Below are 143,899 nucleotides of genomic sequence, written 5' to 3'. Positions count from 1 at the left end.
ATGGAAGAAAAATCAAGCTCGAATTAAGCTTTCCACCTTTCAATTGGATAAAGATCAGTGCGAACTGGCGAGCCTAATTCTAAGAATTATTTCTTGGCAGCTCATCTTCAACATATAACTGGCTGGTATATGGAGGGTAAAACAAACCATATTTGCAGAATATTGACCCCCATGACATCAGATCTACCTGCTATGGCATATTTGGAAACAGGCATTCCAGGTGTAATACTGCAATGTCTTCTTTAATTGGTAAAACAAACTATGGGAGACACAAAAAAAACCCTTCAAATCTCAGATTTCCTTAAATGCATGTCAATCTGACACAGGAGATTACCAAATTCGGTATTTGCACCTGTGCTGTGATTCCAGTGGCCTTAAACCCTTTACTTATAACTAAGGCATGTGTGGGTGGGGCTTACTGTGCCCAAGTGCGGGATCGTGAGCGAGGTCTCGCTAGTGCCACCAGAGGTGGGCACTTTCACTTGGGTACTAGGAAGTTCACTTGTACATATCACATGCTTATTATCCAAGGTTAGGTCCCTGGGGTGCCCCATGTCACAAGGTTGGTCCAAGTAACTGATCAGTAGGAAAGGAGCCTAAGCACCAAGTTCCTTCACTACCAGGGCCTCCATCACCCTTGACAAGTCACCAACTTCCTGACTGGTTGGCTGCTCATGCACTGTGGTCATTAGCAACAGAAATATATCTTTCTCAGAATAACTTCACTGCATGTTGGACCTCTTTACTGTATCTTCACTAACTGTCATCTCCATCCCCTTTCAAGCCCTGTTAGTTTTTTTGATATGCCATGCATGCACCCCTTTAGTGACTTCAGACCAGACAATTTATATAGCAACAAAGTTCTGAAGTTAAATAATACAAATTAACATTTCTCAGAGACATCTTCAATACACATTACTGTACAAAGTCATCAAAGTGGCCTTTAGTTGTGCCCCTGGTGCTCCCTTATGCTCCATGATGTAGTCATGCCTTAAGCAGGTGAGAAAGTATTTTAGTCCATTAGTCCATATAATATATATATATATATATATATATTTATGTATTAGTCCATCTGTTTCAGCAGCATAAGTTCATTCCCTTGAAACTCCAACTGAGCTCCCACCAGATGGGGTAAGGCAACATTGCAGGCCCAAGAGTGATCATCAATATTAAAAGTTTAAGAACATACGTACACTAGTTTAAAACCACTTGCCAACCACGCTATAGCCGAATGACAGCTACAGCGCAGTTGTCCAGCTCTAGGAGGGAGTCATATGACGTCCTCCCAGAATGCGCCCTCCCACGCGCCCCCGGGGGATCTCCGCAATGTGGTAAAAGGCCAATCACAGCGGCCTTTAACCATGTGACTAGCTGTGTCCAATGACAAAGCAGATCACAGGTAAATGCAGTTGCCGGTTATCGGCTGCACTTTCCTCGTGCTGTCACAGTGTGAGGAAAGTACTGCCAATAGCCGGCAATTGTCAGAGGAAAGATCGGCACCGATCATCAAGGCACTGATGATCAGTTCCCTGATGATCAGTGCCCAGCAGTGCCACTCACCAGTGCCGTCCATCAGTGCCTAGCAGTGCCACCCATTTATGCGCATCAGTGCCTAGTAGTGCCACCTGTGCCCAGCAGTGCCACCCACCAGTGTCCAGCAGTGCCCCCCATCAGTGCTACCCAGCAGTGCCACCAATCAATGCCCAGCAGTGTCACCAGTAAGTGCCCAGCAGTACTGCCAGTCAGTGCTGTCAGTCAGTGCCCATCAGTGTTGCCCATCAGTGCCGCCTATCAGTGCCCATCATTTTTGCATATCAGTGCAGCATCATCAGTGCCGCCTCATCAGTGCCAGCTCATCAGTGCCGCCTATCAGTGCCGCCTATCAGTGCTGCCTATCAGTGCTGTCTATCCGTGCCACCTCATCAGTGCCACCTATCAGTGCCCATCAGTGCCACCTATCAGTGCCCGTCAGTGCTGCCTATCAGTGCCCATCAGCGCTGCTTATCCGTGCCACCTCATCAGTGCCACCTATCAGTGCCCATCAGTGCTGCCTATCAGTGCCCATCAGTGCTGCCTATCAGTGCAGCCTCATCAACACACATCAGTGAAGGAGAAAAATTACCTGTTTGTAAAATTTATAATAGAAACAAAGAAAAACTTGTTTATAGCGCAAAAAATAAAACACCCAGCAGTGAGTAAATACCACCAAAAGAAATCTCTGTGTGAAAAAAATGATAAACGTTTCATATGGGTATAGTGTTGCATGACCACGCAATTGTCATCCAAAGTGCGACAGCGCTGAAAGCTGAAAATTGGCCTGGGCAGGAAGGGGGTATAAGTGCCCGGTAGGCAAGTGGTTGAACTACAGAAAAGAAAGTGGTTATATCCTGACTATATACCAAACTTATGTTTATTTATGAGGCTTCTAAGCAGTTGCTGTGTTAAAGAGGTTGGGCAATAGATACTGGAGACATTGCTGAGGAAAGATGGGAATCAGCACTAACCTTGTTTCTGCAAGGATCTTTATCCTTTACACAAAAATGAATATCATTTTTTATTTTACTTGGGTATACAGAACCCCGCTGAAAATGTTCAGTTGGGATAGACAGGACTCTCTGACCTGTCCCAAATGCACCTGTGACCAAAGAGAACTCATTCACATATCGCAGAGATGCCCTAAACTGCATAGATATTGGTCTGAAAGGTAACTGACACTTCTGCTGTCTTACAATTTATCTGCACCCTCTGACCTGTCTACATGGAGTAATACCAACCATCTACGCATGCAAATTGGTGACAAGGCAGTGGTTATCCCCTCATCCACCAACTTGATAACTATGAATAGGTTAACTGAGCAAGGAAAAATTGGTCTATCAACGTAGAGGTACACCCAAAAAATATTTGCCACCGTGGCAGGACTGGGTAGAGGTTCTGGCTCCAGCTCCTCCTCAACTAGTACTAAACTGATTATTGGAAATGTGACATCCTTTTGAGCATATATGATAGGGGCAAGTGGGTGACATACAAGTAACCATTACTTCAGTATAGTTACATAGTTAGTCTGGCTGAAAAAAGACAAAAGTCCATCCAGTTCAACCATTAAAAAAAGTTATATTCCTATGCCCACAGTTGATTCAGAGGAAGGCAAAAAAACCCCCAGCAAAGCACGATCCAATTTACTCCCGCAAGGAAAAAAAATCCTTCCTGATGCCCCAAGAGGCAAACGGATATTCCCTGGATCAACTTTACATATAAACCCATAGTTACACAAGATACAATAGGTTTGAGTGTTCTCTCTGACTACCTATTGGTGTACATTTCCATAAATATTTAATATGTGCCTGTGTAATTCTCTATAATGGTAAAGTAAGTCTTTGATAGGAGTATAATGGTATAATAAGTCTGTGATAGGAGGATATAACCCGTGTCTGTGACTGTAAATTTTTTACATTTTGTTCTCACTACCCTTGCATTGGTTAATACAGTATGTCATGACTCTGCATTGCAATTACATAATTGGAGAAAGAAGGGAGGGGAGGAGAATACCAGTTTGTACTGTTTATAATGTAAAAACCCAGAAGCCACTGGCAGTCAACACAGAAGGGCTTGGTGGGAGTGTGGCAGCCAAATTGACTGTGAGAGATATAGGGATGCTATGCATTGGCACAACATCCTATAACCCCAAGCCGTGCATAGCTACATAAGCTGAACATGCCAGTACAGATCTGCTTTCGTGCTTGGCATGATCAGTTTAAATTAGGATGGAAGGGAGACTGGCAGGATCACCAGACATTTCCCTAGTAAAGTAAAAATAAAAACAAAAAAGGCTGGATTTACCAGCATACTGTACACCAGGGGCGGACTGACCATTTGGGCACTCGGGCACTGCCCGAGGGCCCGGGGTCAGTAGGGGGCCCCATGAGATGCTCCTGGTACCTTTCATAGGCTTTTTTGAGTATGGTTTGAGTGTGGGCGAGGACACGGGGGCCCCATGATCCCCTATTGCCCGGGGGCCCCATGAGTTGTCAGTCCGCCCCTGCTGTATACATAAAAATACATACACCTAGTTTCAATATTGAGTTAAGAGTAACATACACTCTAGCTAGTTTATTATATTTCTTCATATTCATCAATCCACTTTTAAGTTTTCCCTGCCTTCTACTATAAAAAAGGAAGTAATGCATATGTATCGATGCAACCTCAGTAATAGCTTGGGAACCATACCCAGACCACACACTGTGGGGACAGCCTGTAATGTTGTTTTGGACACTGAATCCTACTTGGGAACTCACCTTGGTACTTGGTACAATATATTTAGATAGCAGCAGCGTGCTATACAGGTCCAGGGTACAAACAAATGGCAACTGCCGCAATCTATACCTGGCCTTTGCAGGAAGGAGCACTTAATATAGATTGTGCCAATTGCCATTTGTTTGTACTGTTGATATACTGGTGAGGGGATGCATTGGACACCCTGGATGCCATTGTACTATATGCTGGGTGTCTAGTGCGCCCCTGTGCCTTTAAGGAGGGGTGGGCTCCCTCCAGGCTTACCTGCCCTCAGTCTGTCCATTATTATATATGTGCTTCTACTATGGAGACTATGGAGGCTCTTAAAATTTATAGAGTTAGGAATTGCAGAATATTGGGGTGCCCTGAAGAGGCACTGCATCCTATGCATGTATTTGCAAATGAAACCACTGTTTTTAATGTGAACTGTTAGGACAATTTGGTTGGTTGCATGCTGATTGGTAAGTTGAGCTGGGAATTTTGCTCTTTTGTTGTTTGCTATACAGGTCCAGAACCATGGTCCATTCTTATGGTTTCCAGACCCTGAAGACCCATCCAGGGGTTAGCTCACCGGAATGGGCAAACCCCGCACCCATACACGGAACAGCAATGTGGTAAAAGGTAGGACAGGTTTGTCATGTTACTTACCCATTACTGTAGACTTATAGCAACTATGAGACTTAGGGGTTGATTTACTAAAGGCAAATAGACTGTGCATTTTGCAAAGTGCTATTGCACTCTGCAAGAGCAGTTGCTCTAGAGCTTAGTAAATGAGCAGAAGCTCTGCTGACTTTCATTATCCAACCATGTGTAAGAAAAAATGCTGTCTTTTTTTAAATTTTCTTTGCACCTATTTGGGTAGTCTTTGCAGAGTAAAGCCATACTTTATTTACTAAACTCTGGAGCAACTGCACTTTGCAAAGTACACGGTCTATTTGCCTTTAGTAAATCAACCCCTTAATGTTCCCACTACTTGCAGTACACTTATTATGTCAAAATTGTGTTTGACTTTATTCACTTATTGAGTATTTAAAATGTCAAACTTGGCAGTAAAATTTCCACCATTCTATGTCAGGTGGATGACTAGATGTTACGTCACACCACAGGTCACACTTTTACCATCGCTTCGGCCCACAGTCCTTATAAGGTACTCAGGCACTTCCTCTTGCCCTTTTGCGATAAGGACTTCTCTAAACCAAGGTTGACAACGGGATTGCTGTGTATCCTTCTCCAGACACGCACCCCCTGCATCCTACTTCTTGAGTACCCCACAGGAAAATACCCTCACTGCTAGCAATGGCAAAAACCAGGTGCAAGGGAACCACGGCAAAAGCTCAGGCAGACGTTCACTCTTCCAAGGGGCTGCAAAGCACTCAAACTACTCAAAGTAATTTTGCTTCCCTTGCACTGGAGCAGAACCTTTTTTTCTAGCTCTATCTCAGGCACGCAACAAGCAGCCTATCTGAGCAAGGTCAGAATTTCTTGGATAACTAATGGCTTTTATTCAGCCATCACTGTCCAGAGCCCAAAAGTGCAAGGCTTCTTCTCCACCTTCTCTACCTGATTCAGAAGTTAAATAAATACACAGCCTATCTGAAAAACAGAGTCTTGTTTTGTCCTGCTATCAGAGTCTTGAAAAGGACACCCTGCTTCTAAGTCCACTATTGCTAGATGGATAAGGCAACTCATTGTATGAGCTTATTCTGTAAAAAAAAAAGGTTTCTTCGGTACCCTCTATGTTTTCACTCCACACAGTGAGTTTCCTGGGCATTCTAATATCAAGTGTCTGTTGCTCAGCTTTGTAAAGCCACTACCTGGTCTTCAGTTCATACATTCTGCAAGTTCTACCAGATAAATATCAGACCTGTAAATGCAGCTTTCCATCACAAGGTTCTTTAAGTAACACTCAGTTGGGTCCTTGACCTTTATTTTTTTTTCTGTTGAACCCATTGACATGGTTCTGTTGCCTTGTTGTTGCCCACTCCTCTGATTCATTGCTTGAGGAAGTCCCAGGGTCTATGAGTATCCAGCCTGTGTCCAGTACTGTATGAATAAGATAATAATTTTGACTTACCTGGAAGGCCCCTTTCATATGAGTGGACCGATGGGATCCGCTTTTCCGTTTTTTCAGGTGGACCGGATCGTTCCATCCATAGTATTCTATGGACCAGCATTGTCAGCAGACAATAGTCCGCTGACACACACCAGCATCCTATACATTATAAACAGACAAATAGGGATCTGTTCCCCATCTGTCCAGTGGACCGGATCGGATGACAATGAGATGGAAACACAGGAGGTCCATTTTCCTCTGATCGTCAGCGGGGAGTGTCAGCGTCCGGACAAAGAGCTGTCATCCCCCTGCTCAGCTAGGATCAGTAGAGAGATCCGCTACTGAGCAGGCAGAACATGCTGATGGATCCACCCCATCTGAAAGGGGCTTAAATTCCATATTTAGAAGTACAGTACAGTACAGGACACAGGACACAATATGCCCTCTCCTATGAAGGTTGCAGCCTGTAACCTAGGGTCCATGAATATCCAGCCTATGTTCCATATTGTACCCCAAGATATGGAATTTACAGTTAAATAAATATTCCTTTATTAATTTTTTTTAAATAATACGTTTTATACTGTATGTCTATAAGAGTGAATAGTGCGATCCAGAGAGAGAGAGAGAATGGATGGAGGGTTGGCATGACTAAAGGGAGGAACAGGTCAGAGAGAGGTTAACTCTTGGTTGTTTAGTGGTGAAGGGGCATAGTTCTTACCTGATTGGAGGTCTAAGATCAGACGGGCAGGGCGGAGCCGCAAGGGTGGTTTGTGCAAGATATAGTGGGTATTCATTCTGGAAAGTTTTGGTGAAGAGGAAACTTCTTCTCCCTCCCGCCCCAAATTCCGGATGCCTGGTGTTCTTGCGGTTTTAGGGTACGATTTTGTGGGTGCGCATTTCTAGGCAGATATTGTACCATACCTACAGGAAATTAAGAAAGGTAACGTTGTCAAAGCAATTTAGGTCATGGGGTCCTTGGAAGTCAGTGTGTAACTATATGTTTTCAGCCATGCTGTCAGACTCCTTCCAGAACAATTCCCTGGCAGATAGCCTAAGATACAGGACCGATGGGAAGCTGTTGAACCTGAGAAGACACCAGGCTGTCACCAAGGTAAAGGAGACTGTGCTACGAGACCTCCTTTTTGCTGATGACTGTGCCCTGAATGCTGGATCAGAGCAGGAAATGCAAGCCAGTGTGGAAAAATCTGCAGCAGCATGCGACAACTTCGGCCTCCCCATCAACACAAATAAGACCAAAGTGATGCATCAGCCAGCTCCGAAAGCCCAACTTCAAGAGCCTACCATCACAGTAAAGGGACAAAAGCTGCAAGCAGTGGACCAATTTAAATACCTTGGGAGTACTCTATCCCACGCAGTGACAATTGACATTGAGGTCACCTGCAGATTGGCCAAGGCAAGCTCTGCATTTGGCAGACTACTGACCAATGTGTGGGACCGCCGTGGAATAAGCCTTGCCACAAAGCTCAAAGTCTACCGAGCAGTAGTGCTAACTACCCTGTTGTATGCCAGTGAGACTTGGACTTTATACAGGAGGCATGCTAGGCAATTGAACCACTTCCACATGACCTGCCTCCGCAGACTTCTGAGGATCTGTTGGCAGGACCAAACAAAGAAGTCCTCTTCAGAGCAGGCCTTTCATCAGTTCACACCCTGCTTATGAAAGCCCAGACAAGCTGGGCAGGCCATGTTGCAAGGATGTCAGAACACCACATCCCTAAACAGCTCCTCTATGGTGAGCTGTCTCAAGGAAAGTGATCACACGGGGGACAAAGGAAGAAATATAAAGACACATTGAAAGCCTCCTTCAAGTCTCTGGATATTGACATTATCTCCTGGCACACATTTCTTGCCCGTATAGGGCTTACCAGCCATCTACAGACACACCATGGACAGCCCATTACCGTTAGATGTCAAGGTCCTCTTCGAACACAATGGATGAACATCATCATTATTGGTGGTTATCCCAGGAGCTAGGTTCCCTGGAGGAAAATGTAAGAATGTGTGAGGTTGTGCGGCTGAGGATATGGGTGAAAGTGTGCCTTAAGGACACCCAAAGACCTCTTTACTGGTTGCATTGTTGTATTTGCATTATTAAAATTGATTTATTGATGTTAATTATTCATTTGTCTGCTGTGGCCATTTAAACCCATGCCACGCAGTTTGTGTCTTCATTGTAAAAGTTAAGGGTCAAGGTATTGTGCTATTGCACTGCTGATAGGAAACTCAGTTTGTCACAAAGAAAAACTTCAATTTCAAATGGATTTATTGCAGAAAAAGAGATATAATTGTTTAAACTGATGCAGCAAAGACAAGCAAAAACTGCTCTGGAGCTGAACTGGTTGTTTTAAAGATGTGCTTTTATGTACAATACACTGACTTTCTTAGATCCCTTCAAGTGGTAATTTTTTTCCAATATTCCAATTACAAATATAAATTAGTTGTACAGAACTCAGTCATTAGATGTGATGGCTACATTACATTTCTTACAAATTGAAGCTGATTTCTGGTTAATACTTTATAAGCAATTACAGCAATTTTTTTTTTCTTTTGGGTATAGGTTTTACATGAATAAATGAAAGCTGATCATTGTAAGCACCCCTGTCAGTGGTAAATGGTTTGTCTGAACCCTGTAATTGCTATGACTACAAGACAGGTTGTTCTGTTAAAAAAACAACAGACTTACTGGCTGGATCATCAAATAAAAATAAATGTGTGCATTTTGATGTTTTTTTATATCCTGCTTTGTGCTTCTTTGATGCCATCTCCTGAAAAAACACATTTTTCAGCTCCATGCCCACTAGCTTAAATTTTTTTTATTATACTAGCATTTAAGCGCGTTTAGTGTTTTTTTGGCCAGAAAAACGCCCTCAGAAACGCAAAACAGAAGGGTTTTTTTTTCTCTGCCTCTGAAAACTGGGCTTAAAAAACACCTCTAGACTACCTATGTACATGAACACATAGGATAAGATTAGCTGCTTTTACAGGAAAAAACTAAACTTCACTAGGAGCAACTTTTTTGGGGCTAGTGTGCACGGATCCTTAAGAATATACATGTAAAATGTATTGAAAATGCACCTCACTCAAATTACCCACATAGATGTGAACAAAAAAACAGTTTTTGACCTTATACCACAGTTTGATGAACATATCACATATAATGCTTTTGTGAATGTAATGTACTGTATTTGAAAGCTTTGATGAAAGACAAAAGACAATGGTTTGCTGTCATATTGTGATTGGCTAGTCATTTTAATTCCTGCAAGTGTATGAAACTGTTTTTTCTGTGTCTCGTGTTTACAAATGCCAACGAATGTCTATCGTTATCTGATAAACCCGTATTTCAGGTTTTCATATCAGTATTGTTTTCCTTCTCCATTTATTACCAACAGCATTTGACTGTTTGAGAATGTATTTCGTAAGTATCTGGGCAACTTCCTCCATGTGAAATCAGTGTGATACACGAGACCTCATATTACCTTGATGAATTTCTAATAGCCAGTGATGTAGATTTGACAGATCAATGAACAGAAATAATTACTTTTAAATGATCAGTCAACTCAAAACTCATATTTCAGCTTTTAGCGGATCCTACAGAATTAAAGTGATATTAAAGTTTGTTTTTTAACTTGTACATACAGGTAAATGTCTATAATAAGGCTTACCTGTAGGTACTGTTAATATTTGCTAAACATGCACTGTCTAGGAGTGAAGGAAATAAGTATTTGATCCCCTGCTGATTTTGAATGTTTGCCCACTCACAAAGAAATGATCCGTCTAAAAATCGAATGGTAGGTGTATTGTAACACTGAGAGACAGAATAGCAACAAAAAAATTCAAAAGAAATACATGTCTAACAAATTATGCACTGATTTACATGTTCATGAGGGAAATAAGTATTTGATCCCCTATCATTCAGCAGGATTTCTGGCTACCAGGGATCTTTCATACAGGTAACAAGCTGAGATTAGTAGCAGTCTCTTAAAGGGAGTGCTGCTAATCTCATTTTGTTACCTGTATAAAAGACACCTGTCCACAGGAGCAATCAAACAATCAGATTCCTAGCTCTCCACCATGGCAAAGACCAAAGAGTTGTCCAAGGATGTCAGGGACAAGATTGTAGACCTACACAAGGCTGGACTGGGCTACCAAACTATCGCCAAGCAGCTTGGTGAGAAGGTGACAACAGTTGGTGCAATCATTCGCAAATGGAAGACACACAAAGCAACTGTCAATCTCCCTAGGTCTGGTGCACCATGCAGATCTCACCTCGTGGAGTGTCAATGATCATGAGAACAGTGAGGAATCATCCCAGAATTACACGTGAGGATCTTGTCAATGATCTCAAGGCAGCTTGGACCACAGTGACCAAAAAAACAATTGGTAACACACTAAGCTGACAAGTATTGAAATCCTGCAGTGTCTGCAAGGTCCCTCTGCTCAAGAAAGCACATGTCCAGGCCTGTCTGAAGTTTGCCACTGAACATCTGAATGATGCAGAGGAGGACTGGTTGAAAGTGTTGTGGTCAGATGAGACCAAAATCGAGCTCTTTGGTATCAACTCAACTTGTCGTGTTTGTAGGAGGAGGAATGCTGCCTATGACCCCAAGAACACCATCCCAACTGTCAAACATGGTGGTGGAAACATTCTGCTTTGGGAGTGTTTTTCTGCTAAGGGGACAGGACAACTGCACCGCATCAAAGGGACGATGGACAGGGCAATGGACCATCAAATCTTGGGTGAGAACCTTCTTCCCTCAGCCAGGGCATTGAAAATGGGTCGTGGATAGGTGTTCCAGCATGATAATGACCCAAAACACATGGCCAAGGCAAAAAAGGAATGGCTCAAGAAGAAGCACATTAAGATCCTGCAGTGGCCTAGCCAGTCTCCAAACCTGAATCCGATTGAAAATCTGTGGAGGGAGCTGAAAGTTCGAGATGCCAAAAGTCAGCCACCAAACCTAAAGGACTTGTAGAGGATCTGCCAAGAGGAGTGGGCCAAAATCCCTCCTGAGATGTGTGCAAACCTGGTGGCCAGCTACTGGAAACGTCTGACCTCTTTAATTGCCAACAAGGGATTTGCCACCAAGTACTAAGTCATGTTTTGTGAAGGGGATCAGATAGTTATTTTCTCATGAATATGCAAATCAGTGCATAATTTGTTAGATATGAATTTCTTTTGAATTTTTTGTTGCTATTCTGTCTCTCAGTGTTACAATACACCTACCATTCGATTTTTAGACTGATCATTCCTTAGTGAGCGGGCAAACATTCAAAATCAGTAGTTAGGACTGGTGTGAATAGTAGTAGCAGGAATTGGAGATTTGGCTAGGTGCAGTTGCCAGCCCTGTTTGCAATAATGACAGTTTGCCGCAGCTATTCCTGGCTCTCTGCACAGCCAGCGATTACCTGTGGTAATTGCTGCTGGACACACTTTGTGCGGGTCTAGCAGCAATCAACGCAGGTAATTGCTGGCTGTGCAGAGAGCTGCGAATAGCTGCATCCGCTTGCAATCTGTCATTATAGTGAATAAGGCCGGCAGCTGCTCCTGATCACTGAAAGCTGCAGCAGGAACTAATGGACGGTGTGAATGTAGCCGGTTGCTTGTGCTCTCAGTCAAACTGTCACACCATCAAATGTCTGGTGTCATAACTGATGCATGTGCAACATCTTGGGACAGCAGGCAGCAGTTAATACTAACAACTTAGAGACATCAGGCTGGATAAAATTGGCCGAAGCTGTGTTATTATTGGTTTTAAAATCCGGTTTAAGGCCCCTTTCACACAGAGCGTTCCGTATGTCCATTTTTCATCTGACTGTTTACAGATGAAAAATGGACCCCCCGTATATTTCTATGGACTTCCAGATGTAAATGGATGAACATCTTTTTACATCTGTTAATGTCCGCATCCATTAACATCTGTTTTTTTGCACGGAAGAAAACCCTATTTTTCTTCCACAAAAAAACCCAGAACGGACGAAAAACGTATGTCAACGGATGTAAACGGACCAAAACGGATGAAAACAGATGTAGATGGATGAAAAAACAGATGTAAACTCATCCAATTTTTTTTTTTTTTTTAAACGTGACTGAACTGAAGAAAAAAAACAAAACGCACATGTGAAAGGACCCTAAAAGATAAAACATTTAATAACTTAGTTAAAATATCAATTAGCACACTTGACGACTTAGCCACTATGGCTCAAGCTGGAATTACTCACCAACTTAAAATATCCATAGGATTTAATCTATTATAAACTCTTCTTCAAATAAACATACTTAGAATAAAAAACCCAGCCACTATGGCTCAGGTTTTAAACAAAACTGCCCCCCTTTAATATTAAAGGTGACACTACCACAATATATATGGCTGTGACAGGCGGGGATGGTGGGAGGGAGCACCACATCATAAGCCTTCTGAGGCAACTGGCCTGAGAGGGAATTGAACCCTCTTTTTATGGACTTTTTCACCAGGGATTAGAGAATTTTCCCTAGAGACAAAGGTCACCTGACCTCTGGGGAAAAGCCAGGTGACCAATCCATGGCCTTCCCACTCACTTCACTTTGTGGAGGCCACAGTCCCATGAGGGAACAGGGGTCTAGAAACTGTTTTTCCCCCCTTTTTCCTTCATGGCAGTTCTAGACCAAACAGAGACTAAGATGGCAGCTTCCTTGGCTGAAAAGGAGGGTTTTGTTCTGCTTTATAATTCCACATTGCTGGCAAGATTGATAATGTAAGGCAAAGTGTGTTAAATAATCGCTTTGTGAATACAATGAAGTGCCATAGCAAAGGCAAGGCTGTGGAAACAGTCTTCCTCTATCAGCAACAACATGGTGCATTGAATGCAGGTAGTGCAGGTAGTTTTGTCAAGATTGATCTCCTGTATAGTTCTGGTGCCAACATTACTCAACAGAGCTCAAGTTAGCGACTTAGAAGCAGCAGGCCCTCTCTTCTCTTAGATAAGTAACAACTGACTAGAATAGCACAGCTGCCACCGCTAGCCACCAGTGTAGGGGTGCACTTTATGAAATGGACCCCTAATGTAAGGGATTACTTCTGCACTGACCACCAATGTAAAGAGACACTTCTGCACGGATTACCAATGGAAAAGGATACTTTTGCACTGATCACTAATGTAAAAGTACACTTCTGCAATGATCACCAAAGCAAGGATGGGGGGTTACTTTTCAGCTGACTACAAATATAAGGATGCCCTTCACCACTCACCATCAATGTAAGGGGCCACCACACCACTGACCACCAGTAAGGAATACCTTCTTGACTGATCACCAATGTAAGGGGACACAATTCCATTGACCTCCAGAGTAAGGAGGCACTTTTTCACTGACTACCAATGTAAGGGGCACACCACCACTGACCACCAATGGAAGAAGGCACTTCTCCACTGAACACTGTTGCATTTACTTGTTCTTCAGTGTAGGGGAGCACTTCTCAAATAACCTCTAACATAAGGGGGAATTTCTTCTTCGGCCACTGAAGGGGGTCACTATACTTGCCACTAATGCAAGGGTGGGCACTACACTGAGCACCACTGTAAATGGGATTTTCTTTTACTGGTAAACAATGCAATGGGACATTTCTCCACATAACATGAATGTAAGGGAAGACTATCTGTGTTTCTTTTTTTTTCTGGTCATTATTACTCATTTACTTCTGTGGTTATTACTGAAATCTTATTTTGTGGTATAGTGAAGGGGAGCTTAAAAACGAATCCTACCATTTCACAAGTGTCACACTAGGTGTGCCACCAATACAGTGTATTATGTTTCCTGCTCAGTTATTCCTGTGAACCCTCTTGAAGTTGGCAGAACCTGTTTGTAAAAAATTTGTGAAATGACTGGTTTGTGATTTTTTATGGTTTGCCAGAGTTGGCGGCAGAGGACAATGGACTAATTACTAATGTAGCCAGCTGCTTGGTTAAGAATGGAGAGTGAGAGAAACACTGACTGCAGCTGCTCTCTGTAGCTTCTGCCCTACATTGCTGAACTGCTGAACAGTTATATCAGCAAGATGAAGGAGCTGCTGAGCAGATAGAGTTCAATAGACTGAGTCAGACCGAATTGCACTGTAGGAACTGTAGCCCAGAGGAGAGAGACTCTGCTGCAATCAAGAGCTTTTGAACTGCATTTCCGGAGATTTCCAGGAAGAGGAGAAGCTGCGTTTTCTCAGGCTGTACTGGACACAGCTTACTCTTGCCATGAAGGAGATAGAGTAATTCTCTGCATTGTCCATCGTGCACCATCACGATGTGTATCGGCAACCTGAGCCAGATCCTGAGTCTTGGGTTTGGGAATGCAAACGGCCAGAGCCACCTGGGTGCAGAGCAGAGTAAACTAGTGCAGCTGAGGTTGTTCTTGGAGTTGAGGCTCAGTGGAGAACACAAATTATGAAGCAGCTATTGTGGAAGTAGCGCTGCACTGGAATTGTCTGTGGTCTACCTAAAGCTGATTTTTCAGTCATTAATGACATAAAGTGCTTTGTTCTGTGCTGTGTCTCTATGGAGGCAGCCATATTCGTTGTAACAAGGTTTTGCTTCCTCATTTTAGAGCTTGTAGCAAGGAGAACAATGAGCAGCACAATAGTCACATAACCAAATCACCTGAGACTGACAGTCAGAGGCAGCAGTGCCCTAGATCTCACACTGCAGTTATACAGTGCTCAGCATAAATGAGTACACCCCAACAGATTTGTGAGAAAAGCTTTACTTTCCTTTCAGAATCAGCATTTTCTATGGGACACTATAGTACAAAATACTCCCACAAATGCGGGCCATTGACTGCAAACAAGATTTGTTATTTGCACACTCAAAAAGTATTTTTCCTAACAAATTCATTCAAGACCATGTTGCAAAAATGAATACACCCCAATGAAAGTCTTAGGAGCAAAGCTAAATTTTGGACAACAAAATCCTAATTAACAATAATTTACCTACAGGTGAGTCTAATTATACATTAAACAGGTGTTCAGCAGACAGTTGATTAGAAAAAGGTGTTACTTAAAGAAAACCCCTTCCCATTTCATGCTGTCAGCAATGGCACTACATGAAAGAGAAATGTCACATGGCCTGAGAAAGAAAATAATTTATTTACACAAGAAAGATCAAGGCTACAAGAAGATCAGCAAAGCTTTACTTATCAGTCAGAACACTGTAGCAAAAGTGATACAAAAATTTAACAAAGATGGAACTGCAACCATTTCACAGAGATGTCCAGGACATCCATGGAAGTTAACACCTCGCTAGGAGCGTCTTCAGATGAGCAAGGTTGAAAAAATCATCATGCAAGTTCACTGCAGTTAGCTGAAGAAGTAGAAAGCCAAACTGGGGTGATTGTTTCCCATGACACAATACGGCGTACACTGCAGAGGAATGGTGTGCACGGGCGTCATCCACGAAGGAAGCCTCTCTTAAAGTCCATGTACAAAAAAGCCTGCCTAGAATTTGCCAGGGTCCATGCTGAAAAAGAAGTAAGTTTTTGGAACTGATGACTTCAAAACTGTATGGCGTTGCAAAGGTGAGGAATACAAAGAAAATGCATGGTGCCTACAGTGAAACATGGTGGTGGAAGTGTCCTTCTGTGGGGCTTCATGAGTTCTGCTGGTGTCGGTGAGCTGCATTTCATTGATGGTATCATGAATTCACAGATGTACTGCTCTATATTGAAAGATGCTACCATCACTCTGTGTTCTTGGATGAAGTGCACTTTTTCAACATGACAATGATCCAAAACACATATCTAAGGCCACTGTGGCATTTCTGAAGAAGAACAGGGTGAAAGTGATTCAATGGCCAAGTATGTCTCCTGTTCTGAACCCAATCGAACACCTATTGGGAATACTGAAGAGAAAAGTTGAGCATCACTCTCCATCCAGGCTCTAAAAGAGCTCGTTCTTGAAGAATGGAAAAAGATAGATGTTGCAATATGTCACCAACTTGTTCATTCCATGCCTAGAAGACTTGGTGCTGTCCTTACAAATCATGGAGGTCATACAAAATACTAGATGTAGTATTTTTTGTTGTGGGGTGTATTCAGTTTTGCATCAACTAATTTCTGTAAAACGGAAGATATTGTGATCTAAGTTATATTATTAACCTTCTATAAAACCCAGTTTTGTCAAAATTTTGGAAATTGTTCTTCTGTGTATTGAGATATTGATTAAAATCTTACTTTTCAAAAGGGGTGTACTCATTAATGCTGAACACTGTACAGCTTAGCAGGAAGTGCAGTGCTGTTTTTCTGAATCAGTTCTAAAAAAAAGGAACATTTTGCAGGATACTGTTTAGGCACAAATAACATTTCAAATCATTCCCTCTAACATAGCAAATCTTAGGTTTTTGAGTTCAAATATAACTAAAGTATTTATTTTTCTGTTTTGTATAGAGTGAAGAGGGATTAGAACACTTGTCTGGTTTTTATTGCTGCCTATGTGTAAGAAGATGTAATTAGCTGGCTGGCCATTCTGTTCCTATGATAGCCTGGGAAAAGGAAAGTTTTAAGCAAATGATAGCTTCCCTCTTAGTTAGAACTCTCTTGCAGTGCTGCCATGGGTGAGTCAGTGCCCACATATAAGTTGGTTTTGGAGGAGCACTCTCTCTCTTGTGGCATGGGAGCTAAACACCCCACACCTGTAAGGTTGTAGTCAGCATACTTAGGCCCTGGACAAGGCAGGAAGTCTAGGGTTGCTTCCCTTGAGGGTTCCCAGGAGACCCAGATAGGAGGAGTCTCCAGAGAAAACAGTCCTGTGAGTACATATGACTCTGGACAAAGGAGAGACAGGAGGGATATGGCTGAGGTGCTGCACGTGCTTTCACCTGAGACTACTGTGGATTGTCCATGTCATGTGATTGAATGTGTATGTCAAGTGACTCCAGATTGTACTATTGTGATGTGATTGTCTTGCCATGCCGAAAGAATACCAGTAAAGTGCAGTGAAGTATTTTATTGAATATATTTATATGAATTTATTGTGTGGATATTCCATATTCAAATATAAAGGTCTATGGCCGTGGATGCCTTGAGGACCCCTATAGCAAGGAACAGGGCACAAGATGGCAGAGGGGTCAGCCTCATCAGGAGTGTTCTAGCAGGGCTGGAATGGGGGTAGGGACTTGTGCTTGGGTGCCAAAGCAGCCAACCATGAAGCTCTTCTTACATGTGCCCTTCTCTATTTGTCCTGTTGAAAGTGAAAGAAAATAAAAGTGAAAGAAAATCCCACATTTTGTTGTGCCCAGAACAGGAATAGATCTGGGGTCTTCCAATGAGGACTCTAGTTTGATCCCAGTGACAACCAGGGATTCTGTCACTTTGGAGGGATTTCCTCTTATGTCTTGTTTTGGCTATGGGACAGAAAATGAAGGGAAATCTTCTCAATGGCACACAGATGGAAAACAAAATTACGACCCTTCCTTTACTCTATCACAAATAAAAAAAAAAGTTTTCCCTTTAGTTCTACTTTCTAATCCACTTTAAAGGACATCTCTACTTACAGTATAGTACAGTTGTTCTTTATTTAATTCCCCCCCCGAGGCGCAGTCTGTCTGGTAAAATACCTTTGTCCCTGTTTCAATAATCATTAATATTATTATACAAGATTTATATAGCGCCAAAAGTTTGCTCAGCGCTTTACAATATAAAGGGAGACAATACAGCAACAATACAGTTCAATACAAGAGGGTTAGGTGGGCCCTGCTCCTTGGAGCTTACAATCTAAGAGGGAGGGGTTGGTGGTACAAAAGGTAATAACTGTGGGGGATGAACTGATAGGAGGAATAGAAGATTCCGTTATTAGCTGAAGGCAGGATAGGCTTCCCTGAAGAGATAGGTTTTCAGAGATCGCCTAAAAGTGGGCAGAATAGGCAATAGTCGGATAGATTGGGGTAGAGAGTTCCAGAGGATGGGGGATGCTCTGGAGAAGTCCTGGAGACAAGCATGGGAGGAGGAGACAAGGGAGCTAGAGAGCTGGAGGTCGTGGGAGGAGCAGAGAGGACAGTTTGGATGATATTTGGAGACAAGATTGGTGATGTAATTTGGGGCAGAGTTATAAATGGCTTTATATGTTATTGTTAATGTTTTGAATTTTATTCCTTGGGCAATGGGAAGCCAGTGGAGGGATTGGCAGAGAAGGATGGCAGATATGGAACGGTTAGTAAGGTGGATGAGTCTGGCAGCAACATTTATGATAGACTGAAGAGGGGATAGCCTGCGATGAGGTAGGCCAATGAGGAGGGAGTTACAATAGTCAAGGCAAGAGATAACAAGGGAGTGCATAAGTTGATTAGTGGTTTCAGAGGTTAAGAACGGGCGTATCTTGGAGATGTTGCGGAGGTGAAGTCTACAAGATTTGGACAGTGATTGGATTTGGGGCTGAAAGGACAGATGGGAGTCTAGGATTACACCTAGTACCCTGGCATGAGGGAGGGACTGATGGTTGTATTATTGATCTTGATGGAGATGTCAGAAGTCTTTACTGTGTGGCCCTGCCTTACTCCACACAACCTTTGCAGCAAAAACATCTCAGGCAGGTCCTCTTCTTACTGTGCAAGTGGGTCACAACCCTAATCATTCCTATGCTTGAGTTGTATTTCACTGGATGACCTTAGGTTGCCAAGAATATGGCTTAGCCATAGGAATGGTAGCCAACAACATTGCAGTTAGATGAGAATGTTTCATTCTTCCACTAGAGGGTGCCATCTGACACAATTTAGTCCTGGCATGTACTTCCTATATAACCATACCACATGGTCTTTGGGTTTTTAACATCTGGTTATCTATAGACAAATTGCAACATACTTGGGGGTTGCATAAGCAGCTACATTCTCAGGTCACATGCTACAGGCAGTTTGGCGTTAAGAATGCATTAACATAACTCGAGATATGATGTATCTGTATGACAGATGGATTTGCTCTGATAATGACATAGTAATGCTAATGGCACAACATAAAATGCCGGATATAACTTTATTTTGCAACCAAATTTTGCAATTCCTGTTCATTTTATTTCAATTGGTAGATAATTACCGGAGAGACATCACATTCCTGACTGCGTAACACTTAATTCTTAAAATAGCTCAAATAAAGATTACTTTTTATTAAAAGAGATTTTATGTAGTGGAGTGTATATTTATATCTAATTGAAGTGCTTGAGAATTTTTATTCTTATACTGCCTTCAATTTCATGGAAAACCAGGGACATCATTAAAATGGAATTATGGGAAAAATAAAAAAAAATTACACATCTGCTGCAGTCTGCTACTAATATTAACAGTGTTTTTTTTTTCCTGAGCCATCTCTGTAATATAATTTTACTACCTGTTGATCCTGCCAGTAGATCCCGTTATTTTTCCTCTTTCTTTAACCACTTGAGCTCCTGAGACTTTACCCCCCTTAATGACCAGGCCTCTTTGTGCTATTCGGCGCTGCACTAATTCAACTGATAATTGCACGGTCATGCAATGCTGCACCTAAACGAAATTTACGAAATGTACTTTCTTTCGGTGGTATTTGATCACCTGTGCGCTTTTTATTTTTCACGCTATAAACAAAAAAAGACAAAATATTTTGAAGAAAAACAATATTTTTTACTTTCAGCTATAAAAAATATATAGTAAACTCAAAGTTAGTTATAAATTTATGCCAAAATGTATTCTGCTACATGTTTTTGGTAAAAAAATCCCAATAAGTGTATATTGAGTGCTTTGTGTGAAAGTTATAGCGTCTACAAACTATGGTATAGATACTGCAATTTACGACATTTTTTTGCTATACAGCTCTGCGCTAGTTTAACGGACAATTGCGCGGTCATGCAATACGGTATATAAATGAAATTTGTCTTTTTTTAACACAAATAGAGCATTCTTTTGGTGGTATTTGATCACCTGTGCACTTTTTAATTTTGGCGCTATAACCAGAAAAATTTTGAAGAAAAATTTTTTTTTCTTAAAAAAACAATATTTTCTCATTTTGGTCGTAAAAAATATCTAAAAAAACTAAAATTTTGTCATAAATTTAGGCCAAAATGTATTCTGCTACATGTTTTTGGTTAAAAAAATCCCAATAAGTGTATATTGATTGCTTTTTGTGAAAGTTATAGCGTCTACAAACTATGGTATAGATAATGGAATTTACACAGCTTTTACTTTCTGACTGGCCATCACATTTCTTGAGGTGCTAAAATACCAGAATAGTACAAACACCCTCAAATGACCCCTTTTCGGAAATTAGACACCCTAAGCTATCTGCTGAGAGGCATATTAAGTCCATGGAAGATTTATTTTTTTTCCACAAGTTTCTGGAAAATGACAAAAACTTTCATTTTTTTTTTATCAGACTCTAGATATCTCCTCTGTCCTTACATTATCTAATCAAACCAAAATCGGTGTGATCAGATGCTTTCCCAATTTACAAATGGCGCTGTTTATATCCTGCGAAACTGAAGTGATGAAATGCTTGTAGCTTCCGAATTCTTAGACTATAGAGATGATTGGCACCATTCTGGTCTCCAATCAGCTCTATGGTCAGCTGGCAGAAACACCGGCTGCATTCTCAGGTATCCCTGATGGCACGGGACTGCCCGAGAAGGCCGTGGAAGGCAGCGGGGGAGGGGGGACATCATCTCCCACTGCTTGTAAAAGCAATCTTGCAGCTAATTAGCCACTAGGATTGCTTTTACATGAAAGCCGATCACCGGCTGAAAAAACCGACACCAGGATGATGCCTGCAGCTGTAGGCATCATCCTGGTATAACCATTCAAATCCAGTGATGTACCAGTACTTGTTGGTTATATATGCCATGTTCTTTTTTTTTTGTATGAAGCCAGTGGACTGAATGAAAAAATGAGAAGAAATCTCTGCCAGAAAAAGTGTGTGGTATTCCCACCATTAGAATATACCGCCCTGCATCCACCCACTTCTAATGGTGGGCACACATTAGGTCACACTTTGCCACAAGTGCCAGTTCCAAGATTGAATAAATGTCTAAATAGTGGCACGCTTGAATAAAAATTGTCCACGTATAAGTGGTACCCCATATGGAGAAATGATGACACCAAGTCCCAAACTATCTTGCTACTACTCCCCATGTAGTCTGGACATCCGGGGGGCTCCACGTGACTATCTTTTCCCTCGCAAATCCAAAACTTATAAGTATAGCCTGTTGTCCTCTCACAGATCTTCTACATCTTGACCCCATATCTGGCACGCTTGCAGGGGAGAAATTGTTTGAATGCAAGGCGGCCAGAAAAATTAATAAGGGACTCATCAACGCAGATGTTTTGCTGGGGAGTATAGACATCTGCAAATTTTAGGTTAAGGTGATTTGCGAGGGGCTGAATTTTGTGGAGCCGGTCAAATTCAGGGTTACCCCGAGGAAGTCAGAGTGTATTGTCGCTGAAATGCATAAAACACATTATACTCTCATATCTATGCCTGGCCATGGCAGCAGAGAACACGGCATATGATGAATCGGGTCTGCGGACCAATACAACCGCAATTCATTTCTTTTAGTAATGCCCATGTTGAGGGTTAAGCCCAAAAAAAATGTAAATTTGAAAACCGTAATGAGTTTCCATGCGAATGGTCTGGCAAAGTTTGAATTTGGGTTGGCGGCAATAAATTGTTGTGCATATAAACTGCTTTGATCCACAATCAACGCATACAGATATTCCGTGAAAAACAGCTCCAAAAATCAAGGAGGTATGTGAAAGACCAGGATGTACTAGACCGCTGGTACTCGCCAGTTCACCAAAAGGTAGAGCGGCACTAGTACTGGCACTCTGCTGCATATGAGAGTCATCAAAATTTATCGGCAAGTGCTAACAGAGATCAGGCCTGATTCTGCGAACACTGCGGTTTTGTGTGCAATGTATCAAGTGACAGTGACCTACTGACACTGCACTTGCTGGGGGAGAAGGGGGGGTAAGCGTAGGGGCTAAATGCAGGTGTTGGCAGGTGCAGGGGCTGATCCCGCTAACGCTGCGTTTTTGGGGATGCTATACTAATGTGAATGCCGGTATAGTGCTGACCAGATCAAAGATATTGACCCGTTCAGACACTATACTAGCAATGGAGGTTTATTGTACATGAGCGTGCTCCTGGCAATCAAGGGGTTAAATGTGATGACTGGTGTACTGACGGGCAATCTGACGCTATCTGGGAGGGGCGTGAAAACCACGGGAGCGCAAATCACATATATATATATATATATATATATATATATATATATATATATGTGTGATTTTGAGTATTTCTGCTGTAGGGTGGTCAGGAAGCGGTTACAGAAGAGGTTTGTGTTACGGCGCTGCGTTACTTTAACTGACAATTGGCGGTCATGCAGCACTGCACCCAAATTAAATTTACATCCTTTTTTCCAACAAATTGAGCTTTCTTTCAGTGGTATTTGATCGCCTGTGCGTTTTTAATTTTTTGCGCTCTAAAAAAAAAGGCTGACAATTTTGAGAAAAAAAAACAATATTTTGGACTTTTTGCTATAAAACATGTCCAGTAAAAAAACTTAAAAAATCTAATTTTGTCACAAATTTCATCCAAAATGTATTCTGCGACATGTCTTTGCTAAAAACAATCCCAATACGTGTAAATTAATTGGTTTACATGAAAGTTATAGCGTTTACAAATGGCGGGAAAGATACTGGGATTTTTAATTTTTATTTATACTAATAATGGCGGCGATCAGCGACATATGGCGGCGATCAGGGACTTATGGCAGGACTGCGGCGGACATTTTGACACTGGGGGGAACTGACTTGGGGTCACTGACATCCCCAGTGACACCAATACAGTGATCAGTGAAAAAAAAACCCACTGACACTGTACTAAGGGCACTGGGGAGGAAGGGGTTAACATTTTTTTTCACTGAAAGGGTTAGGGGAGTGTTTTACTAGGGGGCGCAGGTGTGTGCTGGATGGGGGCAAGCTGATTGAGAGAGAGAAACTCTTCTCTCCCTCTTCAGCTTGTCACGAGCTGTCAGGGAACTGACACAGTGACACAGAGCAGGGCTGTGTGTAAACAATGCAGCTCTTCTCTCTGTCAGCGATCACCGCTAATCCCGGGGAAACGGCCGGTAATTACCGGCCGTGACCCAGCGGCTGACATGCACGCCCCCTACCTGTTTTGCAAAACTACGTTTTAAAACGTGGTTTTGCCCAGCCGTGCCGCCCTGCAACTGTTTTAATGTGGTGGCTGGGCGGCAAGTGGTTAACTGAGTGACAATGCTGCGCTTGATATTGCAGATAAAAATGACATAAATAAATGGATAAATGAAAGTCTTAAAGAGTGCAACGTGACAATCGTGGCTCTTTAGGTGGCTGTTAAATTATCGTGACTTCCGTGGTTCGTAAGAAGTGACTATACAATGCACTAACCAGATAGCACAAGGTTATGTGCGTTGGAGTAAATAAGACCTACTCCAAGGTACTCTGGGAACCGGAGCTCTCCAGACAGGTGAAGTTGTCAGGTGGAGTTGAGTCACCAGATGTCATCAGACCAACGCAGATTTCCTCATTCCAGTATAGTGTGTGATCATCACATAGGATACATCATGCAGTATGGATTTCAGCCACCGGGGGGATCATGTACTTTAGTGTAAGTCTCCTACCATGGTGCACCTTAAGGGAGGGGGGCTCACGATTTCCAAAAAATGAGCCCAGAGAGAAAGAAAAACTCCAATAGTGTAGTATTTATTAGAACAGAAGGAGTTACAATTGCAAGCAAAGTAAAAATGGAAAAAAGAACTGACACTTACATCCAGAGGTAATAAGGTTAGCATATGGGTCATTAACCCTTAGGGAGACCCCCCTGTACAAGGATTATTGACCCATATGCTAACCTTATTACCCAGCGCTCGTATATCCATTGCTTTATTTGAGTGACAATGCTGTTTGTTCTGCATTGAAATTGCACAGAAGTGTTGTCACCCCATGGAAAGAATTGTCTTAGATGGATATGTAGTAGGGTTGCACCGATACCATGTTTTGCCAGCGAGTATGAGTATCAATACTTTTGGTCAAGTACTCACCAATATCAAGTACCTTTGCAGTGCGAATTGAGCCCATACAAAATGAATGGGCTCAAATTGCACTACAAAGAGTTACATGCAATGTGAACAGGAATGCAGTGCGATTCTTGTCCAATCAGCATGAGGTTTCCCACACAGCTCCTGTGTGAACCCAGGCTTGTCAATGCGACTTTGAACCTGATTTCACACAGGAGCGGTGAGGGAAACCTCCCTGCATGACAGGTTCCACCGGAGAATCTCTGGCGCCGACTGCGAACATCAGCGGCTTGGGCTGCTCCTGCATCATGCCTCTCCCACGGCTTTGTTCTCCGCTCCCAGAGGCAGCTGTATTTCCTGCATCTCCAGTGGCTCTCTCCCCCTACCCTCCAGCAGTTTGAGCCTTCCACTGGAACCCCTTTCCATCTCCCCCACTCCTGCTGTACCAGATTGCCACGATCCCCCGCTGTCAGACACCGAAAAGCCATTTTGGGGATTTTAACCCCGGTGTCTTAACCTCCTGTCTGTATTGCTTAGTCTGTACGGACTACAGGAGTTCTAATTGGTCATTACCATCACATGGATGGAGCTGACCATCCAGAAGCTGTCTAGCCTATACTGCCAGCACTGCGAGGAGAGAAGATTAAGCCATGGGGGTTTCAAATCCCCAGACCAATGAAGTGGCTTTTCGGTGTCTGACAGTGGGGGATCACATCAATCTGGTACAGCGTGACCAGGGGGGTGGGGAAGGGGTCCAGTGGATGGCTTGAACCACTGGAGATTTAGGGAACACATCCATCCTGTGAGTGCAGAACGAAGTCGTGGGAGAAGCAAGAGGCAGGAGGAGCCCAAGCCACTGCCACTGATTTCTGCAGTTGAGCAGGAGCCAGAGCTTCACTGGTGGAACCCATCATGCAGGGAGGTTTCCCGCACAGCTCCTGTGTGAACTCAGGCTCAAAGTCACTATGACAAACCGGAAACCACATGCGATTCAGACAGGAATCGTACCTCATTCCTGTTCAAACCGCGTTCCTGCAGTTCTTTGTAGTGCGATTTGAGCCCATTCATTTTGTATGCGCTCAAATCGCACCGGAAAGGTATTGGTTTTGAGTACCGGGAGCATTTACATGAGTGTGAGTATTGATATTGCATATTGGTAATAAAAATACATAAATATCACCTTAAGGAGCTTAAAAGGTATGTTCACCTTTTCTCAAAAAATGAAAAGGTGAATTAATTCCCAGTATCTTGGTGACCCTTCCATACCCTGCTGCACGTAGCGGCTGCAATGCCCAGTGCTGCTGGTGTACCAGTCTGTACACCGTACATAATACACAGGCAACGGTGATCAGGCTGGGACACTTTATTGGACAAGGAAGCCTCAGATGCACTATTCATTGGTCAACACGGTCATGTGACCAATGAGCTTGCTTCTTAAAATATCATGATGGATACTCACTCCGGGGCTGTGTTTTGTGGTGTATCATGTTCAGATCAATAACCCGGCAGCACAGGGCAATGCAACCACTATTTGCAGTGGAGTTCGGAGGGGTTGCCAGCATATTTGGAGTTAATTCACTTTTTTTATTTTTTTGTGAAAATGTGAACTTACCCTTTAAACGAAGATTCAAAAAGAATTATAACTTTAATTTCAATATTCATGAACCTAGCACTGCTTATTAGTTAAGCAACATGTCTGGCATGGCTTTGTGTCTGATGGAAGATGATCACTGCATTATTAAGCCTATAATATTATTTACAGTGATTAATTACTGTAGATCCTGACTTAACCAGGTTGTTGACTGATTTGTCTGGCATTCACGTGTCAGCGCAACTAGTAGAATGTTTATGGCAATATGTAATAGTTTAGTGATCACACCCAGACATGGAGTATTTTAGGCTACCTGTTATATTTGACTTCTCAGAATTTGTTTTGTTGCACATATAAAACATCCTATCCCAACCATGAGCCAGTCCCTCTGGCAGGGCTGCTGTTAGAAACCACAGTGCCCCATACAGCCAACCTAACAGGGTCTCCCCCCCAAAAAAAACCCCCAAAAAACACAGTTTACTTTTCTTGAGTTACGAATGAGCACAGTAAGTGATCAGTAATGATCACTCTTTGTGTTCATTCAGGAAAGGAAGCGACTGGTAACATATTTCCAAGACCCTTCCCCCACTCTCTATCCTGAAGGATCCCTATTGTGTGCTTGCAGCTGACAGTGGAAAGAAGAGGATGGAACTTGGCAGCACTGCAGGGGTGGGGGCACACATAGGGGGCCTGGGAAGAAGGGGAAACATATGGTGTACAGGGAGGGTGATCAGTGTGGCAAGGGGGCAATTATTGGAACTGACCCCTCTATGGCTCTCTGTAGCAGCCAAAAGTGGGAGGGAGAGGAGAAGAAGCCAGCTTTCAGCTGCTGCAGAAGAGACCCATACAGGGGATCAGTTCCAGTAATTGCCCCCCCCATCACTGTGCCAATCACCCTCCCTTCGCACATCTGATTCACCCAGCTCCCTGGACCCCTGCTGGCCTGGGCCCCGTACAGGAAGACTGGCGGTACCCCCTTATCCACAGCCCTGCCCTCCGGATTTGAGTATTTCCTTGCGTGTCTCACTCCTCCATTTCCTCCTGTACTGAGAGAATAAACCTGAAATTCTCAAAGCATTTACTTGAATGCTTTGCTGATCCTGTAGCTTTCATACATTCTGAATCACTGTCCTGAAGTATGTAGAGAAGGAAAGCCAGAATTCCCGATCTGTATTCCTGCCATTGGTTGGTCGGAACGCAACCCATCAATTTAAATGTTTCCAAAAACAGTTCCATTCAAGTCAGTTTGTAAATGACAGCTGCCACAGTCGCTTGTGCTCTAAACTGAACCATCAAGCCATCAAATGGCTGGTGTCATAACTGTTCACATGTGCAGCACCATGGCACCTGCACATCAAAGAGAGGCTAAGATGGCAGCTTCCTTGTTAGTAAGAGATAGGAGGGTTTAGTTCTGCTTTAAGATAGTGAAGCCTGAGGGTCAGCATAACAGTCAGGTAATTACCATTGAAAAATGAGAACTCAGAAATTACATGCTCTGTGTTTCTCTGCGGAAAAGTTTTCATTTTAGATGTGTTAACAATATTTCATATCCCAGGCAAGGTTTAAAGAGACATTACCATCTTGCCTATTAAGGACAGAGTGACAGTGTCTTTGCACATGTTCCCGACCTACTAATACTTTGCCAGTGATCCTCTGCTGTGATGGAGCTTTCTTAAAAATGAGTGCTGTATCTGGAATTTATTTAAACAGATTGGACAGTACATGTGCAGAATGGGAAAAATGTGTTTCATTTCGGATAGGTTTGTTGTTACTAATTTAATTTTGTTTTTGGAATTCGTTTAGTTTTGTTTAGTTTCATTTTGTTTATTAATTTTCTAACGAATTCCAAATTTTCTGAAAAAATACAATTCAAATTGATCAAAAGTTGATTGATCCGAATTCTGTGTGAAGCAGGGGCGGACTGACCATTTGAAAACTCAGGCACTGCCTGAGGGCCCGGGGTCAGTAGGGGGCCCCAGGAGATGCCCCTGGTACCTTTTTCATAGGCTTTTTTGAGTTTGGGCAAGGACACAGGGGCCCCATGATCCCCTATTGCCCGGGGGCCCCATGAGTTGTTAGTCCGCCCCTGGTGTGAAGAATAGCTGATTGTTAAGGAGCGGGCCAGCAAGCCGGCAGCCGTGTCCCTAACAACTGCTGATTCATCTACTGTCAGGATTGAAAACAAAACTAAAGCTGATTTAAAAGTTTAAAAAAAAAAAACAGCTTGGGCCCCCCCCCCAAAATCCATACCAGACCCTTATCCGAGCATGCAGCCCAGTAGGACAGGAAAGAGGGGGACGAGTGAGCACCACCCCGCCTCCTGATCCATACCAGGCCACATGCATCAACATGGGGGAAGTGATTTGGGCAGGGGGGCTCCTCCCCCAAAGCACCTTGTCCCCATGTTGGGGACAAGAGCATCTTCCCCACAACTCTAGGCAGTGGTTGGGGGGGTCTACAAGGGGGTCCCCAGATGAAATCAAAGTGAGTAAAAACACAAACACAGTTTGTGTCCTTTAAGGGCCAGTTCACACTACAAAAAATGCACTCCAGTTGCATTCCAGATAGGCTCTTGCTTACAGTTCACACCACATGCAGTTCCGGTGCAGTTTTGATGCAGTTTGCTATGTTCCAGTATGGTTCTGTGCAGAACTAGCCCTAAAGTCCTTTATTAAGAAAAAAAAAATCCAATCCGAATGAAAAGAAAACCTCGCCCGTCTAACATGATTGGACCCACCCCCATGCCTACCTCTCATTGGTCGAGTGTCATTATGAGAGTGGGGTCACCTGGTGATGTCAAAGGGTAACCCCATCCCCATGTTTACCTGTCATTCAGGAATGACACTTGCCCAATGACAGTCGTGTTCAGTGGCAGTTTTTTTTTAATAAAAGACTTGTCAAAAATTGTGTGTGTTTTTACTCTGTAAAAAAACCTATTTTTACTATGTACCCCATACTCATTCACATAGGGGGGCCCTTGGTAAAGGCGGCTTCAAGATTTCGATAAGCCCCCCCATCCATAGAACCCCATAACCACCAGGAAAGGGGTGTGGGAAGGGGGCCCTTGTCCCCTTCAACATGGGGACAAGGTGCTTTGAAGGGGGACCCTCTCTCTTCTTTGGGGTATGTGACCTGGTATGGTTCGGGGGGGGGTCACCCCCCTTTCCTGGCCTGCTGGATAAGGGTCTGGTATGGATTTGGGGGGGGGGGCCCATGCCATTTTTGAAATTATTGTGTTGTGGGGTTCCCCTTAAAATCCAAACCAAACCTAAGGGTTTACAGTAGGTTTGAGATGTGATTGGATGGCGTTAGAACCCAAGATGATAGCACAAGAATCCATACAATAGAAAACTAACACAGAGGATTCGTCTGGCAAGCGTTATTTAACGCAATGCAAATGCATAAAGAATGTTCAGAAAATGCCTCAATAACACATCTTGACATGATAGATGCGTTATTGGGCATTCATGGTATCTAAAATTTCAAATCTAAACAAGCCCTAAAGGCACATGCACACTAGCAGTTGAGGGATGGTAAAACTGTACTGGTTGAACTGGGTTTTTACAGCCTCCCAACTACCAGAGGCAGTGACTGGGGTTGTACATATGCCATGGCCACAATGCTTTGCGTCGTTGCCACGGCAGGAATTATGCCCCTTATTGATTTCAAGTGAACCGGGCCCCTCTGTAAGCATCCTGCAACTGCCATTGCATGCAGTTGTGGCATACTAGTGCAGGGACCAAGCAGACAGTGAGGAGGAGATACAATGCCTGTCCACCTGTCAAATGTTCTCTGAAGAGCAATCCAAATATGGATTGCTGTTCAGAGACCAAAGCAAGTGTGAAAGAGCCCTTACTGTGATTTTTTTTTTGCCTTCTTGTAAAGTCCTCTGTGAGCTCCTGAATCTCTTCTTCCCCCCACCCCCTCACTTCTGCTTTTTTTTGGAAACGAACAGCATTTGTTAGTATTGGTCATGTACACTGCTCTATGAACAATGCACATCCCATAATCCATAGTCCCTTGCAGTAATTAAAGAAAGTATGCAATTCCATCCACAAAATGTGAATAAGGGGGACTAACATAACTCACCACAAGTGTGACCCCACTCCCTAACTAGCACTGGAACTACAGTATAGATCACTAAATCCACCCCCAGAGAAAGAGGAGCTGACATTTCACCTTAGGGTGTAGTCCTCAGGCAATAGTGGAAAAAGTGCAGAGATGGGATGATGATGAAAGATTTCATTACAGGCAAAAAGGGCCTTTCAGTTGGAACCAGCAAACTGTACCTTCTCAGAAATAGCAGACGTTTCCAATAGTAAAAGTATTAGAGATGAGCGAAGAAATGAAAAATTCGATTCGACTGATTCGGCGAATTCGTGGACAATATTCGATTCGAGTCGAATAAATTCGCTGTGAATTTAACTAAAAAAAGGGTGTTTCTAGGCTTCAGAGAGACTTAATATTAGTGCAGAACACTGTACCTTTAATTTAAATGCCCTTGGAGTCTGCTGGGGAAGAGAAATAATACTGTCAGTCAGTATGACATGCAGATGAGTGCCGTCGATCTTAGAATCACCGCACACTTCACTCATTTGGCCAGTCACGGGGCCAAAACCAGTGTTTGGAGCCACAGTGTGGCGGTGGAGGCAGCAGCAATGGGAGGCCATACAGCAACCTATGACAAAATGGAAACCAGCAGGAGTGTGAGGAGACCTGAAAGTGGCACATGGCAGAGTGGGAGCAATGGGAGGCGGTACAAGGACCCATGTCACACTGTGGACCCAGCAGCAGCGTGACGAGGCGGTACGGGGGCCCATGGCAGATTTGGGGCCTGGCAGCACCTATGGGAGGCCTGTAATCTGCCAGCAACCTATGACAAAATGGAAACCAGCAGGAGTGTGAGGAGACCTGAAAGTGGCACATGGCAGAGTGGGAGCAATGGGAGGCGGTACAGGGACCCATGTCACACTGTGGACCCAGCAGCAGCGTGACCAGGCGGTACGGGGGCCCATGGCAGATTACAGGCCTGGCAGCAGCAATGGGAGGCCCGTAATCTGCCAGCACCCTATGACAAAAAATGGAACACACCAGCAGTGTGTGAGGAGACCTGAAAGTGGCACATGGCAGAGTGTGGCGATGGAGACAGCAGCAATGGGAGGCCGTACAGGGACCCATGAGAGACTGTGGACCTGGCAGCAGCATGAGGAGGCGGTATAGGGGCCCATGGCAGATTAGGGGCCTGGCAGCAGCTATAGGAGGCCCGTAATCTGCCAGCACCCTATGACAAAAAATTGAACACACCAGCAGTGTGTGAGGAGACCTGAAAGTGGCACATGGCATGAGAGACTCTGGACCTGGCAGCAGCATGAGGAGGCGGTATATAGGGGCCCATGGCAGATTAGGGGCCTGGCAGCAGCTATGGGAGGCCCGTAATCTGCCAGCACCCTATGTCAAAAAATTGAAAACACAAGCAGTGTGTGAGGAGACCTGAAAGTGGCACATGTTTGGGGCATGATTCATGGCGGATTTAGTCAGTTGTGTCAGGAACTGGTGGTTTGAAATCCAGACTAATCCACGCCTGATTCATTTTCACAAACGTGAGTCTCTCCACACTTTGGGTGGACAGTCGTGTCCTCCGCGGAGTTGCAATACCTCCTGCCGCACTAAACACGCGCTCCGATGCCACGCTACTGGCCGGGCATGACAGCCTTTCAAGGGCAAATTCAGCTAGTTGGGGTCAAAGGTCAAGTTTCGTTGCCCCGTAGTCAAGGGGATTGTCTACCTCGGTTGGCAGGGTGCTGTCCAAGTAGGCCTAAGCCTGTTGTTTGAGGTCCTGCTCCAGGTCCACCTGATGCTGCTGCTGCTGCGGCTGGTTAGTAGTTTCCTCACTGCGCTGGTGAAGAAAGCTACTCATCATCGACTGCAGACTGAGGCAGCCGCTGCTGGTGGAGCTGCCACTGCTCCTACCACCCCACCCCTCCCCTGCTGCCATGGCAGCGGAACGCGAGCGCACAGGGCCCACAGTGTCTGAGGATGGACGTTGGCGCAGAAAGGCAGAGACCAGCTGACTACATAGGTGGTTTTTATAGTACGTTATTTTGGCCTCCCTCTCAGCAGGTGTGACGGTAGCGAGGGTCCAACAAGGTGGACAGCCAAAAGTCATCCCTCTGTCTGATGGTTATTATTCGGCTTTCGCTACGCAAGCAACCGAGCATGCTATGGGCCATTTGTGCCAAGGAATGCGAGGGACTCCCTGCCTCCATCTCCACAGCATACTGCCACGGTGCGTCTGGGTCCTCTGTCTCCTCCTCCTCCTCCTCTACCAGATGCTCCTGCTCCTCCACTCCTGTCCGCTGAGTGGAAAAACCACCCATTTCACTCAATAATTCCTGAGCACCAATGTCCTCCTCTACCTCCTCCTCTTCTTCCTGTCCTGCCCCCACAGGGGTCATGTGGCGTTGAGATCTGTGCGCCACGTCTACCGCACCCTGACCAGCCATTGTTAACAGCATTTGTTCCAGGACGTGCAACAGAGGAATGACGTCGTTCATCCCATAGTCCTGCCGACTCACGAATAGCGTGGCCTCCTCAAAGGGCCTGAGCAAGCGCAGGTGTCACGCATAAGCTGCCAATGGCTGACATCTAAGTTACACAGGGAGTACCTTTATCCGCTTTTAACATCAGGAAATCTGTGATGGCCTTTCGCTGTTCGTAAAGGCGGTCTAACATATGTAGGGTTGAATTCCACCTTGTTGCAACGTCACAGCATGAGGAGTCGGTACGGGGGCCCATGGCAGATTACGTGCCTGGCAGCAGCAATGGGAGGCCCGTAATCTGCCAGCACCCTATGTCAAAAAATTGAACACACCAGCAGTGTGAGGAGACCTGAAAGTGGCACATGGCAGAGTGTGGCTATGGAGACAGCAGCAATGGGAGGCCGTACAGGGACCCATGACACACTCTGGACTTGGCAGCAGCATGAGGAGGCGGTATAGGGGCCCATGGCAGATTAGGGGCCTGGCAGCAGCTATGGGAGGCCCGTAATCTGCCAGCACCCTATGTCAAAAAATTGAACACACCAGCAGTGTGAGGAGACCTGAAAGTGGCACATGGCATGAGAGACTGTGGACCTGGCAGCAGCATGAGGAGGCGGTATAGGGGCCCATGGCAGATTAGGGGCCTGGCAGCAGCTATGGGAGGCCCGTAATCTGCCAGCACCCTATGTCAAAAAATTCAACACACCAGCAGTGTGAGGAGACCTGAAAGTGGCACATGGCAGAGTGTGGCGATGGAGACAGCAGCAATGGGAGGCCGTACAGGGACCCATGAGAGACTCTGGACCTGGCAGCAGCATGAGGAGGCGGTATATAGGGGCCCATGGCAGATTAGGGGCCTGGCAGCAGCTATGGGAGGCCCGTAATCTGCCAGCACCCTATGTCAAAAAATTCAACACACCAGCAGTGTGAGGAGACCTGAAAGTGGCACATGGCAGAGTGTGGCGATGGAGACAGCAGCAATGGGAGGCCGTACAGGGACCCATGAGAGACTCTGGACCTGGCAGCAGCATGAGGAGGCGGTATATAGGGGCCTATGGCAGATTAGGGGCCTGGCAGCAGCTATAGGAGGCCCGTAATCTGCCAGCACCCTATGTCAAAAAATTCTACACACCAGCAGTGTGTGAGGAGACCTGAAAGTGGCACATGGCAGAGTGTGGCGATGGAGACAGCAGCAATGGGAGGCCGTATAGGGACCCATGAGAGACTCTGGACTTGGCAGCAGCATGAGGAGGCGGTATATAGGGGCCCATGGCAGATTAGGGGCCTGGCAGCAGCTATGGGAGGCCCGTAATCTGCCAGCACCCTATGTCAAAAAATTCTACACACCAGCAGTGTGAGGAGACCTGAAAGTGGCACATGGCAGAGTGTGGCGATGGAGACAGCAGCAATGGGAGGCCGTACAGGGACCCATGAGAGACTCTGGACTTGGCAGCAGCATGAGGAGGCGGTATATAGGGGCCCATGGCAGATTAGGGGCCTGGCAGCAGCTATGGGAGGCCCGTAATCTGCCAGCACCCTATGTCAAAAAATTGAACACACCAGCAGTGTGTGAGGAGACCTGAAAGTGGCACATGGCAGAGTGTGGCGATGGAGACAGCAGCAATGGGAGGCCGTACAGGGACCCATGAGAGACTCTGGACTTGGCAGCAGCATGAGGAGGCGGTATATAGGGGCCCATGGCAGATTAGGGGCCTGGCAGCAGCTATGGGAGGCCCGTAATCTGCCAGCACCCTATGTCAAAAAATTCAACACACCAGCAGTGTGAGGAGACCTGAAAGTGGCACATGGCAGAGTGTGGCGATGGAGACAGCAGCAATGGGAGGCCGTACAGGGACCCATGAGAGACTCTGGACCTGGCAGCAGCATGAGGAGGCGGTATATAGGGGCCTATGGCAGATTAGGGGCCTGGCAGCAGCTATAGGAGGCCCGTAATCTGCCAGCACCCTATGTCAAAAAATTCTACACACCAGCAGTGTGAGGAGACCTGAAAGTGGCACATGGCAGAGTGTGGCGATGGAGACAGCAGCAATGGGAGGCCGTACAGGGACCCATGAGAGACTCTGGACCTGGCAGCAGCATGAGGAGGCGGTATATAGGGGCCTATGGCAGATTAGGGGCCTGGCAGCAGCTATAGGAGGCCCGTAATCTGCCAGCACCCTATGTCAAAAAATTCTACACACCAGCAGTGTGAGGAGACCTGAAAGTGGCACATGGCAGAGTGTGGCGATGGAGACAGCAGCAATGGGAGGCCGTACAGGGACCCATGAGAGACTCTGGACCTGGCAGCAGCATGAGGAGGCGGTATATAGGGGCCTATGGCAGATTAGGGGCCTGGCAGCAGCTATAGGAGGCCCGTAATCTGCCTGCACCCTATGTCAAAAAATTCTACACACCAGCAGTGTGTGAGGAGACCTGAAAGTGGCACATGGCAGAGTGTGGCGATGGAGACAGCAGCAATGGGAGGCCGTACAGGGACCCATGAGAGACTCTGGACTTGGCAGCAGCATGAGGAGGCGGTATATAGGGGCCCATGGCAGATTAGGGGCCTGGCAGCAGCTATGGGAGGCCCGTAATCTGCCAGCACCCTATGTCAAAAAATTCAACACACCAGCAGTGTGTGAGGAGACCTGAAAGTGGCACATGGCAGAGTGTGGCGATGGAGACAGCAGCAATGGGAGGCCGTACAGGGACCCATGAGAGACTCTGGACCTGGCAGCAGCATGAGGAGGCGGTATATAGGGGCCCATGGCAGATTAGGGGCCTGGCAGCAGCTATAGGGGGCCCGTAATCTGCCAGCACCCTATGTCAAAAAATTCAACACACCAGCAGTGTGTGAGGAGACCTGAAAGTGGCACATGGCAGAGTGTGGCGATGGAGACAGCAGCAATGGGAGGCCGTATAGGGACCCATGAGAGACTCTGGACTTGGCAGCAGCATGAGGAGGCGGTATATAGGGGCCCATGGCAGATTAGGGGCCTGGCAGCAGCTATGGGAGGCCCGTAATCTGCCAGCACCCTATGTCAAAAAATTCTACACACCAGCAGTGTGAGGAGACCTGAAAGTGGCACATGGCAGAGTGTGGCGATGGAGACAGCAGCAATGGGAGGCCGTACAGGGACCCATGAGAGACTCTGGACTTGGCAGCAGCATGAGGAGGCGGTATATAGGGGCCCATGGCAGATTAGGGGCCTGGCAGCAGCTATGGGAGGCCCGTAATCTGCCAGCACCCTATGTCAAAAAATTGAACACACCAGCAGTGTGTGAGGAGACCTGAAAGTGGCACATGGCAGAGTGTGGCGATGGAGACAGCAGCAATGGGAGGCCGTACAGGGACCCATGAGAGACTCTGGACTTGGCAGCAGCATGAGGAGGCGGTATATAGGGGCCCATGGCAGATTAGGGGCCTGGCAGCAGCTATGGGAGGCCCGTAATCTGCCAGCACCCTATGTCAAAAAATTGAACACACCAGCAGTGTGTGAGGAGACCTGAAAGTGGCACATGGCAGAGTGTGGCGATGGAGACAGCAGCAATGGGAGGCCGTACAGGGACCCATGAGAGACTCTGGACTTGGCAGCAGCATGAGGAGGCGGTATATAGGGGCCCATGGCAGATTAGGGGCCTGGCAGCAGCTATGGCAGGCCCGTAATCTGCCAGCACCCTATGTCAAAAAATTCAACACACCAGCAGTGTGAGGAGACCTGAAAGTGGCACATGGCAGAGTGTGGCGATGGAGACAGCAGCAATGGGAGGCCGTACAGGGACCCATGAGAGACTCTGGACCTGGCAGCAGCATGAGGAGGCGGTATATAGGGGCCTATGGCAGATTAGGGGCCTGGCAGCAGCTATAGGAGGCCCGTAATCTGCCAGCACCGTATGTCAAAAAATTCTACACACCAGCAGTGTGAGGAGACCTGAAAGTGGCACATGGCAGAGTGTGGCGATGGAGACAGCAGCAATGGGAGGCCGTACAGGGACCCATGAGAGACTCTGGACCTGGCAGCAGCATGAGGAGGCGGTATATAGGGGCCTATGGCAGATTAGGGGCCTGGCAGCAGCTATAGGAGGCCCGTAATCTGCCAGCACCCTATGTCAAAAAATTCTACACACCAGCAGTGTGTGAGGAGACCTGAAAGTGGCACATGGCAGAGTGTGGCGATGGAGACAGCAGCAATGGGAGGCCGTACAGGGACCCATGAGAGACTCTGGACTTGGCAGCAGCATGAGGAGGCGGTATATAGGGGCCCATGGCAGATTAGGGGCCTGGCAGCAGCTATGGGAGGCCCGTAATCTGCCAGCACCCTATGTCAAAAAATTCAACACACCAGCAGTGTGTGAGGAGACCTGAAAGTGGCACATGGCAGAGTGTGGCGATGGAGACAGCAGCAATGGGAGGCCGTACAGGGACCCATGAGAGACTCTGGACCTGGCAGCAGCATGAGGAGGCGGTATATAGGGGCCTATGGCAGATTAGGGGCCTGGCAGCAGCTATAGGAGGCCCGTAATCTGCCAGCACCCTATGTCAAAAAATTCTACACACCAGCAGTGTGAGGAGACCTGAAAGTGGCACATGGCAGAGTGTGGCGATGGAGACAGCAGCAATGGGAGGCCGTACAGGGACCCATGAGAGACTCTGGACCTGGCAGCAGCATGAGGAGGCGGTATATAGGGGCCTATGGCAGATTAGGGGCCTGGCAGCAGCTATAGGAGGCCCGTAATCTGCCAGCACCCTATGTCAAAAAATTCTACACACCAGCAGTGTGTGAGGAGACCTGAAAGTGGCACATGGCAGAGTGTGGCGATGGAGACAGCAGCAATGGGAGGCCGTACAGGGACCCATGAGAGACTCTGGACCTGGCAGCAGCATGAGGAGGCGGTATATAGGGGCCCATGGCAGATTAGGGGCCTGGCAGCAGCTATGGGAGGCCCGTAATCTGCCAGCACCCTATGTCAAAAAATTGAACACACCAGCAGTGTGTGAGGAGACCTGAAAGTGGCACATGGCAGAGTGTGGCGATGGAGACAGCAGCAATGGGAGGCCATACAGGGACCCATGAGAGACTCTGGACTTGGCAGCAGCATGAGGAGGCAGTATATAGGGGCCCATGGCAGATTAGGGGCCTGGCAGCAGCTATGGGAGGCCCGTAATCTGCCAGCACCCTATGTCAAAAAATTGAACACACCAGCAGTGTGTGAGGAGACCTGAAAGTGGCACATGGCAGAGTGTGGCGATGGAGACAGCAGCAATGGGAGGCCGTACAGGGACCCATGAGAGACTCTGGACCTGGCAGCAGCATGAGGAGGCGGTATATAGGGGCCCATGGCAGATTAGGGGCCTGGCAGCAGCTATAGGAGGCCCGTAATCTGCCAGCACCCTATGTCAAAAAATTCAACACACCAGCAGTGTGTGAGGAGACCTGAAAGTGGCACATGTTTGAGGCATGATTCATGGCGGATTTAGTCAGTTGTGTCAGGAACTGGTGGTTTGAAATCCAGACTAATCCACGCCTGATTCATTTTCACAAACGTGAGTCTCTCCACACTTTGGGTGGACAGTCGTGTCCTCCGCGGAGTTACAATACCTCCTGCCGCACTAAACACGCGCTCCGATGCCACGCTACTGGCCGGGCATGACAGCCTTTCAAGGGCAAATTCAGCTAGTTGGGGCCAAAGGTCAAGTTTCGTTGCCCAGTAGTCAAGGGGATTGTCTACCTCGGTTGGCAGGGTGCTGTCCAAGTAGGCCCAAGCCTGTTGTTTGAGGTCCTGCTCCAGGTCCACCTGATGCTGCTGCTGCTGCGGCTGGCTAGTAGTTTCCTCACTGCGCTGGTGAAGAAAGCTACTCATCATCGACTGCAGACTGAGGCAGCCGCTGCTGGTGGAGCTGCCACTTCTCCTACCACCCCACCCCTCCCCTGCTGCCATGGCAGCAGAACGCGAGCGCACAGGGCCCACAGTGTCTGAGGATGGACGTTGGCGCACAAAGGCAGAGACCAACTGACTACATAGGTGGTTTTTATAGTACGTTATTTTGGCCTCCCTCTCAGCAGGTGTGAAAAAGGCCACCATTTTGGAACGGTAGCGAGGGTCCAACAAGGTGGACAGCCAAAAGTCATCCCTCTGTCTGATGGTTATTATTCGGCTGTCGCTACGCAAGCAACCGAGCATGCTATGGGCCATTTGTGCCAAGGAATGCGAGGGACTCCCTGCCTCCATCTCCACAGCATACTGCCACGGTGCGTCTGGGTCCTCTGTCTCCTCCTCCTCCTCCTCTACCAGATGCTCCTGCTCCTCCACTCCTGTCCGCTGAGTGGAAAAACCACCCATTTCACTCAATAATTCCTGAGCACAAATGTCCTCCTCTACCTCCTCCTCTTCTTCCTGTCCTGCCCCCACAGGGGTCATGTGGCGTTGAGATCTGTGCGCCACGTCTACCGCACCCTGACCAGCCATTGTTAACAGCATTTGTTCAAGGACGTGCAACAGAGGAATGACGTCGTTCATCCCATAGTCCTGCCGACTCACGAATAGCGTGGCCTCCTCAAAGGGCCTGAGCAAGCGGCAGGTGTCACGCATGAGCTGCCAATGGCTGACATCGAAGTTACACAGGGGAGTACCTTTATCCGCTTGTAACATCAGGAAATCGGTGATGGCCTTTCGCTGCTCGTAAAGGCGGTCTAACATGTGTAGGGTTGAATTCCACCTTGTTGCAACGTCGCAGATCAGGCGATGATGTGGAATTCCGTTCTGCCGCTGCAGCTCAAGGAGGGTGTGCTTTGCGGTGTAGGAATGGCTGAAATGCATGCAAAGTTTACGTGACATTTTAAGGATGTCTTGCAGTGGGATGGTGGATTTTAGGAACCGCTTGACAACCAGATTGAACACGTGAGCCATGCATGGCGCATGGCACAACCTTCCTTGACGCAGAGCAGACACCATGTTCTTTCCGTTGTCGGTCAACATGGTTCCGATTTTCAGTTTGCGCGGAGACAGCCATCTGTCGATTTCTCTGTTCATTACACTGAGAAGTTCCTCCCCTGTGTGACTACGTTCGCCAAGGCATACCAGGTGCAGAACAGTGTGACACCGTTGCGCCCTGCACATGTGATATGCCGGTCGGGTAATGGGACTTGGCACAGGGGTGGCGGCTGAGGACACGGCGGAAGAAGAGGTGGTAGAGGCGGACATCTTTGCCGGACCAAGGACGTGCAAACGTGGAGGCAAAAGCGGCGTGACCTGTCCAAGTTGCTGGTGCGGCTGTGACGCACCACGTTCACCCAGTGGGCCGTAAATGACATGTACTGTCCCTGACCGTAGTTACAGCTCCACACGTCGGCGCTGCCGTGCACTTTGGCAGAGACCGACATGCTCAAAGACTGGCCCACCATGTCTTCTACATGTGAATGCAGGGCTGGCACTGCCTTTTTGGCGAAGAAATGACGGCTTGGCACTCTCCACCGCAGCGTGGCACAAGCCATCATTTCTCTGAAAGGTGCTGAGTCCACCACTTGGAAAGGGAGGGACTGCAGCACCAGCAACTTGGACAGGAGGACGTTCAGCTTTTGCACCGTCGGGTGCGTGCTCGCAAACTGTTGTCTCTTGGAAACGGATTCCAAGAAAGACTGCTGATGGAATCCGTGAAGAGTAGTAGCAGGAGAAGGAGCATCTGAACGAGCGGAAGATGCCAACGAGTGACAACTCCCCTCAGCAGAGGTGTTGGAGCCTTGACTGGCTGATGGAGGGCGATTGACGTCGGGTGACGGAGCAAGTAACGGAGCGGGTGATGGAGCGGGTGCAGAACCGCCGTATCTTTATCACGGTTTTCCCAGGCCACCAAATGGCGACGCTGCATATGCTGCCGCAACGCTGTAGTCCCAACATGGGCCCCCTGGCCACGCTTGACTTTCTGGCCACATAGTCGACATACGGCTACGTTTACTTCCTCGGGCGGCTTGACGAAAAATTGCCACACCGCCGAGTAGGAAACTTTGCCCCCGATACTCCTCACTGGCTGACTGCTGCTTCCTCCGTGCACACCGGCACCACTACTGGCCGTGGTGGTAGGCTGCAGTGGAGCTGGTGCTCTACTCCGTGGCCGTTTGGCTCCACTGACACTGCTTCCACTGACACTGCTGCGACCCTGCTGCTGTCTCCTGGGCAACCCACCGACTGTTTCGCTCACTGCCAAGCTGCCACCCTCTTCTCCTGATGATGCGGAAGAAATTGCCTGATGACGACGAGGCTGCCAAGTGCGATCAACCTCCTCATCATCAAGTACGGTCTCCGCCTCACTACTAGCCCCCTCGGCTGCGTCTGGGTCAGGAGACAGACCTGTCTCTAGACCGGCTACCGGGCCACTCTCCTCGCCACTACTTCTTCGCCTGGCTGCTGAAAAGGCGGACGTCTCCCCCCGTTCCTGACCGCCCTCTGTTAGCTCTTCCTCACTGTACAGTGGGGCTGAGCCCACAGCATGCGATACTTCGCTTGGTGAGGGAACACCAAAGGACAGGGGCAGGTAGAGGACACGTGATTTCAGTGGGCTTGGTCCCGGGCCATGCCAACTAACGGTTGTGTCTGATGTACCCACCGACCGTTGGCTGTAGGTGTCAGAGGTGACCTGGGAAGAGGAAGACGACCAAGCCAACCAATCGATGACGGCAGGGTTGTCGGTGGAGACACGACCGCTGGATGACACCGGGAGCACTGGCCTCTGGCTGCGAATAGTGCTGCCTCGACCCCTTCCTCTGCTGCCACGTCTGCTCGCTCCTAAAACATTGCCTCCTCTGCCACTCCTCTGCATGTTGTCTGACATACTCTTTAATTAAACGATTATGTGTCCCTGAGTAACAATTCTGTGTCCCTGAGTAACAATTCTGTGTCTGTGCGAGTAACAATTCTGTGGCCCTAAGTAACAGTTCTGTGGCCCTCAGTAACAATTCTGTGTCCCTGATTAACGTTTCTGTGGCCCCAAGTAACAGTTCTGTGGCCCTCAGTAACAATTCTGTGTCTGTGCGAGTAACAATTCTGTGTCTGTGCGAGTAACAATTCTGTGGCCCTAAGTAACAGTTCTGTGGCCCTCAGTAACAATTCTGTGTCCCTGATTAACGTTTCTGTGGCCCCAAGTAACAGTTCTGTGGCCCTCAGTAACAATTCTGTGTCTGTGCGAGTAACAATTCTGTGTCTGTGCGAGTAACAATTCTGTGGCCCTAAGTAACAGTTCTGTGGCCCTCAGTAACAATTCTGTGTCCCTGATTAACGTTTCTGTGGCCCCAAGTAACAGTTCTGTGGCCCTCAGTAACAATTCTGTGTCTGTGCGAGTAACAATTCTGTGTCTGTGCGAGTAACAATTCTGTGGCCCTAAGTAACAGTTCTGTGGCCCTCAGTAACAGTTTTGTGTCCCTGAGTAACAATTCTGTGTCTGTGCGAGTAAGAATTCTGTGTCTGTGCGAGTAACAATTCTGTGGCCCTAAGTAACAGTTCTGTGGCCCTCAGTAACAGTTCTGTGTCCCTGAGTAACAATTCTGTGTCTGTGCGAGTAACAATTCTGTGTCTGTGCGAGTAACAATTCTGTGGCCCTAAGTAACGGTTCTGTGGCCCTCAGTAACAGTTCTGTTTCCCTGTGTAACAATTCTGTGTCTGTGCGAGTAACAATTCTGTGGCCCTAAGTAACAGTTCTGTGGCCCTCAGTAACAATTCTGTGTCTGTGCGAGTAACAATTCTGTGTCTGTGCGAGTAACAATTCTGTGGCCCTAAGTAACAGTTCTGTGGCCCTCAGTAACAATTCTGTGTCCCTGATTAACGTTTCTGTGGCCCCAAGTAACAGTTCTGTGGCCCTCAGTAACAATTCTGTGTCTGTGCGAGTAACAATTCTTTGTCTGTGCGAGTAACAATTCTGTGGCCCTAAGTAACAGTTCTGTGGCCCTCAGTAACAATTCTGTGTCCCTGATTAACGTTTCTGTGGCCCCAAGTAACAGTTCTGTGGCCCTCAGTAACAATTCTGTGTCTGTGCGAGTAACAATTCTGTGTCTGTGCGAGTAACAATTCTGTGGCCCTAAGTAACAGTTCTGTGGCCCTCAGTAACAGTTCTGTGTCCCTGAGTAACAATTCTGTGTCTGTGCGAGTAACAATTCTGTGGCCCTAAGTAACAGTTCTGTGGCCCTCAGTAACAGTTCTGTGTCCCTGAGTAACAATTCTGTGTCTGTGCGAGTAACAATTCTGTGTCTGTGCGAGTAACAATTCTGTGGCCCTAAGTAACGGTTCTGTGGCCCTCAGTAACAGTTCTGTGTCCCTGTGTAACAATTCTGTGTCTGTGCGAGTAACAATTCTGTGGCCCTAAGTAACAGTTCTGTGGCCCTCAGTAACAATTCTGTGTCTGTGCGAGTAACAATTCTGTGTCTGTGCGAGTAACAGTTCTGTGGCCCTAAGTAACAGTTCTGTGGCCCTCAGTAACATTTCTGTGTCTGTCCCTGAGTAACAATTCTGTGGCCCTAACTAAAGTTTCTGTGGCCCTAAGTAACAATTCTCTGGCACTCAGTAACAATTCTGTCTGTCCCTGAGTAACAATTCTGTGGCCCTAATAACGTTTCTGTGGCCCTAAGTAACAATTCTCTGGCACTCAGTAACAATTCTGTCTGTCCCTGAGTAACAATTCTGTGGCCCTAATAACGTTTCTGTGGCCCTAAGTAACAATTCTCTGGCACTCAGTAACAATTCTGTCTGTCCCTGAGTAACAATTCTGTGGCCCTAATAACGTTTCTGTGGCCCTAAGTAACAATTCTCTGGCACTCAGTAACAATTCTGTCTGTCCCTGAGTATGAATTCTGTGGCCCTAACTAGCGTTTCTTTGTCCCTAAGTAACGATTCTGTGGCCCTAATTAACAATTCTGTGTCCCTGAGTAATAGTTCTCTGTCCCTAAGTATCGTTTCTCTGTCCCCAAGTATCGTTTCTGTGGCCCTAACTCTGTCCCTGTCCCTAATACAGAGCGGTCTGCCTCTGTTCAATGACTGCAGGCAAATGAAGAATTCCAAAATGGCCGCTATTTATAGCTCGACCATTACACAGTGCTAGCTGGCTGGCTGCTGATTGGCTGATGCGATCACATGTCGTTGAGGAATGCATTATGGGTCAGCGCGCCTTGTCTGCGCGCCTTCCCAGACATCCCCGCTCCGTCGCCGCACATGTCAGCCGCCATTTTCGGAAAAATTTCGATTCTTTTTCCGATATTCGACTCGAATTCCACTTCGGCTACTTCGATTCGCTCATCTCTAAAAAGTATCTATTTCATCAGCAATAGCCTTAGTGATTCTCCCAGACTCTCCATGAGTTCCTCTTCAATAGGACCTTAGGCGGCAAAATTGCCTCTAGTACACCATCACTTCTTCTTCAATGCGAGGCTCCCTGAGATCAGGGCCTCAAGCAACACAACGGCAGCCTCCTTGTGCTCCCAGACCTCTGCTACAAGTACATGCGAAGGCCTCCAAAGCCCTTAGCCTAATCTCGTGGCTGCTTCTCACACACCTTCCCCAGGCCACATCCCGGGGGGAAGAGAGAGCTCACATGGTCCTCCTCAGATATTTATGCTCTCCTCCAGTATGTACCGGTGCAAATAAACCACCTACTGATAAGCTAGGGGAAACAAATATTCATAGCTCAGTTTTACTGTATCCTCTCAATTATTGCCAGAGGAGTGTCACCTACTGGCAGCAATGAGAAACCACAGCTCCACTAAGTTTAGGGAAAGCCAGGTGAACAAATAGACTACAAATCAGTCTGGACCAGGGGTGGACTGACCATTTGAGCACTCGGGCACTGCCTGAGGGCCCAGGGTTAGTAGGGGGCCCCATGAGATGCCCCGGTACCTTTCATTGGTTTTTTCATAGGCTTTTTTGGGTGTGGGCATGGACACGGGGGCCCCATGATCCCCAATTGAGTTGTCAGTCCGTCCCTTGTCTGGACTACCACCCAGCAAGACTAAATTTAGATAGTCACCCCTTATTAGGACACCCTACTTACTCAACATGCCCAGATGCAGACATAGGCCCCTTTAACTGCTTTTCTCATGGGTTCCTGGGCACATTTAGAGAAGATAAGTTTCTCTACCTCTCACCCTCAGCAGCTCAGAAAGGTTGCTCTTCATGAGGCAGAGGTAGCTGAGCAGGTGGCCTGTAGCCAGGTGAGAGGCCCTCCACTGTCAGAACTGGTGTGCAGGCAGTTATGCCAGAGACTAGTAGTATGCAGCTACAGCAGGTGGCTCTATATCCTTGCTGGTACTTGGATCCCCTCCTAGAGTTTGCATGTGTTCCCAGAGCTACCCTGAGACGGCTGCTGTCTATGAGGATAATCACAAGTAGCTGTCTTCTGTACTGTTTCACTGAATTTGTGATTCTAAGCTAGACTCTCAGTTGTTATAAAGTGTTATAGAGACTATGCTATGCAGCCACTTGTTATCCTGAGAGAGCCACAGAGACATTACTTTTAAGGGTCCATGTTTTGCATCTTTTACTATCTATTGTGTATTACTCCATAGTGTATGCATGCTGTTTGCCATTCTGATCCGGTTTTGCATTATTGATTGTAATTTTCCATCTGTTTAGTGAACTACAAATTACAGTCATGCTGCTAAAGCATTTTACTACAATAGACCTCTAACAGGAACAGCGCTATCCGCCCAATACAAAACAATGAGTTAATACAAACCTGTGAAAGGTGTAAACTTATAAACACTCCACCACTGCAAAAATGATCATTTAGAATTGTTGTTAAAGAAACTCAAAGTCCATTTAAAAGTCTATACTTCCAGTATTGCGTGCTGATATTCACACCATATGTGTGCATATATGCCAGAAGATGATACTCCATATCTGTGTACAGTGCTCACTTCCACGTGATCCCCCACACTCATACTGGGCTTCTCCCAATCTCACCCGAGAGACTGGAAACCCTTGCATGAACAAGTGAGTCAGCAGTGCGCATGAATCTCCCAGGAGTGGATGGTCTCTTGAATCCAATGTCCTCCAATCCTGTCCCTAGGATGGCTCCGGGATGCCCATATAACAATCTGAGGATTGTGTACCAGGCCCAGAAAGAAAACAAAGGAAAGCTTTTCATGGTGAAATATTGTTTATTAATAAAAAGACAAAAGAAATACACTTACAATGGTGATAGTACAGATCACCTGTAACCATTAAGCGCCGCCGCAGCATGTGCACCAAATACCAGAAATGACATCACTGGAAACCCCTCCAACGCATTTCATCATCAGTGGACATCCTCTGGAGCATGTGTTCCCCACCTTAACTGAGCTTGTTTAATATGCTAAAACTCTGCCTACTACATCCATAGATTTTGTTAGACATTCTGTATATAGCACTACAGAACAGACAGTGCACAGTCCACATGTGTTTATCTGCTGCTTCTCTGCAAACAGGAAACAGGAACTTTATTACAGAGAAAAGACATAGCATTTAACCATAGATGCAGCTACAAGCTTATAAACACTGCCATCTACTGGTTCAAGAATACATCTCTACTTAAATGATAAGTTCACCTTTCTACCAAAAATAATAAATGCACATTTTTTTGCAGGTAAAAAAATGTGCATTTATTATTTTTTGTAGTAGGAGCCTGGAAAGCATTGTATCAGTGATCAGAAGATCGCTGTGCCATGCAGGTCTCCTTTAGACTGTCAGTGTGTCTACTTGTTAGCACATCCTGTAAGGGCAAGCCGATGCTTCTGGCAGGAAGAGGCAATGAACTACCACAGCGCTCCACAGTGCCGTGGTTCATTGAGAACTACAAGCCGACAGCAGGTAAGGCTGTTGGGACTTGTAGTCTATTCATTCACAGAACATTGGGAATGAATGATGAGGCCGTGTGGGCAGAGCCCTGCATGGCCGTGCCATTTATAAAAAGTGTCAGCTAGTACGGGGTGAATTGTGAACTGGGGGTGTAAGCTGGAGGGGTGCAGAGGTGAGGTGATGACAGAAAGGGCGAGTGAGTTATGGATGTTGTTCAAGTGTAAGTAAACAGGAATTGGCTACAGCTGATCAGCGGCAATAAAACATAATAATAAGATATTATAAAGCATAATAATAAGCACTCGGCAATCATCGGTAAACAACAGAGGTCTCTCTCAAGTCAGCAAGGACATGCTGCTTTGTATTTCTCTGTAGATGCTATAAATTTCATGTAAAACTATTAATTTAATTTACACGTATTGGGATTTTTTTTAGCAAAGATGTAGCAGAATACATTTTGGCCTAAATCTATAAAGAAAATTGATTTTTAATTTTTTTATTAAATATGTTTTATAGCAAAAAGTAAAAAATATTTTTTTTTCAAAATTGTTGGTCTTTTTTTGTTTATAGTGCAAAAAATAAAAAACTTGGAGGTGATCAAATACCACCGAAAGAAAGCTATATTTGTGGGAACAAAACAAAAGTAACTCAGCGCCGTATTGCAAAAAATAGCCTGGTCAGGAAGGGGGGTAAATCCTCTGGAGGGCAAGTGGTTATGTAATCTGTATTCAGTGAGGCATGTTGCCAAACATACTGAAATATTTAGGTACTGTATATCTACTGCATTGCTTCTTATTGCTCCCTCATTATTAATCCCTATCATTCCCTAACTGCTGTAAAAACTCTGTTTAAAATTTTAATTTATCTTCAGAGGGCAGATCTGCAGTGGCAATGTACAGTGAGACTGCCCATATACAATGACACCATCCTTTTTATACTTTTTACACAGAGTCTTCACAGCTGCTGTCTTTGTATTGTTTTAGAGCTGTCATTTGAAAGTGGAATCAATAACAAACATACCCCATTCCCTATGCACAGGTACTGTTAGATAATTTAACAAAATGAATAGAAAAAGTCAGTTTAAGCCAAGCTTACATTGTGGTGCCTGCTATTGTTTCATTCATCGTATAATTCGTCATCCACTTCAACTACATCTGTTACATTTATGGTATGGAAACCCTTAATAGCTGAAAAGTGTTTGGAAGTAAAATGCACCGTAAGCTGCCTTGTGCCAGTTCTTGAAGGAGTAATTTCTATCAGCATATTGCGTGTCTCTCTGGGGACCATTGCTGGAACTCTAAAAATAAGAATCAGGTGTTAATATTGTATATGTCATTTGTTTTATTCTGTTGATAATCATAGTGTATATCAGAGATCTTACTCACTTTTTCTTAATTTTTTTCTTGACTAAGCCGCTGCCCCCAAAAGACAAAACTCCATCAGTTAGTTTGGTAGATAAAGGGTTTGTATAAGTGACCACCACTTCCATAGGGTTATTTACTAATGCAACTGAGTGGATCTGTGAAAAAGAAAATGAAGCTCATAAAGAGATACAAGCAGCTTAGATAGCAAGTATTAAAGTGTAGATGTAATTATCTTCAGTTCAGTTTTGATTTCACCCATATGCTTTTTCAAAGTTCAGTTTTTTTATTTAAAGAATAATTCCAGGCATGGTATATTTTTAAATATAGGTGCCAGGATACGTAAATTTACTTTGTCTCACTGAAATCAGTGTGGCTGTTTGCGATTGTTTAAGCCTGGTACACACATTAAAGCGGAGCTCCACCCAAAAGGGGAAGTTCCGCTTTAATGCTTTGTCCCCCGCTTCCCGTTAACGATTGGGGAGTCGGTACCCAAATTTGACAGGTACCCGCTCCCACTTCCACTGCAACCGCCTAGGTGATCGGAAGCAGAAGTTGTCCCCCCCCCCCTTCCCCGTAGTCTTCTGGGACACGTGACAGGTCCCAGAAGACTTTGGGGCCATTCACAAAGTGTAGCACTTCTCACGCATGCGCAGTGGGCACCCAGCTGTGAAGCAGCAAGCTGTCACAGCTGAGTGCCCACACTATAGATGCCGATACCAGGGAGAGAAGATGGCCGGTGAAACCAGCGGTGGTGAGGACACCGCTGGACCAAGTGGTTGTAGTTTAAAAGTCAGCAGCTACAGTTTTTGTAGCTGCTGACTTTTATTTTTATTTTTTCAGCTGGAACTCCGCTTTAAAGTTCTTTTTCGTTCATCCCGAGAGATTGCTGCACTAACTAAGCAATGTTAGTACAGCGAGCTTTCCCACTGTGCCTTTCTATATGACAGTAGAACTCCCCAAACCACCTCTTCCTCCCCACCCCAAGAACACACTAATCAGCACTCGCAGCCATTGGCTGCAAGCGCTGATTGGACGTTGGTTTTCCAGCATGTCCCTTCGACAAAAGCCAGTTTTTAGACTGGCTTCTGTCAGAAGGACAGCTGTACACATGGTTGGCTGGTTTCTGCTGAACTGGCTGATATTCTGACTGTGTGTACCCAGCTATAGTTCTGTTCTGTGTTTTACAGGCTGCAGGTTTGCTCAAAACAGCAGTGGAATAGAGAAAGGGATAAGAGTAATAGAGGTAAATCCATAAGATGGACTGCAGTGGATAGATGGATGGACAGATGGGATGTGAAACAGTTGGGACACACAAACTCCGGCGGCTTCTCACCAAAGCATCTGGGAAATCTCTTATGTACATGCAAAAGGAACACAGCAGGGCACCAGGTAAGTGTGAGTTAAAAAGATAATACTTTATTCAATGCCAACTTACATGTGAAGAAACCTGTATATTGCTCCAGTAGCCAGGGCAATATGCGGTGACAGCTCCCTGCAGTCTGATGGAACCGATAGCAACTGTAGGGCATAAAAAGGGACTCGCTGGTGGAAGAAACTCAGCAGCTGTCATCCACGGTACCTGTCACAATCTCCTGTCAGTTGGTGGGAGCAAGGGGAGAAATGCTGCTGAGTTCCTTCCACCAATGGGTCCCTTCTTATGTCCTGTAGCTGCTATCAGTTCCTCCAGACTGGAGAGAGCTGTCACTGCTGGCTACTGGAGCAGTATACAAGTTTCTTCACTTGTAAGAGAGCATTGAATAAAGTATTTTTTTTTAATTCACACCTACCTTGCGCCCTTCTTTGTTCCTTTTGATTACTCCTCCTGTCTTCTAGAACCCTCTGGATAGTTCTGGAACATAGGTGTGAAGTAATGGAAAATGGGCAGCATGAATATTTAGACTGTCTCAGCCAATCCCTGTGAAAAGGTTGCACAAAATGGGTCTGGAAAAGTGTATAAATAGTTTGAGACCTGGAACAGTATTGTCTTACCCCTGAGGAGGAGATCACAGTCTTGGGGAGGCTGATTTCCCCCCAGGCTACCTGCCACATGTTTGCTGATCATTACGGTCCCAACTGGGTAGGCTGGGGGGGGGGGGTTGTATTTTGCTGGAAGTTGCTGGAGGTGACTGAGGGGGGCCTGTCAGCTGTGGATCTTGTCTGGTATCAAAGGGAGAAAGTGTCTGGAAGGCATTGGAAGGAGGCAGACAATCGTCTGAAGACATTTCTGAGTACAGACAGGCTGGAGAGATCCTGAAGACTTTGTGCTGTTGCGACCCTTCTGGAGTTAGAGAGTTAGCTGTGTGTATTTAAAGGGGGCAAAGTGTTCAGTGTCCTGAAGAGCTCAGTCTATTTAATTCTTAATGAAAGGGCTTTGCTTGCAGAACCAGATCTAGCCTGTTTGATTTGGGGGTGCAGTAAAAAAAAGTCAGGGGGCATAATGTCAGTAGTGTGACAGGGATGCATGGAACCAGTATTCCCTGTTCACTTGGCACACTTTTGTACCACAGAGTAGCATTTTACAGGTAGTGCAGAGGTGGTGCAGGAGTGAACTAGGAATATTGTCATTAGTTTAGGGTGATTAAACAGAACCCCATTATATCAGGTGTCCCTAACATAGTCACTCCGTATATCAGGAGTTCTTCTCAGAGTTCCTCCTTACATCAAAGTTTGTATAACAGAGAGAGAAAGAGGGAGAGAGGGAAGAGAGAGAAGAGGGAGGGAAAGAGGGAGAGAAGAGAGAGGGAAGAGAGAGAGAAAGACGAGAGAGAAAGAGAGGGAGAGAGGGGAGAGAGAGAGAAAGAGGGAAGAGAGAAAGAAAGAGGGAGAGAGAGAAGAGAGAGAGAAGAGAGAGGGAAGAAAGAGAGAGAGGGGGGGGGAGAGAAGAGAGAGGAAAGAAAGAGAGGGGGGAGGAGAGAGAGGGAAGAGAGAGGAGAGAGGGGAGAGAGAGAAGAGAGGGAAGAGAGGGAAGAGAGAGAAGAGAGAGAGCGAGAGAGCAAGAGAGCGAGAGAGAGAGAGGGGGGGGAAGAGAGAAGGAAGAGAGAGAGATGGGGGGTGGAGGGAAGAGAGAGAAAGAGGGAGGGAGGGAAGAGAGAGAAAGAGGGAGGGAGGGAAGAGAGAGAAAGAGAGAAAGAGGGAGGGAGGGAAGAGAGAGAAAGAGGGAGAGAGGGAAGAGAGAGAAAGAGGGAGAGAGGGAAGAGAGAGAAAGAGGGAGAGAGGGAAGAAAGAGAAAGAGAAAGAGAGAGGGAAGAGGGACAGAGGGAAGAGAGAGGGAAGAGAGAAATGAGAGAGAGAGAGAGAGAGAGAGAGAGAGAATCATATATACACACACACACACTCATTGAACTCTCTCGCTCTCTCATTGGGGGGCGCACAATTTTTGTGTTGCCTAGGGCAGCACAAAACCTAATACACCATTGCTGTTTGCTTGGACTGTCCAGAAAGGATGATTAATCTCCTCAAATTGTTATTACCCTACTTATTCCACCCCCTTTACTGGAACAAGGAGTTGGCTCATAGTTCTACAGAAGAGAAAGTGTCATCCCATTTGAATTCCTTATCCCCATGCAGGTTACCCAAAAATAAAAACATCAAAAAGAATACATCTGGACTGTTCATTGAGCCAAAGCGTAACTGTGACTGTGTGCCTGGCTGCAGAGCAACTACTAGGAAAAGAACCTTGGGCATCATTCAAGCAGCTCTACACACTAATGAGATGCAAAGAATTCTCTAAATCAAGTTGAAAAAAGAAAAACACAGATCCATGGAGTTCAACCACAAAATAAATACATAAATAAAAAGCCTTGCATGCTTAGAACTAGAGATGAGCGAAGTATTCAAAAATTCGATTCGACTGATTCGGCGAATTCGTGGAAAATATTCGATTCGAGTCGAATATATTCGCTGTGAATTTAACTTAAAAAAGGGTGTTTCTAGGCTTCAGAGAGACTTAATATTAGTGCAGAACACTGTACCTTTAATTTAAATGCCCTTGGAGTCTGCTGGGGAAGAGAAATAATACTGTCAGTCAGTATAACATGCAGATGAGTGCCGTCTTAGAATCACCGCACACTTCACTCATTTGGCCAGTCACGGGGCCAAAACCAGTGTTTGGAGCCACAGTGTGGCGGTGGAGGCAGCAGCAATGGGAGGCCATACAGCAACCTATGACAAAATGGAAACCAGCAGGAGTGTGAGGAGACCTGAAAGTGGCACATGGCAGAGTGGGAGCAATGGGAGGCGGTACAGGGACCCATGTCACACTGTGGACCCAGCAGCAGCGTGACCAGGCGGTACGGGGGCCCATGGCAGATTTGGGGCCTGGCAGCACCTATGGGAGGCCTGTAATCTGCCAGCAACCTATGACAAAATGGAAAACCGCAGGAGTGTGAGGAGACCTGAAAGTGGCACATGGCAGAGTGGGAGCAATGGGAGGTGGTACAGGGACCCATGTCACACTGTGGACCCAGCAGCAGCGTGACCAGGCGGTACGGGGGCCCATGGCAGATTTGGGGCCAGGCAGCACCTATGGGAGGCCTGTAATCTGCCAGCAACCTATGACAAAATGGAAAACCGCAGGAGTGTGAGGAGACCTCAAAGTGGCACATGGCAGAGTGGGAGCAATGGGAGGCGGTACAGGGACCCATGTCACACTGTGGACCCAGCAGCAGCGTGACCAGGCGGTACGGGGGCCCATGGCAGATTTGGGGCCTGGCAGCACCTATGGGAGGCCTGTAATCTGCCAGCAACCTATGACAAAATGGAAAACCGCAGGAGTGTGAGGAGACTTCAAAGTGGCACATGGCAGAGTGGGAGCAATGGGAGGCGGTACAGGGACCCATGTCACACTGTGGACCCAGCAGCAGCGTGACCAGGCGGTACGGGGGCCCATGGCAGATTTGGGGCCTGGCAGCACCTATGGGAGGCCTGTAATCTGCCAGCAACCTATGACAAAATGGAAAACCGCAGGAGTGTGAGGAGACCTGAAAGTGGCACATGGCAGAGTGGGAGCAATGGGAGGCGGTACAGGGACCCATGTCACACTGTGGACCCAGCAGCAGCGTGACCAGGCGGTACGGGGGCCCATGGCAGATTTGGGGCCTGGCAGCACCTATGGGAGGCCTGTAATCTGCCAGCAACCTATGACAAAATGGAAAACCGCAGGAGTGTGAGGAGACCTGAAAGTGGCACATGGCAGAGTGGGAGCAATGGGAGGTGGTACAGGGACCCATGTCACACTGTGGACCCAGCAGCAGCGTGACCAGGCGGTACGGGGGCCCATGGCAGATTTGGGGCCTGGCAGCACCTATGGGAGGCCTGTAATCTGCCAGCAACCTATGACAAAATGGAAAACCGCAGGAGTGTGAGGAGACCTGAAAGTGGCACATGGCAGAGTGGGAGCAATGGGAGGCGGTACAGGGACCCATGTCACACTGTGGACCCAGCAGCAGCGTGACCAGGCGGTACGGGGGCCCATGGCAGATTTGGGGCCTGGCAGCACCTATGGGAGGCCTGTAATCTGCCAGCAACTTATGACAAAATGGAAAACCGCAGGAGTGTGAGGAGACCTGAAAGTGGCACATGGCAGAGTGGGAGCAATGGGAGGCGGTACAGGGACCCATGTCACACTGTGGACCCAGCAGCAGCGTGACCAGGCGGTACGGGGGCCCATGGCTGATTTGGGGCCTGGCAGCACCTATGGGAGGCCTGTAATCTGCCAGCAACCTATGACAAAATGGAAAACCGCAGGAGTGTGAGGAGACCTGAAAGTGGCACATGGCAGAGTGGGAGCAATGGGAGGCGGTACAGGGACCCATGTCACACTGTGGACCCAGCAGCAGCGTGACCAGGCGGTACGGGGGCCCATGGCAGATTTGGGGCCTGGCAGCACCTATGGGAGGCCTGTAATCTGCCAGCAACCTATGACAAAATGGAAAACCGCAGGAGTGTGAGGAGACCTGAAAGTGGCACATGGCAGAGTGGGAGCAATGGGAGGCGGTACAGGGACCCATGTCACACTGTGGACCCAGCAGCAGCGTGACCAGGCGGTACGGGGGCCCATGGCAGATTTGGGGCCTGGCAGCACCTATGGGAGGCCTGTAATCTGCCAGCAACCTATGACAAAATGGAAAACCGCAGGAGTGTGAGGGAACCTGAAAGTGGCACATGGCAGAGTGGGAGCAATGGGAGGCGGTACAGGGACCCATGTCACACTGTGGACCCAGCAGCAGCGTGACCAGGCGGTACGGGGGACCATGGCAGATTTGGGGCCTGGCAACACCTATGGGAGGCCTGTAATCTGCCAGCAACCTATGACAAAATGGAAAACCGCAGGAGTGTGAGGAGACCTGAAAGTGGCACATGGCAGAGTGGGAGCAATGGGAGGCGGTACAGGGACCCATGTCACACTGTGGACCCAGCAGCAGCGTGACCAGGCGGTACGGGGGCCCATGGCAGATTTGGGGCCTGGCAGCACCTATGGGAGGCCTGTAATCTGCCAGCAACCTATGACAAAATGGAAAACCGCAGGAGTGTGAGGAGACCTGAAAGTGGCACATGGCAGAGTGGGAGCAATGGGAGGCGGTACAGGGACCCATGTCACACTGTGGACCCAGCAGCAGCGTGACCAGGCGGTACGGGGGCCCATGGCAGATTTGGGGCCTGGCAGCACCTATGGGAGGCCTGTAATCTGCCAGCAACCTATGACAAAATGGAAAACCGCAGGAGTGTGAGGAGACCTGAAAGTGGCACATGGCAGAGTGGGAGCAATGGGAGGCGGTACAGGGACCCATGTCACACTGTGGACCCAGCAGCAGCGTGACCAGGCGGTACGGGGGCCCATGGCAGATTTGGGGCCTGGCAGCACCTATGGGAGGCCTGTAATCTGCCAGCAACCTATGACAAAATGGAAAACCGCAGGAGTGTGAGGAGACCTGAAAGTGGCACATGGCAGAGTGGGAGCAATGGGAGGCGGTACAGGGACCCATGTCACACTGTGGACCCAGCAGCAGCGTGACCAGGCGGTACGGGGGCCCATGGCAGATTTGGGGCCTGGCAGCACCTATGGGAGGCCTGTAATCTGCCAGCAACCTATGACAAAATGGAAAACCGCAGGAGTGTGAGGAGACCTGAAAGTGGCACATGGCAGAGTGGGAGCAATGGGAGGCGGTACAGGGACCCATGTCACACTGTGGACCCAGCAGCAGCGTGACCAGGCGGTACGGGGGCCCATGGCAGATTTGGGGCCTGGCAGCACCTATGGGAGGCCTGTAATCTGCCAGCAACCTATGACAAAATGGAAAACCGCAGGAGTGTGAGGGAACCTGAAAGTGGCACATGGCAGAGTGGGAGCAATGGGAGGCGGTACAGGGACCCATGTCACACTGTGGACCCAGCAGCAGCGTGACCAGGCGGTACGGGGGCCCATGGCAGATTTGGGGCCTGGCAGCACCTATGGGAGGCCTGTAATCTGCCAGCAACCTATGACAAAATGGAAACCAGCAGGAGTGTGAGGAGACCAGAAAGTGGCACATGGCAGAGTGTGGCGATGGAGACAGCAGCAATGGGAGGCGGTACAGGGACCCATGAGACACTGTGGACCTGGCAGCAGCATGAGGAGGCGGTATAGGGGCCCATGGCAGATTAGGGGCCTGGCAGCAGCTATGGGAGGCCCGTAATCTGCCAGCACCCTATGTCAAAAAATTGAACACACCAGCAGTGTGTGAGGAGACCTGAAAGTGGCACATGGCATGAGAGACTCTGGACCTGGCAGCAGCATAAGGAGGTGGTATAGGGGCCCATGGCAGATTAGGGGCCTGGCAGCAGCTATGGGAGGCCCGTAATCTGCCAGCACCCTATGTCAAAAAATTGAACACACCAGCAGTGTGTGAGGAGACCTGAAAGTGGCACATGGCATGAGAGACTCTGGACCTGGCAGCAGCATGAGGAGGCGGTATAGGGGCCCATGGCAGATTAGGGGCCTGGCAGCAGCTATGGGAGGCCCGTAATCTGACAGCACCCTATGTCAAAAAATTGAACACACCAGCAGTGTGTGAGGAGACCTGAAAGTGGCACATGGCATAAGAGACTCTGGACCTGGCAGCAGCATGAGGAGGCGGTATAGGGGCCCATGGCAGATTAGGGGCCTGGCAGCAGCTATGGGAGGCCCGTAATCTGCCAGCACCCTATGTCAAAAAATTGAACACACCAGCAGTGTGTGAGGAGACCTGAAAGTGGCACATGGCAGAGTGTGGCGATGGAGACAGCAGCAATGGGAGGCGGTACAGGGACCCATGAGACACTGTGGACCTGGCAGCAGCATGAGGAGGCGGTATAGGGGCCCATGGCAGATTAGGGGCCTGGCAGCAGCTATGGGAGGCCCGTAATCTGCCAGCACCCTATGTCAAAAAATTGAACACACCAGCAGTGTGTGAGGAGACCTGAAAGTGGCACATGGCATGAAAGACTCTGGACCTGGCAGCAGCATGAGGAGGCGGTATAGGGGCCCATGGCAGATTAGGGGCCTGGCAGCAGCTATGGGAGGCCCGTAATCTGCCAGCACCCTATGACAAAATGAAACACACCAGCAGTGTGAGGAGACCTGAAAGTGGCACATGGCAGGGGCATGATTCATGGCGGATTTAGTCAGTTGTGTCAGGAACTGGTGGTTTGAAATCCAGACTAATCCACGCCTGATTCATTTTCACAAACGTGAGTCTCTCCACACTTTGGGTGGACAGTCGTGTCCTCCGCGGAGTTACAATACCTCCTGCCGCACTAAACACGCGCTCCGATGCCACGCTACTGGCCGGGCATGACAGCCTTTCAAGGGCAAATTCAGCTAGTTGGGGCCAAAGGTTAAGTTTCGTTGCCCAGTAGTCAAGGGGATTGTCTACCTCGGTTGGCAGGGTGCTGTCCAAGTAGGCCCAAGCCTGTTGTTTGAGCTCCTGCTCCAGGTCCACCTGATGCTGCTGCTGCTGCTGCTGCGGCTGGTTAGTAGTTTCCTCACTGCGCTGGTGAAGAAAGCTACTCATCATCGACTGCAGACTGAGGCAGCCGCTGCTGGTGGAGCTGCCACTGCTCCTACCACCCCACCCCTCCCCTGCTGCCATGGCAGCGGAACGCGAGCGCACAGGGCCCACAGTGTCTGAGGATGGACGTTGGCGCAGAAAGGCAGAGACCAACTGACTACATAGGTGGTTTTTATAGTACGAAATTTTGGCCTCCCTCTCAGCAGGTGTGAAAAAGGCCACCATTTTGGAATGGTAGCGAGGGTCCAACAAGGTGGACAGCCAAAAGTCATCCCTCTGTCTGATGGTTATTATTCGGCTGTCGCTACGCAAGCAACCGAGCATGCTATGGGCCATTTGTGCCAAGGAATGCGAGGGACTCCCTTCCTCCATCTCCACAGCATACTGCCACGGTGCGTCTGGGTCCTCTGTCTCCTCCTCCTCCTCCTCTCCCAGATGCTCCTGCTCCTCCACTCCTGTCCGCTGAGTGGAAAAACCACCCATTTCACTCAATAATTCCTGAGCACAAATGTCCTCCTCTACCTCCTCCTCTTCTTCCTGTCCTGCCCCCACAGGGGTCATGTGGCGTTGAGATCTGTGCGCCACGTCTACCGCACCCTGACCAGCCATTGTTAACAGCATTTGTTCCAGGACGTGCAACAGAGGAATGACGTCGTTCATCCCATAGTCCTGCCGACTCACGAATAGCGTGGCCTCCTCAAAGGGCCTGAGCAAGCGGCAGGTGTCACGCATGAGCTGCCAATGGCTGACATCTAAGTTACACAGGGGAGTACCTTTATCAGCTTGTAACATCAGGAAATCGGTGATGGCCTTTCGCTGTTGGTAAAGGCGGTCTAACATGAGTAGGGTTGAATTCCACCTTGTTGCAACGTCGCAGATCAGGCGATGCTGTGGAATTCCGTTCTGCCGCTGCAGCTCAAGGAGGGTGTGCTTTGCGCTGTAGGAATGGCTGAAATGCATGCAAAGTTTACGTGACATTTTAAGGATGTCTTGCAGTGGGATGGTGGATTTTAGGAACCGCTTGACAACCAGATTGAACACGTGAGCCATGCATGGCGCATGGCACAACCTTCCTTGACGCAGAGCAGACACCATGTTCTTTCCGTTGTCGGTCAACATGGTTCCGATTTTCAGTTTGCGCGGAGACAGCCATCTGTCGATTTCTCTGTTCATTACACTCAGAAGTTCCTCCCCTGCCAAGGCATACCAGGTGCAGCACAGCATGACACCGTTGCGCCCTGCACATGTGATATGCCGGTCGGGTAATGGGACTTGGCACGGGGGTGGCGGCTGAGGACACGGCGGAAGAAGAGGCGGTAGAGGCGGACATGTTTGCTGGACCAAGGACGTGCAAACGTGGAGGCAAAAGCGTCGTGACCTGTCCAAGTTGCTGGTGCGGCTGTGCCGGCACCACGTTCACCCAGTGGGCCGTAAATGACATGTACTGTCCCTGACCGTAGTTACAGCTCCACACGTCGGCGCTGCCATGCACTTTGGCAGAGACCGACATGCTCAAAGACTGGCCCACCATCTCTTCTACATGTGAATGCAGGGCTGGCACTGCCTTTTTGGCGAAGAAATGACGGCTTGGCACTCTCCACCGCGGCGCGGCACAAGCCATCATTTTTCGGAAAGGTGCTGAGTCCACCACTTGGAAAGGGAGAGACTGCAGCACCAGCAACTTGGACAGGAAGACGTTCAGCTTTTGCACCGTCGGGTGCGTGCTCGCAAACTGTTGTCTCTTGGAAACGGATTCCAAGAAAGACTGCTGACGGAATCCGAGAAGAGGAGTAGCAGGAGAAGGAGCATCTGAACGAGCGGAAGATGCCAACGAGCGACAACTCCCCTCAGCAGAGGTGTTGGAGCCTTGACTGGCTGATAGAGGGCGATTGACGTCGGGTGACGGAGCAAGTAACGGAGCGGGTGATGGAGCGGGGGCTGGGGCAGGCAGAACCGCCGTATCTTTATCACGGTTTTCCCAGGCCACCAAATGGCGACGCTGCATATGCTGACGCAACGCTGTAGTCCCAACATGGGCCCCCTGGCCACGCTTGACTTTCTGGCCACATAGTCGACATACGGCTACGTTTACTTCCTCGGGCGGCTTGACGAAAAATTGCCACACCACCGAGTAGGAAACTTTGCCCCCGCTACTCCTCACTGGCTGACTGCTACTTCCTCCGTGCGCACCGGCAAAACTACTGGCCGTGGTGGTAGGCTGCAGTGGAGCTGGTGCTCTACTCCGTGGCCGTTTGGCTCCACTGACACTGCTGCGACCCTGCTGCCTCCTGGGCAACCCACCGACTGTTTTGCTCGCTGCCAAGCTGGCACCCTCTTCTCCTGATGATGCGGAAGAAATTGCCTGATGACGACGAGGCTGCCAAGTGCGATCAACCTCCTCATCATCAAGTACGGTCTCCGCCTCACTACTAGCCCCCTCGGCTGCGTCTGGGTCAAGAGACAGACCTGTCTCTAGACCGGCTACCGAGCCACTCTCCTCGCCAGTACTTCTTCGCCTGGCTGCTGAAAAGGCGGATGTCTCCCCCCGTTCCTGACCGCCCTCTGTTAGCTCTTCCTCACTGTACAGTGGGGCTGAGCCCACAGCATGCGATACTTCGCTTGGTGAGGGAACAGCAAAGGACAGGGGCAGGTAGAGGACACGTGATTTCAGTGGGCTTGGTCCCGGGCCATGCCAACTAACGGTTGTGTCTGACGTACCCACCGACCGTTGGCTGTAGGTGTCAGAGGTGACCTGGGAAGAGGAAGACGACCGAGCCAACCAATCGATGACGGCAGGGTTGTCGGTGGAGACACGACCGCTGGATGACACCGGGAGCACTGGCCTCTGGCTGCGACTAGTGCTGCCTCGACCCCTTCCTCTGCTGCCACGTCTGCTCGCTCCTAAAACATTGCCACCTCTGCCACTCCTCTGCATGTTGTCTGACATACTCTTTAATTCAACAATTCTGTGTCCCTGAGTAACAATTCTGTGTCTGTCCCTGAGTAACAATTCTGTGGCCCTGAGTAACAATTCTGTTTCTCTCAGTAACAATTCTGTGTCCCTGAGTAACGTTTCTGTGGCCCTAAGTAACGGTTCTGTGGCCCTCAGTAACAATTCTGTGTCCCTCAGTAACAATTCTGTGTCTGTCCCTGAGTAACAATTCTGTGGCCCTAAGTAACGGTTCTGTGGCCCTCAGTAACAATTCTGTGTCCCTGAGTAACAATTCTGTGGCCCTAAGTAACGGTTCTGTGGCCCTCAGTAACAATTCTGTGTCCCTCAGTAACAATTCTGTGTCTGTCCCTGAGTAACAATTCTGTGGCCCTAAGTAACGGTTCTGTGGCCCTCAGTAACAATTCTGTGTCCCTGAGTAGCGTTTCTGTGGCCCTAAGTAATGGTTCTGTGGCCCTCAGTAACAATTCTGTGTCCCTCAGTAACAATTCTGTGTCTGTCCCTGAGTAACAATTCTGTGGCCCTAAGTAACGGTTCTGTGGCCCTCAGTAACAATTCTGTGTCCCTCAGTAACAATTCTGTGTCTGTCCCTGAGTAACAATTCTGTGGCCCTAAGTAACGGTTCTGTGGCCCTCAGTAACAATTCTGTGTCCCTGAGTAGCGTTTCTGTGGCCCTAAGTAACGGTTCTGTGGCCCTCAGTAACAATTCTGTGTCCCTCAGTAACAATTCTGTGTCTGTCCCTGAGTAACAATTCTGTGGCCCTAAGTAACGGTTCTGTGGCCCTCAGTAACAATTCTGTGTCCCTGAGTAGCGTTTCTGTGGCCCTAAGTAACGGTTCTGTGGCCCTCAGTAACAATTCTGTGTCCCTCAGTAACAATTCTGTGTCTGTCCCTGAGTAACAATTCTGTGGCCCTAAGTAACGGTTCTGTGGCCCTCAGTAACAATTCTGTGTCCCTGAGTAACAATTCTGTGGCCCTAAGTAACGGTTCTGTGGCCCTCAGTAACAATTCTGTGTCCCTGAGTAGCGTTTCTGTGGCCCTAAGTAACGGTTCTGTGGCCCTCAGTAACAATTCTGTGTCCCTCAGTAACAATTCTGTGTCTGTCCCTGAGTAACAATTCTGTGGCCCTAAGTAACGGTTATGTGGCCCTAAGTAACAATTCTGTGTCCCTGAGTAACAATTCTGTGGCCCTAAGTAACGGTTCTGTGGCCCTCAGTAACAATTCTGTGTCCCTCAGTAACAATTCTGTGTCTCTCCCTGAGTAACAATTCTGTGGCCCTAAGTAACGGTTCTGTGGCCCTCAGTAACAATTCTGTGTCCCTGAGTAGCGTTTCTGTGGCCCTAAGTAACGGTTCTGTGGCCCTCAGTAACAATTCTGTGTCCCTCAGTAACAATTCTGTGTCTGTCCCTGAGTAACAATTCTGTGGCCCTAAGTAACGGTTATGTAGCCCTCAGTAACAATTCTGTGTCCCTGAGTAACAATTCTGTGGCCCTAAGTAACGGTTCTGTGGCCCTCAGTAACAATTCTGTGTCCCTCAGTAACAATTCTGTGTCTGTCCCTGAGTAACAATTCTGTGGCCCTAACTAATGTTTCTGTGGCCCTAAGTAACAGTTCTGTGGCCCTCAGTAACAATTCTGTGTCCCTGAGTAACATTTCTGTGGCCCTAAGTAACGGTTCTGTGGCCCTCAGTAACAATTCTGTGTCCCTCAGTAACAATTCTGTGTCTGTCCCTGAATAACAATTCTGTGGCCCTAAGTAACGGTTCTGTGGCACTCAGTAACAATTTTGTGTCCCTGAGTAACGTTTCTGTGGCCCTAAGTAACGGTTCTGTGGCCCTCAGTAACAATTCTGTGTCCCTCAGTAACAATTCTGTGTCTGTCCCTGAGTAACAATTCTGTGGCCCTAAGTAACGGTTCTGTGGCCCTCAGTAACAATTCTGTGTCCCTGAGTAACAATTCTGTGGCCCTAAGTAACGGTTCTGTGGCCCTCAGTAACAATTCTGTGTCCCTCAGTAACAATTCTGTGTCTGTCCCTGAGTAACAATTCTGTGGCCCTAAGTAATGGTTCTGTGGCCCTCAGTAACAATTCTGTGTCCCTGAGTAGCGTTTCTGTGGCCCTAAGTAACGGTTCTGTGGCCCTCAGTAACAATTCTGTGTCCCTCAGTAACAATTCTGTGTCTGTCCCTGAGTAACAATTCTGTGGCCCTAAGTAACGGTTCTGTGGCCCTAAGTAACAATTCTGTGTCCCTGAGTAGCGTTTCTGTGGCCCTAAGTAACGGTTCTGTGGTCCTCAGTAACAATTCTGTGTCCCTCAGTAACAATTCTGTGTCTGTCCCTGAGTAACAATTCTGTGGCCCTAAGTAACGTTTCTGTGGCCCTAAGTAACAGTTCTGTGGCCCTCAGTAACAATTCTGTGTCCCTGAGTAACGTTTCTGTGGCCCTAAGTAACGGCTCTGTGGCCCTCAGTAACAATTCTGTGTCTGTCCCTGAGTAACAATTCTGTGGCCCTAACTAACGTTTCTGTGGCCCTAAGTAACAGTTCTGTGGCCCTCAGTAACAATTCTGTGTCCCTGAGTAACGTTTCTGTGGCCCTCAGTAACAATTCTGTGGCCCTCAGTAACAATTCTGTGTCTGTCCCTGAGTAACAATTCTGTGGCCCTAACTAACATTTCTGTGGCCCTAAGTAACAGTTCTGTGGCCCTCAGTAACAATTCTGTGTCCCTGAGTAACGTTTCTGTGGCCCTCAGTAACAATTCTGTGGCCCTCAGTAACAATTCTGTGGCCCTCAGTAACAATTCTGTGTCCCTGAGTAACATTTCTGTGGCCCTAAGTAACGGTTCTGTGGCCCTCAGTAACAATTCTGTGTCTGTCCCTGAGTAACAATTCTGTGGCCCTAACTAACGTTTCTGTGGCCCTAAGTAACAGTTCTGTGGCCCTCAGTAACAATTCTGTGTCCCTGAGTATTGTTTCTGTGGCCCTCAGTAACAATTCTGTGGCCCTCAGTAACAATTCTGTGTCTGTCCCTGAGTAACAATTCTGTGGCCCTAACTAACGTTTCTGTGGCCCTAAGTAACAGTTCTGTGGCCCTCAGTAACAATTCTGTGTCCCTAAGTAACGTTTCTGTGGCCCTCAGTAACAATTCTGTGGCCCTCAGTAACAATTCTGTGTCTGTCCCTGAGTAACAATTCTGTGGCCCTAACTAGCGTTTCTGTGGCCCTAAGTAACGATTCTGTGGCCCTCAGTAACAATTCTGTGTCCCTGAGTAATGTTTCTCTGTCCCTAAGTAACGTTTCTCTGTCCCTAAGTAACGTTTCTGTGGCCCTAACTCTGTCCCCAATACAGAGCGGTCTGCCTCTCTTGAATGACTGGAGGCAAATGCAGAATTCTAAAATGGCCGCCATTTATAGCTCGACCATTACACAGTGCTGGCTGGCTGGCTGGCTGCTGATTGGCTAATGCGATCACATGTCATTAATGAATGCATTATGGGTCAGCGCGCCTTGTCTGCGCGCCTTCCCAGACATCCCCGCTCCGTCGCCGCACATGTCGCCGCTATTTTAGGAAAAATTTTGATTCGCGCATCCGAAGTATGCTATTTTTCGGATTCGGCGCGAATCGAAAATTTTCCAATATTCGAAACGAATTCCACTTCGCCTACTTCGATTCGCTCATCTCTACTTAGAACCTTAAAACTGCAGTTGAAAAAAAACCTCTTATAAAGTATTTGCTGTGATTGGGAAAAAAATTATTTCTGATCCAGCTACTATTCCTTATTTTCATAGTATTTATGGTTAAAAAAATCCTTTGTATCCTTTAAACTTAATCCTCTTTTTCTCAAGACACAAACAGTGCCCATGTGTCTTTTCAAAGGGCCTTAATGTGAATTCCACAATTACTAATTACAAAGTAAATACAATGTAAATAAAATCAGTTCAGATTTGCATACAGATTCTGTTGTGTTTAACAGTTGTTTGGTGTGGACCTATCACGCATGGCCAATTTATTAGACCAACCCTGCGTTAAAAAAAAAAATGTTAGGTTAAAAAGAAAAAAAATGGAAGAAGAAAAAAATATCTTACATCCCATATCAAGGATGCTTGCCTAGGCAAAAGTTGATCTTGCTGGACCTTCTACTGGGGTCCTTGGAAAGGTGAGGATCCCAGATCCTGTGAGAAGGCAGAGTATGGTATAGCAGAGTACCCATTGACTCACCAGGTTTAGATACAGACACAGGCCCCTCTAACTCCTTTTACCCCAAATTTCTGGTTTCCTGCACACCCAGAGAAGATACATTTCTGCGTTTTCCTCCCTCAGCATCTCGGAGAGGTTACACCTGGCAGATCTAACTAGGCAAGTAATCTGGAGAGGCTGTCCATTGACAGTACCAGCATGTGGTCAGTTGGGCCAGAGCCTAATTGGATGCAGCATGTCAACTAATACCAGAATACTGCAGATGGGATGGCACTTCATCTTTGGGCCTTGGATGCCTCCAACTGTGCATCTTTGTTATGAGCGATAACCTTGACTTTACTGTGTTGAACACTGTCTATGAGGATAATCCCACCTAGCTGCATTCTGTACAGTTTTACTAAAGCTTGACTCTGTTGATAGAGTGTTTTATAGAACCTATGCTACCCTGACTGAGCCTTACTGACATTGCTGTGCAGACTCCATGTTAGTGCGGCTTTCAAAATCAAAATTCACATTTTTGTATTTTGCATGTTTTTGCCACGTTGAACCTGTTTTTCATCTGTTTAGTAAACTGCGAGTTATAGTTGCTCTCTGTCTCATCATTCAGCTGATTTCCCATTCTGTTCACAACTTCTAGCAGGATTAAGGGTACCCAGCTTTTCCAGGCCCTTGTCACCCTTGCCTACAAGAAGCATCTGGAAGTCAAGTGCAATGTAAACATTTTTCACTTTTTGCTTCCAATTTCTTTTTTTTAACATCATTTTTTAAATCTAGAGGTCATTTTACACTTTGGCCCTATATAGGATCTGTCATTTAGACCTATAGAAGAGGACCAGCTCTTCCACTGAGAAGACAGATTTGCAGGATTGGGCTGATATACATTATTAGGCTTTATGCACACCTGTAAGCCTAAAAAATGTTATTTTCCCCTACAGGAGTTTGCAGCATCAAAAATGAGGTAAAAAGCCTTGTTTTTGCATGGGCGTTAACATGCGCTCTCTCTTCTGGCGTTAAAGTGTTACTAAACCCAGGACCCTGCATTCAGTATATCTGGTCTCCCACAAGACACAGAACATGGAAATGCAATTATTTTAGCAGATATAAACTGCTAAATACTTTTTCTCATCAGCAGTTAGAGCAGTCTTGTGACTTTTATCAATGTCCAGCTGACCAATGGTTAAAGCTTGTAGGAGGAGTTTTCATTCTGCTCTGACTGTCCCATGAGGCTGCATGACCCCTGCCCTCTGTCTGAACAGTGCTGATTGGCCCTGTGCTGATCACATGAACCCTTCCAAATAAAAAAGAAAACTCTCTAGCCATACACACTAAACTGAGCATGTGCAGAGTAAGTTCTAGAGCTCTGTACTATCAGCAGATGGTAGACAGTAGAAGGGGAGGATCAGATAGACTTTTTACAAAATGTGGAGGATTAACCCCTTATGTTCCAACAAAATGTGGAGGATTAACCCCTTATGTTCCTTTTTACAAAATGTGGAGGATTAACTCCTTATGTTCCTTATGTATAACAGCCATGTTTTACTGCATATACAGACTGATTTTACTGTTGTGGGTTTAGTAACACTTTAATGCATTCTATTGGCCACAGTCCTCCCCATTAGAATGCATTAACACAGGAATGTGTGTTAAGTTGCCTAGTGTTAGTGCGCATGAATGCACTTTTGAGCATTTTTTAAGCTCAAAAGCTCCTCTCCTGAACGCACAAGTGATGTTTTCTTTTTGCCTGTAAACTCCCCTGCCACTAAACTCCTGAATGCACCTATAGAGGCCAGAGAGAAGAAAAAAAATGCATGCGGTCATAAAACTGGATTGGGCATTTGTAGACAGGTCTTCATATACCTCTACATTCAGTCCAATTAGGCAATGCTGTGTAGCCCCCTAGGAGCTGGGAAAGCCCAGATAAGCACTATAAAATATGAAAAAGAAAAGGGCGCACAAGCCTTGCCCATTACCTCAATAAAAGTAATTTAACAATAAAAAATAGCAGATGTATATTCACAAACACCAACATTTTATAAGCATATCATGACCAACATAGGCCCATGGTCTGGAGTACTGTGCGAGTCCCTCATACAAGAAGACGCTCAAAGAATGGCTGACACGTTTCGAGAGGGGATCCCCTCTTCCTCAGAGCCACGGCATGGACACATAAGCTAACGTAGAGGGTTACAGGCAGAGAAAAAAAAAAGCTCACTCAAAGAAGCAGCTTTTTTGAGCTGCAATGTGCATGAGGCCTTATGCTGTTTCTAGGTAGTAATATCAGACGGAGCTACAATGTAACTCAAAGATTGTACAAAGAAGCTCTTAGAATTATTGTGTGCTGCTAGCCAATCATGTTAATCCATCCTAATTTCTTTGACATTACCTGAATTTCCAGGGGAGGTCTTTCAATAAACAGTACTTTCCGAACAAGCATTTTCTTTCCACCTTTCAATATGCACAAAGCAACAACTTCAATAAGATTGTGGCTTATGATTTCCTCTTCATATTGCGAGGCATATAGGTTCACTGGGATTTGTTTTTCTGCAAAAATAAAAAAGATACTAACACATCAGAGTTCTGAGCATTGTACATAACGATTTACTTGTTCTGCTGTAAGGAGGCAACCATCATATGGCTTTGTGACATCACTCTCCTCTACTCCAGTTCAGGTGACAACTGTAAAAATTGTGGATTTCCCATCAAATTATGCCTTTGGTGTAGGGTTGCCACCTCATCTCTTTAAACCCAAACACATATTAATTACACAAGTTCTGAGGCTAATTTAATGCAGATAAGGCACCAAGCAAGTTTATTTACCACCTTATTCAGTCACAGAACCTGTGTAATTAATATGTGTTTGGGTTTAAAAGGGATGAGGTGGCAGTCCTACTTTGTATAATAGTAAAAGCCTGACAGAGGTCTCCTGCCCCGTAAAAAAAAAGTTTTTTCTTAAAGAATACAGTTGCAAGAAAAAGTATGTGAACCTCTTGGGATTACGTGGAGTTTTGCATGAATTAGGCATACAATGTGCTCTGAACGTCATCTAAGTAACAACAATAGAAGAACACAGTCTGCTGAACATAATACTACACAAACATTAGATGTTGCCATGGTTTAATTGCACATAACATGTAAACATTCACAGTGCAGGGAGGAAAAAGTATGTGAACCTTTGGACTTAATAACTGGTTGACCCTCCTTTGGCAGCAATAACCTCAACCAAACATTTCCTGTAGTTGCAGATCAGACCTGCACAACAATCTGGAGTCATTTTGGACCACTCCTCTTCACAAAACTGTTTCAGTGTAGCAATATTCTTGGGATGTCTGGTGTGAATCGCTCTCTTAAGGTCATGCCACAGCATTTCAATCAGGTTGAGGTCAGGACTTTGACTGGGCCACTCCAGAAGGCGTATTCTGTGCTGTTGCAGCCATTGTTTTGTTGAATTACTTGTATGCTTTGGGTCATTGTCCTGTTGCATCACCCATCCTCTGCGGAGCTTCAGTTGGCAGACAGATGGTTGTACGTTTTCCTGCAAAAAGTCTTGATAAACTCTGGAATTCATTTTCCCATCAATGACAACAATCCGTCCAGGCCCTGAGGCAGCAAAGCAGCCCCAAACCATGATGCTCCCTCCGCCATGTTTTCCAGTGGGGATGAGGTTTTGATGTTGGTGTGCTGTGCCTTTTTTTCTCCACACATAGTGTTGTGTGTTCTTCCCAAACAACTCAATCTTGGTTTCATCTGTCCACAGTATATTTTGCCAGTAGTGCTGTGGAACATCCAGGTGCTCTTTTGCAAACTTCAAACGTGCTGCAATATTCTTTTTGGACAGCAATGGCTTCCTCCATGGTGTCCTCCCATGTACTCCATTCTTGTTTAATGTTTTCCTTATTGTAGATGTGTCAACAAAAATGTTAGCATGTGCCAGAGATTTCTGTAGGTCTTTAGCTGACACTCTGGGATTCTTCTTTACCTCATGCAGCATTCTGCGCTGTGCTCTTGCAGTCATTTTTACAGGACGACCACGCCTAGGGAGAGTAGCAACAGTGCTAAACTTTCTCCATTTGTAGACAGTCTGTCTTACCGTGGATACATGAACATCAAGGCTTTTGGAGATACTTTTGTAACCCTTTCCAGCCTCATGCAAGTCAACAATTCTTGATCGTAGGTCTTCTGAGAGCTCTTTTCTGCGAGGCATGGTTCACATCAGACAGTGCTTCTTGAAACCAGTAAACCCAAAACAGGTGTGTGTTTTTTAAGGGCAGGACAGCAGTCAGCAACACATCCAATATCATCACACTGATTGGAGTCAAGGTTGGCTCACTCCTGGCTCCAATTAGCTCTGGGAGAAGTCATTAAGTTAGGGCCTCACATAATTTTTCCTCCCTGCACTGTGAATGTTTACATGTTATGTGCAATTAAACAATGGCGACATCTAATGTTTGTGTAGTATTATGTTCAGCAGACTGTGTTCTTCTATTGATGTGACTTAGATGACGTTCAGAGCACATTTTATGCCCAATTCATGCAAAACTCCACGTAATCCCAAGGGGTTCACATACTTTTTCTTGCAACTGTATATACAGTAGTGCTTTAAATGCAGACACATAGGGGGTTACTTACTAAAAACTGGAACGTGCACAAAATGGTGTACTCTGCAAAGAAACCAATCAGCTTCCAGGTTTTATTGTCAAAGCTTAATTGAACAAGCTGATGTTAGAAGCTGATTGGCTACCGTGCACAGCTGCCCGCCTCACCACATGCCCCCTTGATCCTGTCCCCTCACAACTCCTACGATTACCCTCTTACTCCATCCTACACTCCCTCACTCACATCTATAATCTTTCCCTCTCTTCTGGCACATTCCCCTCCCCCCTGAAGCTACTGATACTAAACCTCCCTGAACACTTTCCTCTTTTGACTTTGCTATTGCTGAAGAGGTTACTAAAGTTTTCTCAGAAGCCCATCTCACTACCTGCCCCCTGGAACCTGTCCCCTCTCAACTACTACGGTCACCCTCTTCTTCCATCCTATGCTACCTCACTCACATCTTCAATCTCTCCCTCTCTAACGGTGCCTTCCCCTCCCCTCTAAAGCATGCACACATCACTCCCATACTTAAAAAACCCTCCCTGGATCCCACCGACCTGAACAACCTTAGACCCATCTCCCTGCTGCCATTTACATCCAAACTCCTAGAGCGCTTAGTCTACAATCGCCTGAGTTCCCACCTCACCGACAACAACCTCCTTAATCCCCTACAGTCTGGCTTCCGCCCCCTACACTCCACCGAAACTGCCCTACTCAAACTTACCAACGACCTGCTAACCACCAAAGCTAATGGCCACTATTCAGTGCTCCTACTCCTCAACCTCTCTGCGGCTTTTGACACAGTTGACCACCCCCTCCTCCTCAAAAAACTACACTCTTGGCCTCAGAGACTCCGCCCTCTCCTGGCTCTCTTCCTATCTATCACAGCGCTCCTTCAGCGTTACCTATAACGATGCCACCTCCTCTTCACTCCCCCTCTCTGTTGGGGTCCCTCAAGGTTCTGTCCTTGGGCCCCTTCTCTTCTCCATCTACACCTCCTCCCTTGGCCAGTTGATACACTCTCATGGCTTCAACTACCATCTCTATGCTGACGACACGCAAATCTATCTCTCTACCCCTCACCTCACCCCTTCAGTCTCCACCCGTATCACAAGCCTACTGAGCGACATATCGGATTGGATGTCACTCCACTTCCTCAAACTAAATCTTTCCAAAACTGAGCTCCTAGTTTTCCCCCCAGCCCGTGCCCATTGACTTCTCCATCAAGACCAACAACACCACCATCAGTCCCTCCCCTCAAGCCAGAGTACTAGGTGTCATCCTAAACTCCAATCTGTCCTTCCAGCCCCAAGTCCAATCACTGACTAACTCATGTAGACTTCACCTCCACAACATCTCCAAAATACGTCCATTCCTAACCCCGGAAACCACTAAGCAACTCATTCACTCCCTTATTATTTCATGACTTGACTACTGTAACTCCCTCCTCATCGGCTTACCTCACCGCAGGCTATCCCTGCTTCAGTCCATCTTGAATGCTGTGGCCAGACTCATCCACCTCACAAACCGCTCCATATCCGCCACCCCCCTCTGCCAATCCCTCCACTGGCTTCTGATTGCCCAACGTATAAAATTCAAACTGCTAACATTGACGTACAATGCTGTTCATAATACTGCCCCAAACTACATCACCGATCTGGTATCCAAATACCACCCAAAATGTACTCTCTGCTCCTCACAAGACCTCCTACTCTCTAGTTCCCTGGTCTCCTCCTCTCATGCCCGCCTTCAGGACTTCTCCGGGGCTTCTACCATCCTCTGGAACTCCCTACCCCAATCCATCAGACTATCACCTACTCTCCTCACCTTTAGGCGCACCCTGAAAACCTATCTCTTCAGGGAAGCCTACCCCGCCCTCATCTAATTACTGAACTCCCCCACTTTTCCTACCACTCCATCTCCCACAGTTATTTCCTCCTGTACCACTATCCCCTCCCTCCTAGATTGTAAGCTCCAAGGGGCAGGGCCCTCGAACCCCTCGTGTATTGAATCGTATTGTTACTGTACTGTCTCGTGTACTGTCTCCCATTGTAATGTAAAGCGCTGAGCAAACTGTTGGCGCTATATAAATCCTGTATAATATTAATAATAATAATAATAATACTTTGGATAGTTACATTTGGACAAAATGCTTTTGAACTTTGAGAACATTGATACGATAATCCTGTGTCCTCTAAAACCCCAGTAGATGCAGGCAGTGTTAAAGTGTTACTAAAACCACAACAGTAAAATCAGTCTGTATATGCAGTAAAGCATGCTTGTTATACTCACTGTGGAACCTAAGGGCTTAATCCTCTGCATTGTGTAAAAAGGCCATTTGATCATTTTTTCTCTGTTCCTCCCCTTTTTCAAGCGACCACCACTTATCTCCAGAATGAACTGTAGGCATGCACATGCTCAGTTTGGTGTGTATTGCTAGAGAGTTTTTTTTTCCTTGGGAGAGTGCATGTTATCAGCACAGGACCAAACAGCACTGTCTAGACAGAGGTCAGGGGATTTGTATCCTCCTGGAGCAAAAAGAAAACTTCTCCTACAAGCTTTAGCTAGTGCTGGGCTGGACACAGAAGTCACAAGACTGCTTTACCTTCTGATGAGAAAAGGTATTTAGCAGTTTATATTTACTAAAATAATTGCACTTCCATGTTCTGTGTACTGTGGGAAACCAGATATAGTGGATTCAAGGTCCTGGGTTTAGTAACACTTTAAGAGAAGCATCCTCAAAGTTCACTGCAGCAGCTCCAAAGTTGAGTCTTCAGGAGCTCAGCTGACCTTATTCCTCTTTTTCAAAGCTCCTGCTCTCTGCTTACATTAGAAAATAGAAGGCTGGAAGGCTGCTGAGTCAGGGCTGAGAGGTGGGAGCTTGGTAAACTGAGTTCCTAAGAAAATGACTTGAACTTTAGTGCTTTTGCTATGAAATTGATAATACATTTTCCCCACAGTGCCTGCAGCTACAGAGGCTAGAGATGGCTTTTTTATAGCCCATTTACTACTTGTTCAGAATATGAAATACTTGATTAATAGCATGGTCACAGGTTCAGTTTTAAGCCAAGTTAAACTTGTTTTTGTTGTTTTGAGTATCCTTAGGAAGAGTAGATACTTCTATCAGGGTTATATTCCTGTCTTTGAACAGGTTGTGGAAATTTCACCTCACTGTAACAGTACTCGAGTCCCTGTGACTGGAAGTGGGGTCAGATATTCCCAGTCAGAACAAAGACTGTGCATAAATACAGGTCAAACTCAAAAAATTAGAATATCGTGCAAAAGTTCATTTATTTCAGTTATGCAACTTTAAAAGGTGAAACTAATATATGAGATAGACTCATTACATGCAAAGCAAGATAGTTCAAGCCGTGATTTGTCATAATTGTGATGATTATGGCTTACAGCTCATGAAAACCCAAAATCCACAATCTCAGAAAATTAGAATATTACATGCAATCAATAAAACAAGGATTGTACATAGAACAATATCGGACCTCTGAAAAGTATAAGCATGCATATGTACTCAGTCCTTGGTTTGGGCCCCTTTTGAAGCAATTACTGCCTCAGTGCGGCGTGGCATGGAAGCTATCAGCCTGTGGCACTGCTGAGGTGTTATGGAAGACCAGGATGCTTCAATAGCGGCCTTCAGCTCTTCTGCATTGTTCAGTCTCATGTCTCTCATCTATCTCTTGATAATGCCCCATAGATTCTCTATGGGGTTCAGGTCAGGCGAGTTTGCTGGCCAATCAAGCACAGTAATTCCACGGTCATTGAACCAGGTTTTGGTGCTTTTATCAGTGTGGGCAGGTGCCAAGTCCTGCTGGAAAATGAAGTCAGCATCCCCATAAAGCTCGTCTGTGGAAGGAAGCATGAAGTGCTCCAAAATCTCCTGGTAGACAGCTGCGTTGACCCTGGACTTAATGAAGCGCAGTGGACCAAATCAACACAGACTGTGGAAACTTCACACTGGACTTCAAGCATCTTGCAGTGTGTGCCTCTCCATTCTTCCTCCATACTCTGGGTCCTTGTTTTCCAAATGAGATGCAAAAGTTGCTCTCATCAGAAAAGAGGACTTTGGACCACTGAGCAACAAACCAGGTCTGTATTTCTTTTGCCCAGGTAAGACGCTTCTGGCGTTTGTTGTTCAGGAGTGGATTGACAAGAGGAATACGACATTTGAAGCCCATGTCCAGGATTCGTCTGTGTGTGGTGGCTCTTGATGCACTGACTCCAGCCTCAGTCCACTCCTTGTGAAAGTCCCCAACACTTTTGAATGGCCTTTTCTTGACAATCCTCTACAGGCTGTGGTCATCCCTGCTGCTTGTGCACCTTTTTCTTCCACACTTTTCCCTTCCACATAACTTTCTATTAATGTGCTTTGATACAGCACTTTGGGAACATCCAACTTCTTTTGCAATTACTTTTTGAGGCTTTCCCTCCTTATGGAGGGTGTCAATGATGGTTTTCTGCACAACTGTCAGGTCAGCAGTCTTTCCCATGATTGTGATTCCTACTGAACCAGACTGAGAGACCATTTAAAGGCTCAGGAACCCTTTGCAGGTTTAATGGCTTAATTAGCTGATTAGAGTGGGACATTTTGAGCCGAGAATATTGCACCTTTTCACAATATTCTAATTTTCTGAGATTGTGGATTTGGGGTTTTCATGAGCTGTAAGCCATAATCGTCACAATGATGACATGTAATGAGTCTATCTCATATATTAGTTTTACCTTTTAAGTTGCACTACTGAAAAAAATGAACGTTTGCACGATATTCTAATTTTTGGAGTTTCACCTGTATATGATAAAGGCTCTATCCCTGCAATGCTCTGTCCAAAATTTTGTCTGAAATTGAGCTTAAAGGCAGTTCTATACATCCTCATCAATGTTTCACAAAGTGGTTTCTAGTATAGAGTAAGAATGTCCAGCAAGATAGAAGAAAGTTAGAGTCACCTCAGTTTCTCAAAAATATTGGATTAGACATGGTGAGGGACAGGAAGGAGCGTGGAAGAAAGGGTGTTGCGGTGATATCAGGGACTGCATTAGGTGGGGTCTACAATACCTGTCATGAATCTGAACACTATAGAAAACGGTGATCCCACACTAAGGGTAGCAAGGTAATTTTTGGTGGCACCATAGCCAAATGAGCTATTATTATTATACAGGATTTATATAGCACCAACAGTTTCCTCAGAGCTGTACTACAGAAGATTGGGAGCTAGTCACCTGTATGCATTACATATCTTAATTTTTAACTTTGCCAGGAGTAAATTTATTAAATATAACTTTAATTATGAAACAATGTTACCTTTGTTGGGCGCCAGTGTGAGAGATGTTTGATCTGAAAATAATTCAGATACCGGCTTTCCAAAGTACTCAATAGAAGATGAACTTAATTTGATGTTTAATTTCTGAGTATTTTTGCCAGTGTTTTTCAGGGTTAGGGTTAGACTTATGTCATCACCAAATGCTGTGGATGAAGTCAACTCAAATTTCCCTTCAATCTCAAGCTTTTCTTTCACATCTTCGGATTCATCAAGGTGAATTTCACCATTCCTCTTTTTGCGACGTTTCTTTCCAATGCCTTTTTTGCTAAGGCCATCCTTAGTAATGATCCCCATTTTCACCAGCTTTTCGCGTGCTTTCAGATAAATGGCCCTTTCCTTGGCTGATCCTAAAACAGAACATTGATAATTCATATTTCCTTAAAAATATTAATGCAACATATTTTTGATTTATCTGCAATTTTTTCATATATTACTATAATAATTTTTATATAGTGTCATAGTGTGCCAACTCCTCCAGGATTAAACTTAATTTGTGATTTAACTATGCAGACTTTAATGGCAGCCTCTGTTTGGCCACTGGGAGCAAATAAATATGCTTGGTATGCCATTTGCTCCCATTCCTCTATCTTGACATCAGTGGTGCTTTGGTATTGACCCAATGTTGTGAGTTGGTGACTGGGAGAGTCCTTAGCCCTGTTTAGGCTTCCAGGTTTGTCGCCCTCACTTACTTAGGTATTTGGGGGGATTTTCAGCAAGCTTGAGCAGATATAACTTAAACCGGTCATTTCATTGAGCAACTTTTCTAAGAGACCTGTCTCCCTCCTGCTTCTTACATAGTTCCCAAAAGTGTGGACTGTTTCTGGAAATTAGGAAGCAGCAGCAAAAGTGTTAGACAGACACCAAAGAAGGTGGAAGGATCCCCTTAAAGGTATCAGTATGGTCACACTAGGAGGAGGATACGGGTTTAGATGCCATTGTCCACCTGGTTTAGAGACCACAATGTGGGGGAGAGCACAGCGAAAACTGTTCCAATTACAGATATCATATTTTAATCTAAGGTTGTGACTAGGGTAGACATTGTATGGCTGCTATTTTTCTCCTGAATAGGTGTCAAACGCATGTTCATGATTTAAAGGAACTTTACTGAGAAAATATAGAGGTTGACATTGCTGACCTTCCCTTCTGAAAATGCTACTTGCCCAGCTGTAATCCTAAATCCAATGGCTTCATTACTTTCAGACATTGATATGTAACTGTAGTTCAAGAGCTCTGACTTTAATCTGACTTTCTAATCTGTTTGTATGTTCCACATTGTGGACTGAGAATGGTAACTGTTTTTGTTAGAAATGGATCAGTAATGGCAATCTCTATGTAGGTTTCCTTTAAAGCGGAAGCAGCTCTTGTTGAAAAAAAAATTTCCTTCTTCAAGGTAATATAATAATGTGCTAGTATGCACTGCATACTAGCATATTATGAATGACTTACCTCAAAAAGTAGCCCTCCAGCAGCATGCTGTCACCGCTGCAGAGGCTTCCATCTTAACCCGGTCTTCCTTCCGGGTTCGCAGGCTGTGGCCACTTGTGATGACATCACCGGCTGCTGCTTGCCAGAATATCTCCTAAGCGGTGCATGTTTATGAGATGTTCATTTTGCCTACAGCTAGGCTTTATTATAAGCTTATCTGTAGGTAAAAACGTAAAAGCAGAGTTTACTACTGCTTTAGGAGCAAATAGTAGTGTGAAAATTCCAGAGAATGGAGGGTTTATGTGTAGCGTACTTACTGCTAGAGGTTGTCCACCCTAAGATCCAGGAAAAAAACGTATAGATCCACTAACATTCCAAAAATGGTATCTATGCTTCTACTGGTAGCATGGATCCTGTTGAGTTAGCTGTGTGTAATAGAGTGCAGATCCCACTGGTGACATGGATACTGGGAAGTTAGATATGTGTGTTGCAGTGCAGATCCCACTCGGGGTATGGATACTACGGATTATTCTGTGTGCGTGTTGGAGGGTAGATTTTACTGCTGGCATTGGTATTTGGGAATGGACTGTTCATTCTGCAATGCAGATGTAATTGGTAACGTGGGCACTGAGGAGTGGCCTGGATGTCATGATAATTAAATGCTTTCAGTGCTTTTGACCTACTGATCTGGAACATATACAATTCAGGAGTTTTGACTTCATTAGCTGCATGTTTGCAGAGTATTTAAGAAAGTTGAAAAGCCAGAGGCAACTAGTGTACTAGTGTTTCCCATATTTCTTTTTCTTTTCTTATGTTCCTTCATATCAAGTTTTCCAATAGAAGAAGAAAAAAGAATTTACAGCTTATTCTGTAAGTAGTGATAAGAAAAGTGGTCTGTTAATATAAAGGACATTATGTGCCATTCATTCAGCAATGGCTGTTAGACAACAGTTCCAGTTACCTTCTGGGTACTTATAGGTTTCTGTTATGTCTGTTCTTTCATCAGTTCCTACAGCCTTTGTGCTGATGTATTTCCCCACATGCTCAGTGTTGGTGTACACTTTCTCCTTCACATCCTTGTCATAGTGGATCCAGGTGTTACGGTCAGCATTCACTTCCGAGAAGACAAAGGGGGCATCAAAGTCCAGGTCAACATCTCCTTCTTTAATGGCATGTACTGAGGCCGGCCCACAACAATGAGCGTCTAAAAGTAAGAGGACACAATGAGAAATCAATTTACCACAATCTTACATAAGTAACATCAACCATATGTAGCCCTACCCCTGTGGGAGCTGCTTGTATTTTTGCCTGGTTCTCCCCTATCTTCGCCCCGCAGCCAGGCACAAGGAATTTTCTATAGCCAGCTGCACACACAGACTTTCGCTCGTTGACTTTAGTGAGCAGTCTAGGAGATGTTGGTTATGTATTTTTATTGTAGAACTGAGAATAGCGCTGCAGAATTTAGCAGGATATTCCAAGATTAGAACTATTCACACTGAGGACATCTAACTGATCTCTTAGTTAAGCACTGCTGATGTCCTAAATTAAAGCAGATAGCAGACTTCACTTTAGATTGTAGTGACAAGGGAGTTTAGGATGGAGCAAAGTCCCTTGCAATAGCAACAGTTAGACAAGCTCTTCAGGACTCTAGCCAGTGCTTCCTTTCCTTAGACCCACGCTGACTATCAAGCACCAGAGCGGTAGCCAAGCACACTCAACCCTAAGACCTCTCAAAATCTGTACTCACAAGGCCCAAGGACAGAATGGTAGCCTCCTTCCAGTCTTCCAAGTGATACTCTCCAGTGATACCAGACAGATCTTTGTCAGACAGCTTGCATTATTCAGCGTACTGAAGAACCTGGGTCACTCTCTCTAGCTTCAGGCCCTCATGTCGCATGGCAGCAAGTGCCAGGCGAGGCAAGACTGCCTCCAGCTTGGCTGGTACAATCCACTACCTGGGAAGGCCTTGAGCTCACAGAAGATAAATGTTGCTCCCAACATGCAATGGGGCAACCCTCCCCTGCAATTGGCCAGGGCTGCATCCATATTCATGCTGTTCATTTGCCTAGCTCCCACCCAGGTTCTGGAAGACTCAAGTTGCTTTCAGAAGGCAGGAGGAACTCAAGACAAACTCAGACAGCACCAGAGCATCATGAGCAGACCTTGCTAATGCATCTCCGGTCTCTTTTAATTAGAGAGCCCAATTATATTTTCCTAAGAGCTTCTCTGTTAAGCAGGGAAACACAGCTATACTATCCTAACTGTACAAACCCTAGCACCTATCCAGGAGCGTGCTACTCATATGAAACAAGTGTCCTTTTCTATAAATGGTACTTTTTGATAGTAACATTGTAAACTTCAGTATTTTCAGGGAAGGAGCATAAACACAGTGTTTAATACATTACTTGTGATTAATGAGCCTGTCCTTGAGGTTCATTGCATTAAACACATAGGGGTTGATTTACTAAAACTGGAGAGTACAAAATCTGGTGCAGCTCTGCATAGAAACCAATCAGCTTCCAGGTTTTATTGTCAAAGACTGAAGTTAGAAGCTGATTGACTACCATGCACAGCTGCACCAGATGTTGCACTCTCCAGTTTTAGTAAATTAATCCCTTTGACTCTTATATTGATAAAATGCATGTTTATACAAGGATAAGTGCAGACAAGAGCTGTTTCACCTATCTTCTATCCTCCTTTTGTAGCCCGGTACTTCACTGGGAGAAGAAAAGTAGTTGCAACCCCCCTTTTATCTGCTTCTTCCTCTGTGTGTGTACCCACAAAGGACTTCTACACAGACACGGTCTTAGCAGAAACTTTTACCGTGGAACTGTAATAGCCATTGCAATCTTGCCTCAATTCACTAGAGGGCACCCAAGAACACTAAGATTACAAGAGACACTGGGAAAGATCATGGTGGATTATGAGAAGTTTAGTTAGCAGGAGAAACATAGCTATTCCACAGACTGGCTGGAAACTTTAACTTCCTTATCAGAGATCCCTGCTGAGCAGGCAGGTGATAGGACACAGCCCACTGTTCTCTATGGGGCTTTCTTTCGGACCACCTATCCATTTACATCAGACTGTCATATGGTCCAATCTACTAGACAGATGGGAAATGGATCCACATTCCACCTGTTTTTAGCACTTTGGATCGGATGCAGGTAGGTGTAAATGGACACATGTCTGTTTTCATCCACCTCATCACAGGGAACAATAGATAGTCCGATCAGGTCCACCTGAAAAAACAGACAGGCGGACCTAATCGATCCGCCCATGTGAAAGGGGCCTTAGTGTGAAGCCTGCAGTTGGGCTTTAACAACTCACCTCCACTTAATTCTTGTGGTGTTGCGTCCAGCACCTGCCATCCTCCATAGCTTTCACCTAAGTCACTTCTTGTGAACCAGCTCTCATTCCAAACATGGTAGTTCCTGCAGAAAAGCAAGACAAAAAAGTTTAAGTTCAATTCTGTTTTAAGGATAGAGATACAATGTAACAGTTCCAACATATTTCCTGGAAAGCAGAAACTTGCACAGTAATAGGCCAGAACTTTCAAAGATGCTTGATCTTTTGAGTACCAGATTTCTTGCACATCTCAGGCTCAGTTCACACTACCGTGACTTGAGACCCAACTTGTGAGATCCCAGGTCGCATGACATGTGAAATCCCATGTTAGTCAATGAGAGCTGTCTTAATTAGCACTACTGAAATCACTCCAACTTTAGAAAAGGTTCCTGTACTACTTCAAGGCGACTTCTATCCAACTTGTGTCCATAGACTTTAATGGAAGTCACCTATAAGTCAGATCCTCATCTATACTGATGTGATTTGGATCCGACAGGACGATTACCCAGGCATTCCCTGAAAGTCACTTCAAAGTCGCATCATGTCACATCAAAGTAGTACTCAAGTCTCCAGGAAGTTGCACAACTTTCAGGTCGCGGCAGTGTGGGCCGAGACTTAAACAGATTGCAATCTAATTGTACAATGTCTAAACAATCTTTTTTAAAGTGTATGCCAAGCCAAAAACTATTTTCTTTTATTTTGATAGAGTGGAGAAGGATCATAACCCCTTTCTAGTTTTCACCTTGATCCAGGGCTTCATTAGAAAGAGTTTCAATTCTGGCTTGGATTTACCAAAAAAAGAAGTGAGGGAAAATCTGCAGCAGGGACTGAGACAGAAATACAAATCTGACAGGAGTTCTAGCTTCCCCCTACTCTACTAAAAAACATTTTTTTTAAATTTTTGCCTGTGTTGCTGTTGGAGAGTTGCCTTCGCTTCGTAAAAGTTTTTCAGCAGGATAGGAAGTAACAGCATAGCTTTCTAATGGAGCACAAGATAACAATAACAAATCGATAGGGATTCTAACCCTTCCTTACTTTAAATAAAAAGGATTTGGCTGGACATACATTTTAACACCTAATTTTAGTCAAAAATAGGTTTTGAAAAAACCAGCGCAAAGGACATTATTTAAAGTTAATGTGATGTGTCCCTTGTGCTGCTGGCTGCAGATTTAGTTGAAATCTTCCTCCTCCAATCCCCTACCCCCCCTCCCTCTCCCGCCACCACAATCTTCTGGTGCTACATGTGTTAACAGAGCCTAGAGACCTGCCATGTACACTCACAAGAGTGCTGACTATGCCCATCTTTTTCTGCTCCCTCCTCTATTCAAAAAAAGTTGTACTATAGCTTAAATGACTGAAACACTATCTATGAATCGCGGACAAGGAGGGTGAATGAAAAGCCAGCCTCCTCCATTTGTAGATGGGTTTTTCATTCATGGAAACTATGGTACAGCTTCTATGAATGGAGGAGGTGGGGGAAAGGGCAGGCATAGTTGGCACTCTTGGCATTCACTGTTAATCCCTGTGGCATTAGAAGACTGAGGTGGCGGGGGATCAGAGAATGGAAAATTTCAGCTAAATCTGCAGCCGGCAGCACAAGAGACATGTTGCATTGATTATAAGTAATGTCCCTTGTGCTGATTTTTTCTAAATCCTTTTTACTAAACTTAGGCTCTATGTGTTTTAACAGATATTTAGAATAAGGACCTATCTAAAAAAAAATCCATTCAATTTACACTGCTCAAAATTAAAGGAACACTTTGAAAACACATCAGATCTCAATGGGGAAAAATATAATTCTGGATATCTATACTGATATGGACTGGGTAATGTGTTAGGAATGTAAGGATGCCCCATTGTTTGATGGAAATGAAAATTATCAACCTACAGAGGACTGAATTAAAAGACACGCCAAAAAAATGATGCAGCAGGTTAGTCCATTTTGCTAAACTTTCATTGCAGCAACTCAAAATGGCACTCAAAATAGTTTGTATGGCCCCCATGTGCTTGTATGGATGCCTCACAATGTCAGGGCATCCTCTTAATAAGACGACGGATGTTGTCCTGGGGTATTTTCTGCCAGATCTGGACCAGAGCATCACTGAGCTCCTGGACAGTCTGAGGTACAACCTGGCGGCGTCAAATGGACCAAAACATGATATCCCAGAGGTGTTCCGATGTTAAAAGGGAACTCCTTCAGGATGGCACATCAATACGTGCCATTGCCAGAAGGTTTGCTGTGTCTCCCAGCACAATCCCAAGAGCATGGAGGAGATTCCAGGAGACAGACAGTTACTCTAGGAGAGATGGACAGGGCTGTAGAAGGTCCTTAACCCTTTGAGGACCGTAAGATTTTGGAACGCCAAAAGAATCTATTTTTTTGTTTTTAAAGTTCGTACACTTCAGTTGCTGTAACTAAGCCATTTCATGAAATAATTGGCAAAAAGCTAGATCCATTTGTTGTTTGTTGATAAGAACTAATATTTTGACTCAAACCAAAAAAAAACGAGTTTTAAGTTCTTAATCAGATAATACACGCATTTAAAAACATGGGACAAATACGTCCCTTGGTCCTCAAAGGGTTAACCCATCAGCAGGATTGGTATCTGCTCCTTTGTGCAAGGAGGAACAGGGTGAGCACTGCCAGAGCCCTACAAAATTACCTCCAGCAGGCCACTGGTGTGAATGTCTATGACCAAACAATCAGAAACTGACTTCATGAGGGTGGTCTGAGGGCCTGATGTCCTCCAGTGGGCCCTGTGCTCACTGCTCAGCACCATAGAGCTTGATTGGCGTTTGCCATTGAACACCTGAATTGACAGGTCTGCTACTGGCACTCTGTGCTTTTCACAGATGAGAGAAAGTTCTCCCTGAGCGCATGTGACAGATGTGAAAGGGTTTGGAGAAGCAGTGGAGAATGGTATGCTACCTGTATCGTCGTTCAGCATGACCGTTTTGGTGGTGGGTCAGTGATGGTCTGGGGAGGCATATCCATCGAGAAATGCACTTACCATTACAGGCTAGACCAGGGGTCTCCAAACTATGGCCCTTCAGCTGTTGAAGTACTACAGATCCCATCATGCCTCTACCTCTAGGAGTCTTGCTTGTGGCTGCCAGAGTCTTGCAAGGCCTCATAGGACTTGCAGTTCCTCAACACCTGAATGGCCATAGTTTGTAGACCTCTGGGCTAGACAATGGCACCCTGACTGCCATTAGATATTGGGATAAAAACCTTGGACCCATTGTCAGACTCTACGCTGGTGCAGTGGGTCCTGTGTTCCTCCTGGTGCATGACAATGCCCGGCCTCATGTGGCTAGAGTATGCAGGCAGATCCTGGAGGATGAAGGAATTGATACCATTGAATGTCCCCCATGCTTGCCTAGACTGTACCCTTTTGCTCTGAAACTTGGTCTGCTTAACCCAGGCCTTTTGGCAAGTACTCGACCTCTCTAAACTTCTTTCTGTTATCTCTTTGCTGTGTTATTGCTCTCTGTATTTATATATATATATATTGGCTACATCTTTTTCTGTAAATACTTTTATTGCACCATTTTTACCTTTTTAGTAATAAATCTTATTTTCTGAAAAGTGTTGAACTGTTTCTAAAGCTCTTTATTGCAAACTAAGAATCCCTGTCTCTGAAGAGCGCTACTGTGTGTTTTAACCTTCTATATACCTCTGCCTGCGGTGACAGTGGTATACAGATTATTATTCAAACATCATAGTGTTATTGCTAATATTGGCGAGTTTCCTCCTTTTCTCTACAAAAAGGCGGTGGTGGCAGTGTGAAGGGTTAATTGCGTAATTAACCTGACCCAGTAACAATCGCTCTCAGGCTGCAGGTACATAGATTGTGGTCCATTAGTTGGAAAATCTTTGTGCAGGGTGCAGCTGAGCGTGGCATTGTTACGCACGTGACAGTGCGGTTTTTGATTGGCTAGTCCTTCGGTCACGAGTTGGTGAGAAGGGCTGGGAGTCTGACGCCACGATCGTCACAGCCTCCACCTGTACAACCATTTCTGTTTTGGGGGTTGTCTCATTGTTGCCCATCTAGTGCACCTTTTGTTAGCTTCATTAACACAAAAGCAGCTGAAACTGATTAACAACCCCCTCTGCTACATAACTGACCAGGTCAATATCCCAGGAGTTTCATTGACTTGATGCTATACTCTGATTAAAAAGTGTTCCCTTAATTTTTTGAGTAGTGTATATTCAATCATTTTTAATCTCACACTACATACTGTAGAATTTGGGGAGGCTATATGGTGTTTGCATAGGGATGCTTTTACAGAGGATAGGGTAGTAATGCCTACCTGCTTCTTTGTATAAGATAAGATTGTAAATAAAATACCGTATCTTTTGCCATCTAGTTCATAACACGTGAACATTATGTGAAAAAACAAACAGAGAACTCACCAGCCTAGCGAATTATCCCCAAAATTATTAAAATAATAGTAAAATCATACTCACAAAAATATGTGAATAATTGCATAACAGGTGTCACCACTTGGTACAGTGATCACTGAGACCCAATGGACCGTGTAACAGCTGAAAGTTGCCATTCAAAGACCAAGGCAAAGGCTGACGCATTTTGAGAGCAACCCTCTTCCTCAGAGCCACTCTGAGGAAGAGGGTTGTCCTTGAAAAGCGTCAGTGCCAGTCGTTTGTGAGAGCACCTTTCAGGCAATACAGGGTTCATTGGGTCTCAGTGATCATTGTCAAGTGGTGACACCTGTTATGCAATTATTCACATATTGTTTGTGAGTATGATTTTACCATTATTTTAATAAATTTACCTTGGGATAATGCACTAGGCTGGTGTGCTCTCTGTTTATCCTTTCACAGTTGGTATCTGGACTACACCAGTCATTTGTGAGAGCAGCAAGGCTTGGCCTGTCCCTTGGTCCATTCATGAAACTCATAAAATTAAGAGATATATTTAGGAGAGGTGTCTGAGGTCCACCTCACTTATGGAGGAGATTTTGAAATTTCTACGTGAACATCATGTGTCATTACCAAACTATTTTAGTGCATCCTTTTCGCAATCATTGTGCTTAGATTGTTTTCCTGAGTCAGAGCTACCAAACAATGGCATGGTATGGAGGAATGTTCACAAAGGAGAACATACATTTTCTCCACATGCTTCTGAATCCTGACAGAAGTTGGGGTACTTTTACATAAACACTTCTATTCTTTCTTTCTTTCTAGTATAAAGTTAAAGTGATATTAAAGGCAATTAAAAAAAAACATATCATACTTACCTGCTCTGTGCATGGCTTTGCACAGACCAGCTCCGATCCTGCCCTTCTTGGTCCCTCCGCCGGCGCTCAAGCAGGTTGGATTCTAAGCCATTGCCCTTCCTAACCATACACACACAGAGCCCCGACTCTGCCCCACCCCCACTTTCTCTCCTTATTGGCTCACTGGCTGTGATTGACATCTGTGGGAGCCAATAGCTCCAAGCCAATGAGGAGGGAATGAGGAGGGAAAGCCAAGGCTCTCGTGCACATCACTGGATTGAGATGGGGCTCAGGAAAGTATTAGGGGAGCTGGGTGGGAGGGAGATTGCTTCACACAGAAGGTTTTTTACTTTCATGTATACAAATGCATGAAGGTGAAAATCCTTCAGCCTTTTCCACCACTTTAAGGAGTTGTAGCAATGACTCCCTAAGAAGACTCTGAGTTTAATGAGCCCTCCTAGCTTTGTCTTTGGTTATCTGGTCCCAAAGCACTCACAGACCCACCAGCAGCCATCAAATGACTGACATCCATGCTGTCAGTCTTAGCTTGCTGGTTTTATTGGCTTAGTGTCCAGAAGAGCAAAGGATAAGGCTTAAAGGATACCCAAACAATGGAAAAAATCTTCCTGCTCAAATAAAAATAACATCAGTCCCTCTCGTGAGCCAATAGTGCACCTTTCAGCTGAGACCAGCAATTCTTCAATCTGTGCCTTTAACCCCTTTGCTGCCAAAGCCATTTTTGAGCTTTTTCCACACGTTTAAAAATCATTTTAGACCTGAAGATTAACGAAAACACCCAAACAATATATAATATGTAAACAGAGAATAAAATATATAATAGGAAAACAGAGAATAAAATTGGGATAATTCAAAATTTTTATGTCACACAATATTGGCACAATTGTTTAACAAGCACAAATTTTCAGTGAAAAAATACATTTAAGTTATTTTTAAGAGCCTGTGAACCGATGATGAGCTTCAGTGCCCAGATGAGACATCAGGAGTCTATTAGACCCCTGATGTTTCACATGCATTACACTGAAGCTAATGGAGTGGAGCTTGCGCTTCATTACCTTCTTGCTCAGCCTCTGTAATAGTCCAATTTGGAAGTAAGATAATGCTCCTCGCTTCTGTGTTCATTTTAGTTGGGGGAAATTAGCAAATGGAAGTTCCCTTCTTGCTATGAAGCAGCACCTGCCATGGGGTTCCCGGGCCTCCAGGTGGCCCAGAAAACTTTATAAGGGGTCAGGCAGAGTAGGTGACCCTATTAGGGTTTTGTGGAAGTGATCAGGTGGATGTATAGCTGCCAAATTGCTTCCACCTGACAGCCAACAGTCAGTTTCTCAGGAGCAAAGACAGAGTGTGTAAAAACCTCTGCTGCTGATGTATGATATACATACAAAGGGTTAAGCTGACACTAGCAATTATTCCATGTGTGCCTTTAAGCTGAGAACAGAAATTGATTGAGCAAGCTTTCAAAAGGCGCTCTTCTTTTCTAGCCACCATCTCATCTTTCAGACCCTATTATAAGCCCATTTGCCATTCTCTGGGACTGGATACTGAAGTTGATAAACACTCCCCAGGCAGCAGGTCTGAAAAGCAAAAAAGGCTGCTTACAGTGGACCTCCCCTCCAGGGAAAGCCTGGAGGGCAAAGACCATCCTGGATGGGCTCCCCTAATATTTATAACCATCCCCAACCCGCATCACTGGCAATTCATTTCCCAGTGATTGGCCCAGGTGAAATAAATATTTGTAAATCATATTATTGTTCCTTCTTGCTCTCTCTATTGAATGACAGCTGACAACAACAGGCAGAAGTAAAAACGATTCTGAGCTTAGGGGAAGCCAAACAAATGCAGAAAAGAATATCATTCAGAGCTTAGGCTGGCCACAGCCTAGTTGCCCACTAAATTTAGACCAGTGTCACACCTGTTTTGGCAGGGCCAAACTACTCTGCAGCCAAAACTTTTTTCTTAGCTTTGCATAGAGTAGGGAATAGTTAATTTTTTTTCTGTTATCCTGAACTCTGTTAAAGAGATTAGCCCTCACTTCCCAACCTGCTGAAAATGTTTTGCAACACAGGAAGTGAATCGAACTCTCAAACAGCAATACAGAAATGTAAAGCTGAGTTCCAGAAATTCAACCACTTTGTAAAAAGTGAAGGCACGTTATGAGTTAAGTCCAAGGAGCTGCATGACACCTGGGCTTATCTCTATTATTTACATTTGACAGGACAGGTTTATTACTCTGCCAGAGAGACTCTACAGGGATCTGACAGGAGAAAAACACACAGACAGCTGTGCCCACCAATCTCCTCTGCTGCTCATTAACAGAAGCCTTTGTATTTTGTGAATATGTTCACATAATACCAAGCCTTCTGTGAGTGGGCAGGAGAAGGGGTGCGCATAGCAGCTGCAGTGACTCTCCTGTTCAAGATGAAGAGCTCAGAAGGATTGAGGTTGCTCTTTCAGAACTACAACCATAGCTGTCTTTTGGGAGTCCTATAAAGCTGTTTAATATTGGGAGCTAAGCCCAGGAGATGTCATGCATCCCACTGGACTTAACCACGGTGTACCTTCATTTTTTACAAAGGATCTGAATTCTTGGAATTTAGTTTTAATTTTTTTTTCTTTAGTATTGTACGGGAAAGATAGAACTACGGTCAGATTTATATTTTGCTATCTCCTAGATTGTAAGCTCGAAAGAGTAGGGCCCTCTTACCCCTCGTACGTTGTTTGGTATTGTTGTACTGTGCCATGTATTGTCCCCCCTATATTGTACAGTGCTGAGCAAACCCTTTGGCGCTATATAAAGTCGATGTAATAATAATAATAATAATAATTACAGATTTTCCTTTACTTCCTGTTTGGTAAAATTATTGGAAACAGGACAGGACATATTGGTAAATCTTGAATTTTGGCTTGACACACATGTTAAATTGCCTTCGATATGAGCAGTGCTTTATACAGTTTATTATGTCCTAATGTTATCAAACAGAAAAAGAACAATATCATACCACAGGGTGTCTTTACTCATCGATCTGCCAGTACTGCTGTATATGCTATCAATACTCAAATTTGAATCCTTGTCATGAGCCGAATCGAAATTTGTAATCACTCTGGTTGGAATTCCCAGGCTTCGGAGTACTGAAAATTGTGAGAGAAAGCCACATGTCATGCTTGTGTCAAGGTATACAGGTCAAACCCTTAATTACATGCCTGACAAAAAAGGCCTGCTTGGCTGAGATCTGGAAAAAAGGTAACAGCAAGACGAGTTCCCACCTTGACATTATACAAGTAAATATTCAAGTTCTATTTATTAAAGAGTCTAAAGCAAAAACTCTTTTTTTCTGAAGAAAAATGTGTTCTTACTCTAATACCACCAAACATGAATTCTGCTCAGGGCACATTTTATGACTGTCCTTAAACAGATATTGCCTGGTCCAATTTGGCATTCTGGTTTTTGTGTCATGATCTGACCTGGTCTCTGACCTTGACTTGATTTCTGAAATTTATTTTGCCTCGGTTTTAAGGGATGTATAAGTAAAAGCCTTGTAGAGCTATTTGTCTTGTTGAACTGCATGTACATTTGTTATGTTCGGGGGGGGGGGGGGCAAAATTGATTGTTATTAGGATAATTTTCTCCAAGTCAAATGTTATTCATTCATAAAAAAATAGAGTGGTTCAGGAAATCACAGTAGTATGGTCATTGGAAGTGATAGGATATATTTATTTTCTTTGATCATTAGCTCAATCTAATGACCACAATGCAGTATATTCTTGAATCACTCAATTTTGTATGAATAAAGAGCATTCCATTTTGCCTCCATTCCCACAGAATGAATGCCCATACAGTTTCGCAATATGAATAGATCTTCATTTTTTTTTATAAATACACCCCCAAGAGTATGGACAAAATAAAAAAAACACATTCAATATATCTCTATTATAAATGCACCTTTCCCCATTATATTTCTCTTTAAAAATGCTGCAAGTGTATAAAAAAAAAGTTGAACTCTAATGAGCTTCTAAATTTCTGTAGTGTGCTGACAGTGTGGCACTGGCCTCAAATATTGGTATCAGCCCTGCCCAGCTCTGTGTTATTGAGATGGGGAGGTGCTTTATAGTCCTAACCTACTTCTTATCCCAGGGTGACAACACTTCAAAAGTTCTTTCAAAAATCTAGTACAGAGAGTGAGTGTTGTTACCCTAGGACAAGAAGTGTGTTACTGGCAGGATCTCCAGGTGAAAAACAAAAAGGAAAAAGGAAAATTAATTCAGTCACCGTATCTAAGGATTACTAACCTACAATTTACATTATTTTTATAATACAGCACACGTTAAGCCTTCACAATATCTTAAACCACCAGACTTGCCTTTTTCCAGTTTAGCTGCTTGTCTTAATTATTGTTCGTTTTATAGATGTTACATCTGCTTGTAAGTTTGGGGCTTTGCTTTGGTCTCTTACTTCCAAAGCTTACTATTAGAGATGAGCGAAGAAATGAAAAATTCGATTCGACTGATTCGGCGAATTCGTGGACAATATTCGATTCGAGTCGAATAAATTCGCTGTGAATTTAACTTAAAAAAGGGTGTTTCTAGGCTTCAGAGAGACTTAATATTAGTGCAGAACACTGTACCTTTAATTTAAATGCCCTTGGAGTCTGCTGGGGAAGAGAAATAATACTGTCAGTCAGTATGACATGCAGATGAGTGCCGTCGATCTTAGAATCACTGCACACTTCACTCCTTTGGCCAGTCACGGGGCCAAAACCAGTGTTTGGAGCCACAGTGTGGCGGTGGAGCCAGCAGCAATGGGAGGCCATACAGCAACCTATGACAAAATGGAAACCAGCAGGAGCGTGAGGAGACCTGAAAGTGGCACATGGCAGAGTGGGAGCAATGGGAGGCGGTACAGGGACCCAGGTCACACTGTGGGCCCAGCAGCAGCGTGACCAGGCGGTACGGGGGCCCATGGCCGATATGGGGCTTGGTGGCACCTATGGAAGGCCTGTAATCTGCCAGCAACCTATGACAAAATGGACAACCGCAGGAGTGTGAGGAGATTTCAAAGTGGCACATGGCAGAGTGGAAGCAATGGGAGGACGTACAGGGACCCAGGTCACACTGTGGGCTCAGCAGCAGCGTGACCAGGAGGTACGGGGGCCCATGGCCGATATGGGGCCTGGCGGCACCTATGGGAGGCCGCTAATCTGCCAGCAACCTATGACAAAATGGACAACTGCAGGAGTGTGAAGAGATTTCAAAGTGGCACATGGCAGAGTGGAAGCAATGGGAGGCCGTACAGGGACCCAGGTCACACTGTGGGCCCAGCAGCAGCGTGACCAGGCGGTACGGGGGCCCATGGCCGATATGGGGCCTGGCGGCACCTATGGGAGGCCGCTAATCTGCCAGCAACCTATGACAAAATGGAAAACCGCAGGAGTGTAAGGAGACCTCAAAGTGGCACATGGCAGAGTGTAAGCAATGGGAGGCCGTACAGGGACCCAGGTCACACTGTGAGCTCAGCAGCAGCGTGACCAGGAGGTACGGGGGCCCATGGCCGATATGGGGCCTGGCGGCATCAATAAAAGGCCTGTAATCTGCCAGCAACCTATGACAAAATGGAAACCAGCAGGAGTGTGAGGAGACCTGAAAGTGGCACATGGCAGAGTGGGAGCAATGGGAGGCGGTACAGAGACCCAGGTCACACTGTGGGACCAGCAGCAGCGTGACCAGGCGGTACGGGGGCCCATGGCCGATATGGGGCCTGGCGGAACCTATGGAAGTCCTGGAATCTGCCAGCAACCTATGTCAAAATGGACAAGCGCAGTAGTGTAAGGAGACCTCAAAGTGGCACATGGCAGAGTGTAAGCAATGGGAGGCCGTACAGGGACCCAGGTCACACTGTGGGCTCAGCAGCAGCGTGACCAGGAGGTACGGGGGCCCATGGCCGATATGGGGCCTGGCGGCACCTATGGGAGGCCGCTAATCTGCCAGCAACCTATGACAAAATGGACAACCGCAGGAGTGTGAGGAGATTTCAAAGTGGCACATGGCAAAGTGGAAGCAATGGGAGGCCGTACAGGGACCCAGGTCACACTGTGGGCTCAGCAGCAGCGTGACCAGGAGGTACGGGGGCCCATGGCCGATATGGGGCCTGGCGGCACCTATGGGAGGCCGCTAATCTGCCAGCAACCTATGACAAAATGGACAACCGCAGTAGTGTGAGGAGATTTCAAAGTGGCACATGGCAGAGTGGAAGCAATGGGAGGCCGTACAGGGACCCAGGTCACACTGTGGGCTCAGCAGCAGCGTGACCAGGCGGTACGGGGGCCCATGGCCGATTTGACCTCATTCATCCCATAGTCCTGCCGACTCACGAATAGCATGGCCTCCTCAAAGGGCCTGAGCAAGCGCAGGTGTCACGCATGAGCTGACAATGGCTGACATCTAAGTTACACAGGGAGTACCTTTATCCGCTTTTAACATCAGGAAATCTGTGATGGCCTTTAGCTGTTCGTAAAGGCGGTCTAACATATGTAGGGTTGAATTACACCTTGTTGCAACGTCACAGCATGAGGAGTCGGTACGGGGGCCCATGGCAGATTACGTGCCTGGCAGCAGCAATGGGAGGCCCGTAATCTGCCAGCACCCTATGTCAAAAAATTCAACACACCAGCAGTGTGAGGAGACCTGAAAGTGGCACATGGCAGAGTGTGGCGATGGAGACAGCAGCAATGGGAGGCCGTACAGGGACCCATGAGAGACTCTGGACCTAGCAGCAGCATGAGGAGGCGGTATATAGGGGCCCATGGCAGATAAGAGGCCTGGCAGCAGCTATAGGAGGCCCGTTATCTTGCAGCACCCTATGTCAAAAAATTCAACACACCAGCAGTGTGAGGAGACCTGAAAGTGGCACATGGCAGAGTGTGGCGATGGAGACAGCAGCAATGGGAGGCCGTACAGGGACCCATGAGAGACTCTGGACCTAGCAGCAGCATGAGGAGGCGGTATATAGGGGCCTATGGCAGATTAGGGGCCTGGCAGCAGCTATGGGAGGCCCGTAATCTGCCAGCACCCTATGTCAAAAAATTCAACACACCAGCAGTGTGAGGAGACCGGAAAGTGGCACATGGCATGAGAGACTGTGGACCTGGCAGCAGCATGAGGAGGCGGTACAGGGGCCCATGGCAGATTAGGGGCCTGGCAGCAGCTATGGGAGGCCCGTAATCTGCCAGCACCCTATGTCAAAAAATTCAACACACCAGCAGTGTGAGGAGACCTGAAAGTGGCACATGGCAGAGTGTGGCGATGGAGACAGCAGCAATGGGAGGCCGTACAGGGACCCATGAGAGACTCTAGACTTGGGAGCAGCATGAGGAGGCGGTATATAGGGGCCCATGGCAGATTAGGGGCCTGGCAGCAGCTATGTGAGGCCCGTTATCTTGCAGCACCCTATTTTAAAAAAATTAAACACACCAGCAGTGTGAAGAGACCTGAAAGTGGCACATGGCAGCAGAGTGTGGCGATGGAGACAGCAGCAATGGGAGGCCGTACAGGGACCCATGAGAGACTCTAGACTTGGCAGCAGCATGAGGAGGCGGTATATAGGGGCCCATGGCAGATTAGGGGCCTGGCAGCAGCTATGTGAGGCCCGTTATCTTGCAGCACCCTATTTTAAAAAAATTAAACACACCAGCAGTGTGAAGAGACCTGAAAGTGGCACATGGCAGCAGAGTGTGGCGATGGAGACAGCAGCAATGGGAGGCCGTACAGGGACCCATGAGAGACTCTAGACTTGGCAGCAGCATGAGGAGGCGGTATATAGGGGCCCATGGCAGATTAGGGGCCTGGCAGCAGCTATGTGAGGCCCGTTATCTTGCAGCACCCTATTTTAAAAAAATTAAACACACCAGCAGTGTGAAGAGACCTGAAAGTGGCACATGGCAGCAGAGTGTGGCGATGGAGACAGCAGCAATGGGAGGCCGTACAGGGACCCATGAGAGACTCTAGACTTGGCAGCAGCATGAGGAGGCGGTATATAGGGGCCCATGGCAGATTAGGGGCCTGGCAGCAGCTATGTGAGGCCCGTTATCTTGCAGCACCCTATTTTAAAAAAATTAAACACACCAGCAGTGTGAAGAGACCTGAAAGTGGCACATGGCAGCAGAGTGTGGCGATGGAGACAGCAGCAATGGGAGGCCGTACAGGGACCCATGAGAGACTCTAGACTTGGCAGCAGCATGAGGAGGTGGTATATAGGGGCCCATGGCAGATTAGGGGCCTGGCAGCAGCTATGTGAGGCCCGTTATCTTGCAGCACCCTATTTTAAAAAAATTAAACACACCAGCAGTGTGAAGAGACCTGAAAGTGGCACATGGCAGCAGAGTGTGGCGATGGAGACAGCAGCAATGGGAGGCCGTACAGGGACCCATGAGAGACTCTGGACCTAGCAGCAGCATGAGGAGGCGGTATATAGGGGCCCATGGCAGATAAGGGGCCTGGCAGCAGCTATGTGAGGCCCGTAATCTGCCTGCACCCTATGCCAAAAAATTAAACACACCAGCAGTGTGAAGAGACCTGAAAGTGGCACATCGCAGCAGAGTGTGGCGATGGAGACAGCAGCAATGGGAGGCCGTACAGGGACCCATGAGAGACTCTAGACTTGGCAGCAGCATGAGGAGGCGGTATATAGGGGCCCATGGCAGATTAGGGGCCTGGCAGCAGCTATGTGAGGCCCGTTATCTTGCAGCACCCTATTTTAAAAAAATTAAACACACCAGCAGTGTGAAGAGACCTGAAAGTGGCACATGGCAGCAGAGTGTGGCGATGGAGACAGCAGCAATGGGAGGCCGTACAGGGACCCATGAGAGACTCTAGACTTGGCAGCAGCATGAGGAGGCGGTATATAGGGGCCCATGGCAGATTAGGGGCCTGGCAGCAGCTATGTGAGGCCCGTTATCTTGCAGCACCCTATTTTAAAAAAATTAAACACACCAGCAGTGTGAAGAGACCTGAAAGTGGCACATGGCAGCAGAGTGTGGCGATGGAGACAGCAGCAATGGGAGGCCGTACAGGGACCCATGAGAGACTCTGGACCTAGCAGCAGCATGAGGAGGCGGTATATAGGGGCCCATGGCAGATAAGGGGCCTGGCAGCAGCTATGTGAGGCCCGTAATCTGCCTGCACCCTATGTCAAAAAATTAAACACACCAGCAGTGTGAAGAGACCTGAAAGTGGCACATGGCAGCAGAGTGTGGCGATGGAGACAGCAGCAATGGGAGGCCGTACAGGGACCCATGAGAGACTCTAGACTTGGCAGCAGCATGAGGAGGCGGTATATAGGGGCCCATGGCAGATTAGGGGCCTGGCAGCAGCTATGTGAGGCCCGTTATCTTGCAGCACCCTATTTTAAAAAAATTAAACACACCAGCAGTGTGAAGAGACCTGAAAGTGGCACATGGCAGCAGAGTGTGGCGATGGAGACAGCAGCAATGGGAGGCCATACAGGGACCCATGAAAGACTCTAGACTTGGCAGCAGCATGAGGAGGCGGTATATAGGGGCCCATGGCAGATTAGGGGCCTGGCAGCAGCTATGTGAGGCCCGTTATCTTGCAGCACCCTATTTTAAAAAAATTAAACACACCAGCAGTGTGAAGAGACCTGAAAGTGGCACATGGCAGCAGAGTGTGGCGATGGAGACAGCAGCAATGGGAGGCCGTACAGGGACCCATGAGAGACTCTAGACTTGGCAGCAGCATGAGGAGGCGGTATATAGGGGCCCATGGCAGATTAGGGGCCTGGCAGCAGCTATGTGAGGCCCGTTATCTTGCAGCACCCTATTTTAAAAAAATTAAACACACCAGCAGTGTGAAGAGACCTGAAAGTGGCACATGGCAGCAGAGTGTGGCGATGGAGACAGCAGCAATGGGAGGCCGTACAGGGACCCATGAGAGACTCTAGACTTGGCAGCAGCATGAGGAGGCGGTATATAGGGGCCCATGGCAGATTAGGGGCCTGGCAGCAGCTATGTGAGGCCCGTTATCTTGCAGCACCCTATTTTAAAAAAATTAAACACACCAGCAGTGTGAAGAGACCTGAAAGTGGCACATGGCAGCAGAGTGTGGCGATGGAGACAGCAGCAATGGGAGGCCGTACAGGGACCCATGAGAGACTCTGGACCTAGCAGCAGCATGAGGAGGCGGTATATAGGGGCCCATGGCAGATAAGGGGCCTGGCAGCAGCTATGTGAGGCCCGTAATCTGCCTGCACCCTATGTCAAAAAATTAAACACACCAGCAGTGTGAAGAGACCTGAAAGTGGCACATGGCAGCAGAGTGTGGCGATGGAGACAGCAGCAATGGGAGGCCGTACAGGGACCCATGAGAGACTCTAGACTTGGCAGCAGCATGAGGAGGCGGTATATAGGGGCCCATGGCAGATTAGGGGCCTGGCAGCAGCTATGTGAGGCCCGTTATCTTGCAGCACCCTATTTTAAAAAAATTAAACACACCAGCAGTGTGAAGAGACCTGAAAGTGGCACATGGCAGCAGAGTGTGGCGATGGAGACAGCAGCAATGGGAGGCCGTACAGGGACCCATGAGAGACTCTAGACTTGGCAGCAGCATGAGGAGGCGGTATATAGGGGCCCATGGCAGATTAGGGGCCTGGCAGCAGCTATGTGAGGCCCGTTATCTTGCAGCACCCTATTTTAAAAAAATTAAACACACCAGCAGTGTGAAGAGACCTGAAAGTGGCACATGGCAGCAGAGTGTGGCGATGGAGACAGCAGCAATGGGAGGCCGTACAGGGACCCATGAGAGACTCTGGACCTAGCAGCAGCATGAGGAGGCGGTATATAGGGGCCCATGGCAGATAAGGGGCCTGGCAGCAGCTATGTGAGGCCCGTAATCTGCCTGCACCCTATGTCAAAAAATTAAACACACCAGCAGTGTGAAGAGACCTGAAAGTGGCACATGGCAGCAGAGTGTGGCGATGGAGATAGCAGCAATGGGAGGCCGTACAGGGACCCATGAGAGACTCTAGACTTGGCAGCAGCATGAGGAGGCGGTATATAGGGGCCCATGGCAGATTAGGGGCCTGGCAGCAGCTATGTGAGGCCCGTTATCTTGCAGCACCCTATTTTAAAAAAATTAAACACACCAGCAGTGTGAAGAGACCTGAAAGTGGCACATGGCAGCAGAGTGTGGCGATGGAGACAGCAGCAATGGGAGGCCGTACAGGGACCCATGAGAGACTCTAGACTTGGCAGCAGCATGAGGAGGCGGTATATAGGGGCCCATGGCAGATTAGGGGCCTGGCAGCAGCTATGTGAGGCCCGTTATCTTGCAGCACCCTATTTTAAAAAAATTAAACACACCAGCAGTGTGAAGAGACCTGAAAGTGGCACATGGCAGCAGAGTGTGGCGATGGAGACAGCAGCAATGGGAGGCCGTACAGGGACCCATGAGAGACTCTGGACCTAGCAGCAGCATGAGGAGGCGGTATATAGGGGCCCATGGCAGATAAGGGGCCTGGCAGCAGCTATGTGAGGCCCGTAATCTGCCTGCACCCTATGTCAAAAAATTAAACACACCAGCAGTGTGAAGAGACCTGAAAGTGGCACATGGCAGCAGAGTGTGGCGATGGAGACAGCAGCAATGGGAGGCCGTACAGGGACCCATGAGAGACTCTAGACTTGGCAGCAGCATGAGGAGGCGGTATATAGGGGCCCATGGCAGATTAGGGGCCTGGCAGCAGCTATGTGAGGCCCGTTATCTTGCAGCACCCTATTTTAAAAAAATTAAACACACCAGCAGTGTGAAGAGACCTGAAAGTGGCACATGGCAGCAGAGTGTGGCGATGGAGACAGCAGCAATGGGAGGCCGTACAGGGACCCATGAGAGACTCTGGACCTGGCAGCAGCAGGAGGAGGCGGTATATAGGGGCCTATGGCAGATTAGGGGCCTGGCAGCAGCTATGTGAGGCCCGTTATCGTGCAGCACCCTATTTTAAAAAAATTAAACACACCAGCAGTGTGAAGAGACCTGAAAGTGGCACATGGCAGCAGAGTGTGGCGATGGAGACAGCAGCAATGGGAGGCCGTACAGGGACCCATGAGAGACTCTAGACTTGGCAGCAGCATGAGGAGGCGGTATATAGGGGCCCATGGCAGATTAGGGGCCTGGCAGCAGCTATGTGAGGCCCGTTATCTTGCAGCACCCTATTTTAAAAAAATTAAACACACCAGCAGTGTGAAGAGACCTGAAAGTGGCACATGGCAGCAGAGTGTGGCGATGGAGACAGCAGCAATGGGAGGCCGTACAGGGACCCATGAGAGACTCTGGACCTGGCAGCAGCAGGAGGAGGCGGTATATAGGGGCCTATGGCAGATTAGGGGCCTGGCAGCAGCTATGTGAGGCCCGTTATCTTGCAGCACCCTATTTTAAAAAAATTAAACACACCAGCAGTGTGAAGAGACCTGAAAGTGGCACATGGCAGCAGAGTGTGGCGATGGAGACAGCAGCAATGGGAGGCCGTACAGGGACCCATGAGAGACTCTGGACCTGGCAGCAGCAGGAGGAGGTGGTATATAGGGGCCTATGGCAGATTAGGGGCCTGGCAGCAGCTATAGGAGGCCCGTAATCTGCCAGCACCCTATGTAAAAAAATTCAACACACCAGCAGTGTGAGGAGACCTGAAAGTGGCACATGTTTGAGGCATGATTCATGGCGGATTTAGTCAGTTGTGTCAGGAACTGGTGGTTTGAAATCCAGACTAATCCACGCCTGATTCATTTTCACAAACGTGAGTCTCTCCACACTTTGGGTGGACAGTCGTGTCCTCCGCGGAGTTACAATACCTCCTGCCGCACTAAACACGCGCTCCGATGCCACGCTACTGGCCGGGCATGACAGCCTTTCAAGGGCAAATTCAGCTAGTTGGGGCCAAAGGTCAAGTTTCGTTGCCCAGTAGTCAAGGGGATTGTCTACCTCGGTTGGCAGGGTGCTGTCCAAGTAGGCCCAAGCCTGTTGTTTGAGCTCCTGCTCCAGGTCCACCTGATGCTGCTGCTGCTGCTGCGGCTGGTTAGTAGTTTCCTCACTGCGCTGGTGATGAAAGCTACTCATCATCGACTGCAGACTGAGGCAGCCGCTGCTGGTGGAGCTGCCACTGCTCCTACCACCCCACCCCTCCCCTGCTGCCATGCCAGCGGAACGCGAGCGCACAGGGCCCACAGTGTCTGAGGATGGACGTTGGCGCACAAAGGCAGAGACCAACTGACTACATAGGTGGTTTTTATAGTACGTAATTTTGGCCTCCCTCTCAGCAGGTGTGAAAAAGGCCACCATTTTGGACCGGTAGCGAGGGTCCAACAAGGTGGACAGCCAAAAGTCATCCCTCTGTCTGATGGTTATTATTCGGCTGTCGCTACGCAAGCAACCGAGCATGCTATGGGCCATTTGTGCCAAGGAATGCGAGGGACTCCCTGCCTCCATCTCCACAGCATACTGCCACGGTGCGTCTGGGTCCTCTGTCTCCTCCTCCTCCTCCTCTCCCAGATGCTCCTGCTCCTCCACTCCTGTCCGCTGAGTGGAAAAACCACCCATTTCACTCAATAATTCCTGAGCACAAATGTCCTCCTCTACCTCCTCCTCTTCTTCCTGTCCTGCCCCCACAGGGGTCATGTGGCGTTGAGATCTGTGCGCCACGTCTACCGCACCCTGACCAGCCATTGTTAACAGCATTTGTTCCAGGACGTGCAACAGAGGAATGACGTCGTTCATCCCATAGTCCTGCCGACTCACGAATAGCGTGGCCTCCTCAAAGGGCCTGAGCAAGCGGCAGGTGTCACGCATGAGCTGCCAATGGCTGACATCTAAGTTACACAGGGGAGTACCTTTATCCGCTTGTAACATCAGGAAATCGGTGATGGCCTTTCGCTGCTCGTAAAGGCGGTCTAACATGTGTAGGGTTGAATTCCACCTTGTTGCAACGTCGCAGATCAGGCGATGCTGTGGAATTCCGTTCTGCCGCTGCAGCTCAATGAGGGTGTTCTTTGCGGTGTAGGAATGGCTGAAATGCATGCACAGTTTACGTGACATTTTAAGGATGTCTTGCAGTGGGATGGTGGATTTTAGGAACCGCTTGACAACCAGATTGAACACGTGAGCCATGCATGGCGCATGGCACAACCTTCCTTGACGCAGAGCAGACACCATGTTCTTTCTGTTGTCAGTCAACATGGTTCCGATTTTCAGTTTGCGCGGAGACAGCCATCTGTCGATTTCTCTGTTCATTACACTCAGAAGTTCCTCCCCTGTGTGACTACGTTCGCCAAGGCATACCAGGTGCAGCACAGCGTGACACCGTTGCGCCCTGCACATGTGATATGCCGGTCGGGTAATGGGACTTGGCACGGGGGTGGCGGCTGAGGACACGGCGGAAAAAGAGGTGGTAGAGGCGGACATGCTTGCTGGACCAAGGACGTGCAAACGTGGAGGCAAAAGCGTCGTGACCTGTCCAAGTTGCTGGTGCGGCTGTGCCGGCACCACGTTCACCCAGTAAATGACATGTACTGTCCCTGACCGTAGTTACAGCTCCACACGTCGGCGCTGCCGTGCACTTTGGCAGAGACCGACATGCTCAAAGACTGGCCCACCATCTCTTCTACATGTGAATGCAGGGCTGGCACTGCCTTTTGGGCAAAGAAATGACGGCTTGGCACTCTCCACCGCGGCGCGGCACAAGCCATCATTTCTCGGAAAGGTGCTGAGTCCACCAGTTGGAAAGGGAGGGACTGCAGCACCAGCAACTTGGACAGGAGGACGTTCAGCTTTTGCACCGTCGGGTGCGTGCTCGCAAACTGTTGTCTCTTGGATACGGATTCCAAGAAAGACTGTTGACGGAATCCGAGAAGAGGAGTAGCAGGAGAAGGAGCATCTGAACGAGCGGAAGATGCCAAGGAGCGACAACTCCCCTCAGCAGAGGTGTTGGAGCCTTGACTGGCTGATAGAGGGTGATTGACGACGTCGGGTGACGGAGCAAGTAACGGAGCGGGTGATGGAGCGGGGGCTGGGGCAGGCAGAACCGCCGTATCTTTATCACGGTTTTCCCAGGCCACCGAATGGTGACGCTGCATATGCTGACGCAACGCTGTAGTCCCAACATGGGCCCCCTGGCCACGCTTGCATTTCTGGCCACATAGTCGACATACGGCTACGTTTACTTCCTCGGGCGGCTTGACGAAAAATTGCCACACCACCGAGTAGGAAACTTTGCCCCCGCTACTCTTCACTGGCTGACTGCTACTTCCTCCGTGCGCACCGGCACCACTACTGGCCGTGGTGGTAGGCTGCAGTGGAGCTGGTGCTCTACTCCGTGGACGTTTGGCTCCACTGACACTGATGCGACCCTGCTGCCTCCTGGGCAACCCACCGACTGTTTCGCTCGCTGCCAAGCTGGCACCCTCTTCTCCTGATGATGCGGAAGAAATTGCCTGATGACGACGAGGCAGCCAAGTGCGATCAACCTCCTCATCATCAAGTACGGTCTCCGCCTCACTACTAGCCCCCTCGGCTGCGTCTGGGTCAGGAGACAGACCTGTCTCTAGACCGGCTACCGAGCCACTCTCCTCGCCAGTACTTGTTCGCTTGGCTGCTGAAAAGGCCGATGTCTCCCCCCGTTCCTGACCGCCCTCTGTTAGCTCTTCCTCACTGTACAGTGGGGCTGAGCCCACAGCATGCGATACTTCACTTGGTGAGGGAACAGCAAAGGACAGGGGCAGGTAGAGGACACGTGATTTCAGTGGGCTTGCTCCCGGGCCATGCCAACTAACGGTTGTGTCTGACGTACCCACCGACCGTTGGCTGTAGGTGTCAGAGGTGACCTGGGAAGAGGAAGACGACCGAGCCAACCAATCAATGATGGCAGGGTTGTCGGTGGAGACACGACCGCTGGATGACACCGGGAGCACTGGCCTCTGGCTGCGAATAGTGCTGCCTCGACCCCTTCCTCTGCTGCCACGTCTGCTCGCTCCTAAAACATTGCCTCCTCTGCCACTCCTCTGCATGTTGTCTGACATACTCTTTAATTCAACGATTAGGTGTCCCTGAGTAACAATTCTGTGTCCCTGAGTAACAATTCTGTGTCTGTGCGAGTAACAATTCTGTGGCCCTAAGTAACAGTTCTGTGGCCCTCAGTAACAGTTCTGTGTCTGTGCGAGTAACAATTCTGTGTCTGTGCGAGTAACAATTCTGTGGCCCTAAGTAACAGTTCTGTGGCCTTCAGTAACAATTCTGTGTCTGTGCGAGTAACAATTTTGTGTCTGTGCGAGTAACAATTCTCTGGCACTCAGTAACAATTCTGTCTGTCCCTGAGTAACAATTCTCTGGCACTCAGTAACAATTCTGTCTGTCCCTGAGTAACAATTCTCTGGCACTCAGTAACAATTCTGTCTGTCCCTGAGTAACAATTCTCTGGCACTCAGTAACAATTCTGTCTGTCCCTGAGTAACAATTCTGTCTGTTCCTGAGCATGAATTCTGTGGCCCTGAGTAACAATTCTGTGTCTGTGCGAGTAACAATTCTGTGGCCCTAAGTAACAGTTCTGTGGCCTTCAGTAACAATTCTGTGTCTGTGCGAGTAACAATTCTGTGTCTGTGCGAGTAACAATTTTGTGTCTGTGCGAGTAACAATTCTCTGGCACTCAGTAACAATTCTGTCTGTCCCTGAGTAACAATTCTCTGGCACTCAGTAACAATTCTGTCTGTCCCTGAGTAACAATTCTCTGGCACTCAGTAACAATTCTGTCTGTCCCTGAGTAACAATTCTCTGGCACTCAGTAACAATTCTGTCTGTCCCTGAGTAACAATTCTCTGGCACTCAGTAACAATTCTGTCTGTCCCTGAGTAACAATTCTCTGGCACTCAGTAACAATTCTGTCTGTCCCTGAGTAACAATTCTGTCTGTCCCTGAGTATGAATTCTGTGGCCCTGAGTAACAATTCTGTGTCTGTGCGAGTAACAATTTTGTGTCTGTGCGAGTAACAATTCTCTGGCACTCAGTAACAATTCTGTCTGTCCCTGAGTAACAATTCTCTGGCACTCAGTAACAATTCTGTCTGTCCCTGAGTAACAATTCTTTGGCACTCAGTAACAATTCTGTCTGTCCCTGAGTAACAATTCTCTGGCACTCAGTAACAATTCTGTCTGTCCCTGAGTAACAATTCTCTGGCACTCAGTAACAATTCTGTCTGTCCCTGAGTAACAATTCTGTCTGTCCCTGAGTATGAATTCTGTGGCCCTGAGTAACAATTCTCTGGCACTCAGTAACAATTCTGTCTGTCCCTGAGTAACAATTCTCTGGCACTCAGTAACAATTCTGTCTGTCCCTGAGTAACAATTCTGTCTGTCCCTGAGTATGAATTCTGTGGCCCTGAGTAACAATTCTGTGTCTGTGCGAGTAACAATTCTGTGTCTGTGCAACAATTCTGTGTCTGTGCGAGTAACAATTTTGTGTCTGTGCGAGTAACAATTCTCTGGCACTCAGTAACAATTCTGTCTGTCCCTGAGTAACAATTCTCTGGCACTCAGTAACAATTCTGTCTGTCCCTGAGTAACAATTCTGTCTGTCCCTGAGTATGAATTCTGTGGCCCTGAGTAACAATTCTCTGGCACTCAGTAACAATTCTGTCTGTCCCTGAGTAACAATTCTCTGGCACTCAGTAACAATTCTGTCTGTCCCTGAGTAACAATTCTCTGGCACTCAGTAACAATTCTGTCTGTCCCTGAGTAACAATTCTCTGGCACTCAGTAACAATTCTGTCTGTCCCTGAGTAACAATTCTCTGGCACTCAGTAACAATTCTGTCTGTCCCTGAGTAACAATTCTCTGGCACTCAGTAACAATTCTGTCTGTCCCTGAGTAACAATTCTGTCTGTCCCTGAGTATGAATTCTGTGGCCCTGAGTAACAATTCTCTGGCACTCAGTAACAATTCTGTCTGTCCCTGAGTAACAATTCTCTGGCACTCAGTAACAATTCTGTCTGTCCCTGAGTAAAAATTCTGTGGCCCTAATAACGTTTCTGTGGCCCTAAGTAACAATTCTCTGGCACTGAGTAACAATTCTGTCTGTCCCTGAGTATGAATTCTGTGGCCCTAACTAGCGTTTCTTTGTCCCTAAATAACGATTCTGTGGCCCTCATTAACAAGTCTGTGTCCCTGAGTAATGGTTCTCTGTCCCTAAGTAACTTTTCTCTGTCCCCAATTCTCGTTTCTGTGGCCCTAACTCTGTCCCTGTCCCTAGTACAGAGCGGTCTGCCTCTGTTCAATGACTGCAGGCAAATGAAGAATTCCAAAATGGCCGCTATATATACCTCGACCATTACACAGTGCTGGCTGGCTGGCTGCTGATTGGCTGATGCGATCACATGTCGTTGAGGAATGCATTATGGGGCAGCGCGCCTTGTCTGCGCGCCTTCCCAGACATCCCCGCTCCGTCGCCGCACATGTCAGCCGCCATTTTCTGAAAAATTTCGATTCGCGCGTCCGAATTAGGCTATTTTTCGGATTCGGCACGAATCGAAATTTTTCTGATATTCGACTCGAATTCCACTTCGGATACTTCGATTCGCTCATCTCTACTTACTATATACAGTACTGTGCAAAAGTCTTAGGCAGGTGTGAAAAAATGCTGTAAGCGAAGAATGCTTTAAGATAAAAAGTGTTAGTAGTTTATTTGTATCAATTAACAAAATGGAAAGTAAATGAACAGAAGAGAAATCCAAATACCAATATTCAATGTCATCAACCTTTGCCTTCAAATCAGCAGGTTCACAAGTTCACAACTAGGTTCTTCTATTTCTTCTAGGTACACTTGCACACAAATTTTGAAGGAACTCAGCAGGTAGGTAGTTGCAAACATTTTGGAGAGCTAACCACAGATCTTCTGTGGATGCAGGCTGCCTCAAATCCTTCTGTCTGTCCATGTAATTCCAAACAGACTTGATGATGTTGAGATCAGGGCTCTGTGGGGACCAAATACACTGAAGATAGTTCTTAATGATGTTGGCTGTATGTTTGGGGTCGTTTCCTTGCTGCAGAATACATTTTGGGCCAAATATGTGTGAACTAAATATCCCTATTTATTGCATAGTCTGCTTGAAAGGGTATATACCAGTGTGCAAAGGGTCCTTCAGAATTTCTAGTGTACATTTTGGGTCAATCACATGTCTCCTTGATGGCATGGCATGATTGATAAGTATGTGCCGTATTTCTCAGCATTGATCCAGACCAAATCTCCCAACACAATTTGCAAAAATGCAGCCCCAAACCTTCAAGGAACCTCCACCATGCTTCACTGTTGCCTGCAGACACTGATTATTGTACTGCTCTCCAGCCCTTTGTGAAGAAACTGCCTTTTGCTACAGCAAGATATTTCAAATTTGACTCATCAGTCCAGAGAACCTGCTGCCATTTTTCTGCACCAAATTTCCTATGTTTTTGTGCATAGCAGAATCACTTAGCCTTGTTTCCGCATCACTGCTGGACACCTTCCAATGCCAAAGGAAAAAAAGCATAATGTGTCTTTCATCTGCTGCATTAAATTTCCCTGGTCATCTACTGTCCTTAACATTGCCCGTTTCTTTGTGATTCTTCAAATGAGCTTAAACAGCACATCTTGAGACCCCAGTCTGCATTGAAATCTTTACCTGAGAGAGACTTTGCTGATGCAGTATAACTACTCTGTGTCTTATTGTTGTGCTCAGTCTTGCCATATTGTATGACCTGTGACATAAAACTGTCTTCCACAACCTCACCTTATGCAGGCCATAGATGGGGAGAAAAACGGCCGATTTTTCGTCCGAAAATAAAACCGGCCGATTATTTTATCATTAGTGGACGATTTTGTCGGCCGTTTTTCGTGTATTTTGGACTTTCAGATTATCGGTGATGTTGGAAAATTTTCGAAAAACGCCCGACTTTATCCTCATTGATGGTCAAAAACGAACGATCGTTTTCCGAAAAAGGATCACAAAGGTCACAAAATGACATCATTTCCCGTTATAGGTTACTCATTAATCGGCCGATTTTCGTAATAATTGGTGGTCAGGTAAGTTTTTTAGACCGACCGATAGTTCGTTAATCGGCCGAAAATCTGCTGTTTTTCTCCCCATCTATGGCCTGCATTAGTATCAGAGTTTGGCTGTTCCTCCCCCAGTGTTAAGCCTCCTACACAGCTGTTTCTGCTTCAGCTAATGATTGTGTTTCAACCTACATATGAAATTTATGATCACCAGCACCTGCTTGACATAATTGATCAATCATACACCTGACTCTAATCCTACAAAATCCCTGACTTTGTTCAAGTGTACAAAGTATGCAAGTGTAAGAATTGATGCTGGTTTGAAGCTAAAGGGAAGTCACAGCAAATATTGATTTAATTTCCTTTAGATTTTTCTTCTGTTCGCTCAATTTGCACTTTGTAAATTGCTAAAAATAAACAATTAAAATACAGTATATATTTTTTTTAAAACATTCATACTTTACAGCAATTCTTCACACTTGCCTAAACCTTTTGCACAGTACTGTATATAGTGCTACAGAGGATTGCCAGAGGCTGCTGGCCACTGCTAAAGATGGTCAGAATTTAAGGATATACTACAGGTGTAGCTGAAGTATTGATATAGGCTGCAGGAGACTGTTAGAGAATATTACACTTCTAGGGATAACTGCAATTACAGCCCCTTTACAATTCAGTGCTTCTCCTACTGACTGATGGATCCCAAGGGCCACACCATGTAGCCACTGGACCACTGCATGCAGCCACTGGACCAGTTTGGCACCAGGTCTCTAAGCACTGCTCAAAATGTATACCGTTCATATGAAACTATTAAAATCATATCCAGAATTTTACATTAATAAGAATTATGAAACTTTTGGCTATCAACTCTACATGCTTTTTGAAAACATGTTGGCTGAGTGTCAGGGCAGCCATCAGAAATATTGGGGCCCCTTACACAGCTTTAGGCATAGGTCTCCACTGGCCTGTCCCTCCAACATTCCTCAGCATCCACCCACTATCCTTCCCACTGATTTCACCCACTGGCCATCCCACCGAGTCCTCCGGTGCACCCACTGTTATTGTAAAACTCTTACAATTTAATATATGAAAATTAAAAGTGTATTCCAAGTCAACAGTGCTTTTAAGATTTAACAGTATGGAATTGTACTTTGGCAAAAAAATATGAAGCCTGTCACCATGACAAGGTAGACTGTTTTGAGCAGCAGGACTCTACACTAACACTAACTGTACTACTTATTCAATGCCCCCCCCAATCTATCCTCCCCTAGCAGATCTAAGAAAATGAAAAAACTCCAAAGCAAAAAACAAAGAGCCCATAAATGTAACCTCCCTCCATATATTCAACAAAAAGACAGCCCAATCCAGCAAAGAGACATCCCCATATATTCACAAAGTGACATCCCAATCCAGCAAACAGATAGCCCAAACCTGCAAAGGCATTCCCATATAACAAAGAAACAGTCCAATCCAGCAGAGACATTCCCATATAGCAAAGAGCCATCCCCATATAGAAAAAATACACCCCATGTCAACAAAGAGACATTTCCATATAGCAAATCCAGAAAAGAGACATCCCAATCCAGCAAAGAGACATCCCACAGTGTTCTTGTCTTCAAACACTTATCCCTCCAAGCAGAAAACAATTACCCGCAGAAACCTTCACAACTTAAAACCTTTTCTTTTCCACTTTGCAACTGACCACCTCTATGACAGAATCTCTCACCTTTCCTGCCCTGACCTGGCTACTGCTGTCTACAGCAGTTTGCTTTCATCTACACTAGACTTACTTGCCCCTTTAACTACACAAAGTATCAGGCCCCGACCTTTACAACCAGGGCAGACTGGCAACACCAAAAATCATAAGAGACATAGTCATGCACTGGAGCGATTGTGGCGTAAAAACCAAATCTCAGCAAGCATTCACCCTATATAAATCTGCTTTTTTAACATACAATTCCTTCCTCCATGCTGCCTAAAACGCCTACTTTGTCACTCTTATTAACACCTTGTCATCCAGTCCTCGTCGTCTCTTCTCTACTTTTAACTCTCTACTTTCTCCACACAGTAACTCACTCACTGCTTACGAGCTTGCAAATCATATAAAAAAAAAAAAAAGATTGATGCAATTCGTAGGGGCATCTCCGCTACACAGAAATCTATCTCACTTAGCATACCTTATACTAAACCTTCCTTAACACTTTCCCCTTTTGACCTTGCTACTACTGAAGAGGTCACTAAGGTTTTCTCAGAAGCCCGTCTCACTACCTGCCCCCTGGATCCTGTCCCCTCTCAACTACTATGGTCACCCTCTTCTTCTGTCCTATGCTCCCTCACTCACATCTTCAATCTCTCCCTCTCTAATGGTGCCTTCCCCACCCCTCTAAAGCATGCACTGATCACTCTTATACTTAAAAAGCCCTCGCTGGGCCCCAACAACCTGAACAAATTCAGACCCATCCCCCTGCTCTCCTTTACCTCTAAACTCTTAGAACGCTTAGTCTACAATCGCCTGAGCTCCTACCTCACTGACAACAACCTTCTTGACCCTCTACAGTCTGGCTTTCACTCACTCCACTCCAGTGAAACTGCCCTACTAAAACTCACTAATGATTTACTAACTGCCAAAACCAATGGCCACTACTCCATTCTCTTACAACTTGACCTCTCTGCAGCTTTTGATACTGTTGATCATCCCCTCCTCCTCAAAAACTCCACTTTCCAAGACTCTGCTCTCTCTTGGTTCTCCTCCTACCTATCGCAGAACTCCTTCAGCGTTACCTATAACTCTGTCTCCTCCTCCCCACTTCCTCTCTTTCTGTAGGGGTCCCTCAAGGTTCTGTCCTTGGACCCCTTCTCTTCTCCATCTACACCTCCTCCCTTGGTCACTTGATAAACTCTCATGGTTTTAAGTACCATCTCTATGCTGATGATACACAAATTTATCTTTCTACTCCTCACCTCACGCCTTCAGGCTCCTCTCGCATTACTAACCTACTAAGTGACATATCAGCATGGATGTCACTCCACTTCCTCAAACTAAATGTTTCTAAAACTGAGGTCATACTATTCCTTCCAGCCCATGCCCCCTCCTCTGACTTCTCCATCAAGATCAATAATACAACTATCAGTCCCTCCCTCATTCCAGGGTACTAGGTGTAATACTAGACTCCCATCTGTCCTTTCAGCCCCAAATCCAATCACTGTCCAAATCATGTAGACTTCACCTCCGCAACATCTCCAAGATACGGCGGTTCCTAACTTCGGAAACCACTAAGCAACTTATTCACTACCTTGTTATCTCTCGCGTTGACTATTGTAACTCCCTCCTCATTGGACTACCTAATCGCAGGCTATCCCCTCTTCAGTCTATCATGAATGCTGCTGCCAGACTCAACCACCTTATTAAACATTCCATATCTGCCATCCCTCTCTGCCAATCCCTCCACTGGCTTCCCATTACCCAACTAATAAAATTCAAAACATAATCGATAACATATAAAGCCAATTATAACTCTGCCCCAAATCACATCACCAATCTTGTCTCCAAGTATCACCCAAACTGTCCTCTCTGCTCCTCCCACTACCTCTTGCTCTCTAGCTCCCTTTTCTCCTCCTCCCATGCTCTTCACCAGGACTTCTCCAGAGCCTCCCCTATCTTCTGGAACTCTCTACCCCAATCTATCCGACCATCGCCTACTCTGCCTTCTTTTAGGCAATCTCTGAAAACCTAACTCTTCAGGGAAGCATATCCTGCCTTAGCTAATAACTGAATCTTCTATTCCTCCTTTCAGTTCATCCCCCACAGTTATTACCTTTTGTACCACCAGCCCCTCCCTCTTAGACTGTAAACTCCAAGGAGCAGGGCCCTCCTAACCCTCTTGTATTGAACTGTATTGTTGCTGTATTGTCTCCCTTTATATTGTAAAGTGCTGAGCAAACTGTTGGTGCTATATACAACCTGTATAATAATAATCCCTCACATAGCAAAGAGACATCCCAATCCAGCAAAAACATATCCCCATATAGCAAAAAGACATCCCCATATAGCAAAGAGATGGCCCAATCCAGCAAAGAGACATCCTCATATATTCACAAAAAACATCCCAATCCAGCAAAGAGACATCCCTACTTGCAAAGTCATCCCAATCCAGCAAAGAGACATCCCTATATATTCAAAGACATGTCTCAATCCAGGAAAGGGACAGCCCAATCCAGCAAAGAGACATCTCCATATATTCAGAAAAGAGACATCTGAATCCAGAAAAGAACATCCCCATATTGCAAAGAGACAGCCCAATCCAGCAAAGGCATTTCAATATAACAAAGAGATAGCCCAATCCAGCAGAGACATCCCCATATAGCAAAAATATGACTCAATCCAGCAAACAGACATTTCCATATAGCAAAGAGACATCCCAGTTCAGCAAAGAGACATCCCCCACATAGAGAAAAAAAAAACAGCTCAATCCAGCAAAAAACAAAACAAAAACCACATCCCCATATAGCAAAGAGACATCCCCATATAGCAAAGAGACATCCCCATATAGCAAAGAGACATCCCAATCTAGCAAAGAGACATCCCAATCCAATAAAAACATCCCCATATAATCAGCAAAGAGACATCCCAATCCAGCAAAGAGACATCGCCATATATTCAGCAAAAAGACATACAAATCCAGCAAAGCGACATCCCTATATTGCAAAGAGACAGCCCAATCCAGCAAAGAGATATATCCATATATTCAGCAAAGAGACATCCCAAACCAGCAAAGAGACAGTCTAATCCAGCAAAGGCAGTCCTATATAGCAAAGAGACTGCCCAATCCAGCAAAGATACATCCCCCACATAGCCCTTCCCCCAGTGAGACCAAACCTGCCCACAGACAGCTGCCTACTACATGATGCCCACAGCTCCCGGGCGGCAACAGACCTGTGTGTGACAGGAGCCAGGCAGGGAAGTGACAACTGCAGCTGCAATGCGAGAGGCACAGAGTTTGCCATTGCAATAGCAATATCCATCCATGGGTGCAGTGTGTCAGTGCACACCCCCCCCCCCCAGCCTGTTGAATTATACGCAACTGCCTGGACCCCTTGGGATGCCAGGGCCCCCTACATGGGTATGGGCTGTCCCTCCCTGATGGCGGCCCTGCTAAGTGTTTGCCTTCATTAAAATTAACAGTGGGAAGATGTCACATATATGTGAGCCATATATTCATAGATCTCACTTTTGTTTTAAATTACCTGTACACAAGACTCCGCCAAATACCCAGCATTGCCCATATTTGACCGGCTTATATCCTCGCTTACGCCACCTAGTAAGGATCTCAACACTCCCGGTCCAGTCCGAAGGATCAACACCACCTGTGAATCGAGTATCCCAGTTTCCTTCCAAAACACCTTGATCATCATAGCTATTTACCTGGAAAAGGAAGGCATTAAAACTTGATTTATGCCCGGAAACAAAAATTGTATAAATGAGGACTTCTGGGTTGCATTGCATTGATAGTTCCACAACTGTAATGAACAGACCTACTGTATAGCGGCAATGACACAATTATGAAAAGCATAGGAGTTGGAAAGGTGACAGGCTGGGCCTGTAGCCCAGAATGGTAATCTGACAGCATTTTTCATGGCTTTCAGTTTTGTTCCACAAAACTCCTAATATTGTGACTGATGCAATCAATCTGGAAAAATTAAAATATGCATTATTGCTGGAGTCATTTCCCTTGGCAATAAATCAGAAGTTTTGATCTGATGGATTCCTATTGACAAGGTACATTTTCATTTCTAGTTGTTTTTTCCCGCCCCAACTGTGTTGTGTCAACAATGGTATCAAACATAATCAAACAAAATGGTGCACATTTACCCAATAGCATTATTTATAATGCACTTTTTTTTTTTAAATTTGTGGTCACATGACCACTAAAGCATAGTTTTTGCATCTGCAAAGCAGGCTGTGGGTGGGGAGAATCATCTTGCTACACTTTGGTGACTTCAAGTCCACATCTGGGGTTTAAGGTCTGCAGAAGGCACGCTCAGACCATACAGGCAGTCCAATATGTGCTGATTCCAAATTCTCCATATTGCAAAAAAGAATAAGAAAGGAAGATTTATTTGTAATCCAATTTGGAAGAGCAGCCTATGGTGACCATGCTGCTCCTCCATAGGTACAGTGGTGTGCGTGAGCATTGTGACCTTAGGACAGGGTGTGTCTACATCTAAGCAATGGTAAGCTGCAGTGTCTTAACATTTTTAGTTTTGAGTTTAAATGTCCTTGAAGTGGGTATCTGTAACTAACCTTAACAGTGTAATAATAATAGAGTGGCAAAAAAATTAACTAACACGATGAATTAAGAGCTTGGCAAGAATGAATGACTTAATTGAACTGAGATAGTGGCAGCAATTATATATCTAAAGCCAAAACTTTTGTTCAGAATTTTTCATGGAGTAGAGAATGGTGAAGAGCCAATAGATTCCCAATATCAAAATTTCTATTTGCTTAGAACAGGAAGGGAAAGAAAATCTCTTCAAAGTAAAGGAAATTCTAGTTGTCACCAGAACAAGTGTTCCCGCTGGAGATTTCACCTCTTTCCTGTTTTGGTCACAGCTCAAAATTTGGGGTTTTCCTTCACTTTCTGCCCTTGTGACACTCAGCGAAATAAATAGAGACTGTGCATTCTCTTAGCAGTGACACAGGCAGCTGTAACAAACTGATAGGAGTTCTAAACCCTCACCACTCTATCCAAACCTACAAAACTTTTTGGCTTTAGATATACATTAAAGCCCAAATTAACCCATATGATTTGTTACTGTATATGCAGCCTGGCTTTCTGCCTCTGAAATGACCAATTACTATGAGGTTATGTAGCAAGCAAAAGAATAAACCTCCCAGTAATGCTATTACTAGGCTGTAGATAGAGCTAGCTTTAATGATTTGTAGTGTTAGTTCAGGAGACTAATACCAACAAACTCACATTAAAGTGGGAGTAAACTCCCACTGGACATTTGTACCTACAGGTAAGCCTATAATAAAGCTTGAAATAGAGTAAACCTGTGCCCAAAAAAATTCAAACCTCAATAAATAAATGCTGCTGCTCATAGATGAAAGAAACACTAATAAAATGTGACCAAACTACAGCGCAAAAAAATGATATAAATAAATAAATTAAAATAAATAAACATGTACAAAAAATCCTATATAAAAAAGAAAAATGCATTATATTAATAAAAAAAAGTCCCAAATCAGAAGATAGTGCCCAAATCAGAAGACAGTGCTAAAAAAAAACCTGTCCAATGTGCCCACACCATCCGTGGCTTCCAATCCAGCCCTCACTCACCAGATGAAATGGACTCTTAGCTGATATGGCTTAGGAGTCAAACAGGCTTTAAAGGTGGGGTATAACCTCCAATCAGGAAATCCTTGCTTGACAATCTCCAAACAATCACCCATAGATGGATAGCAATGCAAAGAGATAACAGACACACCAATAGTGTAATACTGTATAAACTTTTAATATTTAAAAAATGATGCCCATATTACACTCACATTTAAAAAAATAATATACCAAGCCTTAACATATAGACTTCTCAGGCAGATAGCAGATCCCATCAACATTATTCCATAGAAGCAGATAGCAGATCACATCAGCATTAATCCATAGAAAGTGAACTAGCAGCAGTCTATGGAGATGTGCCCTCCTCTCCAACAAAATGGCTCTGGAACGCCGCAACCAGCGTGGGTTCTACTCACCAGACGTGACGTCACGAAGCCTCCGTTGGAACTGGAAATTGCGGCAACACAATTTGCACAATTTGCCCCTCCTCTAGGGCGTTATCACAGACCACTCTGTGATAATGCCCTGGAGGAGGGGCGAAACATACTGCAATTTCTGGTTCTGATGGAGGCTTTGTGACGTCATGTCCGGTGAGTAGAACCCACGCTGGTTGCGGCGTTCCAGAGCCATTTTGTTGGAGAGGAGAGCACATTTCCATAGACTGCTGTTAGTTCACTTTCTATGGATTAATGCTGATGTGATCTGCTATCTGCTTCTATGGAATAATTATGGGATCTGCTATCTGCCTGAGAAGTCTATATGTTTAAAAGGCTTGGTATATTATTTTTTAAAATGTGAGTGTAATATGGGCATCATTTTTTAGTTGTTAACAGCTTATACAGTATTACACTATTGGTGTTTCTGTTATCTCTTTGCATTGCTATCCATCTATGGGTGATTGTTTGGAGGTTATCAAGCAAGGATTTCCTGAGTGGGATATCTGTGGAGGGTATACCCCGCCTTTAAGCCTGTTTGACTTTTAAACCATATCAGCTAAAAGTCCATTTCATCTGGTGAGTGCGGGCTGGATTGGAAGCCATGGATGGTGTGGGCACGTTGGAGAGTTTCTTTTTTTAGCCCCGTCTTCTGATTGGAGCACATTATTCACTACTGATTTGGGACTTTTGGACTTTTGTTTATTAATATAATTTATTTATTATATATAGGAATTTTGTGCACATGATTATCGATAATAAAGCTTACCTGTAGGTGCAAGGAATATCTCCTAAACATGCACTGTTTAAGAGATACTCAGTTTCGCTGCAACCAGTGACATCACCGGCACATGCGGTCTGAAGGAACAGCATACCCGCGACGTTCCATCAGAGCTGTTCTGCAGCCGAGGCTCCTGTGCGCATGCGTGGGACTAACATCTATGCGGCTCAGCCAATCAAGCGGCCAGAGCCATGAACCTAGAAGGAAGACCAGGTGAAGATGGAAGCCCTGTCAGCGGTGACAGCACGCCGCTGGAGGACTTTGTTTCAAGGTATGCCTTTCATAATGTGCTGGTATGAAATGCATACTAGCACATTAAGACACAACCTTGCAGAGAGGAGAATTTTTTTTGCTAAGTCAAGTTTACTACCGTTTAAACTCGGAATGAGCAAGTGAGTTACATGTGTTTTCTGTTCTCCTCTTGATACAGGTTAGTGACACTTGGTTTATGCTATCTTAGTTCAGTTTTGTGCTTGTTCTGACATTCACTTTCTGTTTGGTATCCTATATGTTAGCAATGGTAACTCTCTAACACAAATTGACACGCTTTTCCATGTGGCCTGCGCCGCCACTATAAAGGAAGTAATTATCTGTATAATGTGATGGATTTCTGATTGACACATTAAACTTGGAATGAGCAAGTGAGCCACATGTGTTTTCTGTTCTCCTCTTGATACAGATACTGCAGGCTACTTCTTTGTCATTCCTCACACTCAGATCACCGATAATTCCTTTAACAATTTCAATATACAAGGTTGCCTTACAATAATAAATCATAGGGCATTTTTTTTAATGCAAGCAGTGTAAATACCTGAATTTGACCCGATATCAGCCTTTTGCAGTCCCTGTACAGCAGAGCTCAGGGGAAGAGAAGCTGCCCAAGATGCCAATCAGTTGTGCTGCAGCGCAAGGAGCATGCTGATAGGAGGAGAGTGCAGAGTGATAGAGAGATAAGCTCATCAGTCTATTGCTTGTCTTTTCACTGTCCAATCACAGGATAGGGGTAGGAATGAGACCTGCAAGTAAAATTTAAACTGCAGCAGAGAAAGATGCAGTCCTCTTCCTTCTCAGGCAGGACTGTGCTCTGTGGCAGAGCTGTGTAAATATCAGGCCTTTATCGACAGAAATACAAGTCCTTGGGCAGGAAAAAACACCTGCTTATGTGTTACATCTTTGTATTTAGCTGTTTGCATTGGGTACAGCATTAAATATAAGATTGACTGTAAGACAAACATAGTGAAAGAAACAGCAGAGTATCTGTGAATGACCAGCACTTTGTAAGGTCAGAATGGCAGTAGATAACCACCGTAGCACAGCAGGAAATTGGCAGAGTATCACCAGCATGATATGAATCAGACAATATCACAGGGTTAGAAAATGTCCAAGGATAAAAATGTGTTGAATGTGGGTCTTGATTTCTTTATTAACCCATTATGACTTTACCCTAAAAATGTCAGCATCAACACTGTTTATAGCAAACCTTTAGTTTCATTTTATGGAAACATACCATTGCACTGAGCACTCTACCCACATAAGCAGGGTCTGATCGCCTTGAAGAGTCCAGGGTCTTATCTTTCTTATAGTTTAAACTTCTGTTTAACATTTGTAGACATGTCTCCAAAATTCCATCTTCATACTAAAACATAATGTCAGAAAAATTAGCTTACTGGAGAAAGTGAGTTCAAACTAAGGACCCACAGATGAGATTTCACCTTAAAGAGTATCTGTGGTGGTCCTATATGTCATAAACAGTCTCTTCCAGTAGAAGAACGTCCTGGTGTAGGCAGGCAGGTAGATTTTTGTCTTAAAGTATCCTGGAAGTCTTGAAACCAGGAAGATACCACTATGCAAATTTGACTTTACACATTGTCATTGGCCTGTCCCATCCACCTCTTATGTGTTTCTGTTGGTCAGTTAGGCCACATATCATAGCAATGGACCATTAGAGAGGCAGAAAAAGTGAGAATCAAGCATTGACTTCCTAGGTGAAGTTGAAATTTGCAATTGGGTGTAAGAGCTCCCAGGCTATGTTAGCTAACACCAGGACTATGCCTACTAATGGATAAAAGTGACTGTTTATGAAGTTTAAGTCCAAAATAGGTTTTTCACTATGTACAAGAACAATGAACAATAATTACTAATTGGTAAATATAGATTATGTATTCTGAACACATATATTTTACTTATAAAAAACCTTATAATGTATCTAATGGCATTTATTTCATTTGCTCAAACTAACCCCTGACAGTTTTTCTTTTGACATCCCATTGCGGAGAATTCCCTTCACATTCTGTCCATAGGGCCAACAGAAAGTGAAAGAATTTCTCTAATAAGTGACGGAATTCCTCCCTTAGACAGTGGCCACTGCAATTTGTTTCCCCATTGGAAGATTTCCTTCTATTGCTGTTTGAATTTTACCTCTCTTTTAGTAGTCCTGGTGACAATGGTCATCAGGACAAATAGGGAAGGTGAACTTCCGCAGTGAGGGCACTGACAACAACATCCAGTATTGGGGGTTCTAACCTCTCACCCTTGGTTTAAATACACTTTACATTTTTGAACATTTCAGAGGGTAAGTCCATTTAACAATTTGTTCTAAGGGTGCCAATTGGTTGAATCAATTTCTCAGAAGTGAGATCTAACCACCTGAGTTCCTTGAACATGTCTTAAATAAAATTAAAAATTAGTGAAGCGCTTGTATCACATGAATACAATCATGTATCTCCATATAGTGTAATTATAAATCAAAGTGACTACTATATATAATAAATGTGTGTTGACTCCCTCTAGTGGAAAGAAAAAATAGTGTCAACCAAAATAGCTAAATAACACACATTAGGAAACTAAATATATAGTGCATAAATCAAATATAATGAACAGAATATATATACGTGAAAACAGAATATTGGCCACATACAATGGTGTCTAAATTATACATAAATAATATATGCCATAGGTGAACAAGACAATATCAAAGGTGAAAAAAATATTCCATGCATGTGACTGTGCTTTAAGCTGGAACACACACGTGATCTCCACTTCTAAGTGCAAGTACTCTCCTTCAAATGGCAGCAATGCCTGCTCACCTCCCTTCCTCGACCCACACAGGGCCTCAAAGCAGTTACCACCTCAGTGGTGTATTCCTCTGGCAGACTCCTTATTCCTCCTCCTCTCTTATGCAACTCATAAAAAGACAAGAAAGCCTTCCATAGTGTAGTAAATTTAATAGGCAAAGTTAAAAATTACAAAGTTTTCCACTCACATGCTCCTTTCCATAAAAAAGCGTTTTTCCCAGCCTGTTTGTAGATATGCATGCACCTGGGGGAATCCAATATGGCCACTGTGTCCGGACATACGTCACCAGGAAGTAGACAAACCGACGCGTAGCGTCACGTGCGTCGTGACTTCATCAGGGTGAAGTCACGACGTACCCTGATGAAGTCACGACGCACGTGACGCTACGCGTCGGTTTGTCTACTTCCTGGTGACGTATGTCCGGACACAGTGGCCATATTGGATTCCCCCAGGTGCATGCATATCTACCCACAGGCTGGGAAAAACGCTTTTTTATGGAAAGGAGCATGTGAGTGGAAAACTTTGTAATTTTTAACTTTGCCTATTAAATTTACTACACTATGGAAGGCTTTCTTGTCTTTTTATGAGTTGCATAAGAGAGGAGGAGGAATAAGGAGTCTGCCAGAGGAATACACCACTGAGGTGGTAACTGCTTTGAGGCCCTGTGTGGGTCGAGGAAGGGAGGTGAGCAGGCATTGCTGCCATTTGAAGGAGAGTACTTGCACTTAGAAGTGGAGATCACGTGTGTGTTCCAGCTTAAAGCACAGTCACATGCATGGAATATTTTTTTCACCTTTGATATTGTCTTGTTCACCTATGGCATATATTATTTATGTATAATTTAGACACCATTGTATGTGGCCAATATTCTGTTTTCACGTATATATATTCTGTTCATTATATTTGATTTATGCACTATATATTTAGTTTCCTAATGTGTGTTATTTAGCTATTTTGGTTGACACTATTTTTTCTTTCCACTAGAGGGAGTCAACACACATTTATTATATATAGTGGTCACTTTGATTTATAATTACACTATATGGAGATACATGATTGTATTCATGTGATACAAGCGCTTCACTAATTTTTAATTTTATTTTGCACTTATTGGTATCAGCTAAGTGACAGCAGCTGTATTTTGTCAATTATTCCCATGAGCGCAGGAGGATCCCTTATTATTTAGCTTACTTGAACATGTCTTGTGGTTGATTTACTCTTCTGAAGCATGTGGTGGATTCACAACATGTTATTTTAATTTTAATAAAAACAAGCTGGCTAAATTAAACAAAACTTTATGTATGCACATACACTGAGTTACAAAAAAGTTCTTCTTCAAAGAAGTCCATTGGGCTATATCTATGAGGACATGGTGCTCACTGGTATCCTGCACAAGAAACCAGTGTGTGACACTGACCAAGAAAATTGTGCAAATAAATTAAATGAAGATTATGTACAAAAAAAAAAAAATATATATATATATCTTCTATAATGGAAAATAGGATTTTCTTTTGCTTTGAGGATAGGTGAAAAAAGAACTCAAATATATAACTGTACACTGTATAACAAATTACAAATCATACTGTACTGTATATAAAATATGTAATTCTATAAGCCAGTTGACTTCCCCCTAGTATTATATTGCTTAAAGTATAAATAAAAGGCAAAACTTTTTTTTTTAGTCTTGTACAGAGTGGAGATGGATTAGAACACATATCAGTTTTTTATTGCTGTCTGTGCCCCCCGTTAGGAAGATTTATCCCTTCGATTTGTCCTGCTTACCATGATCATCAAAAGAGAACATAAAGAAAACCCCAAATTTTGGGATGTTCCTAGAAAAGTAATAGAGGGGAGATTTTCCAATGGGGACACTAGTTCTGGTCACCTGGGGGTCCCCAATAGATTCCCTTTTGGAGATTATCTCTCACTTCCTGTTTGACTATGGAACAAGAAGTGAAGGTAAATCTCCCCAGTGGGACACAGATGGCGAAAAAAAAATCTGACGGGTTATAACCCTCCCTTGCTCTACTGAAAAGAAAAATTTGGCTATAGTTCTGCTTTAAAGGAAACCTGTCACAAAGGAGACCTGGAGCCTGTTGTTGATGACGTGAAAATGCTAGTTGCTTGGCTTTCATGTTAGCTTAGTGGCAAAACACTGCAATTCACTTTACCTAGAAACAACTACACAGATAAGAATTTTTCCATCTTCTCTGATTTGCTTGTTCCTGGTCATTCTCTCAAGCCAGTGGATTATTACAGCTAGGTGACTAGCATTTTCAGAAATTATTCATGAACAGCATTATTTTTTTCCAGCAGGTATAATTTATTAGTAGGAAATATTTTTAAAAGAACTCTAAAAAAAAACTGAAAAAGCAAAATGATGATCTTACTTGCCCAAAGTTCCATCCCATATGTTTAATGAAATCTCTGTGGCCATAATAAATGATGCCGCTGTCATTCAAAACATACTCTAGCCTCTCATTTTCATCTTCCATAAAGACAACGTCATCTGAATACAAACATGTATTAAACACTTCAAAAAATAATCTTTACTAAAGAAATCAAACTACAATTTACTACATTTACATAGCTTGGCAAAAGTTAGCAAAAGTAATGGTCTAATACGGATCTGAGTGTGAATTGGATAAAGTACTGAAATAAACTGTCCAATATTCTGAAGAAAGAATGATGAACATATGGCTCAGCCTTTGATCAATAACTATAAATAATGGGGCTCAGAGTTTGATAATGAAGGAGTTCTCACCCCCCCCCCCCCAGGGGCGGACTGACAACTCATGGGGCCCCCGGGCAATAGGGTATCATGGGGCCCCTGTGTCCTTGCCCAAACTCAAAAAGCCTAAGAAAAAGGTACCAGGGGCATCTCATGGGGCCCCCTACTGACCCCGGGCCCTTGGGCAGTGCCCTAATTTCCAAATGGTCAGTCCGCCCCTGCCCCCCCCCATTCAAGATTTAGTCACTAAACTCCTAGTGCTCAACCTACAGCCCTTTGAAATGATTTGTGCAGCCCTTGGAGCCCCCTGCTGACAGTATTTTATGTTTTCCTTGCCTCACTGCTTAATCAAGGCGTTGCCTTAAAGTATTCTGATAGTATCACGTTGTAAAACAACCTATTCAGTTTAAAATAAAAATGAAAGGCAAAAATGTGTGGATCGATCTAAAAACATTCTAAATACCCCTTTTCCTGTTTTATAAGTGATCACATACCCTCTAAGCTCCTTATGCAGCTGAGAACAACTCCCTGAGACTGAATAGTTTATTCTTTATGCTAGAATCACTATTAAGATATTTGTATATCGCTATCATATCCCTTCTCAAACGTCTCTTCTTCAGGGAGAATACATTTGTTTGATTTGTTTGTAGTCATTCCTCTTAACTGAGGTCCTCCAGTGTCCTTATTAGAGGTGGGGGAAGAGAAACAAGAGTACACTGATCTTCCCAGTGAATGGCTGTTCAAAGGGGAAGGTTGTTTGTCAGGACAAGTCTGATCATTGGAGAAAAGCACACTGAGTTCCCAGCACAGCTAGAGGACTGACCATGCTGTGCACTCATGATTAGCGTGGTCAGTTTTTAATAAGTAGGCAGAAGGACTGGCAGGTACACCAGGGATTTCACACAAAGGAAGCAATGCAAACAGAAAAAGACACTTTTTCAGGCAAGTACATGGTATAGTAGGCACATATCAGGATTGTGAAATGTTGGGTTTACATACGCTTTACGGCAGCCCATTTAGCACAATTCATGGTATAGGTATTGTGGTGTGGTGTGGTGTGTCATGTGTTGCAGTCTACTGTACACAATTACAATGAATGACACCACAATGCACCACACATAGAGAAGCCATGAATTGAGTGCATTAGCCCTCAAGAAAAAAAATGTTCTTTAGACTGGCTCCTAATAGTTTAAAGTGGAACTGCGCTGCATCTAAATAAAACAAAAAATGTTATTTAATTCATTGTTAATATTCCAAGAAATCTCACCCATCCATTCATGTCTCTATGCTTTAGTTTGCTAAGAAATCATTTTGAAACACACCCCCTGGCATTTCTGGCAGTGGCCATCTTACGTAAGGGCAGATGATCCATGTAGCAGTTACTTCCCGGGATCCATCTGCCCTTAGCATAGACATTGGCTGAGCTGAGAACCCTCCCTCCCCTCCTGAAGACTGCTGGAATGTATGATATCATTTGCCTAGGCATGGAAACCAGACAGTAACTAAATAAATGTAAAACAAATAGTTTAAAAACAAGTAAATATGATATACTTTCCTATCCATGTACTAATGCTAGCAGCATAAGGATTAAAATAGTCAATGTTCATCGATTATTGACTTCTTAGGAAGGACCTACTCAGTCCGTTCCTTTTCTCTCCTCACCCTAGTTCTTCCTCGATTTTCTTTCTTGTTATCTGCTCCCCTGAACTTTTACGTCTCTTTTTTTTCATCTCTTTTCCTTTCTGTTCCTTTATTCTTTTCTCTCTATTTAACCCACATTCATGATAACCACCATCCTTTCATTAACCTGGCTACTAGTGAACATAATGCTATATGTCGCTATCCTCACATCTCTGGTCCTGTTCTAATATACTTTTACATGCTTCTTACCCACTTTACTGGCCTACAAAGCAGTCCTCTTTCTTTTTCCACCGTCCTCACAACCATTGCACAGACGCTTTTACAGTCGCTATTATTATTGCTTCGCTACTTCTCAGGGATCTTGATAATATCAGCATTTAAGTATTTGAATCTATTATTACCTGCTTTGGTCAACTTGTTGGATCTATTGATAATATTGTTATGTTGCCATGATATACCTTCAGAAGTTATCATTAGCTGATGTGTATACAAGAAAACCCAATGAAGATTCTTTTTAAAAAAAAAAAATAGTCAATGTTGATTGAGAGAGTGAAGTTCCACTTTAAAGGCTTGGTTTATTTGGTATACTATATTACTTTTTTGTGCTTTCCATCCTTTTTATATTCTTCTAATTTTTATTCTCTGATCTTGTGTAATCATTTTTTTTTTTCAATCCATCAAGGCACACACAATTTTTTTAAAAGTCTACAGGGAATAAACATGCGGAAGCATTGATATGTAATGTGGTGTAATTGCAGTGATCTCTAGCATATTCTCATGTAATGTATTTCTAGCCTAACAATGGTTCTTGAAGGATGTCCCCAGTCTCCAATAGTTCCTATAGTAGGTTTACAGTCTCTGTCTTGTAGTATATCTGCAATCTCTGACTATCTACTTTAACAACCTATAGTCTTTAAATTTCCCATGTTGCATGTTAAAGTTAAAGTGAAATACTGCCAAAACTATTGCTTGGTGACATACCTGTAGCCCATGGGTTAAATATTAATATGAAATCGTGGAGTCGGGAATGACTCTTCCTATTTTTGGAATAGGTTATGAGGCTTGTTTTGTAAAGACCAATCGGTGCATCTGCTGGACTACTGATGATGACATTCACATCAGAGGAGGTAAGTGAGTTTGTGGTAGCTGTCCAGTAAGTGTTACTTTCTGATTTGGAGAGCTGAAATACAGCTAGAGTATAATAATCTTCCTGAGGGTTTGGACCTGTATATAGAACAATGACAAAGGAACAATTATTTCAGAGAAAACAAAGACATTTTACATATCCAAAGTAAGTCAGTGGCATATTTAGTAAATCTTTAGTGTCCAGACTGCCCATCTTCTTAAGGAGGTCAAGGCTGACAAATGAGCCAGTATGGCATTTGACAGAGGGACTACTTTTTCTGAGGGTGTGTATGGACTGGTCTGAGCTCCTATTGCATTTTGTAATACTACTCAAACCCTTTATGCATTGACAACCCCTCCCTTACACAAAAACACAACCACTTCTCTGGGCCAGTAAACTCAGGTCATGTACATAAAAATAGCCTAGTATTTCTTATCTTCTAGTTTGGAACTGTTATTTTAGGTTCATAGCAGGATAGAGTTCAAATACAAAGTTTTATTGGCAAGCCGAAGTGACTAAAGCTCAGAGAGTCCAAAACTGCTCTTTAATTCTTGGAAGGCTTAGGTTAGGATACAGTAGATCACCTTTTGATTGTTTAAAATGGTCTTGACTTTGGTCCAATCACAGCAGGCATACCTAACCAAAACCCCTCATACACTCCAAGATCCTAGCCATTTCATCATAGTGGTGGAACCTTACAAGAGTTTCAAAAAGGTAAAAGCAAATGGAGTAGTCTTTCAGATTTGTGGTAAGGAACAGATTTTGATGTACTTTTCTGGTGGTCATTTACAGCAGATCTACATGGTGTAATTGTAGAGAGGCAACAGGACCTGTTTGCATGAGTGCATCTCTGGCTGTTCCTGTGCTGTAGAAATCTATCCCAGCCAGTGATTGGTGGCATGAGGTGGCAAGAGGATCTTGGGGAAGGGGGAGCATAGATGTGTGAGAAATGGGAAACCAACAGAAGGCAGTGTCAAGAGTAAATTCATATACACATTGATTGTTGGTCATGAGAGCAAATTTCTTACTGATTTTAGGCATCTTAGGGGAACGGGATGTAGCACCCTCCTAGTTAGTGCAGATTGATAGGTAAATTAGTTTAGCTCCTCTGTAATCAGTGGTTGATTGTTCTTGCCTGCTCAGTGTCTTACAGGCTGCTCCTCTGAATATTTCCACCTGTATTCTAGAAGATTCCAGAATCATAGTGGGAGAATGAACAGAGTAGACCGCCTAAATATTTATGGACAATCCAGCCAATCCCTGAGGAGGTGTGCCCAGTAGGTGGCTGGAGATCCCATAAAAAGTCTGAGGCCTGAGACAGAAGAAGAGAGTTCCTGGGCCCAGTCCTTCTTGGACTGGAGGTGCCATCTAGAAGACATTGAGGTCCCAGCTGAAGCTTTAGCTGGGGGGCCTATTCAAAAAGCCTAGCGCTGGAGTCTGGGTCTGGAGAAACTCACTGGAGAGTACCAGTAGGAAGATGGGGAAAAGTTATCCAGCTGTCCTATAGTGGTATGAGTCTGTATCTCCCTCACTGAGGAGTGCCCGGTGGATATTGGAAGGCACAACCAATGATCCTGTGTCCATGTCAGTAGATGCCCCAGAGCTGGAAGTTAGTGACCATGCGTAGATTTGGTCTCATGGGAAAGACCTAGTTACCTGTCAGCATTTGAGATTCTGTGGGACACTTTTTTGCAGCTCAGCAAAATAGAGGAGTCATCATAAGGCTCACTGCACCAGTTTTGGGGTATCCCATGCTCCCTTTACTCCATCCAAGTTTGTCATTATAATAAAACCCTAAAAGGCTGTTCCTTTTGAGCCAGTGGAAGAATGAAGAAGATGCTGTGTGCCTGGCTGTATGTGTTCTAATTGGGAAAAAAAAGAATTAGTTCACCAACTTTTTCTACGTCCTGACTGATTGGTATATACCCCTATAGTGCACCCCCTAGTGTGCTACAGAGGTATATACCAATACTTTTTCAGAAGGTAGTAAAAGTTTTATGATCATGTTTATGCTGCAGATTTTATGAAATGCTACCAAAGTTCAAGTAATATCTGATGACCACACTGTGTAAATTATGAAAGACAACCTGTATATCTATAGTTTTTTTTACCTGTAGCAACACAGAATTCCACCTGCTCTTCTTTTTTGATGGGTCTGTTAAAGTGAAGAGCTATCCTGAATTCCTGTCCTCTCCTCAGCACCATCTTTTTGCTGTTGTAGTAATCAGTCCTATGTTCATACATGTTTGCCATCTCTTCCATGCTGAAGTTCTTTAGCTTCAGGGCTGTAATCAAATTTAATTTTGGCAAAGTTTATTTCAGACTGCAACCATGCAATATACAGAATATAAGCACAACTCATATATAAACTTATCATTCAGTAAATGGGTTATAAACTTCAGAGGCAAATGTCCACTTTGTTTTAGAAGACATTTGTATCCCCTTTTCCACATTCTGGTTGGACTTTTTTAAGTAGTGTATATTTGAAACCTTAACAATTAACTTTTCTTATTTGCTCCCCTTTGATTTGTTAAATATACAATTGAAAGTGTTTTATTTTGTCTGTTTAAGAAGTGCAAAAAATATCTCTTAATCCAGTGAGCTGTTGTGCTGCAGTCTCATCAGTTACATTGTTCCCAAAAGAGGGGGAGGTGTTCTATTGTCCTGTCATAGGGTGACAATGCTTGTCCTCTGTTGATACAGTACGGCGAGTTGTGTTGTCAACTATTACAGGAAGTGTGTTACTGGCAGGATCACCAGCTGAAAAAAAATAAAAAGGCAGTCACCACATTTAAGAACTGGTAAGCTGCAAAAATATGAAACTGCGCTTGTGCAAAAAAAGCAACAATCTTGTGCAATGAAAAGCAGCTGGCATGCTATAAGATAATTTAACATTGCACCACCAAAATACGATACAAAAAAAGTGCTGCTTTATTCATAGATGAGATAATACAATTGTGAATCCAAAAAAGAAATCATACAATGTGCAAACAATTCAAATGTAAAGTATCACAGACAGGGGCAGACTGACAACTCATGGGGCCCCCGGGCAATAGGGGATTATGGGGCCCCTGTGTCCTTGCCCAAACTATGAAAAAGGTACCAGGGGCATCTCATGGGGCCCCCTACTGACCCCGGGCCCTCGGGCAGTGCCCGAGTTTCCAAATGGTCAGTACGCAACTGGTCACAGACTTATGAATTTGATATTTCAGCCAACATGAATGACTCCATTTATATAACCATAAGCATAGATGATCCAATCAAAATAAGATGACACAATAATAAATAAATTGATATAATGTGTGCCAAAACACAAAATGAAGTAAAAAACCATCCACGTGAGATCACATAAATAAAAAGCTGTGTTAAAGTCCAAATAATAAACCAAAATCTCTTGTGTGCATTCTACTCCAAATGAATCTCTGCCACCATGCTTCACACAAAAAGGCTGACCGGAAATATATGTCCCTCTAAAAATAGAGAAGTCATATAACACGTGGATCAACCATTGCCCCTCACTTGCAAAAATCTTCTCCAGTTTTCAGACAAGTGGTCAAAGGGATGGAAAAACAAAGCGCATGAGCTGGGTATGTCTCACTTCTCAATAGTCATCCGGTTATAACACCCAAGAAAAAAGGGCTTTGTGCTGCTCATTGTGTAAAAACCAAAGAATACTTTATTAAAATTTAGTAAAACCACCCACATTTAATAGTAATTCACAGCGCTGTATGAAAAAATTCCCATCTGGGACAACAAGAGGACACTTCCAGGTATGTTGTGATGCTATGGCATTCAGCTCTACCCTACACATTTTGTCAAAGTTGACAGTATCGATGGAGCCTCCAATGACGCTAACTTTTTTTTTTCATTTCATTTTTTTGGTTGGCACACATTACATCCATTTATTTATTATTGGATCATCTTATGGTGATTGGATCATCTCCATTTATGATCATTGCACTTATCATTTAAATGGAGTCACTCACGTTGTTTGAAATATCAAATTTATTAGTATTTAAAACTTTATATTTGAGCTGTTGACACATTGTATGATTTTTTTTAGAATCACAATTGTATTATCTCATCTATAATTAGCGCAGCACTTTCAGGCATCCTGGTCATGTACATTCTAATATGATTAATTTAATTACATTTATTTATTTACAAAATATTTACCAGTGACACATACGTTCATAAATATCACCTTGTTGCCAAAGGCAGGATAATTGTTGTTATATTAATTAATCATTAAAGGATTACATGACAGGAAAAGGAAATCATTGAAAATCTTTCTAATGTTGACAGAAAAACAAGCAAAAAAGATGCTAGTTTTTTAGTAAGTGCTAGGACCTCTGTTAGGTTTTTGATTTTCACGTCCATCCTGACCTTCTAAGGCTCCATGCACACTAGCTTATTTTGAGCTCAAAAAATGTGTGAAAAAATACATAAGGGTTGGGATTTTCTGTTTCATTGTAGTTATTAAAAAGAAAATTTTGAACAATAGAACAGGCTCATGATGTGCTAAGCAAACACATACATAAGCAGATATAGATCAGTATTAATCAGTCAACGCAATGCCAACCATAACTAAAGAGGATCGGCAGGAAAATCAAAACCAATGATATCAACATCACTCAGCCATCCTTTATAAAGCAAAGATCCCTACTGAGAAGTATCAACCCAGAAAAAAAAGAGAAGGGCATAGATTGAAAAAGAGAGAAAGAGAAATATAGAAAAAAACAGAGAGGGACAAAAGAAAGAGGAAAAGTCAGGGAAGAAAAGGGATTGCGGATCCAGGGCCAGGGACAATGGCTATAGGAGGCCATAACTGGTGGGAGGTAAGGATGGAAAAGAATAATTTATCCAGGGTTCCCAAACTTTAAGGAATTTCGGATGTGAATCTTTGAGGATGCTGGACATCTGTTCATTAATCATCATGGCATTCATCCGGGTTTTCACACCCTGGAGGGAAACCGAAGAGGTCCTCCAGGCTTGAGCTATAGTACGTTTGGCAGAGATGAAGAGGTAGAAAGCAAATTTCTGCTGGGGTATGAAAAGGCCCGGAATAGGGCAATGCAGGAGGGCCAACCTGGATCTTTGCAGATCGTTACATGAAACAATTTTTGCAGCAAGCCAAAAAACCTAGACCAGAAGCCTCTCAAATGTGGGCATGACCACCAAATATGCAGGGCGTCCCCACGCCGACCACAGTTCCTAAAACACCTATCGCTACCACTCGGATAGATGTGAGCAGTCTTAGCCGGGACCTAGTATCACTGCAGGAGAACTTTGTAGGCGGCCTCAAGAGTAGCGGTATTGAAAGAACATTTTGCTATCATCTTCCAGGCCTTGCTCCAGTCCTCACCCTCAATACATGAACCAAGATCTCTATCCTATTGAGTCACATACGGTAGGGATGTTAAGGAAGTCCTTTTGTTATGGGAGGCATAGAGAGCGTGGCTTGGGATTTTCATCCATGTAAGCCATTGTGCCAGCAACATCAGCAGTTGCTAGAGACTTTTGACACTTTCATGTACTGAAAGTGTAGAAATACATGTAATGAAGCAGTAGAAATACCACTTGTATATATGATGTTCAGCTCCCGCAAACAGGATGCTGAGCAGCCAAACGTTCAGGTGTTAATCCAAACAACCAAAGTTTGGTCTGAACCTAGGTTCAGATTGAACTGTTGGCTCGTCCCTAGCTTTAACCAATGCATATACTGTATTATTTCCAAAAGTCACACTGCTGCCTAATTGTTATGAATGGTTTGTGCATCCAGAAGAGGTCTGGGAGGAAAACACATTCAACCACTCCTTTCATGGTAGGGTATCAAGCAAAATATGTTGTTGTGTCACAGTTAATGGAGGCCCTAGTGAAATGTGTGTTTTTTTAAACACCTTTTCACATCTTCTGGCATCAGCTTTCCTTGCAGCTCTCAGAATTTTATCTAGGAGAGCGTCTAAGTTAAGTGCCACCTGAAGTTTTGACAGCCTACCTGGAAACCTTCAAAAGCTGTTATGATCTACAGCTGGTGTCCCCATTACTATGAAAACCCCATATGACCACTTTTGCTGTCCACTTTGGTTGCTTTTATGTTGGCAAAGCAAACAATGACACTGTAGCCCAGCTGGCACAGCATCTTTGATTGCTGGAACACTGGCATCTGGGCTGCACAGTGTCATTTGTTACTAGGATACAGTAATGGCATGTTGCCATTGGTTGTTATGATGCCAATGGTGTCAACGTCCAAGCAACCAGCTCAGTAATGCCACCCACTCCTTAATTTTGCACCAAATATTCCAACTGTGACTTGGACCCATAGATAGCTGATTGTCCCACTCCCATATGAGGTCCCTTTAGTCATCTTGGCATGCATAAGAATCATGTTCTATTTTATGTAAAATACCAAAAACCGAGCACAATGGTGAGGGGGATTTACTAATATTGGTGTTCTTGTACATAATGAAAAACTTTAAAGCAAATTGATTTTGGACTTAAACTTTGTAAACAATAACATTTATCCATTAGTAAGCATAGGTTTCTCATTTTTAGGGACTCTTTAATGACTGGCATAGTACCACTGGATTGGCGTAAGGCTAATGTGGTGCCAATATTTATAAAGGGGTCAAAATCTTTACCAAGTAATTATAGACCTGTTAGTTTAACTTCTACAGTTGGGAAGATACTGGAGAGTTTAATAAAAGACCACACAGATGAGTTCTTTATGGAAAAAAATATTTTAAGAAACAGACAGCATGGATTCATGAAAGACAGAAGTTGTCAAACAAATCTGATTTCTTTTTATGAGGAGGTGAGCAAAACCTTGGACCAAGGTCTGTCGGTGGACGTAGTATACTTGGATTTTGCAAAAGCATTTGACACAGTTCCCCACACACGGCTAATGTGTAAGGTAAAGTCTAGTGGCTTGGAAAAATCAGTATGTAGATGGATAGAAAACTGGCTAAAAGATCGTATTCAGAGAGTAGTGGTTAATGATTCATTCTCTGAGTGGTCTAGGGTTGTCAGAGGTGTACCCCAAGGTTCAGTGTTGGAACCCTAACTTTTTAATATATTTATAAACGATATAGGGTCTGGGATTATAAATATCATTTCAGTCTTTGCAGATGACACCAAACTGTGCGGTGGAATAACGTCTTTACAAGATGTCTCCAATTTACAAGCCGACCTCAATGCACTGTGTAATTGGGCAACTATGTGGCAAATGAGGTTTAATGTTGATAAATGTAAGGTTCTGCAGTTGGGGGATAAGAATATGCATGCATCATACATACTAGGGGGTATACAACTGGGGGAATCAATAGTGGAGAAGGATCTGGGAGTTCTGGTAGATCACAAGCTTAATAATGGCATGCAATGACAAGCTGCATTTTCTAAAGCGAGCAAAATCCTCTCTTGTATTAAAAGAGGTATAGACTCCAGAGTGAGAGATATCATATTACCCCGGTACAAATAATTAATAAGACCTCATCTGGAACATGCAGTTCAATTTTGGGCACCAATTCACAAAAAGAACATTGGGGAACTGGAGAAAGTACAGAGAAGGACAACCAAACTGATAAGAGGCAAGGAGGAGATCAGCTATGAGGAAAGATTGGAGGAACTGAATTTATTCTCTCTTGAGAAGAGGAGATTAAGGGGGATATGATCAACATGTATAATACATAAGGGGGATATGATCAACATGTATAATACATAAGGGGGGATGTGATCTCCATGTATAATACATAAGGGGGATATGATCAACATGTATAAATACATCAGTGGTTCATATAGTGAACTCGGCGTAGAGTTATTCACTCTGAGGTCATCACAGAGGACAAGGGGGCACTCTTTACATCTGGTGGAAAGGAAATTTAATCTCAAAACACAGAAAGGTTTCTTCAAAGTGAAAATGTGGAAAAGACTCCCTCAAGAGTTGGTTCTGGCCAGTTCAGTGGATTGCTTTAAAAAAGGCCTGGATTCTTTCTTGGATATACAGAATATAACTGGTTACTAACATGTATAGGTAAGGTTGATCCAGAAAATATCCAATTGTCTCTCGAGAGATCAGGAAGGATTTTTTTCCCCTGCAGGAGCAAATTGGATCATGCTTTGCTGGGGTTTTTTCTGCCTTCCTCTGGATCAACTGTGGGTGTAGGATTATAACTTTTTTCAGCCAGACTAACTATGTAACTATAGGTGATTCAGTCTTGGTGTTAGCTAGTATAACCTGGGAGCCTTACACCCAAATGCAAATTTCAGCTTCACCTACTGTATGAAGTCAATGCTAGACTCATAAGTGCCAGTAATCAAATCCTTGAGGGGGTGCTAACCCATAGATACTGACCCATCAAGTTAATACCTAAGTATCAATAAATAAATGAATTGTGCATTTACACATACAATACAACTCTATACATACATGCATATGCATGTTAAAAATACTAGCTAGCAACACAGATTTTTTTTTTTTTACTGATCTATATGGAGTGCAAGTTTAGGTACCTGCATGTACAGGTTCATTAAAAACAATAGGCTGCATTTAAATCAGTAAAAAAAACTGCTCGAATGCCTAAAAACGTGGTGTTTTTAGACGTCTGTGTGCAACAGACCTAAAAAAAAGAGGGGTGGTCCTAGGAGTAAAGCTGTGCTGTGTCTGGCTTTCAGAGTTGGATGTCATTTAATGTCATCTGTGTGGAAATTTTCCATATGATATCTCAAAGGTGCAATGAGCGTTGGAAGACTTCCCACTGCCAGACACTTTGAATGGTCTGAACAATATAGCTATATAAATGCCCAGCACATTTCAATGACTGCAGATCCTACTGTTAAAGCAGTTCTTCACTCTAGAAAAAAAAATTAAAAGCCAGCAGATTTACAAATCTTGAGGCTGCTTGCTTTTATTAAAAGGTCACTTACCTGCCAAAGGATCTAGCTCCATCCTCACTCGAACCAGTTCTTCGCTTGTCTTCCAGTTCCCGATGCTGGCATCTTTAGTGTTGGAAGCTGGTTGTGACAGCTTGTGGCTTCGCAGCCGGCTTCCTTATGCACATGCACAAGCTGTGCTGCCCTTTGTGAATGGTCCCACAGCCTTTTGGGACTTGTGATATGTCCCAGAAAGCTGTGGGTAAAGAGAAGGTTATCTGTTGGCAGTGGGAGCAGATACCTCTCAAAACTAGGTTGATCACTCCCCAAAAAATGATATGCCAAATATGGTAGAGGAAGGGGGCAGGAGGATTATAGCAGAAGCAGAACCTTTTGGTGAGTGTCTCCTTTCAGGGCCACCAACTCAGCAAATCTTATTAGCATTAGCCTGAGTATGGGCAGGGAATGCCAACTTACTACCTAGTTCCCCAGCCCAGTCCTTCCCAGTGTGTGCTGTATTACCCAAAAATATGTGCAGACAAATTTATAGACTATACTTACTAATGTAAAGCCATATTGGTATTTTCATTACAAAATAAAAATTATATATATTTATTCAGTTCCTAGCATTTATTGTATGTGACTGTACTCACTGTACTCACTCCCTGAGTCTACAGTGGAGTAACTTGTTCAACTGTTGAACTATTGTAGTTTACTTATAGATTCATAAATGCATTACTTGCTTTGTTTACCTAGATACTCTCTGAGGTGTGCGAGAGACAAAATGTGCAAAATAAACACAAATTTTAAAAAGATAATATATAAAAGAACAGATAATATTGTTAATAAAAAATGTTTACCTTTGTATACATCTAAATGTAATAAAGAGAGGTCAAAGTATATGCAAACCCTCACCTTTTAAAACAACCCCTTCAGTTTAAAATAGAATAGAAATGGCAAAACATTTGTGTATAGATATAAAAAAAACATTATAAACACTTATTTCCCTTTTTTATAAGTGATCACATTCCCTCTGTTCTCAATTGCATAAGAGTTGGGGGAGGAGAAACAGCATCACACTGATCTTCCCAGTGAATGCCTGCACAGGGGTTGGGGGGTCAGGGCAAGTTTGATCATTAGAGGAGAGCAAAGCTAGAGAACTGTCAAACGCTTTGCTGTCATGCCTAGTGTGGTTGGTTTTTAATAGGAAAGCAAAGGGACTGGCACCAGGGATTTCAGACAAAGGAAGCAATACAAAGAGAACAATATACTTTTTAACAGAAGTACGTGGTACAGCAAGCACATATCAGGAATATGAAATGTTAGGTTTACATACTCTTTACGGCACAGATGTCAAACTGGCAGCCCTCCAGCTGTTGCCAAACTACAATTCCCATGAGGCATTGCAAGACTGACAGTTATAAGCATGACTCCCAAAGGTAGGACTTGTAGTTTCACAACAGCTGGAGGGTCGCCAGTTTGACACCCCTGCATTAAGGACAAGTAGACATAGAAACTCTTGACAACTGGTTGGAATAAATTATTATTTTGCTAATTTTGCAGCAAAATTACTGACTTCACTGTCCCTGAAATTTCCTTAACATTGGCCTCATATTTGTCGTAAAGACAAAAAAAAATTCTAACAAAGACATGTCATCACCATGTCAGCAATGACCATGGTCATCCATGGCTTTGTTGATACACAAAATCAACACTAACCCTCACCCTTTGTTTTTAATTCATCACAAGTCATGTGATCACCATTTCAACATCAACTTGACAATCAAATGACTTTGTTTATCAACAAAGGTTAGGGTTTCTCAGCATCTAAATTTATGTTCCCTAATGAGACATTTTCTGGCACAGTAACAGGTCCCCAAGGATTGTCCCCATACCCCCAAATTTCATAAAAACGCCTTCATTTTTGTTGAAGTTATCAAAGTGAAATTCACAATTTAGCTCATCCCCAGTTCTAGTCAGTTGTCCTAATTACATTTTTTCATTCTTTAGTCTCTACTTGGAAATCTGAAAGTTAAATCTTCTTGATTGGTAAAGGCAGCACCTTCATATACAGTAGTAGCACATTAATATTATTATGAGCCTTAGCCACAATTGAGGCTCTAAGCCTACACTCCTCATTTAATTTGTGTCCTACCATCCAAGCAAGATGTTACTGCATCCCCACATAACAGTTTGTGGGCCTGGCGACTGGCCGCTCTGGCTAAGGAATTCTTTACATGGGAGAGCTCACATGCTCCTCCATACCTAGATGCCCTATTCCATTAGAGCAAAGCAGCAAGGTCTTGATAAAGTCGGAAGGTGGCAAGGGAGTGTGGATGGGTAAGTACGTACAGTATGTCTTGCTGGAGGAGGTAGACTCTTTGGGGCCATTGTCCACTTCAAGTTACACTAATACAGAAAAAATAATTCTCCCAGGTTCAGTAGAATAACCACCTGCAAACCCATAATTCCTTTTTTAATTCTACAAAAAAGCTTTATTGTATCCATCACAGTATAGAAAAGGAGAATTCCACAAACAGAAATTTAAGCTATTAAACACAACCAAAACATACAATGAATAAAGCCAGTGCACAGTAGTCTAGAAAAATTCAGTATCAGTGGTCAGTGTGTCAGGCAGGTATATGACTATGATAAGCGGAAAAAGCTAAACTGAATGACCTTTTACAGGGTCTAGGGCACATATCAATTACAGGCAATATGCATAGGTGGTTGCCAACTCCGAGGTCATGCTAATTCGCTTCCGTATTTTAAGTGCCTAGCAGGTATCTTCTATGGAGACAAGGAGAGAAAGAAGAGTTGTTTACAAGGCATATAGCAAACCATGGCAGGGAAAAAAGAGAAAAAAAAGGGGGGGGGGATAAAGAGGGGGTAGCGGAAAAAAGGTAGATGGGAATTGGAAGGGAAAATAAAATAATAGATGACATAGTCTCTTGAGGTGGATAAATATAAGGGGGTGGGGAAAGGTGTGATGGGGTTGAGGGGGGGGTGGAGAAGGAGGGTAGGTGGGCGTCTCTAGTCCCCTCCCCACTGTGCAGATGTCTGGTGTCTCATGCCAAGTTAAACCTAATGATTTGAGCCTTTCCACCTGGCGTGTTCCTATACTGGAATTATATAATTGGTTTGAAAGACAATGCTGTCTATCTAATATAGATCACCACACACTTGATAAAAATGAGCAATAGCGTGAATTGTAGAACTGAAGAAGAACAAAACAATGAACCCTTTTTTGTTTAACCTCCCTGGCGGTATGATTATTTCAGATTTTTGGTGCTGAAAGCGGTACCATTTTTTTGCATGGAAATATGTATTTTTTTTATTGTAGGCTGTAATTTTTAGGAAAAACTCACTGAAATCTGTCCGAACAAGAGTCTAGTAAACATCCCGGGTATGATAAAATTTGAAACACAAAATCATAAATTATAATTTAATAAATAATCATAAAAATAATATAAAAATAATAAAAAATTTAATTCAATAATATAATCAAACCAAAAACACTGAAATGTGAAATAGAGCGCCAAGTTCGCACATTGCTGAGCTCAGTCGCAAAATCGTTTTCAGTGTCTGATGACGAATTTCCCCCACGAATCATTATCACTCAATTCTGCAAGTGGTTCTGATTTACTATCGCTGTTCTCTAGCTGATCTAAACCGCTTTTGACCTAAAGGGACACTTTTTGGACGCCATGGACGTTTCTCAGTTTCCAGGCAGAAAGAACAGACAAAATGCAGGCAGGGCACAGGACAAAGCACTAGGGACAATATGTATGTGAAATTGGTTGAGACAGCAATGTTTTACTATGTAAAATGTAAAAAAAAAAAAAATGACATTTTTTAAAATTTTTAAAATTCCCGCCGCCGCCGGCGGCGGCGCCCGTACGTCCCGACGTCACAGGGACAGGACACAGAAGCCGGATGCCGGCATCGGCCGGAGGAGATGGCCGGGGACGCTGCAGGGGACACATCGTGGGAGCGCAGGGTAAGGTAAGTGAAGAACACTTGCCGGAGCAGTGCCGCAGGGTAAGCCCGAGTGTAGCTCGGGGTTACCGCTTTTGGTACTGAAATGTTACCCCGAGCTACACTCGGGAATACCGCCAAGGAGGTTAAGCTGCAAGGATTTTCCCAAGCTTAAAGTGGAACTTCATCCTAAAGTGGAAGTTCCACTTTATATAGTTACATGGTTAAATAGTTAGTCTGGCTGAAAAAAAAGACAAAAGTCCATCTAGTTCAACCATAAAGAAAAAAAAAAGTTATAATCCTATACCCACAGTTGATCCAGAGGAAGGCAAAAAACCCCAATATAGCATGATACAATGTGCTCCTGCAGAGGAAAAAAATCCTTCCTGATCCCCTGAGAGGCAATCAGATATTCCCTGGATCAATTTTACCTATAAATGTTAGTATCCAGTTATATTCTGTGTATCTAGGAAAGAATACAGGCCTTTTTTAAAGCAATCAGCTGATCTGGCCAGAGTCTATTGCACATGTTCCCAGCTCTTACTGTGAAGAAACCTTACTCTTCCTGTGAGCCAATGTGGATTCTCTGCGGCAGTGTCAATGCCATGCCCATTATGGACAAGAGCTCCCCCATGCTGCTTTGTATACACAGAGCTGAAGAAGGTATTTAATACATTTGCCCACTCTTTATCCCCAGTCACCCACTCTAGGTTATTTTGTAAAGGGCCTACATGCTCGGACCGGACCTTTTTACTATTGATATATTTGGAGAATTTTTCGTTTTCAATTTTTGGGGCCTTGATTTCCTTTTTACATATTCTTTTATATTCTTTGTAATGTTTAAAAATTGATAGCGTTCCTTCATTTTTATATTTTATAAAAGCTCTTTTCTTATTATTTATAGCTTTTCTAACTTTCACTGTAAACCACATATGTTTGATTTTTAGCCTTTTAAACTTGTTGCCCCTGGGAATATATTTTGCTGTGTGTTCACATACAGTCTTTTTGAAGAACTCCCATTTCTGTATTGTGCTAATCGATACCAGTATTCCCTCCCAGTCTTAAGTCTTGGAGAGCAGCTCGCAGCCTTGGGAAATTAGCTCTCTTACAGTTGAGCCTTTTTATTTTTCCCGTATATGCTTGTTGTTTACAGCTAACAATAAATTAAATCATGTTATGGTCACTGCTACCAAGATGTTCTTTTATATGGACATTTGTAATAAGCTCTGCATGGTTTGAGATTACCAGGTCCAGCAGAGCATCATTCCTAGTTGGGGTCTCTATGAACTGTACCATACAGTTGTCCTGTAGTAGGTTTATAAATTTTTGCCCTTTAACTGTTCCTACAGTGCCAATACTCCAATCAATTTCCGGGTAGTTAAAATCCCCCATTATTATCACTGTCCCAGCCCTTGCAACTATTTTGATCTGTGCAAGGAGCTGAGTCTCCACCTCCTCATTAACACTGGGAGGCCTATAGCAAACTCCAACGATTACCTTTGTAATACGCATCCCCCTGTGCAGTTCCACCCATAATGCTTCAGCCTCATCACACTCTCCATCAACTAGGTTCTCTTTCGCACTCGCTCTGAGATCACTTCTCACATAGAGACAGACACCACCACCTTTTGCTTTTTACCCTGTCCTCCTAACCTCCTCTAACATTTTTTTGTACCTTTTTTATCCCTGCCTGCAAGCTCTTGGGAACGTCACAGGTCCCATAATGCAGCTGGACCATTCACACAACACAGCGTGCCTCATGCATGGGAAGTGGGAAGCTGGCTGTTAAGCTGCAAGGAATCACAGCCGGATTCCCACACTAAACATGCTGGTGCCGGGGGACCTAAAGACCAGCAAAGAACTGGCCTGAGTGAGGACTGCACTGGATCCTTGGACAGATAAGTGTCCTTTTATTAAAGGTCAGCAGCTACAGTATTTGTAACTGCTGACTTTTATTTTTAATTTTTTTTGCAAACAGGCTGAAGATCCTTTTTCAACACAACAAACACTTTTCTCCTGCGCTAGGAAAGGACTCAGTAGACCCAATAGGAATGTTCTGGAATTTTCTGGAATATGCACTGCTTGCTGCCCTCAACAGACCGGGGTGGTCCAAATACACTAGATGCAAATGGAGAAACAGAAAAAGGGTGCACCTACCTAGTGCATTATTGTTTAAAATATTTATTGAAGAAACAAAGCAAGTATCATACTTACAATATACAATTGCAATTTACAATATACAGTACTATAGGAGTCAGCACTTCTTTTTTTATATGACCTATATAAAAAGAAGTGCAGACTCCTATAGTGTTGGCTCTGAGGAAGAGGTTGTGTCCTCGAAACGCGTTAGCCAGTTTGGTCATCCAGGGTTCCCTCGTATGGACTCAGATGTTGTTTAGATCATACATCTTGTTCAGTTTGACATGCCTGTGTTTTTATGTCTATTGTATGTATGATACTTACTTTGTTTCTTCAATAAATATTTTAAACGATAATGCACTAGGTCGGTGCACCCTTTTTCTGTTTCTCCATTTGCATCTGAAGATCCTTTTTAACTGTGAAAATGACTTGTACCTTGGTAATCTAAAATAAATAAACTAGCTGCACGGATAGGTTTGCATCCTGTACTTTGACAACACGGTAGTTCCAATATGCTGATGTTATCAATGAAAACATAGAAAACGTGTATAGATTGTTGTTGACTGTTATTTGAAGAGATGGGAACTGTTTCAGTTCTGGCCGTGCAGGCCAGCCACTACCTGCAAAGTTGATGCCAAGTGATGATGTGGAGGTATTTATGGCTACTATTGACAGAACAGCAGAAAGAGAAGGATGGTCCCAAGACCAGTGGATTGGTTTTGTTGCTCCTTTCCTCACGGCGGATCCCCAGAAGGCCTATTTCAATCTGTCATCTGCTGATGCCAAGGACTACAAACGTCTGAAGGCAGAAATCCTGGCCCGCCTTGGAGTGACAACTGCTATGCAAGCCCAAAGGGTACACCGCTGGAGATACCGCCCAGACTGTCCACCAAGGGCTCAGATGCATGACCTGAGTCAGCTGGTCAAGAATTGGCAGCAGCCCAAGGTGTTGACTGGTCCCCAGATGGTGGAGTGGGTTGTGTTAAACCAGTACCTGAGGTCGCTGCCAACTGACTTTCAGCGCTGGGGGAGTCATGGGGACCCCAAGACTGCAGATGAACTAGTGGAAATGGTCGAGAGATACTCTGTGGTGGAGGATCTATTGGGACCTGCCAAACCTCGAGGACCCTTACCAGCGAGGAGAGCTGAGCCACCCATAAACCTGGGAGTCAGCACTCAGGAGAGCCAAGGAGCCAGCCCACCCAAGGACCACCCCAGTGTCCCAGAGCTTTGCTCTGGCCTGAAGGAATGAGGGCATTCTGTGCTGGCGGTGTCAATACCGGGGCCATATCCAGGCCCACTGTCCCCTGCAGGAGGAGTTCATGGAGTGTCACAAGTACCTGAAGCTGAAAAAAGGTTTCCCCACTTTGTGGTCATTGGTGAGCTGCTATACCGGGTTACTGAGGTTAGGGGAGAAGTAGTCGACCAGTTACTGGTTCCCCAGTACTTGACCTAGCTCACAATGATGCATTAGGGGGTCACCTGGGGGCTGACAAGACTGAGGCACGAATAACAGACCAGTTCTACTGGCCAGGGGTGACAGCAGAGGTGAGACGTTATTGCAGTTCATGTCCCACCTGCCAGCTGGCTGCGCCAATGCCCCACTTGAGGAACCCGTTGGTGCCATTGCCCATTATCGAGGTACCATTTGAGCGTATTGTGATGGATTTAGTAGGTCCTTTGGTGAAATCAGCTCGGGACCACCAATACATCCTTGTGGTACTTGATTATGCCACCAGGTATTCAGATGTCATTCCGCTAAGGCAGACTACTTCAAGAGCAATTGCAAGGGAATTGTTTAATATGTTCTCATGGACAGGATTCGCAAAGGAGATCTTGACATATCAGGGCACCCCATTTATGTCTCGGGTGATGGCAGATCTGTGCAAGTTATTCCAAAATAAGCAGCTGCACATATCTGTCTATCATCCACAGACAGATGGACTGGTAGAGCGGTTCAATAAAACTCTCAAGTCTATGCTTAAAAGGGTTGTGCAGCAAGATGGTAAAGACTGGGACTGTCTACTTCCAGCATTGAGTTTTGCAATTAGGGAAGTGCCTCAGGCGTTCACAGGATTTTCCCCATTTGAATTGGTGTACGGGCGAAGACCACGGGGACTTCTTGACATAGAGAAGGAACGTGGGAAAGTGAGTCCTGTCCTCATAAGACAGTTGTAGAACATATAACTCAAATGAAAGAGAGGATTGCTAAGGTGATGCCTCTCATCAAGGAGCACTTGGAAAGACTGTGAGCAGGAAGTTGCCCTGGCTGAAGTTATATCTAAGTCCCCATTAGGGGAAAACTCAGTCCTAGTTTCCATCTCCCTATCAAAGCCACAAACACAGCAGGTAAAGGAGTTCTTACAGGGGAATAGAGAGAAGTTCTCAGGGCTACCAGGTTTCATCCGGCTTATTGAACATGATATTGTCACGAAACCTAATGTGAAAGTTCGAGTGAAACTCTATTGCATTTTTCGAGGCACATAAGAAAGTAGTGGCACAGGAAGTCCAGAAAATGCTTGAATTTAATATCATTGAGGAATCGCAGGGGTCGAGCCCCACTGTGAAGCCTAATGGGAGTCTGCGGTTTTGCAATGATTTCCGCAAACTCAATGAGGTATTAACGTTCGATACATACCCGATGCTCAGAGTAGACAAACTGATAGAGAGATTGGGCCAGCCCAATATATTACTACCTTAGACCTCACCAAAGGATACTGGCAAATACCTTTAACTAAAGAAGCCAGAGAAAACACTGCCTTTTCTACCCCAGATGGCCATTTCCAGTATAAAAGAATGCAGTTCGGCCTACATTCTGCCCCAGATACTTTTCAGAGAGCTATGGATAGATCCTTACGCCCACATCAGAAATACACTTTAGTGTATTTAGACGACATTATCATCTTTAGTACTGACTGGGAATCCCATCTTCCCTGACTGCAGGCGTTCTTAGACTCTCTAAAGAAGGAGGGATTTACTGTGAACCCTGAAAAATGTGCCATTGTTATGGAAGAGACCAAGTACCTAGGGTACATTATAGGTAAAGGGTTGGTGAAACCACAGATGAACAAAGTAGAGGCTATTCAGGCTTGGCCCCGCTCACTCGCAAAGAAACAGGTGTGGGCCTTTTTGGGCATCATGGGGTACTACCATAGGTTTGTCCTCAATTTCGCCACTACTGCTGCCCCTCTCACGGATCTGGCAAAGGGTAAAAAGTCAGTTATGGTGAAATGGAATAACAAGGCTGAGAAGGCTTTCCAGGAGCTTGTGTCAGTATCCAGTGCTGGTCGCTCCGGACTTCTCAAGAGAATATATTGTTCAAACTGATGCCTCCAGTGAAGGCTTAGCAGCCATTCTGTCCCAAGAGGTCAATGGGGTGGAACACCCCATAGCTTTTCTTAGTAGAAAATTGACAGCCGACGAGAGAAATTACACTGTGGTGGAGTGAGAGTGCCTGGCCATTAAGTGGGCGCTGGACTCACTACACTATTTTCTTCTTGGTAGGAAGTTTTGCCTGGTGTCAGACCATGCCCCATTGACCTGGATGAGACAGAATAAATGCATGAATGCCAGAGTTACCAGATGTTTTTTGGCATTGCAAGAGTTCAGATTTGTAGTCAAACACAGACCAGGAAAACAACACCAAAATGCAGACACGCTCTCTAGGGTACACTGTAGGGTGTCCCACATTGCCTTGGACACTTTCGCATCGAGGCGAGGGGGGATATGTACAGGACGCCAGGAATTTGTCCTGGATGGCAGATACAGTTCCCTGATATTTGTGGTGTTGGCTCATAAAGGGAGACTACCAGGACTTTGGTCCCAAAGGGGTTAAGTCCCAGGTGAGGGAAGCTGAAAGGCAGCAGAGGGAAATCAGCAGGTGCATCAGGGAAGTGAATGGGAGAGAGACTCACAAGCTGTGTGGCAAGTGGAAGCTCTCAGACAAGCTGATCCCCCAATGTGCCCTGCCTGGCACCCTTACTATGGAGGAGCCTAACCCATGTATGGGACTGAAAATTAACGGTGAGCTTGTGGTTTAGCTTCTGATACCAGGTTTTGGACTGTTGATAGAATTTGGCTGAAGTAAGCTGTCTTTTTGTTTATCTGGTATCGAAATAAAGGAACTGTTTTGCTTTCACCAAACTGGCTGGCAGTCATTCCAGAGCTACCCCATATCACAATACACTTTTATTTATTCAACACTGAATAAAAATCCTGAAAAGAAAATAGAAGTAAAAATGAAAAATTATTCTAGAAAAAAAACTGATGTGTGTATGACCAGCACTGTGACTTTAGTTACACCAAACAACTTTGACCAACTGGAGCACACACCCTTCAATCAAGAAGGGAGTAATATGCATTGACCTATAATATTAATAGCATATAATCATAGTTACTTTAACAGACCGCCTCAAATAGTAATTCTGTGTAATCAGCTTGTCACTACCTCGTTTGGCTCTGAAAACATTTATTTCACTCACCTGCCATCGTGATGTTCTCTTTGTTGGGAGATCGCTGTGTAAATGCTGATGGATTGATTCCAGGCTAAGCATCAGTGGCTTGAGTTCATCCAGGCGGTGTAGGGAAATACTGTCAGTAACTAAAGGCGTACAATTAGATACTAAACTAGTGACAGATATAGGAGGAGCTCAAAACCCCAGCTGACCTTAATGAACCAGCAGAGTCAGCCTCTATTTGCATGGATTCATTGAGAGGCTATAGATAATTATCTTGTGTATTATTAATACCTGTTCTTCAGGTACTTTGGGTGTATTAGCTAGATACGTGAAGAAAGAGCTTTGTTTCTCAATCAGTTACATAAGAATTACCTGGAGGAAGATCTTCTGTGACAATTGACACCAGCTACATGTTTTGGTGTTTAAAATTTGATTGGCACTCGTGGATCAATAGGGAAAGAGGGAACAGTAAAAGGCATCAAAATGTAAAAAAACATAAAACCTTTTCTTTAGTAAAAGAATGTTGGTTGCCTCTGGACACAGTGGCTAAATTCAGCAAGTGAACGGTAGGAGATAGGAGTTAAGGGGATGTTAACAGGAGTCAGAGCGCTTTTTATAGTTGAGGAAAATATCTTCCCTTTCTCTTGTTAGGTGGCTTATACAGCTGAGGCATAGACAGCAGACCGCATGTTGTCAGCAATAGCACATTAAGCATTAAATTCTTATTTAACAAAAAAAATCTTGATTATGATTAATGAAAAACTCTCTGAAATCCTAAATGACAAAATGAAGTCATTTGATCAAACTTGGGAGCCTTGGATCACATATATCTCAGGGAAATCCTAATACCCTGTCACGGATCCAACCAACACGCACACGTCCCACAGCAACTAGCTAACCGAGGCTTGCACATCCGGCCGTGACTTGGGGTAAAGAGGGAATGAGGGGGACTTACTTTGAACATATAAGACTAGCCGTGATACACTTTCACAGTCCGCACTACCTCTGGCCACCACTAGAGGGAGACTCCACTCCAATCCAGCTGGCTGACCACACACAGGCAGATGCGAATCTTGTATACAATATGGTGCACTCTAAGGGTTGGGGAAGCCCGACCAATACTGCAAAGCGAAACAAAACAAAAAGCGCACCAACCTTGCGCATTACCTCAGTAACCAAATTTTATTCAATACAGAGACAGCTCTGAGGAAGAAGGGATGCCCTTCGAAACGCGTCAGCTGTTCTGAGTGTCTACCCCTATGATGGGACTCGCGCAGGCTGCCTAATGTTCAAGTCCCTGTGAGGACTTAAATGCTTGAATTACTTCAATGTTTGTGAGTATCATTCTGTATTGAATAAAATTTGGTTACTGAGGTAATGCGCTAGGTTGGTGCGCTTTTTGTTTTGTTTCACTTTCTAGAATTTCCAACACCAGCGCATCAGTCCGATCGCGACAGTATCAATCGCTGTTCAGCTTTCGCAATCAGGCGCCATATTACCATTTTCTGCATTTCTCTGGGATTCTACAGAGGCTACAAGTACAGTTTTACATGTAGATGGAGCCTACAGTGTGTCCAATCAGAAGGAAGTATTTTCATCTCTCTGCAACTAATATTTTAGCTTTTATGAGAGATGAAATAGATTACTCTGATCTGCAGATATAAGTCATAACTGGCAGACAGATCGGAGCCACTCCTGGTCTCCTGCTGCTTCCCGAAGCCGAAATGGCTGGAGCTGTTCTTTTAGACTTCAAGAAGGTGGCAATCTCTGGGTACATAGGAGACAATATTTTATTGTCATCCAGGTGTCATCTCCACGTCTAGAAGCTGCTCTGTCCTTTCAGATGCTAATTGGTGAACATATGTCTCCGACTGAATACTGAACACAGATCTGTAATAACATGGAATGAAACTAAATTTACAATTACATATTGCTACTGATCACATCTCAACTACTCGAATCTTACATATATGTCACATACCCTCGTATGGTATTCCAGATGTACTCAAAGAGCAGATAGGATGTTTTGATTTCCTTTCTTTACTTCCTTATCTTAATTTCTTCTACTCTCTCTTGCTTTAGAGAGAATCTCTTGATTTACATGCTTCTATGAGAGATGAAATAGATTACTCTGATCTGCGGATATAAGTCATAACTGGCAGACAGATCAGAGCCACTCCTGGTCTCCTGCTGCTTCCCGAAGCCGAAATGGCTGGAGCTGTTCTTTTAGACTTCAAGAAGGTGGCAATCTCTGGGTACATAGGAGACAATATTTTATTGTCATCCATAGAGATGAGCGAATTATTCAAAAATTCGATTCGACTGATTCGGCGAATTCGTGGAAAAAAATTGATTCGAGTCGAATATATTCGCTGCGAATTTAACTTATAAAAGGGTGTTTCTAGGCTTCAGAGTGCCTTTATATTAGTGCAGAACACTGTACCTTTAATTTAAATGCCCTTGGAGTCTGCTGGGGAAGAGAAATAATACTGTCAGTCAGTATGACATGCAGATGAGTGCCGTCGATCTTAGAATCACCGCATACTTCACTCATTTGGGCAGTCACGGGGCCAAAACCAGAGTGTGGAGCCACAGTGTGGCGGTGGAGGCAGCAGCAATGGGAGGCCATACAGCACCCTATGACAAAATGGAACCCAGCAGGAGTGTGAGGAGACCTGAAAGTGGCACATGGCAGAGTGTGGCGATGGAGACAGCAGCAATGGGAGGCCGTACAGGGACCCATGACACACTCTGGACCTGGCAGCAGCATGAGGAGGCGGTACAGGGGCCCATGACAGATTACGGGCCTGGCAGCAGCATGAGGAGTCGGTACGAAGGCCCATGGCAGATTATGGGCCTGGCAGCAGCAATGGGAGGCCGTACAGGGACCCATGACACACTCTGGACCTGGCAGCAGCATGAGGAGGCGGTACAGGGGCCCATGACAGATTACGGGCCTGGCAGCAGCATGAGGAGTCGGTACAGGGGCCCATGACACACTCTGGACCTGGCAGCAGCATGAGGAGGCGGTACAGGGGCCCATGACAGATTACGGGCCTGGCAGCAGCATGAGCAGTCGGTACGGGGGCCCATGGCATATTACGGGCCTGGCAGCAGCAATGGGAGGCCGTACAGGGACCCATGACACACTCTGGACCTGGCAGCAGCATGAGGAGGCGGTACAGGGGCCCATGACAGATTACGGGCCTGGCAGCAGCATGAGGAGTCGGTACGGGGGCCCATGGCAGATTACGGGCCTGGCAGCAGCAATGGGAGGCCGTACAGGGACCCATGACACACTCTGGACCTGGCAGCAGCATGAGGAGGCGGTACAGGGGCCCATGACAGATTACGGGCCTGGCAGCAGCATGAGGAAGCGGTACAGGGGCCCATGACAGATTACGGGCCTGGCAGCAGCATGAGGAGTCGGTACGGGGGCCCATGACACACTCTGGA

The 143,899-nt window shown here is 45.3% G+C and overlaps 1 protein-coding gene across 2 annotated transcripts; it reads right to left on the bottom strand.

Annotated features, from left to right (window-relative positions):
* Positions 1-45,633: 45,633 nt before the first annotated feature.
* Positions 45,634-140,607, bottom strand: LOC149465852 (protein-glutamine gamma-glutamyltransferase E-like). Of its 2 annotated transcripts, XM_089673384.1 has the most exons (14): positions 140,468-140,607; positions 123,113-123,286; positions 120,857-121,099; positions 117,894-118,012; positions 113,936-114,064; positions 109,121-109,298; positions 86,812-86,941; positions 78,536-78,639; positions 76,170-76,412; positions 73,765-74,130; positions 66,244-66,401; positions 47,715-47,848; positions 47,425-47,626; positions 45,634-45,949 (listed from the first exon to the last, which is right to left on the bottom strand). In XM_089673384.1, exons 1-13 carry the CDS (start codon positions 140,472-140,474, stop codon positions 47,446-47,448), a joined length of 2,166 nt encoding a protein of 721 aa, XP_089529510.1. In that variant the 5' UTR covers positions 140,475-140,607; the 3' UTR covers positions 45,634-45,949; positions 47,425-47,445. The 2 variants fall into 2 exon arrangements, with proteins under 2 accessions (XP_089529510.1, XP_089529509.1); XM_089673383.1 differs by having other exon boundaries at positions 45,634-47,626.
* Between the last annotated feature and the right edge of the window lie 3,292 nt (positions 140,608-143,899).

This window comes from Staurois parvus, unplaced genomic scaffold (genome assembly GCF_062004578.1).
Source record: "Staurois parvus isolate SC_StPar_1 unplaced genomic scaffold, SC_StPar_1.0 ptg000137l, whole genome shotgun sequence".
Taxonomy (NCBI): domain Eukaryota; kingdom Metazoa; phylum Chordata; class Amphibia; order Anura; family Ranidae; genus Staurois; species Staurois parvus.
The sequence above is the reverse complement of the archived record's forward strand: the minus strand, read 5'-3'. Positions and strand labels throughout refer to the sequence as shown.

Bases quoted from the DNA above. Each gene is read 5' to 3' on its own strand.
- LOC149465852 (XM_089673383.1), bottom strand. The intron at 121,100-123,112 runs GTAAAAAAAACT...TTCTATATACAG, and splicing joins GGAATTCTGTGTTGCTACAG to GTCCAAACCCTCAGGAAGAT. The intron at 74,131-76,169 runs GTAACTGGAACT...GTTCTGTTTTAG, and splicing joins AACCTATAAGTACCCAGAAG to GATCAGCCAAGGAAAGGGCC.